Raw genomic sequence first — 144,179 nt, forward strand, 5'->3', positions numbered from 1 at the left:
CTGCCAAGAAAAGCATGTGCATGAGGCAACAATAAAGTAACTCAGCAACTGAGGTAGGAATGGCAGTGGTGAGTGTGGATGTCAGAGGGAAAAAATTATATAATATTGCTGTCTTAGAGTCTTGATGTTTCCTCTTCCACTAAAAAGATTCAGAATAAAGCATTTGCTTTAATCCCTAAGCAAAGAAGATAATTGCTGTAATATGGACACTACTCAAACCCACCTAGACGATCCCTTCCTGAGTGGGTCTCAAAAAGAGCATCTTTGTGACTTTGTGAGATGTCTGCATGTGAGCTTGCATCTCTTAGCCCTTCTCCTAAGTTTAGGATCTGTAACTAAATTTCAGAAGTTTGGGTCTTCACTTTCTCTCTGCCTTTTTGACACACTCTTGTATTATTTTTATTATGGTTACTTAAGACTTCCTAAGCATTGGCAGTAGCAGACTGAGAGCTATGCCAAGCTCCTCTGCTCTTCCCCAGCTGACCTGCTCAGCACATTATGCATTTATTGGATTGGGGTTTGGATATGTTATTTTGCCTTTATGGGACCCATCACTTATAGTGTAAAAGAGATTTTTAGACACTCATCCAACTCTATGATTCCATGACAGTTAGGTGACATTAATTTCTTCATTTGAAAATTAAATAATTCTATAATGAGCTCCATTACAGGAAGATACTATCAAAGACAAACTTGTGAAGTTAAGAGGGACAAAAAGCGGTTGTATAAATGATCTAAAACTCCAAAGACACTAAGTGGTAGAGGCAGGAATTGATGCCAGATCTGTGTTTTGTTATCCAGGTCACGTATTTGCATTTAACTAATATTCTTGGAATCAAAATTCCTTAACATTAAGAAAGTTTATAACAATGGAATGTCAGGTCTGAAGACATGTGTGGCTGGCAGGGGAGTTTTCTGAAATCCCTGAAGAACTATAACAAGCCAGTGGCCCACTCAGTTTCACTAGAGGATTCAACGCTGCCTTGCAGCCCTGCTTTGCAAGAATGTGGTGGAAATTTAGGCCTTTTTGTCTGCAATGTTACCTGATCCATTGAAGAAAATGACTTGGTCAAGAGATGTCTAAGAATTCACCTTGATGACCAGCCCTCCCTATTGTTTTGCAAATCTCATCTTAACTAGAATGTTGGAGAAGAGTTCATTACCATATTTCCTGTGGCGCTTCTCAGTCAGCAAAAATCTTGGAACATTAGGTGCAGCCTACTTTCTCCAAACATTGTTTTAGGTTGATTACTAATGTGATTACAATGGTTACCTTCCTTTTCACAAGTGTACCCTATGTTACACCTATGTAAATGCTTTAAACTGTCATGCTAATAACATTTTTTAACATTTGAGTCATATTTTAAATGCTTTAGATAATTTCACTATTTAAGAGAGTCTCTTCTGGAAAGCTCTTTCCAAGAAAGAAATGGTTTCCTAATTCATCAATTTTGCCAGTTATGTTTTCATATGTTGTATTTTTGTTAAAGAGGATTAAAATTATTTGGAGAAAAGTTCTATGCATACTCTAGATCTTATCATGGTGATGAGAAAGTTTCTATGTATACTCTAGATCTTACTGTGGTGATGACTTCAAGATACACAGTTTCTTTTGTTGAACTGGAAAGGTTTCTTTGGCAAATTATTTATATGAAAGGGTTTTCTGGTCTTGTCTTTAGTTACTCCTAACAAGAAAAAGTTAGCAGATTGGTAGCTACAGACTAGTGAACTATAGACACTTTGCAAGACTAAAAGTGATTAGTCAGTGTGGAATCAGCAAAAGGCAGGGGAAACTAGGAACTGGAATGCAGAGCTGTGGCTAGAAGACAGAGGGATGGTAAATGGAAAGGGGATGGAGGGATTTTCACAGTGCAAAAATCAGGCGAAGCCCACAGGTGCATATGAGTGAAAGCCACAAACAAGGCCGAAAACCCTTTTTTCCATCCCAAAACTAATACACTGTTAGGAAATATCAGTGTATTTCCATCAATCAAACAATGTTCTTCCAACCACCCAAACTTGCAACCTTGAGTCATCTTTGAGTCAGAGATGCCAGGAATTTCAGAGCTGGGTAAAGTCTTAAGGGATACTTAAGCCGATTCTTTACTTTGCAGACAGGCCGTGCAGTTTCAAGAGATCCTGCTTTTGGCAAATTCACATTACAAACAGAACCAGGCCTGACACTCAGTCTCAGAAATTCATATCAAGTCTTCCTTTCACTGCTCAGCCTGGTTCTTCCCTTTTCTTCATCAGTTATTCAGTCGGACACCAATTCTGCAGACTCTTCTTTAGGAAGGTCTCTGATGTCAATCCCTTTCCATTACCACCACCCTGGTCTAGGCTGTGCTCCGAAATGACTTCCTTAAAATGCTCCATACCACTTGGCTTTCTGCTTCAGTTCACCATAGATACTTTAATCTTCCTGGGACACTAATTTCATGATATTTCTGAAGAACCCCCTCGTTAAATTCTACTATCTTGGGACAGCAAAAAGTATTCAGGTTTTGGACTCAGATAAACTTGGGTTCAAATCTCTTATCTACCTCTAAACTTGGATAAGTTACTTAGCTTCTCTGAAGTTCATTTTCCTCATTGGTAAAATGAGAACTATGATAATAAATTTAAAAATAAAACGGGTGACTATAGTGCAGATGGAATGACTTCATGTATGTTAAATTGCTTAGCAGATAAAAGATGTTCAAAACATGTAAATTTTCTTCCTGGAATTCATACTCTTCTGCAGTCTGGCTCCTACCTACCTTCCAATCTTGTCTTTCACTATCTCACCAGACAAGTTTTTTGCCTCAGCCAGATTGGCCTATTCATTGCCTCCTGAACACACTGTTCTCAGTTTTAACTGCTGGAGTTTTTCCCGCTTCCTAAAGATGTCCAACCCTTTTTTATTGATGGTATTATACAAATCTTTCTGATTTATCACAGCCTGTGTTTTTTCAATTCTTACTTTTGCCCTCCAGGAGGAAATACATACATATATATTGTTCAAACTTGACACATGGGAAGGAGTCTAAAGTCTTTAATGCTGAGCTGCTCCCAAACATGCTTCTTAGTTCTGGTAGGAGACTGTGGGGTCATGTGTCTTTCTGATGGGACCATGTCACCCTCTCTCTTCCGGAGATCCCAATGCTTGCTGCCTAACCCCAACAGTCACTTGTCCTCACCCTAGCCACCATTCCTGTGTGGCACTGTGTGGTTTCTGTAGCTGCCCATCTGACATCTTTCATCCGCAGCATGGCCCTTGGCACTCCTTCCTTACTCTCCTTACTCTGTCCCCTTCTCATTGTCATGTCTAATGACACTAAATAATCCTGGGGAAATTTGGAGTCCATGGGTGATGTGTGCATATAACTCCATGCTCCTCACATCTTGATCTTTTCAGTTCTAGACATATCAAACTAGCAAAAGGGAAAGATGGCTACAGTGATACAACCCTCAATATTCTATGAACGTCTCACCATCCTCTTTCTGAGGATAGTAGTGTGAAAGGAAAATAAATCTCAGGACCCCAAAGTCACTAAACCAAGAGAAAAATCAATCTGGGAACTATGTCAAGCAAACCTACCTCCCATTTTATTCCTAAGTAAGATAGCTACAAAGATGAGAAGCTACATAACTCCCTCACAATTTGTCCACTGGAAATTCCTTGTGGACAAAGGACAGACAGAACTCAAAATCATCCCTCTGAGGCTCACCTGAGACAAATCCATGTCTGATTGCTTCCTCTGCCCTATTGTTTATGTAAAAATGCAGATTCACTGAGCCAGACTAAATTGTGTATTCAGTGGAGGGCTGATCAAGGACTCAAAAGAATGAAACCTTTTGTCCCTTATCTGCTTCTAGCCTGGAAGCCCCACTTTCGGTTGTCCCACCTTACCCAACCAAACCAATGTACATCTTACACATATTGATTGATCTCTCGTATCTGCCTAAAACAAATAAAAGCACTGTACTCCCGACCACCTTGGGCAAAAATCGTCAGGACTTCCTGAGGCTGTGTCACAGATGCATACTTAACCGTGGCAAAATAAACTTTCTAAATTGACGGAGAACTGTCTCAGATATTTGGGGTTCATAGTAGGAACTGTTGTTATACCTCTTTCATTAGGCTTGCTTTCTCAGTTTGTCACAAGTCCTGCTCCTTTCCTCCCATGATTGTAAAATCTGGGCCTGAGCTCTGATGCATTTCTAGCTCTGTTAAATTTTCCATACAAATATCAAGATTGCTGACACTTTTCTTCTATTGCAGGGTAAGTTCTCAGGACAACTGGGGCCCTACCCTGGAAACTAGAAAGCCCCTTTTGCCCTTCTTCTTCACCACACTGTCTTAGGCAAATTACTTAAGCTCACTATGTTTCCAATAATAGTTCTCAAGTCATAGAGTTTTCATCCTCCCAATCAAGTGGGTTAATCCACATAAAGCCCTTCACACTGTGTATGAATGTATCCATTGCACTCTGAAGCAGGGTGCTTTGCTGAGGGAGCAAGTGGGGGCTAAAATCCAGCACTCTTCTCCAAGCCTAACATGGGCATGGGGCTGGATCTGCTCAGAGGATGAGGTACCTTTCAAAAATCTGGTACTATTGCTTGTCAAGCCCTACACCCACCACCTAGAGTGCTTTTTTTCCAAGATACATGAAGGCTCCTGTGGGCCAGTAAGGCCATGCTAGGACATGGTCAGTGTTTGATAAATCCTGGCTATTTTAACTGTTATTACTGAGTCCAAATAGTGACTGCCTTGAAGAGTCTGTTTCAGAACAAAATACTGAAATACCAAGTAGTCAGGGGCTTTAAGTTGATGGAAACATCCAGCAGACAACCAAAAAGAAGTACATTGTAATCTAACCAAATACCCTCTCATTGATCCTATTTTTATTGTCCATAAACTAGCTAGAAATAATTCCTTGATATGGTTGCCTTTATTCAAGCTTTTAAAACAAGACTCTTCCTTTAAAGATAATCTATTTCTTCTTTTAATTTTGAAAAATAATCTCTCTGACTTAGTTGTCTGCCAATTTAGATAACTGGCTCTAAGTCATATAGGCATCTCAGAGTAACAATTGGGCATAGAACACATTTATTTTAGGCAAATGAGAAATAGTATGGTGTTTTATACAAAGAGGAACAAGAAAAAAATACTTCCTTTCCCACTGTAAATGCTGTACAATGGAATTCTCAGACATGACATCACCGGTTTCTGGTTTCACAATGCAGAGTCCTTAGTTGATAGAGCTGGTCAGAGGAGAATGAGGAGCAGATGCAACCAGTATCAGAATATGCAACTTCTTTAGCATGTAAAATTGTGAAACTCTGGAGAACTGTTACTTTTAAAAAGTATCCACTTGACATAAGCTCTTCAAAACTTCTAGAATCCTTTTGTGAAAACAAAGAGGTAATTAATGTGGTAGGTTTAAGAAAAGCAAGGTACTTCAGTTATCTAATTTATAATATGTGATTATAATAAAAATGTAGAATATTATGTTCTCATCTAAGACTTTGTTTTAGCTTCAAGGAAATTAAACAGTCATCAAAAAGGTTTAAAGAAACGCCTAATGCCTATCGTTTATGAACATTGCTAAGTAAATTGTACCACTTTCGAAGTCCTGAAGAAAGGTGATAGACTATTTAAGTTCCAAAAAGCAGTTTAAAACATTTAGTTAAACATGCTGCATTGAGACTGGAGGATTTTGAGAGACATCATTAAGGGAGTACAAAGCTGCAATTCAATGACAGACACAGCATACATCAAGCAAGAGAGACTTTATGACCAAGTTTACTGCTCACAGTGCAGATATGACTTACGGAAAAAATGTGGAGAAAATATGAGGCCAACCAGTAAGCCAATTGAAATATGATGAAATATTCCTAATCCTGTAGTAAATTTAGTTGCTTGGCACCTCAAAATACATTCAACACATGACATGAGCTGAGAAAATGCAGTCTCCATAACTTAAATTGCTTGAATGGATTTTCATAAACCTCTGTGACCTAATAAACAAATAAGGTGTGGTGGGAACCAAAGTGGAAAATCAGGATCTCAGCCACCACCTAACAGCATGTTCTCTGCAATGGGATACACTAAGTCAATCTCAACCAAAACACAGCAAAAAGTACAGGAGACTAACCCTGAGTAAGAGTAACTTTAATGTCTCACCAGAGTTAGCAGAAATGAGGAGTCTTGTTTTTCCTGAACTCTAGGTGGGAAGGAGAGCCATTTCTTTTTTTCTGTCGAGTATGACAAGATGTATATCTGTCATGAATGCATCCTGCTTTAAACAACAGAAACTCTAACCAAACAACGGCTTAAACAGTTTAAGGGTTTTCCTTTCTTCGTGTAATAACATGTCCAGCCCAGGGTTGGTACAGCAGCTCCACAATGTCATTCAGATACCTAGGCTTCTTTGACCCCTCTGTTTGGTCATTTTAACAGATAGTTTTTACCCTCACACCTGTTGCACTGTGGTTGCAAGATAACTCTGTCCAAGCAGGAAAGGCAAAAGGAGACAGAAGGTCAAAAGGTTTTGCCAAGTGAGGCTACCACTGTAAAGAACTTTCCCAACCAGAGGCTTCCATGTGTATCTCATTGGCCAGAATGATGCCACATGACCACTTCTTGCTGCATGGGAGGCTGGAAATATACTTCTGTCTCTGAGCATATTACTTCCTTTTGCTAAATAGTGAGCAAGAAAGAGGGGAATGGATAATGGGCAAGCAGCAGTCACTGTCTACCACACCCTGGTACCCAGCACTCAGCCAGTCATTACTAAAAGCAGAGAGTTCAGTTTGTGTGGGCCAACAGCCAGCCTCAAGCCTGTCTAACCAACTCCCGGCAAGTTCTCCTGATGGAATGCTGTGAAGTCTAGCACTTTACAACTGTGTAGTGCAACAGCGTAAACCCTCCCACTGCAACTTGGAAAACTAGGAGGAAAAGAGAAAGTCCAGAGAATGTTTCTATCTGCAATTGCAGATACTGTTATTTTCTACTAAATAACCCCCAACCCTTTTCCTTGCTAATAGTTAAACTCCAATTTGACTTGGCAGCAATGCACCAAGTTCTAGGTTAAAGATTGGTAAATTACAGCTACAGGTAAAATCCACTCCACTGCTCGTTTTTGGTTTTTATGTTTACTTGTTTGTTTGTTTGTTTGTTTGTTTTGAGACAGGGTCTCACTCTGTCGCCCAGGCTGGAGTACAGTGGCACAATCACTGCTCATTGCAGCCTCGACCTCCCAGGCTCAAGCGATTCCCCCACCTCAGCCTACCAAGTATCTGAGACCACAGATGCACACCACTACGCATGGTTAATTTTTGTATTTTTTGTAGAGATAGGGTCTCACCACATTGCCCAGCTGGTCTTGAACTCGTGGGCTCAAGCAATTTGCCCACCTTGGCCTCACAAAGTACTGGGATTACAGACATGAGCCATCATGCTGACCTTCCCCTGCTTGTTTTTGTAAACAAAGTTTCTTTTTTTTCTTTTTTGGACACAGAGGAGCTAACTTATTTACATATTGTTTATGGGCTCCTTTTCCACTGCAACAGTTGAGTAGCTGCTACAGAGACATCTAAACTGCAAAGTCTAAAATATTTACCAAGTGGCCCTCTGCAAGCGGACTGACTCATGCCCTCGATGATGGGCCATTATTGGACTGATCTCATTATCACAACATTGCTTTTCACTTTCTCTCCCCACCTCGCCTAAGGGCAGCCATGAGACCACATAATTAGGCAACTGCTGGGGTTCCCCACTTTAAGAAGACCTTTTTTTTCCTGGTAAAAGATAAATCATAGCTGCTCTATCTCCCACCGACCCTTTCTTCTTACCTTGAGTGGAGGCATAAAAGCTAGAACTGCAGCAGAAAATTTGGACCATGGAGGAAAAGCAAAGAAATCACAAAAATTCAACCTGACATCCTTAATCCACTAAATTAATGCTGAGAACAACCTACCTCCAGAACTTTTGTTTTGTGAGAAACATAAATTCCTATTTGTGTAAGCATTGTTTTAGGACTTTCTGTTCACTGTATGTGTCCTGTTTGAACAATCTTTTTTTTTTTTTCTGATAACTCTTAACTAAGTCCTCATGAGACATGAAACCCAGCACATATTATACAGTATTATATTATTCAAAGGACTGTCCACTTTTTTTAACCATAAATTTCATAGTGTTATAGCATCAAGTGCAATACAGTAAATTAAACACAAAGTATCTGACCTCAGCTTGGGCTGAACGTTCTGTCTCTATTTACTATTTTATTACTTTGAATTAGCTATTTGACTTATCTAGAAACTTCCTCATCTTTAAAATGGGAAAAACAATACTTCCTCATATGATTTTTGTGAAGATTAAAATAAATTATGAATATTGTACTCAACTAGAATGATTTAAATTGTTGCTATCTGATTAATTGATTTTAATTATTTTAGGTAGCTCAATTCTTTTATCCTTAAGAAAACAGTGTATTTAATACATTACAGGTATCCTGGACTAATTTTAAGCGCAGGATAAAAAAATCATTTTTAGTTTTCTCTGAAAGAAAGAGCATCTTTAAAAGACCTTAAATTTGGAAGCCTCACCTCTTAGAATTCTACCTCCTCAAAACCTTACTCTTCTGGAAAATTTATTCTGCTTCTGTCACCTTAGAGATATATCTTTTTCTCTCCACATTTTCGTTTATCCCATTCATGCCTCATCTTTCTTGCTTCCAACTATATTGCCCAATTATCATTAAGTCAACAGTATACATTGAACACCTATTATGTTTAGCACATAAGAAAGAGATCCCTTATAAGAGACATAAGAAAAAAAAAACAGAGGCATTTCAATTCTTCTTTGAGAAAGAAGCTAGACTTCGGTTGATAATTATGTATCCTATCAACACTGGCCTGCAGCCCGACAGCTAACACTAAGCATCTGACAATTTGAGAGCCAGATGTTTTCGTACTATGTGATTTTGTAGAATTTTTGAATCACAATATATTGCATCTACCAAATATTACAAAGAATCCTTAGCAGTGATCCATCAGAGGTCTAGGGCATCATCTTATAATTACCACACTACTACATTAAAATATGCTAATATTCACTCTGAGAGGAATGAAAAAACATTATAAATAGACCTGTGTCAATTCATGTCAACATTTACTGCCAAATGATTCAGGCCAAGTAAGGTTTTGTCACCAAACAAGTTATAAGAATCTTTTCATTTTTTCAGATCTTTTGAATTTCAGAATTGGAGGAATGGAATTGAAGACCTGTACCAGACATTTCCATAAGATGTAATGCCATCTAGACAGATGAGCAAGCCAAAATGACTTTTCTTTCAATAATCTTTTGATTATATAAACTAAGCCAAGGACAGACATACATGTGCTCAAATCCCTTTTTGCAAGCTATATAAAAGAAACTCAACCAGAAAGATCCTTTTTTATGGGTTATTAGATATTCTGCTGCCTGACTGCAAATTTCTACTTTGGAAAATCTCAGCTCCAGCATCTTGGAAGGAAAGCCCGTGTTCTACTGAGAAGAGAATGTATAAACAAATGTGACAAATACCTGCTTTTATAGTTTGGAAGAAGTTAAAGTAATATTTTTTCTTCCTTTTTTGTGGTCTTTAAATTGTGGCCTGAGTGAGTAGAATAATGGCTCGTGTCCATTCATCTCTTTTTCCTCTACTTTTTGGAAATGTAATGGATGTATGTCCAATGCCCAGGAAACCTGGGAAGAACCAATTTCAAACATTCCTTCCCCATAACTAGTGTAATTTTAAATTCATCTGGAGATTTGGAATACTAACCTATCCTTAGAAGGACATGTACCAAGCATAAAGCTTTGAAGATCCCTTAAACCCAGCAGTTATAAAGCTGGGAAATGAACTGTTGTTGTTGATATCAATTATTAATTGAAAATCAAGGCAAGGTAACAGTTGACAAAGTTACTCTAGGCTACGCTAGAGTCAAAGTCAAAATAATAGACTTACTGGAAAACTTTTAAGTCCATATATTGGCCCCAATCTATTTTAAAAAATGCATAAACCTATCATTTGATTAAGAATTCCACTTCTGACAGTCTGTCTATTCTATATAAATACTATTACAAGTGTGAGTAGACTGAAGGGTATACTGATGCCTTTATTCATTTCAGACTTGACCTCGAATCTCTGGGCTTATTTATCAGCTTTAGGATCCAGAGCAAATTGCCAATTTTTTGCAGCTTGTTTTTGTGGTACTTTTGTGCAAATTATGAAGTGCTGCTAACTCTAGGAGGGTGAATTAGAGCAGAAATGAGGGCAGGATATCAACCCTCACCTACCTCCTTAGTGGAGCACCTCTGTGCAGAGCACAAACCCACCACTGTGTATGGGGCCCAGTCATCAAAATGATACATTTACTGAGGGTGATGACTTCACAATTCAATCTGTTTTTACAAATCATTATTTAAAGTCTTAGTGTTCTCTGAATTTCAAGGCCCTGGGACAAAGCATTTGCTTTTCTACCTTAATTACTGGCACTAGCATCACCCTATACTTCAGCTCTGCTTCCCCTACCTAACCCTATCAATTATTGAGATTGTGTCTGCTGTGCTGGTCCTTACCCCTCCAGATCCACCTTCCATCATCCTATGGCCTGCTTCCAGCTCCAAAGGGCTCACCTTTTCTGATTGTGTCATCCAGGTCTCTTTGTCTTTCTTGTTGGGTTTGACCAATGAGAGATGAAAAGGCTGGAAATAAAAGAGAGATAGAGGTATTGATTCCCAAGCCCACCACCTCCCTGCTTGCCTGTTTGCTGGATTTGGTGGTTTTCTAGGATTATACCTTTTGAACTCTCAGGTGGTCTCATGTCTGTGTCTCCAGGTCTCCAGCTCTCTTGGGATCCAATAACACTGCTTCCACTTGCCTCCCACTCCGCATCCCACCCCATGCTAATAGTTTTCCACTGTTGCCATTTCCTGAGAGCTTCACCATCCATTGCTCCTTCCCTTAATTCAGCCACACCTCTGCAAGGAGTAGAGTTTATTCTGAAACTCTCTTCAGCTAAACCCTTTGGGTGTGCCAGCATGCTCCCTGCCTCTTCTCTTCATCACAGGAAGTCTCAAATTTGTCCCAGTCTTTTCTTTTCCAGCGCCCCTCATGGCCTCATGCTCTCTCTCCTAAACATTCCTGAATATCTGAATGTAATTGCTTTTTAGCAGCCTGTTCTCATTAACACTGTATCCAAATGAAATTCAGAGTATATTAGATGGGCAGTGGCATCATTGAGAATGTGCTAGAAAATTTACACAATAAAAAAATACAAGTTTTGATTTAAGGAACACTGTGTGTTTTCTTAAGGCTATTTATTTAACCAATACCTACTGAAGGTCTTTTCTAGGTACTCATAACAAAATTATGAGCACTAGTAGGCACAACTCCAGTTCCTACCACAACAGAACTTATAGTCTAGTAGAGAAACAGATTTCAGCCAAATTTTACTTAATATTTATGTATTTGTTACTTACTATGTGTCAGTCACTATGCTAAAAAGTTTACAATATTTAGTTCATGTAATCCTTTTAACAAATCTAAGGAAAAATTGCTATTATTGCCCTCATTTCACAGATAATACAACTAAGACACAGTGCTTGAAACTACCTTGCTATGCTATGACATCTATACAGGAAATGATAAATTACAAAAGCACCCCCAAATTTATTTTAGTGATCATGAGAAACTTGAGTCAATGGTATAGAATAAATTTACTCTTATTCCAGACTTAAGACCTATCTAAAACACACCATTATCGTATTTATCAGTTGAACCAAAATGTGCTGCCTGCTGGTATATACCAGACACTATCTTAGATGGTGGAAACACAAAGGAAAGAGAGTCCTTGAATTTTTAAAATTCCCTCTTAAAATTTGTGGGGAGGTGAGAAGGATGTTGGGGAAGGCATAAAAATACATGGCAGTTGACTTATATGTCAATACAAATCTGTCTTTTGTGAGGCCCCAAATTTCTTTTTCTCCAAGGCTCTAACCTACCCTCAGTGACTGCCGATAATATGGGGGAATGACATAGTGGGAGAGGACAATTGCAATAAAAAATAATCAATTCTGTCCTAACATATGCACTACCAATGAAAGAAGCAGAGAGAAGGGACACAGACCCAGTGGGGTGGGTCAGGGAGCACGATGAGAGCTGTTGAGGAATGAACCAGACTTGCAGAACAGGCAAAATTACTCAAAAGAAGTTGGGGAACACAGCTGTCCTCAGGTTCTGTCTAAACATACCTCATTTGGTATTTTTAAACTTCCTAGTAGATTTAGATACCATATCAGGTGTAGATACAGCCTCAGTTCTAGGGCTCATATTTGAGATGATGGTTAGAGCAGCCACTTCACTAGAGGCATTATAAATAGTGGTGAAGAGCTTGGATTTTAGATTCGTATAGACTAGGATGTGAGTCTCTGTCATTTTTAGCTGTGTGACTGAGTAAATTAATTTTCCTTTCCTGAGACTTGATTTTCTTATCTGTGAAAATGTAATTCTAACAACAGCATGTGCTTCACATAGCTGTTGTAAAGGCTTCGTGCCATAACACAAGAAATATGCTTAGCACATTTCTTGAACTATACCCATCTAGACACTTACTAAAGACCTTTAGTTACTACACAGATCTTTTCCTTTGACTAAAAGAAATAGGGAAAACCTCACACAGTGCCTCTAAATATGAAAAAGGCTCTTTTCTGCCATTGGGCTTTGCAGATATTTAATATATTCTAATCACAATATTTTTGACCTTTGTGTTTGAACTTGGCTTCCCACTCCTTTAGGCTTCTCCTTTCCTTTCAGTGGCAATGAAGCTTGGGTCCTAACTGTCATAGAATAGTTATCCATACCAGGATGTGATCTCAGCCAATTCCACAACAAACCAGTAGTACTCACTATGTGTTCCTGATGCTTGTGGAACCTGAAGCTTACCTCTTAGGCGAATCAGTATTCATACTGGTAAATATCACTTGACTCCAGACATCTTTCTAAAACCTTGAAAAATTCAAAGCATGACAAAGAAATTGTTATCTTGAATAACTTCAATTTTTGATCATGTTGTCAACACATTTATGGTTGCATTGTCTTTATTAGTATTCTTTCTTTCACTTTTTAAATCATTATTATTAATAATATCATTTTGCTCACTCTATCTCCAGCTATTTTTAAAACTTGGTAAACTTATTCTATAGATACTACCACTGAAGCCTGATAGGAAAATTTAGAATGTGTATAGAACTCTGGCAGTTAAATAGAAGTTGACATATCATCTTTCTATTAATAGGAACTCAATTAATCCAAGTTTCACTTTGCAAGTGGTATGTATTTATTTCAGCAGATTAATCTAGCAAGGGAAGTAAAGACCATATTAAAGGTATTTTTGTCTCCAACTCAAATAAATCATTATTCTACTTTCAGGTTATCAATTCTTATCTAAAGTAACCCAGAAAAGAAGATTTTGCATTGTTTTGGTCTGTATGCTAGTGCTGAGTATGCAATATTTTTAAAGATTGAAACTAAATTGTTTTACCTGTCCTGAAATCTAATGAACTGCATTGTAACAACAGCTTTCATGAGTTTTGCAAATTTGTATTATCATGAACCCTTAAATTGCATCTTTTCAATGTATTAGTACACTTAAATAAATTTATAATTCATTTTTATATATAAAATATTTATATGATTCAGTAATAAATACTTTATTATAATGGTAACTTGTATAATTCACTCTCACAACTTATACCCTTTAAAGTTCTAGATTAGAAGGGAAGATGATGGAAACTGTTGCCAGTTCATCATAAACAATTTCATTTCATTTTTTTCCACTATATATATTGAGATAATATTTCCCAGGTACCTTTTGTAGTTATCTGTGACCTTGTAAACTGATTTCTGGCCCATGACATGTAAGCAGAAATTGTGTGTACCATTTAGAAGTTTAAAAGTTTAAGATGTGGACACACCTTCCACGCTATCTTTCTCATTGTTTGCTGGATCAATGGAAGTCCCCAAGAACCTAGACTAAGGTAAAGACACAAAATGGAAGAAGCTTGGGCCCCTGGATCATTAGCACTGGACTTCTACCCGAGAAAGGGAAATTGGAGATTTTAAGTTAAGTGTGTTGGGAAATCACTGGAAGGTCTTAAGCAGGGAGTGCTGTAATCCCCATGATAGGAAATGGGTTGCAATGAAATGTGGTAGCCATTCTCCAAGGTAGTCCCTAATGACTCCCACTTCCAGGAGTTCATGCCCTGGGGAGTCCCCTCCCACATTGTACCAGGGTTGGTTTGCATGACTGGTAGAATACAGCTGAAATGATGGCATGGCATGTCCAATATTAGGTATTAAAGACACTGTCGTTCCCATCTTTGTCACTCTCACTCTCTAAGAGCACTCATTCTGGAGAACATCAGCTGCCATGCCATGAGCAGTCCTGTAGGGAGGCTCGCATGGTATGGAACAACCACGAGTGACCTCTCTTGGAAATGGATCTAACCATAGCTAAGCTTTCAGGTGACTACAGCACTGACCAGCAGTGTGACTGCAACCTTATGAGTTACCCTCAGCCAAAATCACCCAGCTCAACCTCTCCTGGATTCCTGACCCACCATACACTGAGTGGTATAATCAGTGTTTGCTGTTTTCAGCTGCTTAGTTTTAGAGTAATGTGTTTCATATCAATAAATAACTAATATAAGAGACAAAAGTAGAAACAGGATGATCAGGCATCAAGACTGTTGCAGTGATCCAGGGAAGAGATGGTTGTAAATATTAATTAAGATAAATGAGAAGATTATAGATTTGCTTTAAGAAAAGCCTGGCCTGATATATCAGTATATGTGAAAGGACCTGGAAAACCTCAACTCTCTCCATGCAAGATATTGGTATGATTTGGGGGCAGAAAAAGTCAACTGAAGCTTCACCAAAACATAAGAGTGACAACATTGATCGGAAATTGATTCTTCTGTTCCTTGCACTGAGTAGGCCATTCTTGGAGCAATTAGTCCAATTCTGGGTGATACACCTACAAACAGAGATTAAGAAACGAGACCTCATGCAGAGGATGCTCTAGAATTGTGGAGTGGCAGCTCAAGCTGGGTGATGAGAGGGGTCACATGGAAAGAAGTGGGTGGAGTTTTTGGATCAAGTATTCAATGTATGGGGGGTTGGGTGTCAAGGATGGCTTTGAGCTTTCAGACTAACACAACTGGTTGGAAAGGTTAGTCACTGAGAAATGGAATAATAAAATTGGTCTGGGAATTAGGCAAGAAGATCATAAGTTCAGTTTTGGATATGTTGAATTTAATCTAATTTGGGGGCTCTAAGATGACTTTTCAAATAAACAGTTAAGTAGATGGATACGAAGCTCAGAAAAAATAAAAGGTCAGAGCTGGAGAGCACTGCTGTGAGTTATCTGTGCATGTATGTAATAATTGAAGCAAGGGTGCAGATGTGTGAACCTCAGGTTGCATCTTAAAGAATTCCAATATTTAAAGATGAGACAGAGAGAAAAGTCCTGTAAGGGACACTGGGAAGGAATGGCCAAAGAGATAGGTGGAAAATCAGGACTGAATGTTGGGTTTTGGAAGTCAAGGAGAAAGATTATTCTAAGGATGAAGTTGTCATTGGGTTAACCACTCGCGAAAGATGCACTAAGAAGAAAACATGAAGAATGGATTCTTCTGTGCTAAATAGAAAGAATTCATAAAGCTTCTCTTCCAGAGGACTTTGATTCTACTTTACTAACTTCCTAAATCTCATACTTATGAGAAGGCTACGAAGCTGTTTAACCTTTTAGGAACATCATGGAAGACCATAGGAGGCTTGGTATAATATATTCAGATTCAGAAGGATGCACAGTACTACTTTTCTCAAACATAGAAAGTAGTACTTGTAGGTTACGATTTTATCCGATTATTTACATTAAATTTATAAGGCGCCCATAGTCATCATGCTGATTTCATTTTGAAAATGTAGATAAAGATAAGTCTGATATTTCTGAAAGTCCTAACAATTAGAGAAACAATTTGTATTAGGGTGGGTAGGAAAATGAAAGGGAGGGAGAAAGCTGAAGAATGATACAGGCAAATATATCATTAGAAGACTCTAGATCATCCTCATTTGTTTTATTTGTTGTGAGGTATTGGGATGTATTGTAATAGTTTAACTTATTCCTGGTGCTCAATGCTTATGACACAGTGCTTTTTTAATCATGGAAAATAACATACAAACTTGAATCAGACAAACCAGAATTTATATGGAAAGCAATAAAAAATGCACATTTCATCTTCAAAAGAAATACTGGGTCGCTCTTTCCAACTACATGAAAAATGACATTTGGAAAAGATTTTGATATCTTTCTTATTACATAGTGTATTTCCTGATCCTCTTCCTTCTTTTTCACTTATTTCTATACCAATATATGTAAAAACTTTATCTACCTTTTCAGCCAGGGACAGCCTCTCCTATGGAGTGAGGAGGAACAGGGCCAGGGAGCCACATTATTTGAAAAGCTGCCTGACAGCAAGAATGGAGCTAGACACTCTATGATGGACACCTCATTTAGTCCTCATGGTAAACTCATGAATTTAGTCTTAGTCTACCTCATCTTACAGATACAGAAAGTGAGATTCTGAATGGATTTCCACTCCAGGAGGAACGGTAAGTGTTTTCACACCTCTGAGCTAGAGTTCATATACCTCACTCTGTATCACACTGTCCACACAGAGCTTTAAGGCTGCCTGGAAGAATGTTCTTTCACCTCAAATACCATCTTTACTTGGTTATGGAAGTCTGAGTTCTTCTATATGAGGGATACATGTCCATTCTAAATTAGACTTAAACAGGTAATGCATTTGGGTGAAAAGCCATGACATTGGATTTTTTCCTATAAGTAGGTTAAAATAAGATAGATAAAATTTCACTGGGCATCTGGGAGGGACAGGACATGGAATAAGGAAAGAAAGGATCAAAAAGGACCTTGGAATACCAAAGACAATTTCCTCAAATGTTGCCTTCAGCTGACACTGTTGAGGGCAGAGTCACTGTGTTGCTGATGGAACATTCTTTCCACCTGGAACAATGAGCAAGTTAGTACCAATATTTTCCCCTCACACAGTGTCCAAAATAATTTTTCTCCATTTCTGAAGCTACAAGCTTAATCCAAGGCATAATGATTCCTGGGTAACTTGCCTTTGATAAGAGTGCAAGTTACACAGATGGAACCGTCCACAATCCTTTCATTAACTCTGAACTACATTGATTTTTCCAAAGTTATAATTAAAAAAAAAAAAAAAAAAAGAGCAGAATAAGTTCATGACCAGAGAATGTCAGTTCTAGCTAGTGTTTTTCCTCAGAATTTCCCAAATAGAACCTCCAAAAACAGCCACCCTCTACCCAGCAGAATCTGATTTGGAAATTAACACCTGCCTCAGTGAAGAGTTTTAGTCCCATAGGAAAAAATATTAGAGAAGCAGCTGTAAATTGCACTTGTACAGTTCTCAGATGTGTGACTGCTTCTGAACTACAGTAGACTGCTCTTCCTTGTACATAGCATGGCAATTCCAAAAGTAGAATATGTCATCCTTCAAGTAACTTCACTGTAGTTTTAAAATACAGTCTCATCATGTAAGTCAGTAAAGCTACAAAGCTACATATGTGATTCAGTGACCCATCTGCAATGCTCTCACACAGCCCCAGGCTTGTTCTACTAATTATCCTGAACTCAGCACCTTTCTCTTTTTATGCAGCTTTGCAGCAGTCCCTAGAATGAGAGATAGAGCCTGGAGGGGCCTTGAGAACCTTCTAAACCATTACAGGTGCTTGGGGAAGAGGCTGTCAGATGGCCGTTACCACATGTTGCTTCTCAATCTCTCTAAACGTTTCAACATTTGTTTTAAATACTTTGGTTTCACTGAAAAACATGTAAAGTACTTTTGAAAGGTCATTAAATAGATCACTCAATTTTTTTATTTGAATGATTTTTTTCTTTTTCTCTCCTTCAGAGTTTAAGTTCTGCTTAATTGTAACTTCCCACAAATATCAAACAATAAAGGACTAAAAATAGGAATAGGATATATTAATATACTCATTAATTTAATAAATACATAGAATCTGTCATGTTCTGGGCACTGTTCTAAATTTCTAGAAACTTATGTGGCATGAGAGATAATCCACATTCACAAATGGCTACAATATCAGGTCCTATGTTAAGTTCAAAAAATGGGGTATGAAGGAAATACTTTACTATTTTAGAGAAGTGGCTGGGCTGATGACTAGACTATTCAGGAAAAGCAGAATGTCTATTGTTTATTGGCAGGTTAGATCACTTTCTGTTCTCTTCTGTTGTTCCTCTGCACCTCAGGGCCTAGAAAACTAGGAGCTACATTTCCTGAATCCCTTGCTAGCAAGGTTTTAGGTTAGACTGCCAAAGACAGGAACTTACGTAAAATTCAGAAGCAAAAGAGACGCAAAACCATATTATTGTTCCTTTGACAGTAGCAAGCTGTGGGTGAGCTACGCTATAGTTGAGGTTTTTTAGTGACTTTTGGCATTTTTTTGAGAATTTTTTTGAGAACCTGTTTTCCCACTCCAGGCAGCAGTGAATTTCACTGGCAATTTTCTGTGGGCCTTTGACCTTCCTGATTCTAAGAATGTTAATGGAAAACCTAAAAACTAACAATAGCTATCCTGGACCTTTACTTCCTACAGTCCTTTCAAGCATCCATACCCTTTTCTACCTAAAATGGCATTTTAGCTGAACTGAGAGCAGGAAGGAAAATTTGGGAATGGACGGCAGAGTAGGCAGTGAGCAGAAGCAGAGTTGTCTAAAGATTGGCATGAGCACCAGTGCATCCTCTTATCATCTTTACCATCACTATCTTCATTGCCGGTATTTATAGAGTGCTTACTATGTGTCAGGTACTGTTCTGGGTACATATTAACTCATTTAATCCTTAAAACAATGATTTATAGGTGCTATTACCGTAAAAAATGAGAAAATGGGTGCCAAGAGAGGCTAATTCAACTTGCCTAAGATCACAGAATGACCAAGCGATAAAACCAGAAGTCATCATGTTTAGACAAGAAAGCATACCCCTAAAACTACTGAAGACATGGCCAGAGAAATTGAGCCAAAAGATATTGACTAATTTTCTTAAAGCTTTTCATTTAAAATACCTACACACTTAGAGGAAGTTGCCAAAAAAGAAAAAAACTGCAGAGAAGTGTACCCTTCCCCCAGCTTCCCCCAATGGTAACATCTCACATAATTGTAGCACAATAGCAAAAACAGGACACTGACCTTGGCACATTCCTATGAACTAGGCAACAGATCTTATTCAGATTTCATCAGTTTTTACATTCACTCTTGTGTGGGGGCTAGGGAGAATGTGATCAAATAAATTCCTATTTTTAAACCCAGAAATTTAACTCCATGATGTTAGTATGTCCTAACAGATTTTCAAGCAGAGAGAGGTTTGCTTGATATAAACTCAGTATGAGTTAATAATATAACATAATCATTGAAAATGCTCTTAGGCAGGCTTAATATGAATATGTACTCAGTGCTCAGACCTTCAGGGATAACAGTGTCATTATGGTACGCATTGCTTAGATCCCAGCTTGAGAATTGTGCTCATTTGAACCAAAAGAAACAAGACAAAGACCCCTAGAGAAAGGCAGCTAGATGTCGAAGGGTGATCATCAAGAGTCTGAAGTCCCTGCCGTACCAAGGAAGGCTGAGAGAGCAGGCAATGTTTATCTCTAAGAAATGATGTAGGCAGACATGATGTCAAGCTGCCTGTCCAACCCTATGTCTTGCAGTTACACATCACGGTTAGTTAAGCCAAACACCTACCACATCGTGAACACCTATACCTTCCTTACATACAAAGCTCTATTTTCAGAAATTCTTCCATGATTTTTATTAATCCTTTCTTGAATATACACAGCATTTACCAAATGACCAAATAATTTAGCCTAGTTGTTTTCAAAGAGTGATCTAGGATTAGCAGACGTAGCAACACCTGGACATTTGTTAGAAATTTAAAATCTTGAGCCCCAACTCAGACTGAACCTGAAACTCTAAGGGTGAGGCCCAGAAATCTGTATTGTAACAAGCCATTGGGTTAGCTGATGTATGCTAAGGTTCCAGATCTACTGGTGTAGCTCTAAACCACTTGGGATATTGTTATTTTGTATATGAATATCATCTCCCCACAAGTGCTGTTCTGTGACATCTATACATACTCTCACCTGACCAATTATGATAAGATTATGGCCAAGGAAATCTATCGTTCTCTTACCATGTAGCTCCTTTAGCTGGCTACCCTATCAAAGCTCAGGTCAGAGAGCACTGGACTGTGTCTTTTCATCCTAGTCTATCGTCTGCTTTCTAAGAACACTGTGGCTGAATGCTTCCGTCAGAACTTAACAATCTTGTTTTCATACAATCAAGATGTATTTATTAAGTAACTGTTTCTAAGTGGCAAAAGACAGGGCCCCTGCTCTTAAAGAATTATTTTTAGAGACATCGGGGGCATCTGAGAGTAGTTCAAGGAAAAATTCTCCTGCCTCCCTTCCTCTCTCTACCTCCCTAAATCTACAGGCCATAAGCAGTGAGGGTCAGGCACTCAGGAGTGGGTGATACTTTTGTGTATGATTCCATGTTTCCTGAAGGGGTTTCTAGCCTTCTTCCCTGGCTAATGAGGCAAGAGCGGTGGTTCTTAACCTTTTGTGTGCCTGAGCATCACTTGGGAATTGTTAAATTTATACCTGGGTCACTGTACAGAAATTCTGATTTAGTATGTCTGTGACGAAGCTGGGAAATCTACAATTTCAGCAAGTACCCAGGGTGACTCTGATATAGGTCTGAAAATGAACCTTAAACAAATTGCAAGCAGAACAGCAACACTTAGAATATTTAACACAGCCTGGCTGGGTGCAGTAGCTCACACCTGTAATCCCAGCACTTGGGGAGGCCAAGGCGGGAGGATCACAAAGTCAGGAGATCGAGACCATCCTGGCTAACACAGTGAAACCCCGTCTCTACTAAAAATACAAAAAATTAGCTGGGCATGGTGTCGGGCACCTTTAGTCCCAGCTACTCAGGAGGCTGAGGCAGGAGAATGGCATGAACCCGGGAGGCGGAGGTTGCAGTGAGCAGAGACCGTGCCACTGCACTCCAGCCTGGGCGACAGAGAGAGACTTCATCTCAAAAAACAAACAAACAAACAAAAAAAAAAAAAACAAAGAATATTTCACACAGCCTGATTCCCCAATGAAGAGGCAAAAAGTAGAGATGGCCATAAATCTGTTTTCACCTCTTATACCAGCCAGTCTTCAGCATTAGTGATGTAGTGTCGCTACATTAGTGACAGTGCATGGCCTGCATCATAACATGTATGAACCCATATTCCTTAAATACTATTTATTCAGCAAATCTGATTGCACACATTATGGTCCTGTACCATATGTGTGTTCTCCCAGTAACCCCAGGTCCTGTACCATGTTCTCCCAGTAACCCCAGGTCCTGTACCATGTTCTCCCAGTAACCCCAGGTCCTGTACCAAGTGCCGGGGTTACTGGGAGAACAAAGAGACAACACTTTCTCCATTCAGGGAAACAGAGAGAATTATTGACTTTGCCAATATCAGGGAGGTATTACAAAAGGAATACTGCAATCTGAAGAAACAAAGAATAGAATTAGCATAGTGGCCAGGGTTGAGGGGCAATGGAGTGGAAAGGGCGACAAGGGATCATACTTCATTTACTTAAATGACTATCTCCCTCTAAGTGGGGATAATTTTTGAGATATGCAGAAAATCACATCATTATTGGTCTCTTCTTTTGGAAACAGTCTGAAGCAATGTAAAGTCCTCTCAAATCAATGGCTAAATGAAATGTTTCAAGTTTTTATAAAACATACAGCCATGTAACAGACATACATTTGTTAAAAAATAAAGATTATGTATAGAAATAAAACTGGAGAATTTAGCATAGTTTTGATCTCTGGGATTTACGATTACTGGTGATTTCTAAGTTTTTTGATACTTGTCTGTATTTTTCTTTTTTTTTTTTTTTTTTTATTTGAGACAGAGTCTCGCTGTTGCCCAGGCTGGAGTGCAGTGGCGCGATCTTGGCTCACTGCAGGCTCCACCCCAAGGGGTTCACGCCATTCTCCTGCTTCAGCCTCCCGAGTAGCTGGGACTACAGGCACCCGCCACCTCGCCCAGCTAATTTTTTGTGTTTTTAGTAGAGACGGGGTTTCACTGTGTTAGCCAGGATGGTCTCGATCTCCTGACCTCGTGATCCGCCCGCCTCGGCCTCCCAAAGTGCTGGGATTACAGGCGTGAGCCACCGCGCCCGGCTTGTATTTTTCAAATTATAATAAATAAGCATTTTTGTAATCAGATGAAAAATATTATTAGAAACAAAGCTAAGGCAGATTCTACAAGTCAAAAGCATTCATAAAAGGCAAGTATAGAAAAATGTATTGAGCCGAATGCTTTATTAAGTATCTCCTATGTAGACGCTAAAATTCTTAGAACTGTAAACTGTAGATCTTCTAGTCATTAGTTGTGTAGTGTTGGATAAATTACTATATCTCTGTGCATCCATTTCTTCACCTGCAACGTGGCTCAACTGCATCTATTTGGTTATTGTGACAATTAAATGAAAGAATGCTTGGTAAGTAGTTAGAACAGAACTTTGAATAGAAGCTGATAAGTCTTCAGTAAATGTTAGCTGTAACTATTATTGCTGTTTTATAAATAATTATTGTGTCATCCCATCGGGGAGTCACCAGGCTCTTCTAGAATATGATTTGAGATCAGGAGCTCTTCACTTTCTATGATAGTTTTTTTAGACTATTAAACAAGTCACTTATTGACAAGCTCTGCCCTATGCTGAGATGAAATATGCTTCCTTGGAGTTTGCATTGGACAATCTTCCTTCCATTACAGCACAATATTGCAAACTACTACCACTTCTCTCAGGCTTCTCCTCTGCTTGGTAAATAGCTCCTCAAATGGCAAGACAGCAAGAGCAGTAACGCTTGCCTTACACTTTATAAAGCTCTATCACATATATTATGTCATTTGAGCCTCTCAGTACATAGGATAAATGTTACCACCATCATCATTTTATAGGTCAATAAATTCGGGCTTGAAAAGGTAATTGACTGGTGAAATAGCACCTCTAGAAGGTGGTGGTGCTGAGAATTAAACACAGGATGTCTAGTCCAAGTTTCTTTCTTCTATACCACTTCTATTTAAAGTGCCTGCCTTCAGTGCAATACTGCAGTTGCACACTGAAGGAATCTCCTCTGTCTTCAGTTGCATTATTTTATTGCTGTAACTTAAGTTTATTATTAGTCAGAATTCAGCCACGAAAAATAAAAATCACTCTACAACTTCCAAACCTGGGAACCATAGAAGGAATCTGGTTACATATGTGATGAAAGAGTTAAGAAGCCAAACGGGATGCGGAGACCATCAAGAGATTAGCAAAAGCAGGAACTCATTACCATCCCTAGGAGACAGAAGTTGAGTCCAGGAACCAGGGCTACACAATGGAAGCTGCGAATTGAGACGATCATGGACTTCCTGTGAGAATGATGGCCACAAGAAACAGGTGCGGGTATTAGACATGCTCTTGCTCCTCCTCCCCTCCTGCACTCCAGTCCTCAGTCAGGTCTGGCATTGGCTGAACATAACTGGAAACAAGAGTCCAAAGGAACTTAGGAAATACGGTGCCTGAATTACAGAGCACAGGCACGGGAGACTGACAAGTGGATCTGAGAACAACCTGACTCTATTGCAGGCACAATTTCTTGATGACCGCATCATACTTCTAATTTATATTAAGTTCATTGTTAAATTAGACCCAGGCCATTTTTCATACGAACTCTTAACAAACCGGTTCTTTTATTTTTTTGTATTTGCCGATTGACTTTTTGAATGCAAGTAAGGGCTTTGCTTTATCTTGCTTGATTTCATCATTTGACTTTTGGTCAGCCTTTAAAATGTTATGAGCCTTTCTCTTTCCAGACTTGGCTAACCTAGAGATTAATCAACATAATTCGTACACTTATATTCAAGTTATTATTAAATATTTAGAACAGGAAAAGTCAGTAACTATAGAGAGGCTAGGGTGAGACAGATGAGGTTCTCACCTCAGAAGCAAAATGTGAGGAGGTGCCAAAAACGCCATAATCAAGATGAATATTTCAATGCAATTTTTAAAAAATGAAAATTAATATGAAATTTCATGATGAACAAAATATTAAGATTACAAATAAAGACAGGACCCACAAGTAATGAATATTTATCAATTTTTAAGCCAGCTGCAAATTCTTCACTTTATACCCCTATTTACCCCATAGTTTCCATCGATTACTGAAGAATATCATTTTCAAAACTTTGTCAAATCAAATATCTTTCAAATATTTTGATACATTTTGTTCTAGAATCTAGAACTCCAATTGATTAACAGTGTAGAGACAGAGAACAAACTCAGCATCAGATCTGAAGCTTGTATAAATTGGGGGAATGTGTTTAAGAAAAAAAACTCAAAGTTTCTGTGAACTATATATGTATAACCATTTTATAATAAACATATCCCCAAATCAACATCCTTTGCCAGATCCCCCAAATGTGGCCCCTCCAATCCTGCCTGACAAGATGGAAAATATAACACAGGCAAAGTAGAGGTGGAAAGAGTGTCCTTAAATGATTGTGGTTAAAGTATTTTGCAAACTTTATAAAACGTGCACTCACATGACCACATTATGCTACTGCCAAGGCTGTGGAAAGGGCCCTTAATAGTGAAGTTTAACTAATTTCAACTCTGAACTTAGACTAACCTTCATGTAGAATTTCACTCAGGTAAAATAAATCCCAGCAGCACCTTCCATTGTGCATGATCACACAGATTTGATTTCTTCCTATATCAAATCACACCTTCTGAACCAAATTCCTTGCCTACACATGAATAGATTGGAGCCAATGGTTTTGAAGGTGTTTTAATTTTAACATTCTGCTCCACTTTGTAAAATAAGAGCTGGCTATTTCAGTGATAGTATAGAAGAAAAGTGAGAGTCAATTTTCCCAATATAGGTTTTATAAAAGGAAGTCTGAATATAAAGCATCTTTCTATTGCAAAATGTTTCATTTACAAAAATATTGTCTCAATTAACAAGAAGAGATAAATTCACAGTCAATTTTTACTAAAAGAGAGAAATATCTTGGTGTAGTTTACCATTACAAATGAGAAAAGTAACTGAGCATTAAGTTTCCAAAATGTGGCCTCACCATTAGCATTTACTCAAGGAGAACATGACTAAAAATAAGCTGAAGTCTCTGGATAAGATTGGGGATTTTAAAGAAACGATTAAAAAATGCTAATATGAATGCTGTAAATCAAACCCATAAGTGTCTTAAGTTTAATAGTGTTAAATTAATTGTCTTCTAAAATAAGATCATTACTTTTTAAGTAAGTTGAACACAGAGAATGGCAAAATCCTTCACAATGAACATCGCAGTCAATGTGTTAGGAGGTATGATAAGTGATAAGAAGATCTGAACAAAATGATTTATATGTATGAAAGAGATATTTTTGGCCTTTAATCTTGGAAATGGTAAATACCCATTTTAGAAGAAGAGATACAGTCTGACTCAGAGAATCTGAGTACATTTTCTTATCACTCTGTTAAAACCACCCACAAACGAGAGACAGCTTTTCTTTGCTCAAATCATAATAGCTTCTCTTTAAACTTGTGAAACTGACAGTTGATTCTAATAAAATACAATCAGTATAATTTCCCACTACTTAACATGAAAACACTAAATCTGATTAATTAATTGATGATTTTTGAACCTCAAAATTTAAAAGACAGTTGAACTATTAAGACAATAATTTAGAAGCATGTATTTGGCATCTACAATCCATGTTAAAAAAATGTAAAATGTACATCATTCTATAAAGAGTATGGTGTTATTTTGACAAGGACCAGATTTTTCAGTATCATATGAAGAATATTTTTACTTGTTTTTCTTTCTAATAAATGTTAACTATTATCTTGATAAAATTTATAATTCTGCCTTTGTTCATATTATGTTTATCATTCAATCTTCTTAGTTGTTTTCAGGAACATCTCAAAACCTTATCAGATTGGGTATAAACAATTTGATTTCATTCTTTTGCTATAGAATTATATCTTTCAATGGTAAATATCAGTGGTTTTTACTTAGCTCATGACATCCTATCTTAAATTCCTATAACTGCTATTGTAACAAAAAATGGGAAGAATTTACAATATGAGTTTTGATATTAGCAAATACCATCTAATGGTTTCAGCTGGCCCAAATAGAGGAAAAATAGACATTGTACAAATGTACATGTAGCAATCTGATTCCACATGATCTTGTTTATGCAAAAGAGGTCAAGAAAAATCTGTAACGACCCACTCAGTTCAGCATTCACAATGTAATGATGAACTAGTTTATGTCTGTAAGATATCCAGTTACTTGTGGATAGAAACAAAACTTTATATTAGCATATTCATCATTATACTTTGAAATAAGTTTTGGTACTCATTACTCATGAATAAAAGAATATTGATGCAATAAAATCCTCTGAGGCAATTTTCATAACACAAGGGTTTGTTTGTTCAACCAAAACCTTCCACTAGTAAGGCACATTTTGGAAACTAAACTTAATGCTTCAAAGTACCTATTTGAAAAGAAGATGAAATTTAATTTTGAAGCTTAGTGGTTCTTAAATTTTTATTTCATGAATTTCTCCTTGAGACGATATTGCATATATAATTCAGAAGATAAAAAATAACTCTGGTTTGTAATATACAAATAGAAATGTCTAGATTTTCATTCTGACCACAATTCAAATATCTTCAATACACATGAAAAAGGATCATATTTCAAGCCTGTCATAAGCATAAGGTAATTTTCCATCTTCTATAATATTAACTAGTTTACTGAAACTGCTTATTTGGGGGGATAAGACAGGGTTCTCAATGCTCAGTGTTGTCCCTATCATACAGCATCATTATTTACAGAGCATTTTGGATTTTGAAATACTTTGTTAAATTTTACTAGTCATTTCTTATTGTATTCTTTGCAGTTGTATCATTACACTCATTTGATATATAAAGAAAATTGTAAATAGAAGTATTAAGGCTATAGTTTAATCTGTGCCAAAAGTACTCATTTCATTCTGTCAGTGCAGCTCATCTGGTCATGCAGGAAAAAAAAAAATAGCTGCTTAATCAAGACATTTGGCACTATGTGGACAATAAAGAAAACCAAACAGAAAGTAAATATACCTGTTTATGGAAATCACCTAAATTAACTGACTATGATTACAATATATAAGTTGTTACAACAATATTTCAGACACAGCTCCTGCCCAGCATATGAATTAACTCATGGGGAAAAGTTAGCTTTCTGAAGGCTACTTTTTTCTCCCTAAATACATAAGCAATAATTTTCATTATGTGCATACAAAAAAACTCTACAAAAGGAGTTTTTACTATGTTCATTTGAAGTTTGTTTATCTTAACTTTTTCACATTAAGAGTTATATTTCCCTGGACTGTAAATATTTTGAAGAAAAATGATAGCTAATATTTATGGATCCACTCTCATGGGCTATTATATTTAATCCTCAGAGAGTTCATAGTCTTATGACATGGATTTTTATGCCTTGTTTCTAAGGGTGATGATAAGGGCCAGAGAGAGACTTGCTCAAAGTCAAAATACTAGTTAGGACATATCTACATATCTGGGTCTCAGACTCTGTGGTTTATCTCTAAAAACATCTACATACCTTACTTCTAAAATATTTTATTGTTAAAAATGCCAACAGTCACTTTAGCCTTCAGCAAATCATAATCGATTTGCTGGTACAGGATGTTGTTTTATGTTGATGGCTGCTGACTGATCAGACTGGTGGTTGTTGAAGGCAGGGGTGGTTGTGGTTAAAATAAGGCAACAGTGAAGTTTGCCACATCAATTGACTCTTTCTTTCATGAAATAAAAATCTTTCATGAAAGAGATTTCTCTGTAGCATGCAGTGCTGTTTGGCAGCATTTTACTGACAGTAGAACTTTCTTCAAAATTGAAGTCAATCCTCTCAAATCCCGCTGCTGCTTTATCAACTAAGTTTATGTAATATTCTAAATCCTTTGTTGTAATTTCAACAACATTCACAGCATCTTCACCAGGAAGAGATTCCATCTTAAGAAACTACTTTTTTTGCTCATCTATAAGAAGCAACTCCTCATCTGTTCAAGTTCTATCATGAGATTGCAGCAATTTAATCACATCTTCAGGCTCCACTTCTAATTCTAGTTCTCTTGCTGTTTCCACCACATCTGCAGTAACTTCCTCTATGGAAGTCTTGAACACTTCAAAGTTATTCATGAGGGTTGAAATGAACTTCTTCCAAACTCCTATTAATGTTGATATTTTGACCTCCTCTCATGAATCGTGAATATTCTTAGTGGAATCTAGAATGGTGAATCCTTTTCAGAAGGTTTCAGTTTACATTGCCCAGATATATCAGATGACTCACTATCTATGTCAGCTATAGCCTTATGAAACGTATTTCTTAAATAAGAAGATGTGAAAGTCAAAATTATTCATTGATCCATGGGCTACAGAATGGATGTTGTTTGAGCAGGTATTGATCTCCTTGTACATCTCCATCAGAGCCCGTGGGTCACTAAGTACATTGTCAATGAGTAGTAATATTTTCAAACGTATCTTTTTTTCTGAGCAGTAGGTCTCAGCATGGAGCTTAAAATATTCAGAAAGCCATTTCATAAACAGAAATGCTGTTACATTTACAGAACACAGGCAGAATAGATTTAGCAAAATTCTTAAGGGCTCTAGAATTTTCAAAATGGTCCATGAGTATTGGCTTCAACTTAAAGTCACCATCTCAGGTCGGGCGCGGTGGCTCACGCCTGTAATCCCAGCACTTTGGGAGGCCGAGGCGGGCGGATCACGAGGTCAGGAGATCGAGACCATCCTGGCTAACATGGTGAAACCCCATCTCTACTAAAAATACAAAAAATTAGCAGGGGGCAGTGGTGGGCGCCTGTAGTCCCAGCTACCCGGGGGGCTGAGGCAGGAGAATGGCGTGAACCCAGGAGGCGGAGCTTGCAGTGAGCCGCGATTGCGCCACTGCACTCCTGGCTGGGCGAAAGAGCGAGACCCCATCTCGAAAAAATAAAAATAAAAAATAAATAAATAAAAAAATAAAGTCACCATCTGTATTACCTCCCAACAAGAGAATCAGCCTGTCCTTTGAAGTTTTGAAACCAGGAATTGGCTTTTCCTCCCTAGATATGCAAGTTCTTAATGGTCTTTTCTTCCAAGATAAGGCTGTTTCATCTACACTGAAAAATCTGTTGTTTAATGTATCCACCTGCATCAGTCATCTTAGCTAGATCTTCTGGATAGCTTGCTGCAGCTTCCACAGCAGCAATTGCTGCTTCTGTCTATAGTTTTATGCCATGAGGACAGCTTCTTTCTCTAAACCTCAAGAAGAAAGCTCTGCTAGCTTCAAACTTTATGCAACTTTTTCATCTCTCTCAAACTTTATAGAATTGAAGGGAGTTACAGCCCTGCTATAGATTAGGCTCTGGTTTAGTGAAATCTTGTAACTGGTTTGATCTTCTATCCAGGCCATTAAAACTTTCTCCATATCAATAAGGCTGTTTTGCTCTCTTATCATTTCTGTGTTCACTGAAATAGCACTTTTTTTTTTCAGACTGGAGTGTAGTGGTGTGATCTCAGCTCACTGCAACCTCCACCTCCTGGGCTTCAGCAATCCTCTACCTCAGCCTCCCAAGTAGCTTGGACTACAGCAATGCGCCACTGTGCCTGGCCAATTTTTGCATTTTTTTGTAGAGACAGAGTTTCACCATGTTGCCCAGGCTGGTCTTGAACTCCTGGGCTCAAGTGATCCACCCGCCTGAGCCTCCTAAAGTGCTGGGATTATAGGCATGAGCCACTGTGCCGGGCCTACAATAGTAGTTTTCATTTCCTTCAAGAACTTTTTCTTTGTAGTCACAGCTTGACTAACTGACAAAAGAGGCCTAGCTTTGGATTTGTTTCTGCTTACAACACGCCTCCTCACTGAGCTTAATAATTTCTGGCTTTTGATTTAAAGTGAGAGATATGTGACTCTTCCTTTCACTTCAACACTTAGAGGCCATTGTAGGGTTTGTAATGGCCTAATTTCAATACTGTTGTGTCTCAGGAAATAAAGAGGCCCAAGGAGTGGGAGAGAGATGGGGGAATGGCTTATTGGTGGAGTAGTCAGCACACACATATTAATCAAGTAAGTTGTGCTGTCTTATATGGACATGGTTCATGGCACCCCCCAAAAATTACAATAGTAACATCCAAGATCACTGATCATGGATCACCATAACAGATACAATAATAAGGAAAAAGTTTAAAATATTGCAAGAATTACCAACATGTGACACAGAGACACAAAGCGAGCACATGCTGTTGGAAAAGTGGCACCAATAGATTTGCTGAACTCGAGGTTGCCACAAACCTTCAATTTGTAAAAAGTGCTGAATCTATGAAGTGTGATAAAATGAGGTATGTGTGTGTGTGTGTGTGTGTGTGTGTATATCTTCTCAAAAATGTCTTTTATATACTGTCTGATAGTGTTTTAAATATTTTTCACTCTACTTTTGATGTCTTTGATTTCCAGTTTTTCATTATATGTGGGTTCACTGTGCATTATCAGTGGTATATCATACTATGATTAGCAAGGCCTGAGATTCTCTCCTTAATACAGCATGAAATTGTCTCCAGCCAAAGTAGCCAACTGACATTGAGATCACATTCAAAGTTAATACATAGTTTTAGGAAGTAATCCAAAGAAAACAGGTCAACACAATAGCAGCCACGTAGGTGCCAAGAAGGGGCTAGACAGGAGCTGTTACCCAAACCTTGTCATTGTTTTTTCTCTTGTTTTGTGTTTTGCTTTTTAATTTTATGCTTCTGATATCTTTAGGGGCCTATGGATGAGAACTTTTATTATGGCTGTTCATGACTACGACCATTTCAGGGATTCCTGATAGGAAGAAGAAAGTACAGGCATAGCCTAAAGGATTTTATTTTCAAGGCTGAAATTGTAGTCTGAGTGTGACAAGACACATTGAGGAGAATAATCACAGGATACATGCATGTGCCCACACTCATGCACATGAATGGTTTTATGTGTCTTGGAAGGGGGCAGGCAGCTTTCTTGGCTTGGAGTCAGGAGTACCAGAGTGGCATGCTGGTCCTGATAGGGAATTGAGACAAAGGAACCCACAAGAGAGTTTTCTGACTTCCCAGGAATAATGCCAAGGTTCAGAGTCTCCACAGGTATGGAAGTGAGGGTCTGGGATTTACTTTAGATCCACACTACCTGCCCATGTACTTCCTTTGAATGAGGCCTGGCCAAGGAAGAATGACCCTGCCCCTCTTGGCCCAGCCTTTCTTTGGCCCTAATGGAGGCACAAACTTTGGATTCCTTATAGCTCTATAAAGATATCTTTACATTAGATCCCTGAATAGAAGAATCTTCTGCCTACCTTGGCTTCACTTATGACGGCCATAATAAGCATTGTTGACTGTAACTCATTTTGGATAGAACACTTTGCATTCTGCAAAATATTTCAAACCTGGTATCCAATGCAATCCTCACAATACTCCTAATGTAGAGTTAGGGTGGTATTATCTTGATTTGCAGTTGAGGATACAGACCCAGGGAAGAACTTGGTTTAGGTCAAACAGCTCGTTAGTGGCAAAGCAGCTCTGGAGACTTCCAGAGACTTCCCTTGCCACAGTCCTATGCTTCCCTTCTAACTGTGGGCAAGCTTCTGAAAAAAATTAGTGTCTAAGCTGCTGGGAGGACTCATCTTTATGTTTTTTTTTTTTTTCCAAATGAATTCATGGCAGTATGTCTTCTTCAAAAAATTTTGGATGAAATGAACAAAGAGATAAACTCAGTTTATTCATATTCTTTGTCTCCAGGTTCTATTTACCTCTGACTCTGCAATGATGAATAAATTGTTCACTTATCTGATGATCAATTTCTGCCTTTAAAATGGAGAGGATAATACTTGTCACCCACTACCATCACTAGAATGAAGGAACTAATGCTTCTAAAGTGTTGTGAAAGAGATGCTCTAGAAATAGAAATATGAGGCTTTTATTGAACACATTTAATGTGCTTTTTAACTGAAATTATGGTTTTATCAAAGATTCTTGCCACACGGAACTCATCACAATTTGTATTATTATTATTACTATTTTTCCTGTTTTACTTTGCATGCCAATGCAGCAAATGGACTTTCCAATTTTATAGATTTGCCATTTTACAGACACCTGCTGAGGGCTGCAATCCCCTTATACTGTCCACCCAAGCTTTGTTTTACCTGATTTGTTCTAGCTATAGACATAAACATTGACCATTCTGCTCCGCATAGGTAACAACATATTCTATAGAAGCTGGCCCAGAAAATTGCATAAAATGATGAAACAGGCTTTGCTTGGACACTAAAAGCGCCACTTCGCTAAATAATCCAGCAATGGCACAACAGGCTTGCTGGACCTAGTGACTGCCTTCATTAGTCAGGCTTGCTGGCAGGCTTTCTGCACAGGGGAACTAGAGAGTTTGTAAGCTCTCCAAACAGTTCCTGAGGTACAGCAGCCAGACAGCTGAGGTCTTCCTAATGAATGACTACTTCAACAAGCCAGAGTTCACAGGGATAAAACCATTAAGCCACAGAGACAGCTCTGGCTTTTAAATTTGATGTAGTATGCTAACTCTTGAGAGGACATTTTAAGGTAAGAAATGCAAACTTTCACATTGGGTTGGATTGTCCAAAGCACCTGAACAAACAAAATGTTTTCCATAAAGATGGTATTGGCTATCTAATGTGACTTTGAAATTATACAAAAGCATTTTTCTCAAAGAATCTGAAATTCACAAATAAGAATTTTTATGAATATTATACTTTATCAACTATATTGGGGAAGTAATTTTTTTCTAAATTTAATTAGTATCATTTAGCTTTTCTTTCTCTTGTTTTAAGGAAGACAATAAACTAATACACTGCTAAAAGTCTTCTAAGAAATAATTATATTTACTCTGGAAAGTAATTTTTAACTTTACTCTGCAAAGCACCTGTCAAAGTGCTTCACTTAGTTGTAATAAGCAGTGTCTAACACACACACGCATACACACACACACACACACCCAAAACCAGTTCATTCCTCAAAGGATTTTGTTTGTTAACTTTCTTAAATACAAGAAGTTCTAGCTTAAATGATTGAAAAATGTTCATTCTTCCTCATGGCACCAGTCATATTTGCATGCTTTGGTTAGAGATGTGCTTTTTGTGTTGTTTTGTTTTATTTTATAAAGTGAGCAAGATTATTCCATTAACCTGTCAAGAAACTGTCCTTTTGTTCATCTCATGCCCACGAAAACAAGCACACAATGTTTGGAAAACAATCTACAATAATTTCAATGGGGTCAGTATGTTGGAATATAACCAAATGTTGAGATTCTCTCTAATTTATTGACCTGAAATTCCTTCAGGGTCAAAAGAAACTTGCCCTACAGACATTTGGTGTGTTTTAGTATCTGACTGGTACTACAGCAATAGTGCTAGGTCAAATATCAGTATGTGTAATACTTTTTCAGAAAAGCTCATTGTGCTTCACTGAAAAAGTCACTCAAACACATAGAGAAATTAAGACCATGCCTGTGTAACTGAAATAAATGATTTTTTTAAAAAAATCAGTTACTTTAGCCATTTCAATGCTGAACTCACTAAGGGAGCAGAAGAATGAGAGCTTGAGTCTGCTTTACAGGAATCTGGGGTACTGTGATACAACCTATAGTATCTGCTATTTTTTAAAATAACAAATTTTTTTAATTTTCAATGAACATATTGACATATCCTAAAGACACTTAAGACTATGTTTTTTATTATTAATTCTTGGAAATCTTTAAATACATATAATAAAAGTCTCATTTTAAGTTATTAAAGCTCCCAGTCTTCATTTCTGTTTTTGTTTTTCTCACAAATAAAATTAAAATGTGGCTTCAAGAAATCATAATATGCCATTCTTATTTCATGAGTGCTAAGAGAAAAGCCACTTAGAATCAGGGAAGACCAAATGAATATTTTAAATTGTGATGTAGTACGCTAGTGTATTATTTACATCACTAAAGCAAACCACCTGTTATATGTCTGGCATAAAGCACATTCTTACGTTTACTTCTCAAGGAACCCCATAAAATACATCAATTCAATTGCAATTCTAAATGTGTTAGCAAATTGGCAATGTTACTAAGTTCAAGGAAAAAATTCATTTGAAGTATCTAGGAATCCAGAAGAACATTATTTTACAACTTCCTTTCCTAGATAAATTATTATGACATCTTTGTGTGTTTAGTCAACATTGGCATTTCAGCTAATATTGACCAAAGAAGCTAGTGTAGCTGTATTTAAACTCTGTCAGAGTTTCACCACCACATCACAGCACATTTTAAGTATTTTATAATGAATGAGACCTATTATTGCCAGAGCACACTTCAAATTCATTCATTTTTCCTCTCAAATTGTTTTTCCAGTTATGTCCACCTAAATTGTAGCAAATCACTTTTATTTGAAACAAAGATTTCATATTTCTATTTCAGTCCTTCCTCTCTGAAGCCAGGAGGAAATAATGTTGCTATGTAATACAACAAACCATATACTTACAAGTTGAAATGACAAGTAATTGATTATGAGTCAGAGTCTGCAAAAGATTAGTGATTAGAGAAACCATATCCTGCTTAAATACATTTCTTTCATTCTCATAAACCAGATGGTACCTTGTGTCATTGACTGTCATTAACAATTTTTACCACCACAGTCATAGTGGTCAACAAAGCAGATAAAGTAAAAAATAATATAATGGGTAGTAGGATCTGAATAAATGTACATAGCCCGAATTCGTTTTTCTGCTGTTGTGCTTAATAAAGCCTAAAAATAATGCTTATAGCATGAAAAAAATTTAACCTACCTTTATAGGAAAAGCAATTGAAATCAAAGGTGTGGTAACATAAGTGGGTCATGCTAAATGCATCTTAGCTACATTAAACTCACATAGGATAGCAATGAATATTTCATGGGATAGCCATAAAATTCATCTTAGAAATGCATACTTTTTTTGAGATGGGGTCTCTCTCTGTCCTCCAAGCTGCAATAAAATGGTGTGATCTTGGCTCGCTGCAGCCTTGACCTCCTGGACTCAAGCAATCCTCTCACCTCAGCCTCCTGACACACCAGTTCCACACTCAGATAATTTATTTATTTATTTATTTATTTATTTTTTGGTAGAGACAGCATCTCACTATGTTGCCTAGGCTGGTTTTGAACTTCTAGGCTCAAGCAAACCTTCCACTTCAGCCTCCCAAAGTGCTGAGATTATAGAGTAAACCACCAACCCCAGCCAAATACAAAGATTTTTAACTGAGACGAGGCATGATTAAGAGTTTCCCAGGCAAACTGTGTAGTCACCGTCCATATATACGCACTGTACTTTTGGCAGTACACAGCTGTTCAGTACTGTGAGAAAAAAAAAAAAATGGACTGTTTTATCAATAGCAAGCCTAACATGTTCTAAACCATGTAGTGGAAATTGAAGGATGCATCTCAGTTGAATTGAATAAAGCATAACTGTAAAGTTATGCTTTATAATTTTGTATAATAAACTGTTTAAAAATTATCCAATTAAGATTCCTTGATTTTCCTACCAAATTTTGTTTCTATGTCACTTTTGGACATAGAAGAGGAATAATGCCTTTCTTCATGATGCCATTGAAGTAAATCAATTGAAGTTTACTCTTCTACAACTATATTAAATTTTAACTTAAAAAATCTTGCTTTAATCACTTCTTGGCCTTTTGGCAAAGAGCAAGTGTAAAAGTCTTGCTCTAATGTACTCAATGTGATATAACCTCATACTTTGTTTATTAGGTTCTTCCCCAAAAGTAGTTTATGAAGAAGTCTTTACAGCTTCTACATCTGTCCTGTTCAGTGTAAAGGACTACCAACATGCTCTCTTTTAAACACAAAATGCCTTTTGCAAACCAAAGTGGACATGGACCAAAATTTATTTTAAAACATTTTAATTCTGCCATTTTAAGAAAATAGAAATTTGCAAAAGGCAACTGGAAACCACTCTTTATGATCTGGAGATGGAATATCTACATTGCAAAGTTACCTTAGCTACCTGGCCATCCAGTTGATCTCTGCACCATAAATTTCTCCCTCTAAAAGGGAGATTTTCTTGCTGACTGAGGTTGTGGATAAGACATGTAACAGCTCTGGAACCACAATGCAATGGTTTGAATACATCCCCCAAATTTCATGCGTTGGAAACCTAAAATTCATATGTTAATTAGAGGTGGGGCCTTTGGGGGGTAATTAGGATTAGATAAGGTCATCAGGATGGGACCCCATGATGGAACTGATTGCTTTAAAGAAGAGGAAGAGAGACCTGAGCTTATATATATGTGCTCTTGCTGTCTCACCGTGTGATGCCTTCCACATCTTATGACACAGAATGAAGATTCTCACCAGATGCTAGCACCACGCTCTTGGACTCTCCAGCCTCCAGAACTGTAAGAAATAACTTCCTTTTCTTTACAAATTATCTTTCTGTAATACCCCAATATAGAAATGCAAAACAGACTAAGATACATGATGTCAAAGTTGGTGCTAAATTTCCTGTTTACCTAATTATTGTCCTACTACAAGAAAGATCTGAACTTACATTCCAATCTATCTGACAGGTTCAGGATCTTTTTAAATTAAATGTATCTTATAAAGGAAAATTACTTACATATATTGACAAACTATGTCCCAGGGAATATTCTTTGTGATCTTAAAAGGTACTCTAAAGCAAACTAATGTGTCAGTGTGTGTAAGTTTTGAAAAACTTTTGCACTGTATTTCTGTCTTGGAGATTCATAATGCAGATTTAGGATATGGAAGTTCTAGAAAAATCTTGACTCAAAGAAATCTGTTCATTTTATTTAAGCCACCGATTCCCAAAAGAATTTGCCAGTTAATATGTTTTTCAGGAAACATTTTATAATATCGAAGATACTTGGAATTCCGGAAAATACAGTTGGGGAAATTTTTTAAAGATAGTTGAGAAGGGACAATAATAAGAAAAGGCAACATAAAAGGAGTCAAAATGTAGGAAATGTTTATATGACTTACCTTTGATTTTGTCAGTCATAAGAGAGTAAACAGGCTGGGTGTGGTGGCTCATGCTTGTAATCCCAGCACTTTGGGAGGCTGAGGCAGTTGGATCACCTGAGGTCAGGAGTTCCACGCCAGCCTAGCCAACATGGCGAAACCCTGTCTCTACCAAAAATACAAAATTTAGCAGGGTGTGGTGACATGCATCTGTAATCCCAGATATTCAGGAGGCTGAGGCACAAGAATTGCCTGGACTCAGGAGGCAGAGGCTACAGTGAGCCAAGATCGTGCCACTGCACTCCAGTCTGGGTGACAGAGTGCGACTCCATCTCAAAAAAAAAAAAAGGAAAAAAAGAGTAAATTGCTCTCTCTTTTGGATATTCCTTAATTTGATTCCCCCAGGAGCATGATGAAGGAAACAATTAATAATTGAAAAATTATAATGATAAATGAAGTATAAGATATGCTCTTTATTGAATGACAACAGTATAATATGACATGAATATCAATAACTACTGACATCAATATAAAACAAAGAGGTAATATGAATAGAGAAATATTAATAAATATATAATATTAAAATAATTAGGGGAGGAAGCTTACTTTCTAATTTCTCCTCTTGCTATTTTTTCGAATAAGAAATCGTTTTTGCTGTAGGTCAAAATGGTCAAATACTCCCAATATTATATTGTTCTATCTAATGAATTCTAAGACACTTTTTATTATTATATTCATTTTACCAAAAAGAAAAAATAGGATCAGTGTCATGTTCGTGATTGTTCAGCAAGCAATTGGCCCAGTTGCTTCAATCTTGACATATCTAATTAAAATTCCAAATGTTTTCTGCTATATGGTTTTAACTTAAGCAATTGTAGGATGATTGACTTAAAATAAGCATATGTGTGTGTACCCCTGAAGGAGAAAAAATGTGAGAGAAATATATCAGATTCTACAGAACTCAATTGTTATTCTGTTTCTTTAATATCTAGGTAGAAAGTTGTATTTGGAGGAAGATTTAATTGCTTCAACCCAGAGTATATTATTTATTTAAAATCAAAACGCCTAGTGCTTCTCTTGGGCCTATTGTCAGTCACTGGCCTTTCCCTGTGACTAATCTATATTGAGGATATTTGGAGTTTAATCCTGAGTCACTCTGTAGCAAAACTGCCAGGTATACCTACAGGACAGTGAATAGAAACATGAAAGGTTTGCCTCATTAAAGAATTGATGAGGTTAAATACATATGTAGCAGGTGCAACTTGCTGCTATAGCTGCCCCTTTGCCACCCATATATGTTGCTTTGCCTCAGATGATTATCTTATTCTCTCTCCCCATGTGGTAAAAGGAATGAAGAGATTAGCCACATAAGCTCACACAGTCCAGGTATTTCAGAATCAGTAAAGTGAGTCTATTCACAAGCCTAACAAAGGAAATGAGGATAGATTACGGCAACTGCTAATGAAATTTATATTTCAACCAACAATACAGTTAAGTGAGGGAATATCTCTTGTTCCTAATTGACTAAACTGCAAAATTCACCTTTATCCTAAATTTCATTATGAATTTAAGAGAATGATATGAGTTGAATTTAATAACCTTATGTTGATCAGGTGAAAATCCAGGAAGAAAAGAAACCGTCTACATTGTGGTGGATGCCTTGGCTTATGAAAACTTTGGTAGGTCTTCATTTGTCAGACTTATTCTTCCATTTCTTTTCAGTGCTACCGAAACAGGAAAAGTTCCCTCATCCCCCTTGCAGGGTGTGCGGTGGGGGTGTGGCCTGCTTCTTTGGTCATACCTCTAGGGGGAACATGCAGACAGGCTCTGGGGCTCTGAACTCACGGCAGCATCTAGGGGTGAATGTTTACAGCTCCTGAAGCTCCAGCGAGCATGTGTTACCATGTGCTCCTTTAGTTTTGCCATCTGTAGGCGGCTTGTGTTTAGCAGCTCAATTAGACCCCCTGACTTATCACAATGTGTCTGGAATTTATTCCTTCCAGTGGGTTCTTGGTCTTGCTGACTTCAAGAATGAAGCCGAGGAGTGTTACAGCTCTTAAAGATGGTGTGTCCGGAGTTTGTTCCTTCAGATGTGTCCAGAGTTTCTTCCTCCAGGTGGGTTTGTGGACTTGCTGACCTCAGGAATGAAGACGCAGATCCTCGCGGTGAGTGTTACAGCTCATAAAGGTAGTGCGGACCCAAAGAGTGAGCGGCAGGAAGATTTATTGTGAAGAGCGAAAGAACACAGCTTCCACAGAGTGGAAGGGGACCCGAGCAGGTTGCTGCTGCTGGCTCGGATGGCCAACTTTTATTCCCTTATTTGGCCCCGCCGCGTCCTGCTGATTGGTCCATTTTATAGAGTGCTGATTGGTGCATTTACAATCCTTTAGCTAGACACAGAGTGCTGATTGGTGCGTTTTTACAGAGTGCTGACTGGTGCATTTACAATCCTTTAGCTACACAGAAAAGTTCTCCAAGTCCCCATCCGACCCAGGAAGTCCAGCTGGCTTCACCTCTCAGCAAGGACAGAGGGCTTTCTGTATCCTGGGGTTTCTTGCCTTGGTGTACCAAAAGAATCAAATGACACATGGGCTTGGAGAAAGAGTGCAAGGGTTTATTGAGTGGAAGTAGCTCTCAGCAGATGGGGGAGCCAGAAGGGAGATGGAGTAGGAAGGTGGTTATCCCCTGGAGTCGGGCCATTCAGTGGCCCTCCTCTGACCTCCCAGCCAAACTCCTCATGGTTCCGCAGACGGATGGCCTGCGAGCCTCTGCTGGTGCCTGTCGATGTGATCTTCCAGGTGCGTTCCTCTCAATGTCCAGCTGCTTGTGTCTTCTTCCGCCCGTGTGTTCCTCTCCACATCCAGGTGCTTGTGTGTGTACCCGCTAGGGTCTTGGGGTTTTTATAGGCACAGGATGGGGGTGTGGTGGGCTAGGGTGGTCTTGAGAAATGTGACATTTGGGCAGGAAAACAGAAATGTCTGTCCTCTCCTCGGTCCGTGGGCACAGGCCTAGACATGGAGCCCTAGCCAGGGACCTGCCTTTCTCTATCCAGCACTTCCGTGCCCCAAACCCGAATCACTACCTGACCTTTAACTCCACTTAAACCAATAATGCTTAAAAATGCCAGAAGGTAACTTTGGATGAAGCCCACACTTTCCGTAAAATCATCCAAAATACACTTTTTGGAATTAAAATCAGCATTCGTAAACAGAACTTGGAAATAGGCCCCCTGAAAGTTTCACCTGACTCTGCACTAGGCTCACATTCAAACGTCTGAGGAACCAGCTGAGTGAATCAGTCAAACAAGGTCCATGGAGAGGGCTGTCTCTTCTCTGGGGGCAGGCACTTCTCAGCTCCAGTTGATTGTTCATATGGAGAAATGTCTGATCATGTTGTCTGATCGTGAAGTTTTGCAAAGGAAGTCAGAAGTTTTAATTTTCATCTGAAAGCTCCCAGTGACTAACTGATGACAATTGCTTGAAAATATTTTAAAACCCACTCTAAAACTCGCTGTACTTCAAGCAGATGTCTATTCTCTGGCAATATCCAATCTCGGCTCTAAAGGTTTGCCTTATTCTCTACGTGGATTCCATCTTTGCCTTTCATTTCTACTCGTCATGTTCTCAAAAGAATATTACTGGAATAAAATTACATGCTTGTATCAGAAAATTGTATTGACATTCATCTACAAACACAAATTCCCAGGAAAACAGATTGCAAATGAGGTTTTGTGGTTTTTGTGTTTTTTTTGAGATTGACTTTTATGCTCAGAAGTGGATTTGGTTTTAAAAATCTGACATTCAGTATACTTAAACATCTAGTTCTCCTTTGCATTTTTAAGTTTAATTTTAAAAATTTACATTCTGTTTTTATATCTCAACAAAAGACTTTAAGAGGACTCTATTATAGGATCCCAGTTAAAACTTAATTATGTTCCCTTTACTATTTTATATTGCATTTATAATATACTTGACTTCCTTTTTAAATACTGTTTTGCAATTGTCTGCTATAACAAGTATTCCTAAGTATATAAACATTCTTATAAATTGAATAAATTAAGCTTAAAAGATGATAAATTTATCAAATAATACTAAATTTAGATGTCATAAGCCTTCAGCTTAAATTTCTAAGGCCATATCAGTACTTAAATTTCAGTTTTTAATTGGGATTGTAGTACCAATACGTTACTATATGTGAAGTATTAACACACAGTTTCAATGTTAGGGTTAAATGTAGAGATTCTTTCTGTAGCAACAATTATTAATCCAATCATTCAGATTATCTTAAATACTTAACTAAGTCTTCTTGATATTAAATGGTACTTCACTACTAAAGAAGCTATTATGTTATCTAAATTAAACTTTTTGTTTGTAACCTAGGCTGGCTGAGATTTTATATACACAACCACAGCTGTAGACCGGGATATTTACTGCAGTGCCATCTGAGATGTTAAAAGAATATACCAAGCCCTATTAATTATTCAGAATATAGGAGTGATGTCCTTCTTCTCAGAGCACATACAGTTCACGTCCCCAGGTTTAAATTATTATTATTGCTATGTTTGAGCTGGTTTTAAAAGTTTCGTGAGGAGTGATTGTTAAAATTTCAGGAATTGTGCAAGCCAGTTGTTAACACAACCATTATGTGATTATAGAAACTTACAATTAAATAAATAATGTTAAAAACAAAGGCAATAAATACTCTAAATTCATCACTAATTGTTTCCCTACATTTTATTATTATCTATTTCTTGAGGTTATTTATGTCTGTTACATTCGTATGCTGGAAATACTTTATAATGATATACTGCTGTGCATCTCTTTCCAAGTCTGCATTCAGTGACATCACCCTGGTAGTGAGAAGTCCGTCAGGCTAAAAGAAATTATACCACAGAAATTGGCAAATGCAATAAATCAAGGTTCTGGCCACCTCTGAAAAAGCTGACTGCTAAATATTTATTAGTATATCAGTAGTTATGTTATTATCTAATTCTCTGTCTGCACTCCCCTCCAGAATACCCTATCACATGATTGGATTTTGCATTTCTTTATCTCTTGAAATATTTAAAGATCTTCCATGTAGTTCCAAAGTTCTACAAAATTCATATAGTTCTGTACTTATCATATTTTTTCTATTTAGTAGGATCACATAAATCACATAATAAATTTATATCTCATTGAAACTTTTTTGACATGTCTATATGATCATAAGTTTAAAGGTCATCCTGCTGCCACTGATTTCAAAGGGGTATAAAAGAAAGACAATTTTAGTTATTTCATTGAAGCCTGTTGCCTTATTTATTGTCTGTTTGCTTATAGAAACAGGGTCTTGCTCTATCGCTCAGGTTGTAGTGCAGTGGTGTGATCATGGCTCACTGCAGCCTTAACCTCCTGGGCTCAAACAATCCTCCCGCCTCAGACTCTCAAGTAGCTGGGACTATAGGCATGGATCACCATGTCCAGCTAATGTTTAAATTTTATGTAGAGATGGGATCTCACTGTGTTGCCCAAGCTGGTCTTGAACTCCTGACCTCAAGTGATCCTCCTGCCTCCCAAAGTGCTGAGATTACAAGCATGAGCCACTGCCCCTGGCCTAGGCCTGTTGCCTGATTTCTTACAGTACTAATTCTTTTATAGGCTTGGAACAGAGAATGTGTTCCAACTTGCATGGCTGGGCTAAAATATCTAATCATTTAGTATTTCATAGCAGAGATAGATCAGAAGTTTGTTAATTTAACTCAACTTAGAAGCGAAGTTTTTGTACTACAATCATTAAAATTAATTTTGTTTTACATATAAACATATTATCAGGCTAATCCCAGAGCAAAATCTATTTATTCTATTCAATTGAATTCCAGACATTGATGAACCATGATATTATTTTCTAACACTGCATATGGAAATTTACCTTTTTAATTTGAGCTTACTAATATAATTAAATTGTGGCAATTCAAACAAAGAGATGCCTTCCATTAGTAAAGTTAATAAGACATAACGAAGGGCTAGAACAAAGTATGAATCTAAACATATATAGACCAGAGTCTCTCCCAAGTCAGGAAAAACAAAGTGGAATCTACAGGTTTCTTTTTATAGAACAGTTTGTTACAAGGTTTAGAAATATACTGATTCTCTCATGCATTGAATAGCCATAAAATACCAACATTGGTTTTTCTGTGTACCTTATGAAGATGCAGCTATGCATTTTTAGTCACACCTATTTTCAGTAGATCAAATTCTCTATAAGGTAAAAACGGTCTGAAGATGTTACAAATCACAGAGGCCTAAAGCAGGAATGACTCCATTCTTCATGCCCACCCATGCAATTTTGTTCCTTCTCCAACCTTCTACTGCCTGTTATCCTGCTGCCTAGCTAACTATAGCTCTTAGCAATTATGTCACTTTGGTATTTAAGAGAAGGAGAAGGTAGAAATGGTAACAAAATTCATGGAAGAGAAAAACTAAGAAAGGTAGGCCGTTAATATGCTGGTTAAGGCTCAGATTCATTTTCTGCCCTTCTTCTGCTTTATTTTGCAATATTACAATGACCCTAACAACTATATTTCCAAGGCTATTTTTTTCGACTGCCTTCCAGCTCATTTGGTCAATGGGAGATTGGAGGGCAAGAGGAAGAGAGAATTCAAAATATTTTGTCCCCCTTTTTTCTCACCCAAATAGGCACAGGGGTCATCTCAAGCAGTGATGACATTTGTCCCATGATCTCAAAATCCTGGTAAGCAGTGACCATCATGATTCTCATTTCTGCCAGAAGACTCAGTTCTGGGCTCTGGTAACGTGACTTTTTCTCTGGGTCTCTCTAGCCATTGGGAGAGTAGTGCCTTCCTGCTGCTGTGAATCTCTGGGTTGCCTCACCACTGAGCTCTTCCATCATTTGTATAACCAACAATCTCCATTAGATTCCTTCTCTCTGAAAGTCCCAAAATGATCCCAACTGGATCACGACTTACAGAACTGAAGACTCGATCACAACTTACACAGAACTGAAAGTGGGAGAAACAAGAATGAGTCAGTTATTTTTTTTCTGGATAATTAGGGTTCCTGCCATTACAGATGTGGAAAGAGGCAGAAAAAAACAGAACAAGAACAGGAACAAATACTTATTGAGCACCTTTGTTGTGCAAGTGTTTTGTTATCATTTTATCTTCACAGATGAGAAAACAGAAGCTCAGAGAGATTAGGTATTTACTGACGATCGCATTATTAACATGTGGTTGAACAGAAATTTGGACTCAAGACTTGACTCCAAAGCTTTTCCACTGAAGTATGCTTCCTCCCTAGCTGACATGAGATTACGTTCAGTAATAGTTCTTGAAGGGTTGATGGGACTAAGAGATAAAAGTCGTAAATGTTAAATAACCTAAGATCAAGGTCACTGTCATGGCCACACCAAGTTTAGTTGAGGGTATCTGTTATTTTATTTTTTAAGAAACAGGGTCTCCCTCTGTCACCCAGACTAGAGTGCAGTGGCATGGTCATAGGTTATTGCAATCTCAAACATCTGGGCTCAAGCGACACTCCTGCCTCAGCCTCCCCCATAGCTGAGACATGCAACAAAACTACTAAATCTTTAGAATTTGTGAGGGCTAATGGAGAAATGTTCCTGGGGATCAAAGGTGTTCATTAAAGAAATCTATTATTTTACAGTTGTTTTTTGTGGAATTCAGGGTACCCTTCTTTGGGAGGGTAACTTATTTGGGAATTTTTTATTCTCCTTCTCCCATGGCAAAGATTTATCAACACTGTTATGTTTTGTGGAGATGTCCTCTGTACTCCTCCCCCAGAAATGCAGTTGGGAAGAAGGGGTGACAGAAATCCATCCTTATGTGTTCTCATCCACTCCCATGATGTTTTCCAAAACTTAGTTACTTCCAAATGTTGCTTTCTCTTGAGATGTAGACCTGCATATCCACTGTTTTCTGGACCTATGTGGGCATCCTCATACAAATCTGATTCGATATGTCTAAAACTCGCTATATTTTTCCATCAAGCTCTTCCTTCTACATTCCTAATTTACTACAGTTAATGGCCCAATAATGCAACCCGTCCCCCACTGACTGCCTCAGCCAATCCTTCTGCACCTCATCTATTTTCTTAGGCACCTCATTCGACAAGGCTCCAGATCCTGTTAAAATCAACTTTCTAAGTTCCTCCCAAATCAATCTTCATTTACTCATTCGATAGTTGACTGTCCAGTACCAGATCTGGTGCTCAGTACTGGGAACATTGAAATGAATCAGGTGGGCCAAATGAGGTACTGCCTAACTCTTTCTTTGCTCCTTTTCATTAAGTCTCAGATCCCTTCTCACCTGAGTCACAGCATTAATTTCTTTACTGTTTGGGCCATTTCCATCTTGTTCCCCACCCCTGTCTCCTATGCTCCCAGAATAAATTTTAGGAATCTGAAATACTATGTCACTTTCCTCCTTGAAATTTCTCAGTAGTTTGGCATAGCCTTCAAAATGCAGCCTAAAAGCCATGGGTTGCACCATTCATGTCTTCCAGCCTTTTCCTATAATACTTCAGACTTGCACACCCACTTCTGTGAACTCTTTCATCCCCCGGGCTTCTGTACGTGCTACTCCCACAGCTTATAACACTCTTAACTATCACATATTGCTATTTAACCCCTACTCATCTTTCAAACCCAGTAAAAACAAATTTCTTCTCTGGAATCTATTCATGGAGCCCAGCCAATGCCTGGGGCTTCTTCCTCATGATTCCTGCTGAGTTCCCACAACACCCAGTACATACCTTTATCATAAAATCACACCACTTATCACACTAATAGGTAAATGCACTGTCTCCTCCACTCCATTGTGACTTCCTTGAGGGCAGGGGGGCCTCGGGTTCATTCTGTGTCTCCAATGCCGGGCCCTGGATGTGGCACACAGCAGATGCTCAGTACATATAAGAATGGGTAAGTGTGTATTTTGAAATCATGAGGTAATATACAATCTTCCACCATGAAACTCAAAAGGAAAGAATATTTTCTGTTTGGAAACTATTGTTTCTTCTCTGCTTATAAAAATACAACTGAATTTGTATACATGGCCAGAGAACTCCAGCCAGCAGGAGTTAATCTAGGACTTGTGAAATACTCATAACATATTCCCTGGATTTGGCTTTTATTAATACAATATACCAAGTGGAGTTTTAACAATTTTAGAAAAATGTAAAAGTGCAACTAGCATCTCTATACTATGCTGTACAAGACCACAGTGTAAACACAGCCTTAACAAACCAAAGCACTTCCTTTCATAGGACAGTATTTTCCTTATAGTGGGATTACAATTGAACAAAAAACATTTACATCTTATGCAGATGCCTGTAAGTTCAGAGTAATGGGATGAGCAGCTTTCCTTTACTACACCTGTCAAAGAGTAGATCCCACTGAAAAAGAAAACCTCAGATTTACCTCTTAATTTAATAGACTAAGAGATGGACTCCAAACCATAACTTGGTTCCCATACCACTCCTCAACTACCATGCACCAGAAGGAAAATAAAATGACTTATTCACAAAGTATTTCTCACTACTGGAATGATGTGCTAGTACTGCCAGCGGCACTGGAAGTGTTTAGGCAGGTTTATGCTGAGTAATATGTTTAGGTGGTGCATGCATTCTAATTCAGAGTTTTGCCCATATTAAGATAAACTTCCCGTACCTATTGACACTTAATAAGAGAGATCTGTTTAATCTGGCTTCACCTCCAAGCTAAACAAGTTTTGAAGAAATACTACAGAGAGAAATTGGGTTTGGATTTTGTAGGAGGCTTATATTTTGGTTGTAACAAAAATGGCGTTCTTAAGCTAGATCTACCCTGAAAGTTTATGATTGTACTTCAGGTATTAGACTTCCTAGAAACTGTAGTTAGAAAAAATTAAAGATCTAACTTTCTAGTATGCTTTTATACTCAGTGGCTTCTTGGCACTGCTTGGCATGACCTTCTCAAAAAAATGTCACGATGTGGTGAAGAGTTCTACTAAAGACAGGAGACTATTATTTGTGCTTTTTCATACTCTTTATTGCCAACGGTTTAAAATGGTCAACATAAAAAAAAAGACATTTTGATAATAAATACTGCTCTTTGGGCTGTAATAAATAAAAAGTTTATTAACAAGGAATGCACTTTTCCAGCCACAAGTATCTTCAAAAATTAATGAAAAAAAATTATATATGGCCATAGTTCACAGTTACGCAGCCAAAAGCTGCTCCAATTACAGCCTTTAAACAACATGGGAGCTTCCTCCCTTCTCCCTCCCCTTCAGGAAGTATATTCACAGTTCCAAAGTCCTCTGGCTGAAATGCTCTCAACAGAGAGAATTTAAGAATCAATGCACCTTTCTGCAAAATTGTCTGAAAAACCTTTTAAAACAGGTATCTCAAGGAAAACTGCATTCTGGTTCACTCTTGGATTGTCCGAAGTCAAGAACTGTATGCCTTAGCCTGTTCTGGTTCCACCCAGTCCAGCAGGCCACAGGGGAATTGTTTTCGTACCACCACATGTCCATCTTCTTCAACATGCTCCAGATCATTCTATCGGCTTCCCTGTAGATCTCACAGTGGAAAAGAGGAGTCCCATAGGGTCCATTCGAAAAGTCTTTCAGTTACATCTTTGTAAGAGCATGTTCAGGGCATATTCCATTCGATTTTTTAATTCTAATGAACAGCCAGACATCAGCAGAGTTGTCAGCCTGAAAGTTGTAGATATCCTATCCTCATTGATGTAAGTGAGAAGGTATTCTTCATTTTGGCTACAGATGATTATTTTTGTATGATCATGGTAGAAATTCACCTTAAAAAATAAACATAGACATTAGATCTCTCAAAATATTCGAGAATTAGAAAAGTTCAGTCAATCACTAAACTGGCTAGGTACAAATCTTTCTGTTTAGGACCTAAACATGCACTTTCCTGAAGAGTTCATTTACCTGAAAGGTGCCATCATTAAAGAGCATCATTAGGGCCTTGTCAGATTTTAGCCACTGAAGGAGGTAGAGCCGAGGTCTTCGAACATCAGTAACACTAGGCAGATCTCCACCCTGGAAGAGATTAGGAGAGTGAGTTAGTGCCTACAAAGATTTTGTAGCATGCACTCTATTACTATTCTAAGAAAATCCTCTCAAACTTAAGCAAGCATCAGAATGGCTTTGGAAATCCCTGCCTCTACCTCCCAGAGATTCTGATTCAGTACATCAAGGGTAAGACAGGAGAATCTGTTTCTAACAAGCTTCAAAGTGATGCAGATGCTACTGCTTTGTGGACTACACTTCAAATGTCACCACTCTAAAGCCACAATACTTACATCCATGAGGTTCTCCTCCATGTAATGAGAAAAGTATTTCAGCACCGTCACTTGACTAATAAATTGCTCAGGAGCATCTGTTGTTGGGAAAACTGAGCATTGGCCAAGCTCTGCGTAATAGTGAACTGTTCTATAAAAACAGGAACGAAAGGGAGAGAAGAGGAAAAAAAATTAGAAGCAGTTAATCATTGTTTTTAGATTTCTTTAGTGCAAGACTAGAGAACTGACAGGATTTCATTAATTGATACACTTACTTTTTGTCTGGAAGGAGGCTCATGTGAGCACCATTGTTGAAAAGGACACCGACGGTGTGGTCAGAGAGCTGGTACCCAAAGCCATATTTGTTAGAGTAATCAACCCATTTGGTGACCCACTGAAATGATGTGCTCAGCTGCTCTTTGGGAATGCAATCAGCTTCTGGCATGTTTTCCAGACATCCCCGAAGAACCCTTGCCACTGTGTCTGCAACACTTCCCATAGTACTGTCTTCAAGGCCTGAAATGTCAGAGAGAAATGTTTCAAGTTATACAATATTTTAGCAATAAAACCTCAGGCTTTGGTAGATGCTACGTTTCACTCCATTAATTCGAAAGACATAGAACTCAAGATTATTTTCCAATTCCTATAATCTTACTACTTCTATGTTAAATTAAGCTACAAAGTAAATTGACTTCAATTATTATGTATTTAGCACTGGCATTTCGAGTTTCATTATCTAAAATACGATTGACAACCACTTACATTCACTGCTGCTGCTGCAGCTGCCAAGAGTCCCTCTGACTATCATCCGAATAGCATCCCCAATCTGCTGCTTGTTTTCTGCTGCGGGTGTTCCAGACCTGGCAACTGTGGTGGTAGGTGGCTGGAGCTCCTTAGAAGAGAGAAGATTTATGCAATGAGTCAAGCATCTAAATTCATTTAAGGGTGAGAATTCCAGATTAAGATGAGAGTGAGGCAATTGCTGGGAAAGCTCATCAAAAAGCAACAGACACAAGCCAGATAAAAGATAACGCAGTAACTCACTTGCATGCACTGTAAAACTGAAAGACTTCCTTTTCATTTTAACTTCCCTTTCAAAGGGTTTGAAGAAAAACTTTAAGTAAATATGACATATTTGAACCATGATAATCATAGTCCAAGTGCTAATTAATAAAGAGTGGAAATAACGTAAAGTGCGAGTATCTACTTTACTCTTTCCCAACACACCTCATCTGTCCTGTGTTTGCTGGGTTGCTGAGTTATTGAAGTCTTTTTCAAATCATGCCTAAGCTTGTAGATGTCTTCATCTTCTTTAGATACTCTATCTGTATATCAAGAAACAGAATTACAAACATTAGTCTATCTTAACAAGGTAGGGACAGGGTTAGCCATATTTTCTCCTTCTTGCATTATTGACCAACTTATGAGCATCCCGGGCAAAAATAGAATTTTACCTTTGCCATTAGCTGCAGCTACCCCCAAAAGCCCTCTTTAATGTTTGCAAAATAAAAAGCTATCAATCACAATTCAAGGTATGGCTTTATTATGCTATAAATATCAACATTTAAGAATATGCAAATATGGCCAAGTTATGCTAATATAAAATTCTCCTTTAACCCATTTACCAAATTTAAATATAATATTGGGTACGAAAAAGGAAAAGAAGTCTTGTCAACTTACTATGTGTGTCAATATATCTTGCTTTGTCTTTTTTGCCACCAAAAAGAGCAGCAGCTGCTTTCTTAAAGAAATTCTTAGCTGGGCTTGATAAGTGGAAATCTGGAACTGTATGACAACAGCTAGAAGACAGTCTGTCCGGAGTGAAGCCCTGTGGAATATTAGAAAAGGCCTTCAGTAACCTGTCAGGTAACTGGGATCAATACCAGGTAATTAAAAAAAAAAGATAGTGCACCAACCTGCAAAAAAAAGTCATGTCGAATGATGTCATCCAAACTGGGACGATCCTCTGGGTTTTTGGACAACATACTAGCAATTAAGTGCTTGGCAGGAGCCAGCAATGAGGACGGCATTGTATACCTTGCTTCCCTTATGCACCTATAAGTTTCTTTGAGATTTGTAGTTTCAAATGGGGGCCTCCCTAGTAACATTGTATACCTGTGTGCAAAGAAACACATCTTTAGCAATGGTCATAAAGCAACTCTTTGCAAGTGTTAAAATCTAAATCCGAATTTGCTTTTTAATTATTCTGCTGCATTTACTTACATTACACAGCCCAGGGCCCAAATGTCTGATTCACAGCCATGTCCTTGTTTGTTGAGGACTTCAGGAGAGAGATAATTTGGGGTGCCACATATCGTTCTGGAAAGACAAAATATTGAGATCGTGTTAGGAACTGTTCCACTATTTAAACTTGGTTCTCTTGACGTGACTTGATGGGAGACAAAATCTTAAACAAAATCTTAAAATCTACACTGAATTTCTATTTGGAAACATTTGACTTTTGGCATCTGAACAATTGAGATCTGACCAAGTGAGTTTTGGCAATTTTTAAAAATGCACACACACTGTTTTAGCCCACATGCAAAGTGTTGTTAACCAACTAACGCCAGGGACATCGTGGCATTTTATACATTTCAAGCCAAGAAAAGACTTCATTGACTGCTTTCATAATCAATTTAGAGGCACAGGGTGCTCTGTCTAGTCCATAGTGGGTATTTAGTAAGTATTTCTTTAAATTAACATTGCTATGATTTACAGATTTTATCACCGGACCTCTGAAACATTAAATGCAAAATAATGAAGGCATATTTGGTCTCCACAAAACTCTACTAGGATGCATCTTTCTGACTCTTACCTCCTTCTGTGTTCCAAGGGTTCTAGCCTGGCTGCCAGACCGAAGTCCCCAACTTTTAGTTCCATGGCTTCATTAATAAAAAAGTTCCCTAGATGATAAACAAAACAAAATGTGAATCCCTTTGAAAATGCTTTCTACCCAAGTACACACATATCCACTTTGGAGCCAGGCAGCCAATTGTTATACGAAAGTCGCCCATTCAAAAGCAAGATTGCAGATACTAGATCCCAATTAAGAACATTAATATGTAAAAAAAGAGAGAGAGAAAAGAACTCTCTCTAACACAAAACTCAGCTTTTGGCGTCAAGGACTTACCTAGTTTGAGATCTCTGTGCAAGATTTCTTGTTCATGAAGGTATTTCAGTCCAGACACAATCTGCCTGAGGTAGTATCGAACTTCTGGCTCTGTCAACACCTTTCTTGCTTTCAAAATATGAGCCATTGACTAGGAAGAGGAGAAGGAAAAAAGAGAATCTGTCAACAGTTATCAAAATCACTGGTTTCCCTTTGCAGGATGAGCAATGAAAGTTAACTTTGCAGTGTAAGTACTGCCACAGCTAAAATCCCAGATAAAATACTCTTTGAATACCATGTTAATTCGGGGTAAGTAAATGTTCTCAAATAGGAGTTGACACTTACCCTTCTACTGCAGTATTCCAAGAGAATGTAAATGTTTTCTTTGTCCTCAAAGTAGTGGTAAAACTGCACTACATGCTTATGATGAAGAATTCTGTGAAGCTCTATTTCTTTGTCAATCTAAATGAAAAAGCAAGGTAAGGCTTATTAGCTTCCAGTCACCTCGGAAAAGCCAGTGATTACACATGCAGAAGACATTTTCCTAACAGGGAAGGGCCATCCTTGCACACAAAGAAAATACTTTACTCAAGAGTCATACACACCTTTTCCCTTTGATGAGGTTTAGCTACTCTGCTGTGGGGAATAATTTTTGCGGCGTAGACTTTGTTATTTGTCAAATCTGTCATCTCGTAACATTTTGCAAAGCCACCCTGAAAGGAAACAAAGCCGAGACGGAATTGAGGATGGCACAAAAATGGACGGCAGATATTTTAAATAAATAAATAAATGGGAAGAAAGAAAAGCAAAAAAAAAAAAAAAAATTGAGGAATGGAGGAGGGTGGACTGAGGGAGGCATTCGACTTCGTTAAAGCTCCCTCATGGAAACGCATTGCTGGAAACAGCAAGTTCAAACGGTTTCTCTTCTGCCTTTATAAAGGGAAGCTTTATGGAGGGAGTTGGAACCGGGAGACATGAAAAATAATGTCTGATGAGACTTGTCAGGAAAATTCCCTGAGAACAGATGGAGGGAGTGAGGTCTGATGTAGAAAGCCCTCGCTTCCAGACTCAAGATGCATTTCTCTGGGCTGCGGGAGGCACACAGTTCTGAGGCTAAGAATGCAAAGCCGATCCCCAGCGCTGCCGGCGCACAAAAGCCAGAGGGCAGGTGAGCAGCCCACCTCGCGCTGGGATCGGACCCCCGAAAAACCCGGAAGCGGCGGGTGCGGGACCCCGCGGGCTTCCCCGGCTTGGGGTCGTCCCGACAGACCTCCCGCCCGCCCGGCAGCCCGGCGCCCTCCGCTTGTCACCTTTCCCAGCACTTTGCCCCGGCAGTAGCGCTTCCCCGTCGTGGGGTCGACGATAATCCGCGAGATCTCCGGCCCCGAGTGCGAATGGTGGTGATGGTGGTGCGGGGCCGCCGGGGGCACTTGCGCCTGGGACTGAGGTGGCTGCGATTCCTCGGGGGGCTGCGGCGGCCGCTTCTTCTTCGAGTCCGCTCCGCAACCCTTGCCCAGCGCCTGATCGCACATTTTGGTGCTGGCGGCTGGCTGGTAGGTGATAGTCCGCAAAAGCTCCATGGTCGCCTTGCCGCCCCGCACTGCCCGCTGCCAACCCTAGGCGCGGTCACACGTCCGAGCCGGCCGTGGCCCTCGCACCCTTGCCTCTGGTGCCGACGAGCACCCAACACCCCAGTCCACTTGTGCGAGTAACAACGCTCGGCGAAGTCTTATATATGGGGCGGCGGGAAGGGGGCGGAGACTCGATACGCGACACCACATCACGGCCGATGCCCCGCCCTACGGCCGGCCGAGCGCGCTTGGCCGGGAAGCAGGTCTTGTCCCGCCACCCGGGTCTCGCTTCCGAGCGGAGCCGCGCGCCTCGAACGCCGGCCGCCGAGGGCTCTTGCGGCCACGGGAAGGCCTTCAGGGCCGTCCGTGGGCTCCGCCGTCCGGTTCTTCGAAGGCTCGGAGCCTCAGCGTAGAAAACAGAATCGCGAGGGCCGACGCCTGGCCCCACCCCCTCCCCAGCCGCCTGGTGTCAGGGCAGTGCCGTGACCCGAGCGAGTCGGGCGCGGGTGTAGACTCAGTCCCTCCCCCGCACAGCCCTTCCCGGCCGCCCGGGGCCTCCTGTGTCAAGGTATCAGGGTGCCCGGAGCCCGCCGCACGGGCAGGCGAGGCCTCCTCCGGCCGTATGACAGGGCTAGTCTGCAGCTGCCCCGCAGTGCCTGCCCGCGCTGTGAGGAGCTCGCTGGTGTCTAGCTGGGGCAGTGCCGAGAGGCCGTGCGGGTGAAAGGCCGGGATTCGTGGAGCCGGCCATTCGAGCCCATCGCCGCATCGCGCTAGGGCAGACACAGGCCCGCAGCCGGGATCCCGGGCTGATCGGCCAACCGTGCCAGGATCCCACTCGAGGCCCGTCTGTCCCCCGCCCATCCCCCTAGAGCGAGCCTCTCTCTGAGGTCAGCCCCTGAACCTTGGAGAGCTAGGTCGACGTCCTGGCAAGGCGTCCTCCGCCGGTAGCCCGAAGATTGGAAAGCAAGGGCGCCATCTTGTGGAATGTTCCGGAAGTGCCGTTAGGTGTCGAAGTGGGCAGCGGTTGACAGCTGTAGGCTTTTGACAGTTACTGGTACTAAAAATCGATGCCGATTGTGAGTTTGCAATCAGAGTCATCTATGACTTCTTCCGAATGCATCTGTTGAGATGGCTCATGAGCTGCCCTGGTTCCTGGAGAGTCAGTCTGAGACTTTCTGAGGTAGGGAGATTGGTAGGATGAAACGAGGAGCGTAGGCCAGTGAGTGCAAATGCAGCTTAGTTTCCTATTTCCAGATTTTACTGTGCAGTTTGACTAACCTAGGAACACGGTTTTCTTTGTTTGTTTTTCTTGCTCTAATTACGATAGAGTAACATTTATTGAGGACTGTGCAGTATTTTTAAATGCCTTATTTAATCCTACAACAATTCTGAGAGAAATATTGTAAGGAAGGAAAAATAATTTTCCACCTTTCAAAGTTTTGGCCTGGGTCCCTGTAACCAGACAGATTAACAAGAAAACAAAGAAGCTTATTAACATATACATCTCATATATACATGGGAGATAACCAGGAAAATGAGAGATGGTTTAAAATCGGGCTTAAATACTATCTTTAGCTAAACCAAAAGAAAAGAGTGTGGGGCAGGCAAGTTAAGGAACCATGACAAGGAAATGTACGGTAAACAGGAGTGAGGTTTCTTATTTCTTCATTGATAAGTTTTTCATGATTTGGAGTCGTTCTTCCTGGTACAGAGGAGACACTCTTACAAATGGAGTTTTGTGGGGTTTTTTTGTTTTTTGTTTTTGTTTTTGTTTTTTTTTAGTAAATGTACGTTTCCCTTACAAAAGGGTAATATGCCATCTTTAGAGCATCTCCTGGGTCTGCTGGTTCTCAAAATAATTGTCTCAAAATAATCCTTATCCCAGGGACATATTTGGGGTGGCATATTCTCATCTCCTACATTATTATTCCCATTTTATAGATGAGGCTTGGAGGATTTAGGTAACTATTCTATATTTTTACTAGATCATCGAAGTTAGGTTAATTAGCAGCACACTTGAATCTTTTTACCTACGTTAACAAGATATGGTAAACAGTTTTTTGAAGCTAAATTCCAGAGACATTTGGAATACCAGATTATTGAATCCCTGGAAGGTACACACAAAAAGGGTTGCTGCAGTCCACTGTCAAATTTAGGTATGTGTGGTATCAACATTAATCGAACATTTACAAAAATACTATGTCTCAAATACTTCCAGCATAATGTGGAAAAGAGGCTCATTGCCATTAGAGAGGAGAAAGGGAAAGTCTTTGCTGTCGCTTCCGTTTTTGATTCTTTAAAGAGTGCAGGGCAAGTCCAGGCATGTTTCTCATAAGTGACAATAGACTTTAACCCCAAGATTGTCAGGGATGGAATAAGGGGTGGGGCTTAGGGGTGGAAATTCAGAATTACGTAATTATCCTCTTTATTCATAAGCCCAGGGGTGACCTTTGCTTCCCAGATTTATGCAGACCTACTCTCTAAGATGTAGAAGGCTCGCAGGTTTAGAAAATATTACTAGAATTTATCAAAGCTAGTTTACACACCATGTCTTTATGGTTGATAATAAGCTATATATGTATACATATATGTGTATGTGTATTCATTTGTGGCCTAAGATAAAAAACTGAAGAATAGATTGTGATTTTTTTTTAAAAAAATTTCAATTTCTTCTTTGATTAGCATACACTATGGTATGTATCTTTACCAAATGGACTTCAGTAGTTGATAAACTATTGAACATTCCATGTGAAATTCAGGTCTGTCTGCCACAACATGGAGGCATTTAATAAAATACTAACGCCGTGTAAATCTTACGGTGTCTTCTTTCCAACTGGGAACAGGATTTTTTTTTGGGTTGTGGTGCCATCATGTGGACAGAACCAAAATTGTAGTCTATAGAACAAAAAAGGAAATAAATACGCTTTCTATTAAGTAGAATAATTACTAAAATCATGGAGTCAATTTGGTAAGCAGTAGGAAGGAAAAAATGGATCCATGCTTCATATCTGGCTTAATTTCAAGCAAATGAAAGTTTGAAATACGTGAAATTTTAAGACAATATGAGAGAATTTTTTCATAGCCTTTGAGTGTGGTAGAAGTTTCAACTATTTACAAAATCTAGAATCCCTAAAAAAAAAAAAACAAGATTCGTTAATGTAACTATATAGAAACAAAACCCTTTCATTGATTTAAAATAAAAAAACAGCATAAATAAAGTCAAAGGATAAATAACACTGGAAAAATTATTTTCAACTCATCACACAGAGAGAGCTTATCTTCCTGTTATATAAAAACTCCTACAATTGGATAAAATACCAGTTATCCAATAGAAAACAAATGGTTCTTAGATTTGCTCAATTTCACTCATCAGAAGAGAAATTGAAATGAAAGATATACTGAGGCACCCTTTCCTACAAAATTGGCAAAACCCTCAAAAGTTGCCGTGAACATGCTGAATTGCTGAAGTGTTCAGGAAGCAGCACTCCATATATTGCTGTTGGGAATGGAAATTGATACAATTTCAGTGAAAAGCAATTTGGCCGAATCTATCAAATTTAGAAATGAATGTATTCTCTTACTCACTTAGGAATTTATCCTATGGATATAATCTCGTATATAAAATGATGCATGACACATCAACAAATGATAAAAACCCTGGCCAAATTAAGCCCAATTCTTACATTTGTAAATAAGGTTTTATTTAAAACAACCATGTCCATTTGCTGGGATCTAATTAAACTATAGAGCTTCTGCACAGCAAAAGAAACTATTGTCAGAGTGAACAGGCAGCCTACAGAATGGGAGAAAATTTTTGCAATCTATCCATCTTACAAAGGGCTAATATCCATCATCTACAAAGAACTTAAACAAATTTACAAGAAAAAAAACAACCCCATCAAAAAGTGGGCAAATGATATGAACAGACACTTCTCAAAAGAAAACATTTATGTGGTCAACAAACATGAAAAAAAGCTCATCATCACTGGTCATTAGAGAAACACAAATCAAAACCACAGTGAGATACATCTCACGCTAGTTAAAATGGCGATCACTGAGAAGTCAGGAAACCGGATGCTGGAGAGGATGTGGAGAAATAGGAACGCTTTTACATTGTTACTGGGAGTGTAAATTAGTTCAGTTGTGGAAGACAGTGTGGCCATTCCTCAAGGATCTAGAACCAGAAATACCATTTGACTCAGCAATTCCATTACTGAGTATATACCCAAAGGATTATAAATCATTTTACTATAATGACACATGCACATGTATATTTATTGCAGCACTGTTCACAATAGCAAAGACTTGGAGCCGACCCAAATGCCCATCAATGATAGATTGGATAAAGAAAATGTGGCACATATACATCATGGAATACTATGCAGCCATAAAAAAGGATAAGTTGATGTTCTTTGCAGGAACATGGATGAAGCTGGAAACCATCATTCTCAGCAAACTAACACAGGAACAGAAAACCAAACACTGGATGTTCTTATTCATAAGTGGGCGTTAAACAATGAGAACATACGGACACAAGGAGGGGAACATCACACACTGGGGCTTATCAGGAGGTGGGGGGCTAGGGGAGGGATAGCATTAGGAGAAATACCTAATGTAGATGACGGGTTGATGGATTCAGCAAACCACCATGGCACATGTATACCTATGTAACAAACCTGCACATTCTGCACATGTATCCCAGAACTTAAAGTATAATAAAAAAATTGTTTTTAAAAAGACTACACATTGGGTACAGTGTACACTGCTCGAGTGATGGGTACAGCAAAATCTCAGAAATCGCCACTAAAGGACTTATTAATGTAACCAAATACCACTTGTTCACCAAAAACCTATTAAAAGAAAAAATAATAATTTTCAAAAAAGAACCATGCCCATTTGCTTATGTAGATATATTGTCTATGGCTGCTTTCATGCTACAATGGCAGAGTTCAGCTGTGACAGAGACCATATGGCCTGCAATGCCTAAAATATTTACTATCTAGCCCTTTACAGAAACAGTTTGCTGACCCCTCATGTATAAGGTTATTCATTGCAGTGTTGCTTGTAATAATTAAAGATTAGAAACAACCTAAGTGGCCATCAATAGAAAATTGGTTAAATGATGGTATGTTCATGCCGTGAAAATGTAGGCAGTTGTAAAAACAAAATGAAGCTTTTTAAGTATTGATATGAAAAAAATCTCCAAAATAGGCTGGGCACAGTGGCTCACGCCTGTAATCCCAGCACCTTGGGAGGTGGGCCAATCATCTGAGGTTAGGAGTTTTAGACCAGCCTGGCCAACATGGTGAAACCCCATCTCTACTAAAATTACAAAAATTAGCCAGGTGTGGTGGTAGGCACCTGTAATTCCAGCTATTCAGGAGGCTGAGGCAAGAGAATCACTTGACATTAGGAGATATACTTAATGTAAATGACGAGTTAATGGGTGCAGCATACCAACATGGCACATGTATACATATGTAACAAACCTGTACGTTGTGCACATGTACCCTAGAACTTAAAGTATAATATATATATATATATATATATATATATATATATATATACACACACAAAAAAAAGAGAGGAACGCTTGAACCCTGGAGGTGGAAGTTGCTGTGAGCCTAGATCACACCATTGCACTCCAGCCTGGGGGACAAGAGTGAGACTTCACCTCAAAAACAAAACAAAACAAAAAAATCTCCAAAATAAATACTGTGGAAAGCAAGTATAGGACAGTGTATGGTATAGTAAAATATGTTTCCTTGGAATAAAAAATTAGGGGAAAATAACATTTTTATAGCTTTATGCATAAAGCATAAACTTTTGGGAAGGATTAATAGCAAACTAATAACAATAGGTTTTCTTCTGTTTGTTTACATATTTTTGTGAGAAGATTATTTACTTTTCTGATCATTTTTATGTGTTTTAATGTCTGAACCAGAAGAATACATTACTATTTAAAAATACATATAAAAACATTTTTTAAGGATGCGATTTGGCTCATCAAAGAGAACTTTGTGTTCTACTCTCTGTTACGTTCTATCATCTAATCAAGGTTTGGAATACACACTTTATACTATAAGTAAGTATAGGGTGCAGTGAAAATACTTTATATTGCTTGCTTAATTGATTATTATTTTTCTTCCCCACAGGTATGAAAGCTTCATGAGGACAGGTACATTTCTTAGTTTAATGCTATATTCCCCATGCCTTGAATAGTACATGACAGAGTAAAAACTCAATTATTTGTTAGATAGACACATTTATAAATATAAAACTATTGAGAAAACAAGATACCGCTTAGATTTGATCTTGCACAAATTTCTGAAAATATGTCTCAGTTTCTTCTTCTGTAACAAGAAGATGACAATATTTTATAAGGTTGTTGCTATGGTATGAATGTTTTTGTTCCCACAACATTCATCTGTTGAAATTCTCACCTACATTGTGATGGTATTAAGAGGTGGGTCTTTGGAGGTGATTAGGTCATGGGGTTAGAGCCTTCATAAATGGCATTAATACCTTCATAATAGAGACCCAAGAGATACTCCTTGCCTCTTCTACCATGTGAGACCACAGCAAGAAGGTGCCATCTGTGAGTAAGTTGGCCCTCACCAGATACCAAATCTGCTAGCAACATGATCTTGGATTTCCCAGCTCCTAGAACTGTGAGAAATAAATTTGTTGTTTATAAGCCACCTAGTTTTGTTATTTTTTTTATAGCAGCCTAGAGGGGCTAAGACAATTGTTATAATGATTAAACAAGCCAATGCATAGAATGTGCTTAGAACACTGCCTGTCACATGGTGGGAAATCTATAATGTTAGTTATTATTTAATATTCAGGAGAAAGGAAGGGGCAAGAAGAAAAACTACCAAGGGCAGGAGAGATGGACAAGAAGGAGTTTAATCCAAGGCAGAGTGGAGAGATACTGTCCCCAGCATCTGGTTTACTGAAAGGAATTCAACAAATCTGAATGGAACTGACAGGGAGAAAGAACAACAAATAAGCACTGTTTTTGTTTGCCTTTTTAAAAATTTGCTTTTGACTTGGGGAATTGATAAGAGAGAGACAGTGAGAGGACCAGCACCTAGGAGGCTGTCACCACCAGGCAATGAAGAAGATGGCTCAGCTCTGGACCTCGAAAGTGAAGGAAGCTGCCTCCTAGCTGCTGTGAGGGAAGCGGAGGGGCTGGTGTGCTACTCTCAGTCTCTGCCTGGGAGGCCACCTGGGAGGCCACTCTCTGCCTGGGAGGCTTCTGAGTGAGCCTTAAAGAACATCCGGCCATGAGTATGTGCCTGTGAGTGCTTGTGTGAATATGACGTATGAAAGAAAAATAAATCTTGGGGCCCCAAAATTACTACGCCAAATGGAAATGTCAAGCTGGGAACTGCTTTAGGCAAGCCTGCCTCCCATTTTACTCCTAAACAAGACAGCTACAGAGATTAAAGAAAAAGAAAAAAAAAAAGAAGCTACATAGCTCCCTCACAATTTGCCCACTAGGAAATTCCTTGTGAGCCCCAAGATCTTTACCTTAAAACGGTTTTGTTGAATTTTACCCTGACAGTATAAATTGATAGCTTATCTTGAGAGGTGCAGGACAGAAAGTTACCCCTCTGCTCACCTGAGACAAATGCATATCTGATTGCTGTTGTAAAAAATGCAGATTCACTGAGCTAGACAAGGCATAAGTGACTCTTCCTCTACCTCCCTTTCACATGTAAATTGTATATTCAGTGAAAGGCTCATCAATGACTCAAAAGAATGCAACCGTTTGTCTCTTATCTACCCACAACTCTAATACCTAGTTCATATTCACATTTTCCCACTTGTTCCTAAAGTCCATTTTATAACTGATTTGTTCAAAGAGCCAATCAAGGACCCTAGACTGCATTCTGCTATGACTCCCAACTCAATCTGCAAGAGCCACTACTCCCTGCTTTTGACTTTTCAAAGAGAGCAGGCCAGATACCTTGCAAAATGTTCATTTTCTGGATTTGTTTTATTGCTTTCTGTTGGTTTAATTTAATGTATTGTTTTGTATTCTGTATGTCTTTTAAACTTTTAGTTAGAAATGCAGACTGATTTAGATTTGGGTTAAGCACGTTTTAGTAAGAATATGTCATAGAGAACGCTGCATAATTCCCACAACATCCCATCAGGAAGTATATAGTGTCTTACTATTCCTGAGAGTCAATTCGATTACAGTATTAGGAGGGTGGCAGCCTGATCTCACCACTGTAGATGTGCAGTGCCTCCCTTGTTATTGGCAGATGATATGTGGGCTAATGTGGGAAAATGTTTCCATTGACCATTCATCCAATGACTTGATCCCATGTTGATAATTCTTAATGGAATCAGTTATTTCATTTGTGATTGCAAAATGGTGATTTTCTGATACTGTCCATTTATTACTTAGTATTCTTCCATAAAAGTATTTCCTCAGCAACTGAGGCTGTTTTATTACCCTGCACTACAAACAGAATAAATGTTTAATTCACTCCTTTTAATTACCAATTCTTCAAATAAAGATTGGTATGACAGTAATATCCAATGTGGGCAAAAAAATTTTTGTTTTCACATTTACTGCTTTTTTAATATCATTGTGGCTTCATGGATTTTTATACTTTTCAAGTATTTTAATAAACTATATTCACTATTTTTTAGTCTAGGCCCATTCAGACAACAGAAATAGGAAGTACACTTTTTATTTTTTTATTTTTAATTTTTGTGATACATAGTAGGTACCCATATTCATAGGGTACCTAATATATTTTGGTACAGGGCATGCAATGTGTAATAATTATATCATGGAAAATGGGGTATCTATCCCCTCAAGCATTTATCCTTTGCATTACAAGCAATCCAATTATACTCTTTTAGTTATTTTTAAAAGTTCAATTAAATTATTATTGGCTATAGTCCCTTTTTTTGCTATCAAATACTAAAATACTAGGTCTTATTCATTCTTCCTATTTTTTTTGTTTCCATTAACCATCCCCACCTTCCCCCGACCGCCTGTATCTCCCCACTACCCTTCGTAGCCTCTGGAAACCATCATTCTATTCTTTATCTCCATGAGTTCAATTGATTTGATTTTTAGATCCCACAAATAAGTGAGAACATGTGACGTTTGTCTTTCTGTGCTTGGTTTACTTCACTTAACATAATGACCTCCAGTTCCATCTATGTTGTTGGAAATGACAGAATCTCATTCTTTTTTATGGCGGAATAGTACTCCATTGTTTGTAAGTATCACATTTTCTTTATTCATTCAGCTATTGATGGACACCTAGGTTGCTTCCAAATCTTGGCTGCTGTGAGCAGTGCTGCAACAAGAGAGTGCAGATACCTCTTTGATATATTGATTTCATTTTGGGGGGGTATATACCTAAAGTGGGATTGCCAGATCATATAATAGCTGTATTTTTAGTTTTTTGAGGAAACTCCAAACCATTCTCCATAGTGGTTGTACTAATTGACATTCCCACCCACAGTATCTAAGACTTCCTTTTTCTCCACTTTCTCGGCAGCATTTGTTACTGTCTGTCTTTTAGATATTTGCCATCTAAATGGGTGAGATAGTTTTGATTTGCATTTCTCTTGGTAGTTTTGATTTGCATTTCTCTGTTGACCAATGATGTTAAGTACCTTTTCATATGCCTGTTTGCCATTTGTACATCTTCTGAGAAATGTCTATTCAAATATTTAGCCCATTTTTTAATGGGATTACTAGAGTTTTTCCTGTGGAGTTGTTTGAGCTCCTTCTATATTCTGGTTATTAATCCCTTGTCCGATGGGTAGTTTGCAAACATTTTCTCCCATTCTGTGGGTTGCTCTTCACTTTGTTGATTGTTTCCTTTGCTGTGCAGAGGCTTTTCAACCTGATGTGATCCTGTTTGTCCATTTTTTGTTTGGTTGCCTGTACTTGCAGAGTGTTACTCAAGAAATTTTTGCCCAGACAAATGTCCTGCAGATTTTCTCCAATGTTTTCCTTCTTCTCTTTTTTTTTTGAGACGAAGTCTCACTCTGTCACCCAGGCTGGAGTGCAATGGCCCCGATCTCGGCTCATTGCAACCTCCACCTCCTGGGTTCAATTGATTCTCCTTCCACAGCCTCCTGAGTAGCTAGGATTACAGGTGCCTGCCGCCACGCCCAGCCAATTTTTGTATTTTTAGTAGAGACAGAGTTTCACCATATTGGTCAGACTGGTCTTGAACTCCTGACTTTGTGATCTGTCTGCCTCAGTCTCCCAAAATGCTGAAATTACAGGCATGAGCCACCACTCCTGGCTACAATGTTTTCTTACAGTAGTTTCATAGTTTAAGGTCTTAGATTAAGTCTCTAGTCCTTTTTGATTTGATTTTTGTGTAAGGTGAGAGATAGGGATTGAGTTTCATTCTTCTACATATGGATACCCAGTTTTCCCAGTACCATTTGTTGAAGACAATGTCTTTTTCCTAATATGTTCTTGGCACCTTTGCCTAAAATGAGTTCACTGTAGGTGTGTGGATTTGTTTCTGGGTGTTCTGTTCTGTTCCATTGGTCATTGTGTCTGTTCTTATGCCAGTACCATGCTGTTTTAGTTTCTATAGCTCTGTAGGAGGTACATTTTTTAAAATCAGGTTTTAAATTGGTATTTATCAGTTCAAATTTGGCTTATAGAATTTTATTTAATTCTTTTGATTTTTTTCACTCTTAAAATGCATAATAATAGTGACTATCATTTATTTGCTTTATCTGTATACCATACACAAACCAATTTCAAAATAACAATACCAATATCATTATTAACAATAAAACTATTGAATTTAAAGCCCTTTCTGTCCTTAGACTATATAGCTTTACAAGAGTTTTCAGAAAGAATACTATTTTCTAGATTCATCTAAAGTAATTATTTCCTCTGTATGATTATGTTATATTTTGATATACAGTGTCTTTTAATATTTTCAATTTTATGGATTTTTTGGAACATGTAAAGTATTTACATACTCAAGTCAAAATTGCATAAAAGTATACTCCAATAAGCCTTGCTTTCATTTCTGGTCACTTAATCCTATTTATGTCCCCACCCCCACTCCTAACCAGTGAGTATTTTCGTTAGTTTCTGGTCTACCTTCCAGTGTTTGTTTGTTGTTGTTGTTGTTGTTGTTGTTTTCTGCAAATATAAGCAGATCCACCACTCTACCTCTGCCTATTTACTTACCTGTATGCATGTATATTATACACATATAAATATACTTTTATTTCTCCTTATTTCTCCTCCTTTCTCACACACAAGGTAACATATCTATTAGTCACTCTGCATCTTCCCGAGGCTCATTCTTGAATCACTCAGAGGTTATTCAGAGACAGAAGGGCCTGTTAAAAAACTGGGATTTTACCCCTGTGTTAGTTCACTTGGACTACTGTAATAAGATATACAGATTGGGTAACTTATAAACAATAGAAATTTACTTCTCGGCCAGGCATGGTGGCTCACGCCTATAATCCCAGCACTTTGGGAGGCTGAGACGGGTGGATCATGAGGTCAGGAGCTCGAGACCATCCTGGCTAATGCGGTGAAACCCTGTCTCTACTAAAAATACAAAACATTAACCGGGTATGGTGGCAGGCCCCTGTTGTCCCAGCTACTGGGGAGGCTGAGGCAGGAGAATGGCATGAACCTGGGAGGCGGAGCTTGCAGTGAGCCAAGATTGCGCCACTGGACTCCAGCCTGGGCGATAGAGCGAGACTCCATCTCAAAAAAAAAAAAAAAACAAAAAAAAAAAACCAGAAATTTACTTCTCACAATTCTGGAGGCTGGGAATGCCAATATCAAGGCACTAGCAGGTTCAGTGTCTGGTGAGAATCACTCTATGCTTCCAAGATGGTGCTGTGTTGCTACATCTTCCAGAGGGGGAGGAAAGCTGTGTCCTTGCATGATGGAGAGGCAAAAGAGAACAAACTTGCTCCCTCAAGTGCTTTTATAAGGGCCCTAATCCCTTGAGGGTATTACTCACGTGACATAACCACCTCCTAAAGGCCCCACCTATAAATACTATCACACTCGCAATTAAGTTGTAACAGAGGACTTCTGGGGGACGCAGTCTGACTATGCATTATCCAGTGCAACTTCAAGCAAGAGATAATTAGGTTGTTGGTGCTATAGTTAAATTTTATCTCAGACTAATGGGACTTGAAGAACACCTTTCCACAAAAATTATAGATTTTATTATCATGCTGGCTATGGGGTGAAAGTCTGCAGTTAAGTGTGAGATCTTCAAATAGAGATATCTTGTTGGTACTTTTATTTTTTTGTTTTTTTTTTTTGAGATGGAGTCTCACCTTGTCATCCAGGCTAGAGTTCAGTGGCATGATCTCAGCTCACTGCAATCTCTGCTTCCCAGGTTCAAGCTATTCTCCTGCCTCAGCCTTCTAGGTAGTTGGAATTACAGACACGAGCCACTATGCCCAGCTAATTTTTCTATTTTTAGTATTTTTGGTAGAAACAGGGTTTCCATGTTGGCCAGGCTGATCGTGAACTCCTCACCTCAGGCAATCCACCTGCCTCAGTTTCCCAAAGTACTGGGATTACAGGCATGAACCACTGCAGCCAGGCATTGTTGGTGCTTTTAAATGCAAGAAAGAATCAATGGATTTCTCAGCTTTACCTAGAGGTGATCATTAGATCTCTGAGACTGAGTCAATTCTCCTAGAGAAAATAATACAGAGAAAAAAACAAGAGACCGGGCTCAGTGGCTCACGCCTGTAATCCCAGCACTTTGGGAGGCTGAAGCAGGCAGATCACAAGGTCAGGAGTTCGAGACCAGCCTGACCAACATGGTGAAACCCCGTCTCTACTAAAAATAAGAAAATTAGCCCGGCTGTAATCCCAGCTACTCAGGAGGCTGAGGCAGGAGAATTGCTTGAACCCAGGAGGCAGAGGTTGCAGTGAGCGAAGATCATGCCACTGTACTCTAGCAGCCTGGGTGACAGAGCAAGTCTCCATCTAAAAAAAAGAAAGAAAGAAAAGTCCTTTCAAAGAGGATATGCATACCTCTGAAAACGTTTCAAGGAGTACTGGGCTCCACAGAGACTTCTAAGGGAATTAGTTTACAGATAATCAGCTGTTATGTATTCTTTTCCAAAACTAATCTGATGGTACCACATGTCTGCTTCTTCTCCTTTCCCAATTTATTTTCCACAATTATCCTTCTTTCATTTAAAAAATGGAGGGCACACCTTTCATCCACCCATCCATCTGTTCATCCATCTATCCATTCATCCATCTATTCATTGAAACACACAATGTTTTTCTCTGGTGCATTTTCACTAGCTATAAACACCATTGGAGCCCCAAGAACAAAGGGAGAATTTGAAACTGTAGAGTTTCTTTAAGGAATATTAAAGTGCATGGGTCTTACTTCCTCTGAGTGACAAACCTATAGCAAGACTTCCTGCTTCATTCTTTTTTTTGTTTTTTGTTGTTGTTTTTGTTGTTCCTTTCTTTTTTTTTCCCTCAAGACAGAATTTGGCAACAAGATGGTTGTCACAGATACAGGTATTAGCACATTTGTTTGAGTTGAAACACAAATTCATATTTTCTGATTGATTAGTTTGACAATGAAGGTTATGTTTGTCAATTAAATTATAGTGGAAGTTGTTCATAAATTGAAGGTGCAGCTCCATTGTTTTGGGAAAAACATATTTAAGAGGCACATATAATTTTCCCCATATCAGATATATATTTTATTACTCTTTGTAGTAGTCTTTTCTCAAGCTACTAATAAAGACATTCCCAAGACTGGGTAATTTATAAAGGAAACAGGTTGAATTGACTGACAGTTCCACATGGCTAGGGAGGCCTCACAATCATGGTGGAAGGCAAATGAGGAGCAAAGGTCTTACATGGCAGCAGGCAAGAGAGCATGTGCAAGGGAACTCTCCTTTATAAAACCATCAGATCTTGTGAGACTTATTCACTATCATAAGAACATCACAGGAAAGACCTGCCCCCATGATTCAATTACCTCCCACTAGGTCCCTCTCAGGACATGTGGGAATTATGGGAGCTACAATTCAAGATAAGATTTGGGAGGGGACACAACCAAACCATCTCATTTCACCCCTGGCCCCTCCCAAATCTCATGTCCTCACATTTCAAAACGAATCGTGCCTTCTTAACAGTCCCCCAAAGTCTTAATTCATTTCACCATTAACTCAAAAGTCCACAGTCCAAAGTCTCATCTGAGACAAGGCAAGTCCCTTCTGCCTATGAGCCTATGAGCAAGTTAGTTACTTCCTAGATACAATGTGGGTACAGGCATTGGTTAAACACAGCCATTTCAAAAGGAAGAAATTTTCCAAAACAAAAGGACTACAGACCCCATGCAAGTCCAAAATCCAATACGGCTGTCATTAAACCTTAAAGTTCCAAAATGATCTCCTTTGACTCCATGTCTCACATCCAGGTCACACTGATGCAAAAGGTTTACTCCCACAGCCTTGGGAAGCTCCACCCATGGCTTTGCAGGAAACAGCCCCCCTCCCGGCTGCTTTCACATCTGGCATTGAGTGTCAGTAGCTTTTCCAGGCACATGGTGCAAACTGTCAGTGGATCTACATTCTGGGGTCTGGAGGATGGTGGCCCTCTTCTCACAGCTCCAGTAGGCAGTGCCCCAGTAGGGACTCTGTGTGGGAACTTGCACTCCACATTTCCCTTCCCATTGCCCTAGCAGAGGTTCTTCATGAGGACCCACCGCTACAGCAAACTTCTGCCTGGACATCCAGGAGTTTCTATACATCCTCTGAAATCTAGGCAGAAGTTCTGTGCACCCACAGGCTCGACACCACTTGGAAGCTGCCAAAGCTTAGGGCTTGCACCTTCTGAAGCCATGGCCGAAGCTGTACCTTGGCACCTTTAAGTCATGGCTGGAGCAGTTAGGATGCAGACCATCAACTCCCTAGGTTACACACAGCAAGGAAGTCCTGGGGCCAGCCTAGTAAACCATTTTTTCCTCCTAGGCCTTCAGGCCTCTGATGGGAGGGGCTGCTACAAAGGTCTCTCACATGCCCTGGAGACATTTTCCTCATTGTCTTGGTGATTAACATTCAGCTCCTTGCTACTTATGCAAATTTCTGCAGCCAACTTGAATTTCTCCTCAGAAAATGTTTTTTTCTCCTCTACTGCATCATTAGGCTGCAAATTTTCCAAATTTTTATGCTCTGCTTTCTCTTGAATGCTTCACTGCTTAGAAATTTCTGTCTTTTAGATACACTAAATCATCTCTCTCTGGTTCGAAGTTCAACAGATCTTAGGGCAGGGGCAAAATGCCATCAGTCTCTTTGCATAACAAGAATGACCTTTACTCCAGTTCCCAGAAAGTTCCTCAGTTCCATCTGAGACCACCTCAGCCTGGACCTTGTTGTTCACACTATCAGCATTTTGCTCAAAACCATTCAACAAGTCTCTAGGAAGTTCAAAACTTTCCCACATCTTCCTGTCTTCTGAGCCCTCCAAGTCTCTAGGAAGTTCCAAACATTCCCACGTTTTTCTATCTTCTTCTGAGCCCTCCAATCTGTTCTAACCTCTACCTGTTATCCAGTTCCAAAGTCACTTCCACATTTCAGGCATCTTTATAGCAGCACGCTACTCTACCAGTACCAATTTACTGTATTAGTTTGTTCTCACACTGCTAATAAAGACATGCCTGAGACTGGTAATTTATAAAGGAAAGAGGTTTAATTGACTCACAGTTCCACATGGTTGAGGAGGTCTCAGAATCATGGCAGAAGGCAAATGAGGAACAAAGTCATCTCTTACATGGTGGCAAGCAACAGAGTGTGTGCAGGGGAACTCCCCTTTAGATCAGATCTTGTGACACTTATTTACTATCATAAGAACAACACAGAAAATACCCACCCTCGTGATTCAATTACCTCCCACTGGGTCCCTCCCAGGACACACGGGATGTGTCGAGATGAAATTTAGGTGGGGACACAGTCAAACCATATCACTCTTTAATCTTATGACAAAATCTACATGTCAACTTAAAAGTTTGTGAAGAGGTACATAATTTTCAAAAGTATTTTATTAGAGAGTCCAGTAAACAAAACATGTAAAGTCCTATGAGTTAGAAGATAGGAAGGGACAGAAGATAACCAGAAAACGTCAAAGGCATAAAAGAGAATCAGAAGAGATGGCAAAGAAAGACTCCAGGAAGTAAAGTGTAAAACATTGCAGGAAGGTCAAGTAGAACAATAATTAGAGGGTAATCTAATCTGTGTGAATGCAGTTTCTGTAGGTGGGACAGAGTGAACAGTCTATTTAGGTCATTCAAAAAGTTGGGAAGTGATGGTGATGAAAACTGAGTTCTATCTAGAATATTATCCAGCAAGATCATTGGGGTTATAATTGCTTAAAAAAGAAAAAGCACTTCAATACGTTGAAGAGTGAGGACTATTGAAGGAATATGATCGGGGGGATGGGCAGAAGGAGAAGAATTCACTTTTGGGACAAGGAAGACAGCTGTTCTCTGAAGCTGGCAATGAGAAGAGGAGTTTGGAGACAGCTGAAGAGGAAGGAAGAAGCCAGAACCTCCACCACAAGGTGACCATCTTCTCAGTAGAGCACAAAATGAAGTCATGTGCTGAGAGTAGCTATTTGGGTGGAGAGCAGAGAAGTAGTGAAGGGACTATTTGGAAGAACTTGCGAAGAAATCCATAACAGAGGATTTGGAGAGAGGACCACTTCAGGATCATTGCTCATCCTAGCTTTCTGATGAGTTTTTAAAGTGAAATTTTATCAACACTTCACTTTTAAGGTTTCTATATTTGTCCAGTTTTCTATAGTGAAAAAGGAAGAAAGAATTTTTTTAAAAAATAAAGGCTCCTCACACTCACCAAAGAAAAAGATCAAAGAGGTGCAGACAAACAATGTCACGAGCAAGCGCTCTTGGTACTGTAACGTAAAGAAAGAGTTTATTGCATTTATATGGAGTAACTCAATGTTTTTTAGTTGGTTTGATCAGCCTTAAGTGCTTATAGAGATGTCCTTTTAAATTACAGACTAGTATTTTCAGGCAGTCTATCCATAGCCAAGCAAACCAGCTGAAAGGGTCAGCCATTCAATCTTGCTTAAGTTTTATTGGTCCGGAGTATGATGGTTTCTAAAAATCAGCTTCATAGAAGTCATGATTATAACAAAGACACTAGTAACTGAGCATATATACAAAAATAGGGGGTGAGAAAGTAAAAAACAAACAAAAGAAACAAAAACAAAACTACATACACACATTGCCAAATCAAGATTTTTAAGCAGCAGAGGGCAGCCTTCTCTAAGTTTTGGTTTTAAAACATTTGCTCCCAAAGCAACCTGGCCCTTAACTTCTACAGTAAAATTTTTTTTTTTTTTTCCTGCAGGTGATATAAACAACACTGGGCACTAGTAAAGTGAAAAAGACAGATTTCTAATCAGGAATATACTATAGCAATGAGGAAAATAGCCCAGTGTGAACTGTGGTCAAGTTGGATTTGTACAAAGGTGACTCAGCATCTAAGGGGAGAATGAGGGAATAGGGAGGGGCTAGCAGAGGCTCAGTGGAGCCAGGAAAGGGAAAAAATTACAAAAATCAGGAAAAGGGGAGTTGATCCATGTGAAACCCATCTGAGTTTTCTACCGACATGATCAAAGTTAAGCTCCTACTCTTCCATAGAGACTAGGAGACAAGGGCTCTATCTTCAGTTGAGTTGAAGATAGAGTTGGCTGGAACAAACAGTGGATTCTTTTGGTAGCTTTGAGGTTTTTTCAGGCAACACTTTGAGGGGCAGCTAGGGTCATCCTAGGGATGTGGCCTTGAGCTGTGAGAAACTGCTAGCATTTGTTCCAAGTCTGCATAGGCCAAGGTTGGTACCTAGTAGAGAAAAGGCCCAGCAAAGCCTGGGGAGAGTTTGGTCAAGAAGAGAGTCTTAGTCACAGTGGAGAGTATCAATACTAGTTTTATTGACAAAAGTATAATTCCACCATTTCCTTCTACCAATAGCATAATATTGGTGCTTCTTTATGACTTATTGATAGTAATTCTGCTTAGGGGCTGCCTTAGGTCCTCAACAGAATTTGGGAGACAACTTGAGAAATAGTTATTATCTCTCTCTTAAGGGAACTCTTTGTCTTGCCTTTATCCCTTTAAACAACCCTCAAGAATTGAAGTGGTCACTTGTGTTTCTCCTATGCAGCATCCCTTCACCTTCTTATAGTCAAAATGTCATTGCTAGCCATTGGCAAACCATGCTTTGGAGTAAGGAGGAGTTGTTGGCCTCATTCCTTAGCTTCAGGGTGGGTGTGTGAGCCTGGCTCAACCCATCAGAGCATCACACATCTCTAGCCACAGGATGTTCCAACAGTTGGCTTGGAACCTGACTCAGGCCAGTGACCAACTCTAGGACTTCTGGAAGTGTAGAGAGGACAAGCATTCTTGCTACTATCCTGCCAGTGTATGGAGCCTGGAGCTGTAGGGGCTTCCTAGAGGAAAGGGAATCAACCAAAAAAAGGAGAGACCAAGACCTGATGACATTTCTGAAACCCTGGATCCAATCATTTCATGTTTGTTTTATGTTAGTTTATTATGAAACATTTCAGATATTCAAGAGGATTATTGTAATGAATACCAATGTACTCATCAGGCAGTTTGAGAAATAAAAGATTGCCAATGAAACTAAGTAAGCACATAGACTCTTTAGTTAGATAGGTCAGTAAATCCACTTTGTGTAAGTCAGTTTGAGTTGTGGCTCTGTCCCTTGAAACAAAAGAACTCAAATGGAGTTTATATGTGTGCAATAAAGCCTGTCCAAAAGACAATCTAGAGGCAAAGTGTAAAACTAAATAAATATTAAATGAATCAACCAATCAAAGCAAAGGGTATCAGACACAGTTTTTGTTGGAAATAATGCACCCTATTCAAGCTAACTTTGCACATTTTTTTTTTTTAGATGGAGTTTTGCTTTTGTTGCCCAAGCTGGAGTGCAATGGCACCATCTCCGCTCGCTGCAACTTCCGCTTCCCAGGTTCAAGCTATTCTCTTACCTCAGCCTCCCAAATAGCTGGGATTACAGGTAGGCACCACCACGCCCAGCTAATTTTTTGTATTTTTAGTAGAAACGGGATTTCACCATGTTAGCCAGGCTGGTCTCGAACTTCTGACCTCAAGTGATCCATCTGCCTCAGCCTCTCAAATTGCTAGGATTACAGGTGTGAGCCACCACACCCAGCCAACTTTGCACCCTTTTTAAACCTGAGGACAGAATGTCCCAGTGACCCTGGCCCCTATACTTGCCTACAGTTGTCTTGTCTTGACACTCTGCTGCCTGAATCAGCTGAAAGCCCTTTGTATTACACAGAAATGTTCTTTTTTGACCAACCCTAAAGGCCATACTTAGAAGCAGAAAATATGAAACAACCCCTGGCTCTGACCTTGTCTCCATCAGCCATCCAGTGTCTGGTCCACACTACAGCCCTGCCAGCTTCCTGACAAGCTGTGCATTTCTCATGGCACTTTCCACACCTGTTCTGCTGACCTCGGAGCCCCCCAGAATGGGCTTTGTAATTTCTCAACAAGCTGGAAAAGCTCAGTGTGGATTCACTTCCCCTGAGAGCCTCATCAAAGAGTGGGGATCTTGCCATTTCTACACTAGCTAAGCCTGCACATGCTGTCTAGTTTTCCAAAACAATTTACAGGCACACAGTTAGATGATCAAATTCTTAAAAAGAACAAGAATGATTAACAAAAACAAACCAGGATGATGGTTACTCTCGAAACGAAGGATGAGAACATCATGGGGTGGGGCAAATTTGGGTTTCCAAAGTAGTGGTGATTTTCAATTTCTTTACCTGAGTGTACTTATTTGTTATCCTCTAAACTATATATGTATATTTGTATGTGTGTAAATACTTGTGTATATATATAGATAGATATATAAAATACACATACAAGTGCTGCATATGGTGTGTGATGTGTATTTATGTTTAACACCATAAAGTTTATTATTTCAGCCCAAGATTACTCTCCAAGAATAATCCCTATTTTTTCATTTATTAATAAGCAACATTTATTGATCCCATTTTACATGACGTGACAGACACTGATAAATCAGACAGCAGTGAACAAGAAAGACATATCCCATCTTCTCATGAACTTAGCACTAAGTTTAGGAGGGACAAGAGTAACACAAAATATCGAAGTATTAGATAGTGCTACAAGCTATTATGAAAATGGAACAAGTTGGTATGAAAGTGAGCATCAGTGTGTGTGGGGTAACAGGGAGTGCCAGCATGTGCAGGGTGACAGTGAGAGCATGTGCAGAGATGAGAGCGACGATGTGTGTAGGGGTGACATGTTTGTGTGTAGGGCTAACTATGATAATCGGCATAGGGATGAAGTGAGAGTATGTGTAGGGGTGACAGTGACTGACAGTATGTTTAGAGGTGACAGAGAGTGAGTGTGTGTAGAGGTAACAGTGAGTGACAATGTGTATAGTGGTAACAGTGAGAGCATGTGCAGCTGTGACAGGGAGTGACAGTGTGTGTAACGTGGCCATGTGTGGCAATATATATGGGGTGACAGTGAGTGGCAATTTGTGTAGGGGTGACAGAGTAAGTGTAGGTATGACAGTGAATGACAATATATGTAGGGGTGACAGTGAGGGGCAGCATGTGTAGAGGTGACAGTGAGTGACAGAATGTGTAGGGGTGACAGTGAGGGGCAGCATGTGTAGAGGTGACAGTGAGTGACAGAATGTGTAGGGGTGACAGTGAGTGACAGCATGTGTAGGGGTGACAGTGAGGGGCAGCATGTGTAGGGGTGACAGTGAGTGACAGCATGTGTAGGGGTGACAGTGAGGGGCAGCATGTGTAGGGGTGACAGCAAGTGACAGCATGTGTAGGGGTGACAGTGAATGACAGCATGTTTAGGGGTCACAGGAGCAGCATGTACGGGGTGACACGGAGTGACAGCATGTGTAGAAGTGATAGTGAATGACAGCATGTGTAGGGGTGACAGTGAGGGACTGTATGTTTAGGGGTGACAGGGAGTAATAGCATGTATAGAGGTGACAGTGAGGGGCAGCTTATGTAGGGGTGACAGAGAGGGGCAGCCTGTGTAGGAGTGATGGTGAATGACAGCATGGGTAGGGGTGACAGAGAGGGGCAGCCTGTGTGGGGGTGTCAGTGAGGGCATGTGTGTGAAGGTGAGATGGAGTGACAGCATGTGTAGTGATAACAGTGAGAGCATCTGCAGGAATGATAATGTATGTAGAGTTGACAGTGAGTGACAGTCTGTGTGTGGGTGACCGTGACAGTGTATATGGGTTGATAGTGAGTGAGAGCATCTGTTGGGGTGCACTTCAAACTGGGCAGGTCACGGAAATCCTCGCTGGGGAGGGGATATGGAAGAGGAAGCCTCAGTGAGAAGGATGCAGGCATGGGAGGATTTAGGAGAAGAGCAGCATGGTAATGGGCACAGCTAGTGCAGGGCCTAAGGCAGGAAAGAACTGGGCGCACAGGAGGTGCAGGAAACAAGGGTCACTGGAGGCTAGCAACCTGGGAAGGACGCAGGAGGAAATAATAGCAAGAGGCAGCCGCCAGAGCATGGAGAGCCTTATAGCCTGTATTAGGGGTTGGGGTTTAATTCTAAGACCATAGGTAGCCAGTAAAGGGTCTTATTGCAGGGGGGCTGATGTGATTTGATTTATAATTTGGGAAATACCTCTCTGTCAGCCGAAGGATGACGTGTTGTAGCATCGCCAGCGTAGGAAGAGCAGGAAAAGGCTATTGCAGTTGTGCAGGCAAGAGATGGTGTGATCTGGAGTACAGACATGTCCTTGCGTATGCAGAGACGTGGGCCGCCTCTATTTGGAGCAGCCCGCTAAGTCCAGTCAGAGGTAAACATGAGGTCGTTTCCGTGAATCTGCATAATAGTAGCAAGGGTCCCCATACTTAAGCCCTGTTTTGAGCATGTCACTCCCCAACTGAGAACTGTAAAGAACAAAAATTCTAATCACGAGCTTCATGATCTTACAGCTCAGCATCTCATTTTTACATCTCCTCAATTACTTATTAAAACCTCTCGTACTTTCTTAAAACCTGGGCAAGAGCTCTGCTCTAGTCCGTCAATATTCCACAGTCAGAACACTGTCTTTAGCTCAGATCGGATGGTGTGAAATAAATAGGAATTTGACTTTATCCCCTTTGGAATAAAGCACATTTTAATCTAGGACTTCGTTATAGGAATTTAGATAAGCAAAGTAAAAATAAGAGGGTAGTTCATAGTACTGCAGAGGTACTATGCACAGGCTCTAGACTTAAAAGCACAGGCTCTAGACTCAAATTGTGTGATCCAAGTTGGAATTTAAACTCTGGCATAAGCTGTATGAACTTGGCTTGGTAATTCAATTGATCTGTGTGTCAGTTTCCTCATCTCCAAACTAGTGAATAATACTCATCCACGTGCTTGTTGTGGGGATTAAAAAAGGAAACCCATGTAAAGGGATTAGAGAAATGTTTGACTTATGTTCAGTGCCCAATAAATGTGAAGTATTAGTGCCATTTTAGCCAGTATGCAAATTCCTGGGTTCTTTTTTTTTTTTTTTTTTTTTTTTTTCCACACGGAGTTCCGCTTTGTTGCCCAGGCTGGAGTGCAATGGTGTGATCTCAGCTCACTGCAACCTCCACCTCCCCGGTTCAAGCGATTCTCCTGCCTCAGCCTCCCGAGTAGCTGGGATTACAGGAGGCTGCCACCATGCCTGGCTGATATTTTTGTATTTTTAGTGGAGACAGGGTATCACCATGTTGGCCAGGCTGGTCTCAAACTCCTGACCTCAGGTGATCCGCCTGCCTCGGCCTCCCAAACTCTTGGGATTACAGGCGTGAGCTATTGCGCCCGGCCCTGGGTTCTTTCTTTTTAGTGATGTATATTCCTCTGATGAACTTTAAGCACTTTGCAGTTGTTTTTCTTGCAACACTGTCTCTTAAGTTCCCTTTTCATATGAAGAAACCCAAAGTAAAGAGTTAAGTGGTTTACTGAAGAGGGTACTGCAGAGAGTCACACAATATTAGCAGGGGACATCTACATACCCAAGGGACTTTAAAAAATACTAATGCTTGAGTTACACCCTCAGAGATTTTGCTTTCATTTTTATGGTCTGGAACCTAAGCACTCATATTTTTACAAATTCCTCAGGAGATTCCAGTGAGCAACTGGACCTAAGAATCTTTGACTTCTTAAAATCCATTTTACAGATGAGGAAATTGAGATACTCTGTGATTGAATGACTGGCCCAAATTAATCAATGTCAGGGATAGAAATAGACTCTGAGGACAACACAGAGGTAGACTTAAAATTCTAATACATTAATAAAAGGAGCATATCCTGGTAAGTGATACGTCTCTTAAGAAAGACCATTGTGACTTTAGCCTAATCTATAGTTAATATATCCAAGAAGAAGGTGATGTCTACGTGGAAGCACAAAGCAGGTATAGCAGGAGCATCACACTGGCTTACCTGAGACCATGAAACATTTGTGCTGTACCCCAGTGGTCTCAGTTCTGGGTGAATGTTTACCAGTGTCCATCTAAAGATGAATTGGCTTTCAAAGTATGTTTCCTATGGGAGAATAAAAGGCGGGGGCCTGATTATCAGGTCCCATTTAGACAGATCCCCTGCCCTACCCACTCTTTTAGTGTTTGTTTTCTTATTTTCTTCACCCTCTGCTTCTCCTTACCAAAATAGAATTACGCAGGGCACCATCTCATTTTGTAAAAAGAGCAGATCTAAAGCTGTTACTTTTCTCTGCCTCCCTTTCACTGATTCTCGGAATCAGTGTACACCTGAGATCATGCAGGGTCTTAAAGCAAAGGGTTTAGGGTGATATTTTCCTTTAATGAGCTAGCCTCCAAACGCAGCCAGTTTTGAAATGGTAATAGTGATTGACGCTGTCTGTGGGAGAAAAGTTCCTGGGAATCCAGTAGTTTTCTCATCTAGCCCGGCTACATGTGCAGTTTCAAAACATCCCTAGTCATGTAAAAATTATAATATGTGGCTGGGTGCGGTGGCTAAAGCCTGTAATTTCAGCACTTTGGGAGAGCAAAGTGGGCAGATCGCTTGAGTCCAGGAGTTCTAGACCAGCCTGGGCAACAGGGTGAAACCCCATCTCTACAAAAAATACAAAAATTAGACAGGCGTGGCTCATGCCTGTAGTCCCAGCTACTTGGGAAGCTGAGGCAGGAGGATCATTTGAGTCTGGGATGCAGAGGTTGCAGTGAGCCAAGATCACGCCATTGCACTCCAGTCCAGGTGACAGAGGGAGATCCTGTCTCAAAAAAAAAAAAAAAAATTATAATATGTTGTACCATGCCTTTCAACATTTACTGAAGAAGTTGGCAGAATTAAACAATGACTTATTTGGTGTCTTATGTACTAGTTCACAGAACTCTTCTAAAATGAACAAAAAAACTTGTCATTGTAATAGTTTATGGGTTATATGACCTGTGAAATTATATGCACAGCCTGAGATGAATGATGTATCTGCTATAGGAATACTGAATGATGCAGTTTTCAGTTTTATTCATGAAGAAGTAAAATGTTTCAAAAATTTTTGCATATTAAATGGTTATTCGATTTCTTCAATGTGCATTTAGTTTTATCTGAAGGAATAAAAGGGGAAATACTGAAGGAAGAAGAGACAGCGTTGTTCAACTAAAGTTGAAGCAAGCCTCACTCCATGTTATCTGATTTGCATAGCAATTAGGAAAGACTTATGACCAAAAAAAAGGGGAATTGGACTAAAGGGAAGTATATACTAAACACGAAAATCAATTTCAAACATTCTCTTCTGACTGTGTTGATGACCAATTTCTGTTATTTGTACTTAGTAGATTTGAAGGAAGCTCACGCATACCCCATCCATTGCTATCTCATGGACAAAGAAAGCAAGATTCACATTTGTGTTACTTAATCAAGATTAAAAAGAAATAGGTATAAATTGCTTTACACCTATATGTTTTTGGGTTGTATGTAATCTTGGGGGAACGTATCCTTTGAGTAAGTCAAAATATTTATGATCATATTTTTGATCTCAGAAAATAGGACCCCTTGCTTTGACTGGGTTGAAGCTCAATATTCATTAGTAACTCATTAGTAATTCATCTTCATACCAGCCTCACCAAGCCTGAGGCTCAGGAAGGTCCAAATTAAGTTAGAATTCAAATAGTTTAAAGTCTACCTCAAATTTAGCACAGAATTCCTTCGCTCAAACTAGTAGACCAGCTTGCCAAAGAAGATGGTAATCTGGATGAATAAAAATATATATCTAATTACCTCCATTTTTATAACATATAAGAATTCTCTTATTCATTCCCAATTTCTTTTTGGATTAAAATACAACTTACATACCATTCACAAATTTTAAATATACAGCTTAATGAATGGTTACATAAAATACATCTCATAACCACCACAAAGATCAAGATACAGAACTTTTCCAGCATCCAAGAAGGCTCTCTGATGCATCACCAGGTCTATAGTAACCACAGCTCTGCTGACCTCTATCATATATCCATAGATAAGTTTTATGTAATTTTGATATCATATGAATGGAATCATACAGTGTATAGTATTGTGTACGTGGCTTCTTTAATTCTGCATTGTTTGTGAGCTTCATCCTGATGTTGTGTATATTAGTATTATAGTTTGTTCTTTTTCATTTCTGTGTAGTATTCCATCACATGAACTTACTATGCTTTACTCACTCATTTTACTATTGATAGACCTTTGGGTTATTTCTAGAGTTTTGAGTTATTATGCTTAAAGCTGTTATAAAGAGTAGTGATACTTATTTCTATAGAGTGTGTACACTCAATGAATGAAATTCCTGGGTCTTTTTACTTTTTCTTTCGGCATATTCTCTTTTAGTCCCAGACCATAATTTAATCTTTCTAAGTTGTCAAATGAACCATAATAATGTTCAACATTTTAGGCCAGAGAAGTGTTCCAGCTGGCAAATTTCATGTCTTAAAAGGGTCCGCCAATAGGGTTATGCTTTTCATAGCTCATTCCTATGGGAACCCTAATGGATTTTGCTCTCCTTTTTCCTTCTCCCCAACTTCTTGTTATTTGTGTATGTATATCTCCCCAATTCCTCATGATATAAGAAGAAGAAAAAAAAGATAGACTATTGAAGGAGACATCTAAGTACGTTTTTCTCATCTATTCCGCACTGAGATAGTGTTGTAGTACAACAGAGAAGTGCTGGGTCAGAATGAAGGGACTGGATTTTTATATCCAGACCAGGCTTCTGCTTTCTAGGCTGGAGGCTATGGATTAAATCACATCACTTATCTGCACTTCAGTCAGGGGGTTCATTTGTATCAGTGGTTCCCAAACATGGCTGCAAATCAGAATCACTTGGGGAGGCTTTAAAGTTTGTTTTGTTACAAAAGTGGCACATGTTAGTGGAAAATATCAAATAACACAAAAGACTGTAAAATAAGATATAAACATCTTTCCCCTCACAATCTGTATAATATCTCGTTTTCCTACCCATAAATTCCTAGATGTTGTTCTAGGGTTTTAAAATAAAGATCTCTGGGCCCCACTCCAGATGTAATGAAGGAGAATCTTCAAGGTCCTAGAAATTTACATATTTGTTTAAAACTTCATAAATGATTTTGATAAACATTCAAGTTTGGGAATGAATCTTTTGACTAACATCTGAGATCCATTTCAGTAAAATCCATCCCCTACACTCTACAAATTATGTGATTTAAGTTTGCCAGCTGCTACCAGGATTGGCCCTAAGCATAACTAAAGCAACAATGGTTTTATTTTTACCTCTTCCTATTCATGCTTTCTCTCGTCATCTTTAGCTGCTCAATTTTTTTGCTTTAAAAAAAATTTTTTTTTTTTTTAAATGGAGCTTTGCTCTTGTTGCCCAGGCTGGAGTGCAATGGCGCTATCTCAGCTCACCACAACCTCCGCCTCCCAGGTTCAAGCAATTCTCCTGCCTCAGCCTCCCGAGTAGCTGGGATTACAGGAATGACTCCTCATTCCTGGCTAATTTTGTATTTTTAGTAGAGATAAGTTTCTCCATGTTGGTCAGGCTGGTCAGCTGGTCAGGCCGACCTCAGGTGATCTGCCCACCTTGGCCTCCCAAAGTGCTGGGATTACAGGTGTGAGCCACTGTGCCCAGCTGCTTTAAAATTTTTATAAATCTTTGGGCCACAGAGTGAAAAACTTTTAGTTGGAAGGTAGTGACACGTTCTATTAAAATTCTAGTTACTTTTTGGTTAATCTCATAAACCGATTAGTGTTAATAAATTTGTTAGCTACTAAATGTATTACCTTTCCGAGGTAACGTAATGCTTTATGCTAAAATATAAATTCCCGTAATACCCTTAACAAGTAGCATGGGGTTTGGTGGCTCCTTCCAAAATAGCCAGAAAGATGCTTTTAGTCTGGCAAGCTTTCAAATAAAATTCACATACACAAACATTTGTTCATTTTTACCATCACTAATGTTACTCAGTTCAAGTATCTGAGAAAGGGCATGGGTTAAAAGAAATAGATACTAACTGACACACAAGAAATTGCTAGGAACTTAAATCACAATTAAGTAAAGCGGTTGCTATCATCAATTAATAGGGGAGGAAGATTTACTTAGATGAAAGATCCAGTCCAAATTACACTACAGAACAATAAACTACCTCTTAAGCCCTTTACTACCCAAACCATATAACTGTAGAAGAAAAAGCAGGAAAAGGAAATCTAGACATAACTGCTGTGATTAAAAAGAAACTGAAAGGAGACAATAAATATGTACTTTGCGAGGCCAAAGATTGGGAAGTAGGAAAATATAGAATTGAAGATATAAAAGATAATTGCTACAAATAAAAATGATGCAATAATTCTATTTTGAATATATACAGCATTTCTTTTATAAACTTGAAGAATAATTATATCCATTACATCAAAAAAATTCCATTTGAGGAAAGTGCCAGTCATTTTCCCTCCATTTTATTTACCCTCAGAAAAACTAAGGTAATAAGGGGTTAAGCAACTTTTTTAAGTTCAAAGGGCAAAACCTGAATGAGCACCAGTTGTCCTGCCTTCTAGAGAAAATCATAATTTTATACAAACATTGTATAAATTGCCTTGCTTACAGATGTGTGCCTAGACAGGTGAGTGTGTATATTATTTGGAGGGGTGGCTAATACTGCAGTTAAATATAGTGGTGAGAATGTGGAGCACATCAAATTCATAGCTTCACAACTTCATAACCTCCTTCACTGTAAGATTTTTGTCCAGGACACCACTGTTCTACCTTAACACCTTATTCTATGAGGCTTAGCTCAGGTCTTACCTTCCCTGACCACCCTCTGAGCTGGATGCCTCTTTCCTTTACCTCCATAATCATGTCTTTCTTAGGCCTTATCACTTTGATCTGAAATGTTCTATGGGTGCAGCAGCCTCCTTACTTGGCTTTAAGTGCTGCAGGGAGCTTATTCACTCTTGCATCCTCATCACTTAGCACAATGCTTGGCATAATGTCAGTGCTCAGCAGGTGTTAATCATACGTCCTGTCCTTCCAATGTCCAGTAGTTATTTCAGTAACTAAATCCTCTTTTTTAAAACCACCTTATGCAAAGTTAATCCTCTGTGGTTCAAAAACTTCCAATACAACTTAAAAGACAAATTTTCCATTACTTTGTCATCTCATCTGTCGAATTCATCTGTAATTTGTCTAATTCAGCATCTCCCACTGTGTGAGTTCCCATGAGTTGGACTCCAAGAGATGCTTTTGGTAAGGGTATCTATGTGGGAAGCATGTTACTCAATCTAGCAAGGCAGCCTGTGCAGTGGTTTAGCACACAGGTGCTGGGGGCAGACTGCACGCTCTGTCGGGCAAGTGATTATTCTATGTGCTTCTGTTTCCTCTTCTGTAAAATAGGACTAATAACAGTTTTTCTCCCTCATAGGGTTGTTGCCAAGAGTTGCTGAGTATTACACAAAAGGTTTGGGGTATTTAGTCCTAGGAACATACTGACTACTATTATTAAGCAAAGTTAAACAATTTCTTTTTCTTATTTGGTTTTATTTTGTTTGCTGGCTGTAGGACTGCTGAGAGCCTTTAGCATGCTGATATGCCCATGAATCTCCAGGGAAGCAGTATTCCCCACATTTACTTGATGGAAGAGCTACTAGCATATACCAGAGGTAGTGGGCCTCAAAACATAACTTAGGAAATTCCTATTTATAAATTTAAAAGAACATTAACATTTTCCAAACCCAAATTGGGACACTGATTTGACCTGTATGGCTATAACTTGGGAGCATTGGTACATAATATTAATATTTGAAGAGAGGACTGGTCTGGCAACACAAGTAAATAATAATAATAATAATAAAAGCCCAAGACCTGTGTGTCACTACAATTAAAATATTTCTTTTTCTAAAAAATCAAAGTACAAGTGAGGTGACTTTTATTGATATTAAAGTGGGAGCTGCAAATATGGCCCAAATAAAAAACCATGTAGGCTTTACGTATTATTTTCTGACACAGTTAAAAAATTATTACTTGACAAAGATGAAGGGCCAGACTTCCTTATTCAAAACCTCATGCCATTTATCTTAATTCTGCTGCATCTGATACTAACTTCCTCTAGAGCCAGGAAACTTTGCAAGTATTAAATAACCTGAAAGAAGGAGGGAAAGAAGGAAGTAACCTACCAAAGTGAAAAAAGAGGAACAAGTTCTAACCCAATGCAGGTTTCAAACATAACCAAAAGAACAAAAGAGAGAGCTTGACACGCCAATCTTGAGGTAAGTAAGAACCTGATTTAAGGTATTTGGGTGATTAAACTCTATAAGAAACAAGTTTGTCTTTAATTAATCAATGATTTTTTCTTATTACAGTTTTTAGAAAAAATGCCTTACGTAGCTATAAGGGGGAACCCAATTCACAAACCGAGAGTGATGTTAATGTTCCTTTACAATATGATTATGCTTTGTTGTTACCTGGTTTCCAAACAGAAGGGCATTATCTTACTTGAAAATTCCTGAAGTTTCTCAACAATTTGCTATGTTAAGAAAAATGTCAAATTATGAGGTAACCTGTTGGAACTGCTTTCCAAAATGAAAACAGAGTCTTCTTTCAAACTGGGTAAAGTGAACATTATTTAAGTGTTAAACTATATTTGAACGGCTATTGTTTAAAATATGTTTTTCATTATAGTAAGTCTTTGTTCATGTCTCACAGGTTTTTTCCTCTGACGTTATTTCAAAGAAAATCATGCATTTCTTTTTCTGTAAAAAGTCTTCTTGTCTTTGTCTTGGTAAATATCTCTTAGACAAACAATTTTAATATTTTGGATGTACCAGAATACCTACTCTACATAGAATAACACAGATGGTAAAAATGCCTTTTCTTCTTAAAAATTAAGAGAGTAATTTATTGCCTTATCCTTAGCTGCAGAAGTGACAATAGTTAGCCTTCCTCAGCCCTCACCGTGACTTCTGTTGCAGGCCTAGTATCTTTCAAAAAGTTGATTAATTTCAATCAATATTTAGAGTGTATTTTGTAAATTTATTTCAAATATTCTGGCAAATAATTTCTTAAATCATTAACCATGTATACCATAAAATATCTTGCAGATAATTGGTGCTCATCTGTTTCAGGCAGGAAATGAGGTCCTAATGATTAGAGTCATTTGGCTAAACTTTTGTCCTTGAACACAAGCACGGCTGGCCTTATAAAGGAGTGACCCTGCAGATTGTAATCTTATGTGGCTAACCACACACTTCTCAACCTCAATATTACTCCCAAAAATTCCATGGAGATTAAAATGTTTCTGCATCTGGGGTGCTTGTCCCTGTATTTTTATCAAAATATTGTATAAATTAGCTGCACATCTTATTTAATTTTGTTATATGAAATGTCAAATTAAATATTTGCGTATTAATATATTCTAACCTTGGACAAATTTATGAACGTTCATTACCATTAAACTTTTCATGAACACTCACTGAAAACAGAGCACCACTTTGTGAATTTCTATTTTTCTTCTCATTGTTACTATTATCATCCCATAAGGAGATTACTTCACTCATTAACAAATGTTTAATAGATTAGTCATTCTGTGTCTAATGCCGGCGTTGGTAATACAAAGGTAAATAATACATGATTTCCAACCTTCGAGAACCTCAGAGCTAATCAAGCTATACAAATTTACTGACTGATGCACTCAGTAGCACGTTACAGACATTTGGATAAATAATATTTTGGGGAAATTTTTACCTGAATTCTTATTCAGTCACATTTTGGTTGTAAGGAAGTTACTTAACTTCTTTAACCCTCTCTTCTTATCTATAAAATGGTGATATGAATAGTACCCACTACATATAGCAGCTATAGGATTAAATGAGATAATCCCTGTAACAGTTTTTAAAAGCTGAAGTTCTTAACCAAACATTATTGATGATAACATTCCATAGATGATAATAATCATTTCACAGGCACTGTTGGATCTATGTCTATGTCTAGACTGAAAATATGCAGTAATAATGTTTTGTTGATAAAATCACAATGGAACATGCAGCCCAGTTGAACACTTCCCTTTCTTGCCTCCTTGCTATTTTAAAGCATCAACAGAAAACAATGTAAAATCATCTTGGATGGAAGTTATTTTCTGAAAGCTATGAGAAAACCTGTGATACCAAGGATTTTGAAAATACATTGGTTTACTTTAAAGATCTTATTTCATGTTTTAATTATAAACTACACCCTTGAGTTTTAAACTATCATCTTAAGCAATTAGATGCTGGCATTTGCAGTCATTTTTAAATGCATTATTTCATTCAATAAATATTGATTGGATGCATTTTCTGTGCTAGGTGTTCTGCCGTTCTCTGGGAACATACAGATGAAATGACCTGAACCCTGCCCACCATTACCAAGTAAGAATACAATTCTCTCTCATATAGGTTATCACGCTATAATAGAGAATGGACTCATTAATATGAGATTACAGAGGAAGGAAGGGTTAAGAAAAAGACATGGCCTCTGCCTGCTCCAAAAAAGGATAAGCATGGCTTCACAGAGGAGGTGACAGGTAATGATGATTGCACATGTCTGTACATGTCCCATTTCTTCTATTGTGCTCAGAACATTATCTTTCACTTAAAAATTGTTATCCTAATTGTCAAAAACTATGTGGAGATCTAAGTGATAAAACCACTCAGGCTTGGGCAGGGACAGGATCTTTCTAACGCTTTTTCCTTTCATCACAACAGGTAGTATATTTTGTATTAAAAGCAGAAGCTCGCTATATGCTGGTGTTTAATGCATTGGTGAAAATCAATAATTTTTCTATGTTAGATAATAAGTATGCAATTAACATATTTTTAATTTATAGCAGGTTTCTGGATGGCAGATCATTCAACCTTCTTTTTCTTGAGTTTTCTACTCTGCTGTCATCTTCCACTCATTTCTGCTTCATTTTGTGATTCATTAACAGAAAAGGAAGTGGAATGGAATAAAATCCCCCCAGTACAGTACAATTATACATTAATGGCTGTAATGTGAAGAGCATCACATACGAAGAGAGCCATCTTCCAAAAATAAGTTTATACACTCTCTCCTCTAATTGCATCAGGACTTTACCAGATAATGTTCTTCCAGATCTGAAAAGGAAAATGCCTAAAAGAGCTTCCAAACTCATTTTTGAATAATACTAGGCTACAAAGAATTACATTGTGAATTCATTAAGGGTAACGCCAAACCACTAAACAGCACTGTTTGTACAGAAATGTTGAAAATCTGTGGAAATAATTTAGTGGCCATTTCTGTAGGAATTTCGCTTCTTTTACTCTTAGTGGTTTGTGGGATTGGGTGTGTTTGGCGCTGGAAACACCATGTTGCCACACGATTTACCTTACCAAGGTTTTTGCAAAGGAGAAGCAGCAGGAGAAAAGCCTGTACTAAAACATTCTTGAGCCCCCGCATCATTGGCTTAAGGCATAAAATCTCAGTTGAAACCCAAGACCACAAATCTGCTGTCAAGGGAAATAACATAGACGACAACTATGAAAATGTGGAAGCAGGTCCTCCCAAAGCTAAAGGAAAAACCGATAAGGAACTATATGAAAACACAGGGCAGTCTAATTTCGAGGAGCATATCTATGGAAATGAGACATCTTCTGACTATTATAACTTCCAGAAGCCTCGTCCTTCTGAAGTTCCTCAAGAAGAAGATATATACATTCTTCCAGATTCATATTAGCTTTTCAAAATATTGATTTTTGTTATTGGATGATAAATATTCACTGTAATTTTTCAACAGCAAAGACATGGAATCAAACTAAATGTTCATCAACAGTAGACTGGATAAAGAAAATGTGGTACGCATACACCATAGAATACTATGCGGCCATAAAAAAAGAACAAAACTAACACGGGAACAGAAAATCAAATACCACGTATTCTCACTTAGAAGTGGGAGTTAAATAATAAGAACACATGGACAGAAAGTGAGGAACAACAGACACTGGGGTCTACTTGAGGGAGGACAGTGGAAGGAGGGAGAGGTTCAGGGAAAAAAAAAAACTATCAGGTACTATGCTTAGTACACATGTGATGAAATAATCTGTACACCAAACCCCCAAGTCACAAGTGTTCCTACATAACAAACCTGCACATGTACCCCTGAACATAAAATAAAAATTGAAATATTAAAAATAATTCACTGTGATTTTTATTGTACTGATGCCATTCTTAATCAAGTTCTGATAAGTGGATGGTCTCTGCTCTATCTCCACCTTTCTGAATCCTATGTGTATCGCTGTGGATTAATTCATTTTAATGTTTTGTTGATAAAATCACAATGGAACATGCAGCCCAGTTCCATTGCCCCATCCTCCTTGCCCCAGACTAAATCTGTATTATGTTATATTGATTCTTCCTTCTAAATGTAACCTGTTATCTCTTTCCTTTATTTCTACCATTATCTTTATCTGGCTCAGAATTATTGTCATCGACTCCTAACTGGTCCTCCTGCTTCTAATTTCTACCCACTCAATCAATTACCGATGGTGTTGCCAGATTTATCTTCAGAAAATATTCCTAACAGCCACATCATTTCTCTTGCTTAAAATGTTTTAATGCCCCCTCTTTGCAAAAGACATAATACCCATAATTTGAACTCCAAAATTTATGGTTTTCTACAGTTGGTTCCAATTCACTTTTCCAGTGACTTCTCTTACTATCTCTCCTTTCTTTGCTTTCAGCAGAATCATCTCAAAACCTGCCAAACTTATCCTTCCTTCACAGCTTTGCTTTTCTGCCTCCTCTCTCAAGCCTGCTTCAGATCATAAGTTCTTCCACATGTCTCCTGAATCACTCCAAACTCGCATTTACCTTTTTAGTTTCTGATATAAGTTTTGATGCCTCTTCAATTCTTAGGACATTTAAACATATGAATGTTGCCACAGCATTTTATTACCTAGCTTCATATGAAAATGTCTTAAATTTCCACCTAAATGAAAAGAAACTGCCTCATGTTTTACTGATGAGAATAGAATTGTACATTTTGCTAAGTAGTTTTGAGAAAAAATCTAATAAATTCATCTATTATTCATCCATATGAGGAATATTTGTTGAGTGTCTTCTATCTACTTGCTATTGTGCTGTGCACGAGGGACATGGGTTGGTGGAGGGGTTACAATATTAAAAAGAGAGACATGGATCCTGAACACATACAGTCTAGTAGGAAAGAAAAGATAGTAAACAAATGAATACGATGCTGGTCGTGAAGCTGTGATAGCTCATCTCTGAATTCACTCTTTTGTTTGCTCCTCTGAATTGCTTGACCTGGGCCTCTGCAAACATTTATTTTGCCAGGTGGATCCATTCTATTCTCTACCAATAGGGGGCACTAAGGAAGACCGAAAGGCAATAGGAAGCAACAGGGAATTGCTCCTGCCTATTCTCTCTGTTGCTCCTGCAGGAATTATTGCCATGTGGTTTACTCCAGCGTCACTGGTTGTTTGCAGCTTTCTAGTTTCTTCCATCACTCCCAGGACCAGCTTCTCTGCAACCTGTCAGAAGCACCAGCACCAGCCAGGTGGCACCCTCCCTTAGACTCTGACAGCCAGACTCTCCTCCAACCTCCTGAAGTGGTGCAGGAGACAAGTGGCATCCTCAGATTTCTGCGTCCCAGCCTGGCAGGGCTCCTCCTCTGAGGTCTGGTAACTCTCAGCCAAGATTGTTACAGTTACTATCTCTGTGGTACCTGTGTCCCCTTTTTGTTTTTTCATCCTGCCAATGCCTGTTTAGCGAATTATCTATATTAAATTCTCTCTGTTAAAACAAATTGATATGGCTTCTATTTCCCTAAGTGGACCCCGAATGATACATATCAAAATGGTGGTAGGTGTTTTGTAAAAAATTCTTTCTGTTTTTGAAAGCAACGGGGTTGGGTAGGAAAGACTGTTTTAATTTTAATAGGGTGGTCAAAGGAGGCCTCACTGGAGACCATTTAAGCTGAGACTTGAAGGCAGAAGGAAGCTATAATAAATGTGATGGGCAGAGGGTAAGAATGGGACCCATCCATGAAAGGAATCTGGGGCCTAAGAGAATTTATGGTGCTCTAGGAAGCCATTGTGGCTGGAGTTTCCTGAGGAAGGGTTGGAGTGACACCTGCTGGGTTGGTGAAGGAGGGAATAGGAGACCATGAGCTTCTCATAAGTCTTACTATGTGGCTTTGACTCTATTATAGGTGCAACAGGAATCAGTAAAGGGTTTTAAGCAGAGACGTGATGATGACACTAGCATTTTTTAAAAGATTTACTGGGTTGAGAAGTGACCGGAAAGAGGTCAAAATGGAAGTGGGTAGGACAGCTAAGAAGCTTCTACATTTAAGTTAGACTAGAGTGGCTGCAGTGCAGTAAAGACATTGACAGTGCTGCCTGTCCTTCAAGGAAATGGCACAGGACTTACTGATGGACTCAGTGTGTGTGCTTGATAGGGGAGGGGTAAGACTGGGAGTGTGGGAAAGAGAAGAGTCCGCAGGGATAATTGCAAAGTACTTTACGGAGATGAGGAAGACTTAAAGAAACAGGCTTGGAGGCCACATCAGTTAGGAATGAGTTGGGCTGCTAATGACAGAAAACCACACTCTAGGGGCTTGGACGCTGATAGTTCCATTTATTTCACCTAACAAGGAGGCTACAGTTAGGCATTTGATGGCTAACATCAGCTGAATTATATCATATAGAAAGACCCAGGCTCTTTCTCTATTTCCTCTCTGCCACCCTTAGTGTTTCAACTTTTATCTTCATCTCTATTGCCTCATGGCCACCATATAGCTGCTGAATCTTTAAGCCTTCTATTCATTCTTCAGCCATGAAGAAGAAATGAGGGGAAAGAGCAGCACCAGGAGGTATCTACTTATCTCATTGCTCACAATTGTGTCACACAGACACCATCTGGTGTAGGAGTGCATGGACAATTGAATTTTTACCTTCGGTAACCTCATAGAGTGGGCAGAAAAAGAAAAGTGGAGCTGAAAATAGAATGTGACTCAGTCAACCTCTAATTCTTGTGACCAGGGCAAAACTCAGTTTTGAACATATTTATTTTGACATTTCCTGAAATATGTCCTGAGACCCAAGTAGAAATATCCAGTTTGCCGTTGTATGTGCACATTTGGATTTTGGAGGAGAGGTCCTGGCTGGAGATGTAAATTTGATAGTCATGAGCATTTAGCTGGTATTTACAGGAATAAGGATGGATGCCATTTCCTGGGAAGACACCAGGGGGAGCACAGAGTCGGGAATCAAGAAAGGAGGAAAGGGAGGAATCTAGAAATTTTTCAGAAATTGTAATATTTTGAGGATAAATTAATGAGGAGACTCTGGTAAAGGTGGTCGAGAAAGAGTGGCCAATGAGGAGATCTCTATATGGCATCATTGAGCTGATATTAGCCATTAAAAGCCTAACTGCAGGTTCCTTGTTAGGTGAAATGAATGGACTATCAGTGTCCAAGCCCACTCAGTGTAGTTTTCTATCATTGACAGCTCAACTCTTTCTTAACACGGCCTCCAAAACTGTTCCTTCTGTAAGTCTTCCTCATCTCTGTAAAGCACTTTGCAATTATCCCTGTATACTCTTCTCTTTCCCACACTCCCAGTCTTACCCCTTCCCTACCAAACACACACACTGAGTTCATCAGTAAGTCCTGCGCTATTTCCTTGAAGAATGGGCAGCATTGTCAATGTGTTTATCTGCACTACAGCCACTCCAGTCTAATGTAAATGTAAAAGCTTAAATGTAAAAGAAGTAAACTCCTATGATCTCTAAGAATAGTGGTTTATGTTGTAAAATATGTGATATATTGACATTTGTCCATTATAATTGATTATCCAAAGTGCCAAAAGATGAAATTTCAATAGATTAAGTTTAAAGATTGAGCTAGTTTTGTTAGAAATTCATAAATCTGGCAGCATCCCATTTAAAGGTTTAAACAGGTACTCCACTGGGCTTGGCAGAAGAGTCCGTTTTTATAAGGCAACTTAAGCAAGGATGATAAAACAGTATAATACAAAAAGAGGATTGGTTAACATCAGGTTGCTTTAGGTTGCTTTTCTTGCAATTACTGAAGCACAGGGGACTTCCTTATCATGCAGGCTAAAAATGGTCTGTTTGGAGATTTGGCTATTATCTCTCTCCTGATGTCTCAGAAAGTCAGATAAACAAGTTTCAGTTCGGTGGGATGGAGCTTTGGCCTGAGTGACTCCATTTAGATTTGGTCTGTTGGAATCTAGTGCAGAAGCTCGCTAATCTAATCAATGGACTCGCATAAATTTTATTTAACAAGAGGTGTAGTGAATATTTGACCTTTGTTTACTCTCTTTGACCAGAAAAGATAGTAAAAGAAGTATTTAGTCAATGGTTCTTTACCTAATTCTTACCTTGACTTCCTATTTAAATTAATTGTAAGTTCTTTATCAGTTGCTGAGGGGAATAAAGAAATACATCATTCAAGTTTCTGTTTTTACTATACATACCCTCCATCTTCACCCCCTCTTCTATCCTGTCTTCTCATCTTCTCTCCCTCCCTCTCTCATTTCTCCTCCTTCATCAATATGCTTCCTCCTCCTCTTTCTTCCCATTCTTTCTAACTCTATCTTTCTCTCGCCTTCAAATTCCTATCTCTTAACTGCATTCTTTATTACAGCATTTCTTTGCCTTCTCAAAATCTCAAAAGTAAAGTTTGTTCACAAGAAATAAAGATGATAAAGTCTGTCTGCATCAGTTGAAAGCAGCAGTTCTTGTGTGGGTTATACCATTTAAAAGAGGAACCAATGCAAACAATGTAAAAGGAAGGATGTTGGGGGTGGGGGAAAAGAGACAGTAGCATCGAATATACTGAGTATGACTTTGTTACAGACACACTTAGGTGTGTTCACATTCCATGACTTACATCCAGTCCAAGACTGGCCAGCATCCAGCAACAATGAGCACCTGATGTCTTGACCTTGCTTTCAGCCTCCAACATGAAACATTTTACTGCAATTTGCCTTATACTTCACTTCTCACCCTATTATTGATCTCCACAACAATTGGACCCCTGATAAGCCCATTGAAAGCCTTGCTTTACAACCTCTCAGTTACTGCTTTGACCAGGGCCTGTGGGGAGATTAAGATATTGGGCTCCAAGGAGGAGAGCTCAAAGAAGGAAATCAAAAAGGGGAGGTGATGCCTGTATCCACACTGTTACGGGCTGGACGTTTGTGTTCTCTGAAATTCATACGTTGAAGCCTTACTTCCCAACGTGATGGTATTTGGAGGTGGGGCTTTGAGAGGAATTAATAATTAGGTTTAGATGAGGTCATCAGGGTGCAGCCCTCATGATGGAATTAGTACTCTTATAAGAGAACAGAGTTCTCTCTCTTTCTCTCTCTCTCTCTCTCTCTTCCTCCCTTTGTTCCACCACCCCCTGCCCCCACCTCCCTGCACCATGTGAGGACACAACAAGAAAGCAGTCATCTGCAAGCCAGGAAGTGGGTTCTTACCAAGAAACAAATCAGCCAGCACCTTGACCTTGAACTTCTCAGACCCCAGAACTGTAATAAATAAATGTCTATGGTTTTAGGCACCCAATCCATGGTCTTTTGTTATAGCAGCCCAAGCAGACACATGTTAAACTGCTATTCTAAGCCATAATAACTTTTTCTTTAAATTCAGAGAGTGACAAGTCTAATATTTACTTTTTAGTGCTTACCTTACATGATCACTTTCTGGCATTGTACTCTTGCTCCCTCTTTTTCCCCACTTAGCATCCTTTGAAGCTTCCTTTTCTCTTGTACAACCTTCAGTGGAGTGGTTCTTCATGATCTTTCCTTGGTTCCCAGCTCCTTTTCCTATTCCTCTTTCTCTCAGTGATCAAGACATTTGTACTTGAACTCTTCTGCTCCAATATTTTTTTGAAGCATTTAACCATATAGCTCAGCATCTACTACTTGTTTTTACCTGATATCCTGCAGACATCTGAAAACCAACATGGGCCAAACAAATGGATTCGGGTCAAGATTGGGGTGTCACTCAGAAATAGAGATGGAACTGTGATGGAATAGACTCAGAGATAAAGGGAGGATATCCATTGCATAGCTTACTTAATAACAATTTAAAAAATTTAACCATTCAAAATGTTCAAGTGTCATAAACATCAACCTCAAAATATCGTGGTATCAGTATACCAAGTATGGTAGTCTCCCTTATTAATGGGGAAAATGTTACTGCACCTCCAGTGGATGTGTATATACACTATATTTTTTTTATATGTTTGTATCTATGATAAAGTTTAATTTATAAACTAGGCATAGTAATAAATTAACAACAATAATAAAATGGAACAATTATGACAATACTCTGTTCAAAACTTCACAGATAGAAATTCATTTTTACCATCGACTTTAGCTAACTCAGGATACAAGTTTTTTCTTCCTTAAGTCAAGAACTTTTACCTTTCACTGAAGAAAAGCACTTTACAGCTTCTCTTTGCCATATCTGAATTGCCAGCATCACTCTTCTTGCGCATTAGGTGATTTTAAAGTAAAATAAGGGTGAATTGAACACCAACACTGTGAAACTGTGACAGTCGATCTGGTAACCAAGCCTGTCACTCACTGACAAAGAGACAGGGAGCATCTATGGCATGGAGATGCTGGACGCAGGAATGATTCACATCCCAGGCAGGACAAAGTGAGATGAGGCAAGATTTCGTCACATAACTTAGCACAGCACACAATTGAGAACTTATTAAATTGTTTATTTGAAAATTTCCACTTAATACATATGGATCATTGTTGATCACTGAAAACTGAAACTTAGGAACGTGAAACCACGAGAGGGGACTGCTGTCCTGAGTAGTGGCATCTTCAACATCAATACCTGACTCAAACAAACAGTGTGTGACTGCGATTCCTAGTCCCTGAAGCCAGGTAGTGTCACATTTGGAAAACAGTGTGTCTTTCCTGTTCCCTGGCTTCTGAGTGAGGGGCTCTAAAATGCACCACTGTGTATGTAGTAGCAAGAAGGGGTCCAGGGCCTGCTAGGCAGCAGGCTAGAGGACTTGTTTGACAACTGCAGGTGCATGGCTTAGTAATGCCATTTATTTTATTGAACTCAACACTTTCATTTACTGCTTGTTTTTAAATCTTCTTAGGATTTTTGTATTAAACAGAACCTAAAAATTGATGTTCAGTGGAATATGTCATGAAAAAGAAAACAATCAAGAATTTTGGAATTTTTTCACTTTGAGTATCAGTGAATATCTAAGACATCAGTAAAAAATAGGAAGACTGCAAATACATCTTGAATCAAAAGCACATTCTAGTGGACACCCATAGTGGGATGGAAAGGAGGTTGCAGAATATCAAGATTAGGAGACTTCCAGCAAATGGCTTAGATGATCTAGCATGGAAAAGTGCTTTCAGTCATGTAAAAAATATTTATCAAATGCCTATGACGTAGCAAGGCCTAGGAGGGCACTGGGGATTCAGGAGTGGGGTTGTTGGGTGAAGGGTGGAGAAATGGACGCTGCCCCAATACTCAGAATGCTCACAAACTACAAAAGAGGTATGCTACTTACAGGGGTTACTGAAGTACAATAATGGTACAATAAGGAAGCACATGGTGTAACGAAAGACCAAAGCCAGGGTGTAGGAAAGCTTTCCCATGGAAAGTGACACCTAAACTGATATCTGAAGGACAAACAGGAGATAGCCAGGTAGAGGCTGAGAGAATGGTCCTCCAATAAGGGAGGAAAACGTGCGAGGGTCCAGAGCATAGGGCGTGTTCAAGAATCTGAAAGAAAGTAAACACTTGAGCATCATGTGTAAAAGAAGGGTAAGAGGAAGGCAGTAAGCTGTGAGAAAAGCTCAGATGATTCAGGGCTTTAAATAAGAGGTTAAGGAATTTGGACTTTATCCTAGTAATTGTGACATTCATGATATCAGAATATGGTCTGAGAAGGCAGAAATGCTGCTGATTTTTCCAAAAAAACCCACCAGGCATTGCAAGCAAAGAATTTCCGAGCTGCAATAGAATATGGGAAGCAAGATTTTGAAGTTGAGGACGTAAGACTTGATATCAAGAAGCACACGTCAATGAGTTATAAGATAAATAGTGCTCTCCAGAGGTGTGTTTCTTTAAGCCTCTGCAGCTTTTAGTTTAAATTCAGCTCCTGTAGTTTTGCATTTTAAGATTCTCCCAATAGAGAAGGGAATTAAGCAAATGAGAGAGGCTCAAACAAAAGGAAGCACAGAAGATGGTAAATTGCCAAATGCAATCAAGGCTGGTGAAGGTGTAACTGCAGCTATTGACCCACATTGTTGCCATGGAAACCAAAGCTCGGTGGTCCTGGAGTGCTTTCCCTTTGAAAGGACAGATTGGCTTTAGAGAATAGTTAAGACTCTGCAAATTATGGATGTTGGATCATCCATTGTCACATGTATTCTAAATTCTTGTTAGTGACGGAGACAGTGGCTACCTGGGTCTGAGGTGAACTCCCCAGCAGCCAAGAGGCTGTCAAAAGCGTAAGACTGAGACTCAGTAAAGGGCAGAGTTTAGCTATTGCCTCAGGCTCACGTCCCCAGCTCCACCCTAGACTAAACTGGACTGACACAGAAGAGGGATAAGATGAGGTGGGTTTGATCTGTCAACAAATGAGTTTTAAAATGTCATATTAGGAGATGTGAAACTCATTTAAAAAAATACAAATTTATGTTTGGTGTTTTTCTTCCTAGGTATTTCCAGGAAGACCACAGTTCACATTAAATGCCTCGCATTGGAGTGCCCTCTGTGCACCAGCACCGTATTTAGGCTTTTGTGAAGTATCTGTCTTAATTCACCAACAATTCCATCTCGCAGATACTGTTAATACTCCCATTTTACAGGCGAGATGATTTGAACTGAAAGAAGTTAAAATTGGACCAAAGATCTTGGAGTGAATAAGAAATAGAGGCAATATTTCAACCCAGGCATTCTGATGGGATTGACTTACTCGAGTTTTTTTTTATAGTATTATTAGTAGATGATAGTATCTTTTGTCTTCGCATCATGGAATTCTGAATCTAGAAAATAACTTGGAAATCATCTAGACTGACTTTCTTATTTTGAAAATGGTAACACTGAGTGCCAGAAAGTTTATGTGACTTTCCTAAGTTCACACACTGAATCAATGACTAACCCAGATCAGAATTCAGGGCTCCTGGAAAAAGGAATGCCGATACACTATTGGTGGGAATGTAAATTAATTCAATCTCTATGGGAAACAGTATGGAACTAAATATAGAACTACCATTTGACCCAGCAATCCCGCTACTGAGTAATTACTTAAAAAGAAGAAGAATTCAGGGCTCCTGGCTCCAAGGTAATTTTCAGTACATCTTGCTGCTATTCTATTGACTGTAAAAATACAAAATGTATTTGTTTTGTTTTGTTTGTTGTTTTTAAACTCAAGTCTTCCTCATAACACCCTTTTGAATCCCATTTCTTAGGACCTTTGTTTTTTATCTACTCTATTTTACCTGGACGTTTTCTTCCCTGCACCTAGAAATGATGCTGATTTTTCCAAATGTTAAGTAAAGATAGTCGTAAGAGAGCAGAGTATACAGATTTCTTAGTGCATGTGGCTTTCGTGTTGCTGGAGCTGTGTAATGAAGGCAATCAATCAGGAGTGGAGTGGTGTACAATATGTCCTCTTCTGGTCATTATTTCTTAAAATGTACTCCTTTGTCATCTTGTCTCATCTGGCAGTATTTGTCTAGACTATATACACTTTAAACTCAATTATCTGATAAGAGAAAAACATAACCAACAGAAGAGGAACATTCCTGGTGAGAGGAAGAGAGAGGGATGCAAATATGCTTATAACAACTGCATTGCAATAAGAACACTGAAGAGCATATTCGAATGAACAATTAGTGACAAAGTAAATATCTTCTCCAAGCTGGCATGAAGAGGGTCTGAAAGCTACCTTCAGTCTCTTTGTTCCAGACAAAAATCAAGGCGAATATTGTGATATGCCCAGGTGAGTGTCCTTTTAAAATGAAATGATGAAAATGCTATAGCAAAGCAATAATTTCTGTTTAATTTACTAGAACAGCCAATTAAAGCTTAGAGCAAAAGTTTGAAGGATGATAAGAAAAGTGAATGGGAGGGTGAAAATTTAGAAAAGGACAAATGAAGAGATGTACAAATAAAGAAGGCTTTGATGGAGTCATATAATCTCTTTGATTGTAATCAAAAGAGAACATTCTGTCAAAAATTAAAAACTCAGACATCTACAAGGGCTAGGCAGGGGACATATAGTCATGAAAGAGGCCTGCTGAAAGGCAGTGTTGCAAAGAGTCTTGCATGTTGAGCAAGTGAAACAGCTGCCCTAGTTGTATTATCTTTTCAGACGTTATGCAAGCCAAACAATAATCAAGCAAATATGTACCTCAGCTCTAACCAAGATGTAGTTAATTGTTTCCTCCATTCCTAATGCACCATGCACGTCTGTAGAGAGAGTAAATATGGGTTGGGCAAGGTGCCTCACACCTGTAATCTCAGTGCTTTGGGAGGCAGACGAGGGAGGATTGTTTGAGGCCAGGAGTCTGAGACCAGACTGGGCAACAGAGAGAGACCCTCTCTCTACAAAAACAAACAAATTAGCGGGGCACCATGGCTCATGCCTGTAATCCCAGTACTTTGAGAGGCCAAGGCAGGAGGGTCACTTGAGGCCAGGAGTTCTAGACCAATTTGGGCAACATAGAGAGAGCATATCTCTACAAAAAATAAAAAACTTAGCCAAGCATGATGAAGCATGCCAGTAGTCCTAGCTACTTGGGAGGCTGAGATGGGGGGAGTGCTTGAGCCCAGGAGTTTAAGGCTGCTGTGAGCAGTGATCATGCCACTGCACTCCAGCTTGGATGATAGAATGAGGCTCCGTGTCTCTCTCTAAAAAAAGAAAAAAAAAAAAGAACAAAGAAAAGAAAGAAAGCAAACACAGAAAGGGTAAATACAGTCTTAATTTAACTTTCTAGTAAAAGTCATTTGTAATAGAACATTTTATAGTTCAAAGATACACAGTGTTAAAGGAAACCAGAGGGGAAGTGAGAGGTTCATTTAAGAATGATTTTCATTTCCTCTTTTAATTAGCTGCATTGCTTAATATAGCAATACCTTCTTCCACATATGTTTAAAAAGAAAGCTTTGAGGCTTAATTTAGAATGCATCTTCTTGGTTGCACTTAGTGGAAAAAAATGAAAACCACAATAAAGATTGTATATTTTCAACATGTGTATTGAGGTCTTACTCTTGCTTCCTCTTCAAGGTCCAGATTAAATCCCAGCTCATTTATGATGGGTTCTGCAAAACAGCGGTACAAATAACCTATTCATTTTCTGATTTCTTTTTTTAATCGAAATATCCATTTTTTTCCATGTATCTAGCCATACACTCACCAAACAAATATTCATTGAGGACCTATTTGCTGTCAGACATTGTGACAGGGACTGAGGGCTCAAAGGTAAATAAGAACACCTCATGCCAACAGCCTAGATAAAATATATATTTAAAAAATCACACAAATAAATGCATAATTAGAAGCAGAAGTTAATGCTGTGAAGAAAATAAACCTGGTGGTTTGAAAGCTTTTAATTGAAGAATTTAAACTTGACTTATTCAAGCAGTCAGGGCAGGCTATTTAAACTGGATTATTAATGTATTAGTTATATAAACAGAATTTACCTAGAAAGAAAACAAAAATTAGTGACTGCTTGCTATGGGAGAAGCCCATTGTTATAGAAGTTTATCACCTGTGTTGGTTTGTTTATTTAAAAGACAGGGCAAAATCTCAAATTGCTTTGAAGGGTTTATAAACTGCTACTAATAATAATTTGAAAGAATCAAAAATATTGGTTGAGAAAATTTCATAGAGACTAGTTTTCTTTAAAGGTCTGATCTGGTGTGAACTTAGATATGCTGAGGCAGTGTTAACAGAGTGCAAAAAATAAATAAATAACATATAGCAGACCTATATTTGAATCACACTCCTGACAGATATTAGCTATGTGGCCTTGCAAAAGTTATTTATCCTCTCTGAACCTGGAAATCCACATCTAAGAAATGGTAATAATAAGAACCTTGCCAGGTTACTGTAAAAATTGAATGAGATAACATATGAAAATGCCTTAAACATTAACGTTATTCATAACTGAGATGCATGTGAAACATTAATTTCCTGTATTACTTGACGCAGTTACATTATCTACCTACTGTTGGACTTTTCACCACTAACGACTACCTTTTAAGATTTTATTCTTCAAAGATTTTTTGCTTTCAAACATTTTGCTTAATAAAATTGTGAGAAATATGCCCACCTGTCCAAACCCAAAGAATGGACTTAGAGGCATGAAGAACAGTGAAGGTAAGACTTTTAATAACGTCCTTGCAAGATCAGGTGTCTGGAAGACATGCACACCTTGGCAATTACAACAGGTAATTTATCTCCTAGCACGCAAGTCCCTCCCACAGTTCCTCACTGGTCGAGTACTATGGGGTTACAGTCTTCCCAGCTGTCACCTAAGTTTCATTATCCCCCTTCCCTGCTTCAATTTCGACTTCCCAATAATGAAACTTTCTTCCCTTTTGTGGGCTGACCCCTCCTCTACATTCTGTTCATTTATTGTGACCTTCTAAGGGCAGGAGCCATGTGGTTTGTTGCATTTGCAGGCTGGCTGCCAGTGCTTAGATTTATCATGCCTTGAAAATGGATCATTTAAAATGTTTTCTTACAAATTGAACTTTAATATGTAATATATTTCAAACATTTTTTATAATTATGTAATTTTTTTTTTTTTTTTTTTTTGAGACAGGGTCTCGCTCTGTCGCCCAGGCTGGAGTGCAGTGGCTCAATCTCGGCTCACTGCAAGCTCCACCTCCTGGGTTCACACCATTCTCCTGCCTCCGCCTCTCCAAGTAGCTGGGACTACAGGCGCCCGCCACCACGCCCGGCTAATTTTTTGTATTTTTAGTAGAGACGGGGTTTCACTGTGGTCTCGATCTCCTGACCTCGTGATCCGCCCACCTCGGCCTCCCAAAGTGCTGGGATTACAAGCGTGAGCCACCGCGCCCAGCCAATTATGTAATTTTAACCGACAATCAGAGCTTCTCATCAACATGATTACATTGACTTTATACATTTTCACATTAAAAACAGAAAGAACTACTTTTACTATTTTCGTTTTTAAAAAATTCATAAAAACTACTCATGTTAACAGTCCCTTCAAAGCAGGTCTTGTCCACATTCCTTTCCAGGAAAAACATCAAGGGTGCTGATGCCAGGGCAAAGTTAAGGGGTGCTGGGTTGGAGATTGATGAGACAGGTGCTATTCCAATAGCACTGAGGGCCTCAGTTGAGTTCCAATGCACAGTAGAGATCAGCTAAATCCCTAGTTTCAATATGTGTCAAAGGAAAATCATATGCATTTGAACTCAAAACCGTATTCTTTGTTGTTTCTGAGGTTTCTGTTGATTCTACTGTTAGGTCATTCACTCAAATGTTTGGCCTGATTCTGTTACAACAATGAACCCTCATTTTCTGAAAATTGTCACATATTATTTTATGAGTTCCAACACAAACTATATCAAAAATATTCACAGTTAGGTCTCTATTTCTACTCAAAAATCATCAGCTTTTTGTGTGCCTTGCTGCCTCTCCTTGGCTGTTACATTATGTGAGCTTCTCTTCTTGGAGCATTACTGAGTGCCTTGAGAATTTCTTTTGATGGATGTAGAAATAATAAGTAAAGAGAAAATAACCTTAAAAATTGTATCTGCCAACCCACAGAATGGGATAAAATATTTGCAAACTATGCATCTGATACAGGACTACTATACAGAATCTACAAGGAATTCAAACAAATCAGTAAGAAAGAAAACAAATAATCGCCTCAAAAAGTGGACAAAGGACATGAAGAGACACTTCTCAAAAGAAGACATACAAATTGCCAACAAACATTTAAAAATGTTCAACATCACTAATCATCAGGGAAGTGCAAATTAAAACCACAATGAGATACCATCATACTTCTGCAAGAATGGCTATTATGAAAAAGTCAAAAAACAAGAGATGTTGGCATGGATGTGAAAAAAGGGGAACACTTATACACTGCTGGTGGGAATGTAAATTAGTATAAACTCTATGGAAAACAGTATGGAGATTCCTTAAAAAACTAAAAGTAGATCTACCATTTGATCCAGCAATCCCACTACTAAGTACCTACCCAGAGGAAAATAAGTCATTTTATGAAAAAGACACTTGCACATGTATGTTTATAGTAGCATAATTCACAATTGCAAAGATGTGGAACCAACCTAAGTGCCCATAGACTACTGAGTGGATAAAGAAAATGTGGTACCTATACATCATGGAATGCTACTCAGCCACAATAATGAATAAAATGATGTCTTTTGCAGCAACTTGAATGGAGCTGGAGGCCATTATTCTAAGTGAAGTAACACAGGAGTAAAAAAACAAAAACTATATGTTCTCACTTATAAGTGGGAGCTAAGCTATGAGTACACAGAGGCATACAGAGCGGTATAGTGGATTTTAGAGACTTAGAAGCAGGAGGGTGGGGGGAGGATAGGGATTAAAAAAACTATACATTAAGTACTAAGTACACTACTCTTGTGACAAGTCCACTAAAATCTCAGAATTCGCCACTATGTAATTCATCTATATAACATAAAACACTTGTATCCCAAAAGCTATTGAAATAGCAATTTGAAAAAATGTATCTGCCTTTATTTGGGTAACAACATGATGGCATGAGACTTTTTTCAATTATCAAAACTGGTAATAATCTATTTTCCCCCTTGCTGACTTGCTTCTGTGAGTGTGTGTGCTTGCCTATGAATAAGATGGCAGAAGAAGTTGTTGGCTGAGTCTAGGTAATTTAGGGTGTCAAAAGTCCCACTTACTCATCCCTACTGCCTATCACAGAGTCTGACACCCATGCCATTACAGAGTTTTTCTCCACTGCCAGGAGTCTCCAGTATTTCCTTATTTAAATATACATATCCTCATATGATGTGCTTTTTGAGTATTATTCACAACCTATTACTTTGAAGAGTTAATGTTTCAGGTAAGTTACAAGGATTTGGACAAGCAGTATCAACCATTTGAGAAATAATTAACTGCTTTTTTTTTAAGGTAACAATTATTTTATTTCCTTGGCCTGATGGCATTGACTTCATTATACAAGAACTTGCAGCTGACAGAACTGATGCACAGATTTCTCCCAAGAGGAAGGACCCTTTTCATTAGCAGAGATGAATTGAAATGTCACGTCTGAGTGCAATTCCTGCTCCCCACTCCCACCCCACAAAACCCCAAAAGTGAAAATAAATCAATAAAATCCCCGTGATTTACTACGTCATCCTTCCAAACCTTTCTAACTAGCAGCTGCAGTGGATGATAACCAAGGAGGGAAGCAGCTGGCCATCATATAGCATTCCTGTGCATATAAACCTGAAGGGACAGCAGCATGGGAGCAAGAATCCTGAATGCGAGTAGTATATAATTACCTTACTTCATACTTGCCCCCTCCCTACATAAGACATCTCTATCCTGATACATGGAAAATACTAGAGGAGATGCCAAGAGTGGTTTTAGTCTACAATTGGAAATGCCTGAGACTTACTAAATTCCAAGGAAGGAGTGAGATAAGGGGCACCAAAGAGAAAGAGCAGGTTAGACAGAGATGCTCAACACTCTTGTCAATTCCAGTTTAATGCTATTTAATAACAAAACAATCTTCTTAATCATAACCACCTTCATGCCTAACCCCTACTTTCCAAAGGTAAGAGATCCCTGTCTAAATTTCTGGGTTGTTGTCTACTGCCACCCCTGGGGTGGTACTGTGATGTTTGAGTGAGATTGCAACCGGGATGGGAGAAAAGAAGTGTGAGACAGGGAAGATCAGGGGCCACAATGCATCAATTACAGTGGGTCTCTTTTGGTCCCCAGGTATGGTCCACTACCACAGGTCCCCTTTCCCTACCTGTCTTGTGCAAATGTCAAAAATAGAATCTCTGCCCAAAGAGAAGGGAGCACAGGGAGTCGCTGCTGGACTGCCATCATCTCTGGCCCCAACTTGTCCACCTCCTGACCCTTCTATGAAACTGCACAAAAGTTAAATCTCAGGAATGCTGTAAAATTACATCATCCCCATTCCTCTATCAAAGCCAATCCAACAGCTCTGTCCTGACATGCTTTCTCCCTGGGCTGAGGAAGCAGCAAAAAGTATCAATTGAGCATGTGAAAATGTGATGACAGTGTGTGCAGTGTAATGTTTCTAGATGTCTTCACCTTCTGTCTCCTTGCAATGGGAGCCACCCTCTTTCCCCAAGTCGCACACACACCCCTCCCCTACCCCCAAGTCCAGGTGCTCCCATCTGCTGGGCTTCCAACCACTCATTTCCCATAGACACTCTCATCACTGTAGGCCACATACAGAAAATAGTCTTCCTCATGATTGTCCTCATACAGTTGGCCCATGGTAGCACTGGTGGGAGGGATGGTGTTGTTGACAAAGAAGAATAAGGCGTCTTCAGGTCTCAGGTGGATTCTCTTCCGGATTAAGAAGTAGAACTGGCCAATGGAAAGGTCAGAGGGCACTAGGTACTTCCTCTTGTCCAGATCAGGCACCCTGGCTTTTGGAGCCTTCTCTACAATCACCTGAAGATAAAGAGCACAATTTTAAAATCTCTGCTCCTCCATTTCCAAAACCCAACAGCTGCTGGTCCCCCTACAACTTAAGTCATATTCTGCCCTAACTTCTTTTTTTTCTAAGACAAATGGTAGCTTAGTGCAGGGTTTCTGGGAGTCTGGTCTTAGTTCAAGGGGAGAATCCTATACAAGATTAGATAATTTGGAGTAAAAATATACTATTAAGGGATTTAGCCAAATGTCCTCATACTGCTTTGAAATTCTTGCCAGGGATTTTTTTTTATATCCCTGACTTTAGTCATTATGTCTTCCTAATTCACAGCATTCACCCTTTCAATTCCTCAGCCTGGTATTAAGCTAAGAACACAGACAGGTGAAGGGCAAATCTCTGTTCTTGAGGGTTTACAGTCTACCCAACCTTATATGATATACTAATACTGCCACCCATCATCTGATTTGCACTGTTAAGCCTGTAAACTCTTGGAGCCCAATAGCATTCTAGTAGAACATCCATAGAAATGTGCATATGCCAAGAACCATTCTAGGCTATAGTCACACAAAGATAATCTCAAATAACTCATAGATGACTGCAAATATCATATAAATAAACCAACAATTTTAGTACAATGTAATAAATAATGTTGTTAGTAGGAGTGCAAACTCACAGCTTCATGAGCAAAGATGAGGAAATCTAATGCTGTCTGAAGAGTAAAACATGTCTACAGAAAGAAATTCATGTGGATCTGAGTTTGGGGCACAACACAAAACTTATTACCTTGGAACTTTCTGAAAAAATTAAGTAAAAGATACACATCTTTTTTTTTTTTTTTTTTTTTGATGCAATCTCGCTCTGTTGCCCAGACTGGAGTGCAGTGGCGCCATCTCTGCTCATTGCAGCCTCCGCCTCCTGGGTTCAAGAGATCGTCCTGCCTCAGCCTAAGATACACATCTTTTGATATGAAAGATAATATGAGCATGGGAACTATGGACTCCCATCAAGGCATCATGAGCAAATAAGGAGTATGATAATAAATTCTGGGCAGCTGGAGATCAGAGGGCGTTTTGAGGTTTGGAGAACACTGAAAGTGGGAAAGAGATTCAAGAAGAAGATGTGGGAAGCTGGCAAAATAAACGTTAATGCACCTTTTTTCTTAGTCTTTTTGTAGAAGATGTACATGAAAGTGAATATAGGCATTTTAAATGGAGGGAATTTGATAAAGGAATTGGTTACTAAGGTGTTGGAGAATTGATGGAACTAAAAGGAGAAGGTGAGTTTATTCAAAAGATCAGGGACTGAAAAAATCTATTCTCTTCTATACAGCAGCAAGGAGAGCTCAAGCAAAGTGGACATGATCAGAGTCTACAGTTACCATGATCCTGAGACAAGCTCATAAAAGCAAGCCTTATGAGCAGGAACCCAAGAAGTGACAGGCACCAGCCACCACTATTGCTGCCATCACCACAGGGAATTCCAACAGAAAGCAAAGGTAATGGTTTCTTGCTTCATCCCACCTTCTAATCTAACAAAAAGCCAACTGTCAAAGGAGTTTGAGAAACATAGTTTGTAGGCTCCCATCTCCAGTGGTAGAGAAGAAGACATAGAAAAATGATTGTAGAGCCAAGAGATAATAGGCACAATGTAGCAGCCACATGTCCTGCCTTAAGAATCCACTTCCCTTGCCTCCCTTCTCACCTCCCTCCAGGTATCCATCAACAAAGAGTAAGACGGAGGACACACACACACTGGTTTTTATTTTCATCATTATCTACCTGCATAGTCATGTCCACTTGTGAGAAATAGAAATCGTTCTAAGTATGTACTGGAAACAAGTAAGGAAAAGTTTAAATAAATAGGAGAGATGCCGTTAAAAAGTAAACCTTTAAAAACAAGTAAAGAAGGCTAGTAAAAATTATCTTAGAAAGATAATTGTCTCCTCCATTCCCAATCTGTTTACCAAAACAAATAAAACACCAGTTTGCTTATTTTATAAATTTATGTTCTCTTTTCCATTTTTCTAGGTCATTATATCTGCTTAGCTTCCACCATTAAAAATTTGCATAGAAAATAAGTTGTATTTTTCCAACCCAACTATCTCTGATAATAAAATGTGACAAAGTTAAACCTAATAAGCAGCTATACAGGTTGTTCAAGTATGCTTGATTGTACATATTGAGATAGAAAAATAAGATGCATTTGTTTCAAAAGAAGATTAAATGGCTAATGATTAGAGCATAATAACAACTGAAAAACTCAGTTGGAGAACAATATAGATTATGTAGCCAAAAAAAGAAGTTTGGATTTTCAATTTAATTTATGAAAGAGTTCTGCTTTTAAAACAAATAATTACATTTGTTGCTATTTAAAAGATTAATTTTAAAAATTAAGCTGAAAACAGTAAAAAAAATTGTGCTTTTGTATTATGTTTCTATGTCCTTGGTGTGACATAATTTTTTTAAAAGTGACAGCACACTAATGGTACACACTATACAATATTCTTTTGGGCATTTTAAAAATGACAATTGGTGCCACTTAACTGGAAGTTGAGTTTGAGAAATCAAGTGATGAAAGGACTTAGAGAATAAAGCAAAAGTACTTACTTTACATTACTTTGCAATGTTATAAAATCTTCCTATTGGATACTTGAGTAGCAATCTGCATGACACTGACTTTTAATGGACATTTGTTATGGTTTGGCTGTGTCCCTGCCCAAATCTCAACTTGAATTGTATCTCCCAGAATTCCCACATGTTGTAGGAGGGACCCAGGGGTAGGTAATTGAATCATGGGGGCTGGTCTTTCTCATGCTACTCTCATGATTGTGAATAAGTCTCACAAGATCTGATGGGTTTATCAGGGGTTTCTGCTTTTGTTTCTTCCACATTTTTGTCTTGCTACCACCACGTAAGAAGCGCCTTTCACCTCTTGCCATGATTCTGAGGCTTCCCCAGCCATGTGGAACTATTTAAGTCCAATTAAACCTCTTTTTATTCCCAGTTTGGGGTATGTCTTTATCAACAGTGTGTAAACAAACTGATACAACATTTTTAATGAACTCACCATAATCTCATTTCTAAAAGTGACTTCACACATTGAAGAATAGTGTCTTTCAGACCTTTTAACTAATTATTTCCTCTTCCTGGAATGTTCTGCCCCAGATATCTGTTTAGACTATTCTGTCACTTTCTTCAGGCCAGTGCCCCATTGGCCAGACTACTTCATTCACTTCATAATAATAACTAACACTTATGTAACATGACAAGAATCATTATACTTGTCTAAATGTGCTTTTGTATTAGGTTTCTATTTCCTTGGTGTGACATAATTTTTTTAAAAGTGACAGCACACTAATGGTACACGCTATACAATATTCTTTCGGGCATTTTAAAATTGACTAATTTCAATTGACTAAAAAGTGACATTTTAAGAGATTAAATTTTAAATTTTAATTGTTATATACTGTTGCAGGAAGCCAGGGACCCTGAACAGAGGGACCGGCTGGAGCTGCAGCAGAGGAACATAAATTGTGAAGATTTCATGGACATTTATCACTTCCCAAATAATACTCTTATAATTTCTTACACCTGTCTTACTTTAATCTCTTAATCCTGTTACCTTCGTAAGCTGAGAATGTATGTCACCTCAGGACCCTGTGATAATTGTGTTAACTGCACAAATAGACTGTAAAATATGTGTGTTTGAACAATATGAAATCAGTGCACCTTAAAAAAGAACAGAATAACAGCGATTTTAGGGAACAAGGGAAAACAACTGTAAGGTCTGACTGCCTGTGGGGTCAGGGAAAAAGAGCCATATTTTTCTTCTTGCAGAGAGCCTATAAACGGACGTGCAAGTAGGGAAGATATTGCTAAATTCATTTCCTAGCAAGGAATATTGATATTAATACTCTGGGAAAAGAATTGTATTCCTGGAGGGAGGTCTATAAACGGCCACTCTGGGAATGTCTGTCCTTTGCAGTTGACATAAGGACTGAGATACACCCTGGTCTCCTGCAGTACCCTCAGACTTAGTAGGATTGGGAAACTCCAGCCTGGTAAATTTTTGGTCAGACTGGTTCTCTGCTCTCAAACCCTGTTTTCTGTTGAGATGTTTATCAAGACAATACGTGCACCGCTGAACATAGACCCCTAGGAGTTTCTGATTTTGCCCTTTGAAGCATGTGATCTTTGTGACCTACTCCCTGTTCTTACACCCCTTCCCCTTTTGAAATCCTTAAAAAAAACCTGCTGGTTTTGCGGGTCAGGTGGGCATCACAGTCCTACCAATATGTGATGTCACCCCCGGTGGCCCAGCTGTAAAATTCCTCTCTTTGTGCTCTTTTTCTTTATTTCTCAGACCGGCCGACACTTATGGAAAATAGAAAGAACCTACATTGAAATATTGGGGGCGTCTTCCCCCAGTAATATACTTATATGGCTCAAAATTCAAAAGGTACAATAGAATTTATACTGAAGTTTTTCTTTTAGCCCCATTCCATATTCCCACTTTCAGCTCTTAACACCAGAAAGAACATAACTCACACATTAGTGGCAAATCACATTAGTAGAAGATGAAGCTCACAGATTGTTACTCTTTTAATAAAAATACAAAGAGTTTACATTATTATATGCACTTGTGAACTGTCACACAATTTAATGGACTACGATATTTCATTTTCTGTCTCATGTGGATAATCAGTGAAAAAAAATCTCTAGAGCATGAAGATGGTACATTGTGATGTAACCTTTTAATTATTTAAAATTTATTTAGGAGATTTATTTACAAGATGGCCAATCAGAAGCAGCTGTGGTCTGCAGCAATCATGGAGAGGAATGAAAGTGGTGAGTAAATTTATCACCTTCAACTGAAATATCCAGGTTCTTGCATTGGGACTTACTAGGCAATCAACTGAATCCAAGGAGAATAAAGAAAAGCAGGGTAGGGCAATGGTTTACCTGGAAGCAGCACAGAGCCCTCCAGCCAAGGGTAGTGGTAAATGATTGTGTGACCTTGCCTGGGAAACCACGCTTCTCCCATGGATCTTTGCAATCAATGGATGAGGAGATCTCCTCCTGAGCCCACACCACCAGGGCCTTGGGTCTGATACACAGAGCTGTGTGGAGTTTTGGCAGAGCATCTGCTCAGGCACACACAGAGACCCAGGAGTTTTACATACTCTGACCTCGGATTCCCAGCAAGGTGGCAGATTCATCTGTACATTCCCCTAGGAAGGTGGCTGAATCCAGGGAGCCAAGCAGCATTGTTCTGTGGGCCCACTTCCACAGCACCTCAAGTTAAGACCCACCAGCTTGGACTTCCAGTCAGCTAATGGCAAAAGGCTGAGTCTGCCTGATATGGGAGGGAGTTCCCGGGGGGAGGGGTGGCCACCATTTCTGTGGTTCAGTGGACTCAGCATTAAGTCCAGGTAGTCCAGATGAGGAGGAGTCCCCCACAATGCAGTACACCTGCTTTGCCAGATTATCCTCCGCCTGCTTCTTTAAGCAGGACCCCAATCCATTCCTCCTCATTGGGAGGGGCCTCCCTGTGGTGGGGCCTTTAGTTACTAGTCAGGCTTATACGGACAGAACTCTGATCTCTCCTGAAACTGAGCTCCCAGTGAGAGAGGCAGCCACTATCTCTGCAGTTCAGTCAACTCAACTGTTCCAACTTGCTGGCTCTGGAGAGTCCAGGTGGTCTGGATGAGGAAGGGTCCCCCCAGTGCAGCACAGCTGCTCTACTGAAAGCAGCCAGACTGCTTCTGTAAGAGGGTCCCTCTTCCATTCCTCCCGATTGGGTGAGACCTCCCAAACAGGAGTTTCCAGACATCTACAGCCAACAACATGTCAGTTACACCCCTGGGATGGAGCTTCCAGAGGAAACAGGTGGCTACCATCTTTACTGTTTCTCAGGCTTCACTGGTGATACCTCCAGGTATCAGAAAAACCAAGGCAACTAGGGTCTGAAGTGGAACCTCCAGCAAACCACAGCAGCCCTGTGGTTGCTAACAGTCAGTGATCTTACTGTTAAAAGAAAAAAAAAAAAAAAAAAAAACAGAAAACAACAACAACAACAAAGACCCCACAAAAACCCCATTCAAAAGTCAGCAACATCAAAGACTGAAAGTGGATAAGCCCACGAAGATGAGAAGATATCAAAACAAAAACACTGAAAACTCAAACAACCAGAGTGCCTTTTCTCCACAAATGACCACAACACCTCTCCAGCAAGGGCAAAGAACTGGGCTGAGGCAGAGATGGCTGAACTGACAAAAGTAGGCTTCAGAGGGTGGTAATAATGAATTTTGCTGAGCTAAAGAAGCACGTTGTAACCCAAGGGAAAGAAGCTAAGAATCATGATAAAACAATACAGGAGCTGATAACCATAATAGCTAGTTTAGAGAGGAACATAACTGACCTGCTGGAGCTCAAAGCATAACACAAGAACTTTACAATGCAATCACAAGTATCAATAGCAGAATAGAGCTAGCAGAGGAAAGAATCTCAGAGCTTAAAGACTGTCTTTCTGAAATAAGACAGGCAGACAAGAATAGAGAAAAAAGAATAAAAATCAATGAACAAAACCTCTGAGAAATGTGGGATTATGAAAAAAGACCAAATCTGTATATTGGTCTGATTGGGGTACCTGAAAGAGATGGGGAGAACAGAACCAAGGTGGAAAACGTACTTTAGGATACCATCCAGGAAAACTTCCCCAAACTAGCAAGAAAGACCAACATTCAAATTTAGGAAATCCAGAGAACCCTAGTAAGATACTCCATGAGATGACCAACCCCAAGACACATAATCATCAGATTCTCAAGGTCAAAATGAAAGAAAAAATGTTAAGGGAAGCCACAGAAAAAGGCCAGGTCACCCACAAAGGGAAACCCATCAGACTAACAGTGGACCTCTCAGCAGAAACCATACAAGCCAGAAGAGATTGGGGACCAATATTCAACATTCTTAAAGAAAAGGATTTCCAACCAATAATTTCATGCCCAGCCAAACTAAGCTTCAAAACAAAGAAGAAATAAGATCCTTTTCACACAACAAGTGCTGAGGGAATTCATCACCAAGCCTGACTTGCAAGAGCTCCTGAAGGAAGCACCAAATATAGGAAGGAGAAATCAAATCATTATCAGCCACTACAAAAACACACTTAAGTATACAGATCAGTGACACTATAAAGCAACCACATAAACAAGTCTGCAAAATAACCAGACAGCATCATGATGACAGGATCAAATTCACACATAACAATACTAATCTTCAATGTCAATGGTCTAAATGCCCCGATAAAAAGACACAGAATGGCAGGCTGGATAAGGAGCCAAGACCCACTGGTATGCTGTGTTCAAGAGACACGTCTCACATGCAAAGGCACACATAGGTTCCAAATAAATAGGTGGAGAAAAATTTACCAAGCAAATGGCAAACAAGAAAAAGCAGTGGTTGCAAAACTAGTTTCTGACAAAACAGACTTTAAACTAATGAATATCAAAAAAGAAAAAGAAGGGCATTACATAATTGAAAAAGTTTCAATTCAACAACCAGCACTAACTATCATAAATATATGTGCACCCAGATTCATAAAACAAGTTCTTAGAGACCTGCACAGAGACTTAGACTGCAACACAATAATAGTGAGAGACTTTAACACTCCACTGACAATATTAGACAGAACATAGGGACAGAAAATTAACAAAGATATTCAGGACCTAAACTCAGCTCTAGATCAAGCAGAACTGATAGATATCTACAGAACTCTTCACCCCAAAGCAACAGAATATACATTCTTCTTGGCATCACATGGCACTTACTCAAAAATCGATCACATAATTAAAAGTAAAACACTCCTCAGCTAATGCAAAGCAACTGAAATTATAACAGTCTCTCAGATCATAGTGCAATCAAATTGGAACTCAAGATTAAGAAATTCACCCAAGACCATACAACTACATGGAAATTAAACAACCAATAAAATTAATTAAGAAATCAAAAGATTCTTTGAAACTAATGAAAACAAAGAGACAATTCACCAGAATCTCTGAGATGCAGGGAAACTGGTGTTAAGAGGGAAATTTATAGCACTAAATGCCCATGTCAAAAACTTAGAAAGATCTCAAGATAACAACCTAACACCATGTCTAAGAGAACTACAGAACCAAGAGCAAACAAACCCCAAAGCTATCAGAAGACAAGAAATAACCAGGATCAGAGTTGAACTGAAGGAGATAGAGACACAAAAATCCCTTCAAAAAATCAATGAATCCAGGAGCTGGTTTTTTGAAAAAATTAATAAAATAGACGGCTAGCTAGACTAATAAAGAAGAAAAGAAAGAAGAATCAAATAGACATGATCAGAAAAGATAAGAGGGATATCACCACTGTCCCAACAGAAATACAAACAACCATCAGAGAATACTATAAATACCTCTATGCACATAAACTAAAAAATCTAGAAGAAATGGGTAATTCCTGGACATGTTCACTCACCCAAGACTGAACTAGAAAGAAATTGAGTCCTTAAATAAACCAATAATGAGTTCTGAAATTGAGGTGGTAATAAATAGCCTACTGACCAAAAAAAAAAAAAAAAAAACCTAGGACCAGATGGATTTACAGCTGAATTCTACCAGATGTACAAAGAAGAGCTGGCACCATTACTACTGAAACTATTTCAAAAAGGTGAAAAGGAGGGACTCTTCCCTAACTCATTTAATGAGGCCAGCATCATCCTGATACCAAAACTTGGCAGAGATACAACAACAACAAAAAACTTCAGGCCAATATCCATGATGAACATCAATGCAAAAATCCTCAATAAAATACTAGTAAACTGAATCCAGCAGCACATCGAAAACCTTATCCTCCATGACGAAGCTGGCTTTATCCCTGGGATGCAAGGTTGGTTCAACATACACAAATCAATAAATGTGATTCATCACATAAACAGAACTAAAGACAAAAACCACATGATTATCTTAATAGATGCAAAAAAGGCCTTCAATAAAATTGAACATCCCTTCATGTTAAAAACTCTCAGTAAACTAAATATTGAAGGAACATACTTCAAAATAATAAGAGCCATATATGACAAACCCACGGTCAATATCCTACTGAATGGGCAAAAGTTGGAAGCATTCCCCTTGAAAACCAGCACAAGAAAAGGATGCCCTCTTTCACCACTCCTATTCAACACAGTATTGGAAGTTCTGGCCAGGGCAATCAAGCAAGAGAAAGAAATAAAAGGTATTCCCATAGAAAGATAGGAAGTCAAATTATCTTTGCAGATGACATAATCCTGTATCTAGAAAATCCCATTGTCTCAATCCAAAAACTTCTTAAGCTGATGAGCAATTTCAGCAAAGTCTCAGGATGCAAAATCAATGTGCAAAAGTTTCTAGCATTCCTATACACCAACAACAGGCAAACAGAGAGCCAAATCATGAATGAAATCCCATTCACAATCGCTGCAAAAAAGAATAAATTACTTAGGAGTACAGCTAACAAGACAAGTGAAGGACTTCTTCAAGGAGAACTATAAACCACTGCTCAAAGAAATCAGAGAGGACACAAACAAATGGAAAAGTATTTTATGCTTATGAATAGAAAAATTAATATTGTGAAAATGACCACTCTGCCCAAAGTAATTTATAGATTCAAAGATATTTCCATTAAACTACCACTGACATTCTTCACAGAATTAGAAGAAACAATTTTAAAATTCATATGAAACCAAAAAAGTGCCCGAATGGCCAAGACAAGCCTAAGCAAAAAGAACAAAGCTGGAGGCATCAGGTTACCCGACTTCAAACTATACTACAAGGCTATGGTAACCAAAACAGCATCGTACTGGTACCAAAACAGATATAAAGACCCATGAAAAAGAATAGAAAACTCAGAAACCAGACTGCACACCTACAACCATCTGTTCTTTGACAAACTAGACAGAAACAAGGGATGAGGAAAGGATTCCCTATTTAATAAGTGGTGCTGGGAGAACTGGCTAGCCATATGCAGAAAATTGAAACCAAAACCCTTCCTTACACTTTACACAAAAATTAGCTCAAGATGAATTAAAGACTGAAATGTAAAACCCCAAACTATATAAACCCTAGAAGAAAATCTAGACGATACCATTCAGGACACAGGCATGGGCAAAGATTTCTTGACAAAAACGCCAAAATCAATTGCAGCAGAAGCAAAAGTTGATGAATGGCATCTACATAAACTAAAGAGCTTCTGCACAGCAAAAGAAACTATCATCAGAGTGAACAGACAACCTATAGAATGGGAGAAAATTTTTGCAATCTATCAATCTGACAAAGGTCTAATATCCAGAGTCTACAAGGAACTTAAACAAGTTTGCAAGAAAAAAAAAACATTAAAAAGTAGGCAAAGGACATGAACAGATGCTTCGCAAAAGAACACCAACAAACATGAAAACAAAGCTCAACATCACTGATGATTAGATAAATGCAAATCAAAAGCACAATGAGATACCATTTCATGACAGTCAGAATGGCGATTATTAAAACGTCAAAAAACAACATATGCTGGTGAGGTTGCAGAGAAAAAGGACCACTTTTACATTCTTGGTGGGAGTGTAAATTAGTTCAACTATTGTGGAAGACAGTGTGGTGATTACTCAAAGATCTAGAGGCAGAAATACCAGTTGAGCCAGCAATCCCATTACTGGGTATATACCCAAAGGAATATAAATCATTCTTGTATAAAGACGCATGCATGCATATGTTCATTTCAGCACTATTCACAATAGCAGACATGGAATCAACCCAAAAGCCCATAAATGACAGACTGGATAAAGAAAATATGGTACATATACACCATGAGATACTGTGCACCCATAAAAAGGAATGAGATCATGTTTTTTGCAGGGACATGGGTGGAACTGGAAGCTGTTATCTTCAGCAAATTAACACAGGAACAGAAAACCCCACACTGCATGTTCTCACCTATAAGTGGGAACTGAATGATGAGAACACATGGACACATCATGGGGATCAGCACACACTGGATCTGTCTGGGGTGGCATGGGAGAAGAGAGAGTATCAGGAAAAATAGCTAATGAATGCTGGGCTTGATACTTAGGTGATGAGATGATGTATGCAGCAGACCACCATTGCACATGTTTACCTACGTAACAAACCTGCACACCCTGCACATGTATCCCTGAACTTAAAAGAAAAGTTGAAGATAAAAATAAATAAATCAATAAAATAAAATAAAATTTATTTTAGGAAACTTGCCATACCAGCCAGCACACACAGATCTGTCTCATTCTTAAAACAAACAAACAAACAAACAAACAAACAAACAAAAACTTGTATTTAAGTTAAAGGGTACATGTGTAGCTCTATTATATAGGTAAATTACACGTCGTGGGTGTTTGGTCTACAGATTATTTTGTCACCCAAATAATATGCATAGTACCTGATAGGTAGTTTTTCAATCCTCACACTCCTCCAACCTTCCACCCTCAATTAGGCCCCAGTGAATGACTGAAGGGAACACCTTATGGAGAAGGACACCCATGACTACTTATAGTTGGTTTAACTGTCAATTTATAAAACATATATTTAATAAACAAAAATTTTAAAAATTTCATAAATATGAGAATATAAATAACACAAATAATTACATTTCTTTTCAATTTAAACTAGAAATTCAAATTTACTGTGACTGATTCTTTTCGATACTTCAAACTAAAAAGACAAAATTTACACACACACACAGACTCTCAGCACATTTATTATTTGACTAACTCATAAACCTATTCTCCAGCTTCAATACTATGGGCGTAATTCATTCCTTTATCATTTTGCCCTTGATGTTAATATATTCCTAGGGGTATAGCTATACCAATTTCGTTAGACACCTAGAGCTGTGGTCATATTATTTTGATAACTTCTTGGGGTAGAGTAATTTTACCAGAGCCAAAAGAAAAATAATACCTTTTCGGACCAGCCAAAGATTTTCATTATCATGAAATGGGACAAAGAAGTTGGCTAACTTTTCCCAAAGTGAGGTTCCTCTGTGGGCATATTTTGTTTGTAATTTCAATACCTCTTTTTAAGTCATCATTTCTGGTATAGATATTATTATGACCATTATTTTGTCTCCTGATGTCTTCCCCAGACATAATACACTTTAAAACACTCACTTAGCTAGCATTATACAACCCACTATCTTGTCACTGTGATACATAGACCTGTCTGTTCTGATGTATTCCTTGCTAGAATTTTATTATTTTCAATGGTGCTATTTGGGGGCTTCACTTCTAGGAGATAAGGGATTAACTCTAGGTAATCAGCTCCCCTTATTAAGAACATTGATTAATTTATTGTCCTGAAACAATGTTAATATCGCTCTTTACCTGGGGTTTTTTGTGACCACTGATTTTGACTACCTGTTTCATTCCCTTTCCACCTAATTTTTGAGTTGGTTCACATGTACTGCTCATTCCTTCCTAGTTGCAGTACAGATTCAAATTTTTTTCCAGAGCTTCTTGGCTTTACCCAGGCTTTTCTCCTTATTCTTTTCATTATGCACTGATGGAAGAAAAATCCAGTCTATTCCTTAGAAACAGACATAAAGAATTGTTAAGTAAGAAAACACAGGAAGCTGAGTACCTTTACACATAGTAGTAACTTTTCTGTACTTGTTAAAATAAATGTGAAACTTATACTCTACTATATTCACTGTCTTTATACTCTGAGCACCTTTTTATAAAGGTTATACAGATTATTCTTTTTGGAATGGCATTAAGAACTCATTGAATTTCACAGCAAACCTTGTTCAAATTAACACAGTAGCGACTATTATTATTATTTAAAGTTCAAATGATCACAACTTGACCAGAGAAACCCCTTTATGCAGGCACTTTGCCCTTTAGCACTGTCCTGCTTTTCGATAATAATTGGACATATGCAGATAGCTCTCTTCTCTAAGACAGGAAATCCATTACCTTCCAATAATATCCCTTGACTCTTAGCTGAGAATGGTAACAGAATGAAAAAACTGGGCAGTAGGATTGTACAAGAGTGTTGGTGGTTGGCAAAACTGTTTCTTCTTCATATGATTCATTTTCATTAGTGAAACAGATAAAATATGTGTGTATGGGTCTATATGTGTGTATACATATATGTACACACATGTATATTTCTTTTTAATGCATGATTTCACACTGATTTTTCTAATTAAACATACAAAGTTTTATCAACAGCTAAAACATTCTTCTACATTAACACAAAGGACATTTTGATGTTCAAAAACCCTGATAGGTATTATATATTAGAGAAAAAAATGCTTAGGCTAATGATAATGTTCAGCATTTTACACTGTCCCCACTAAATGATTAAGTCTAACCTTAATCCTAAGCAATTCAATTGTTGATGCTGATGACTGTATTTACAGAATGCATTTTTTCCCAGCATCTTGATCTCACCACTGGGGCACTCATGGGTGACCTCTGTGCACTTGTTCCAGGCCTTATAATCAGAAGAGCCTCACACTAGGTTTAAGGCTCTGTTGTTGTTATCCTGGAAGTTTCAATCATTTTATTTTTTAGTTTTTTAGAGATGAGGGTCTCACTCTTTCACCAGGCTGGCTGGAGTGAGGTGACACGATCATAGCCCATTGCAGTTTCGAACTCCTAGGCTCAAGTGATCCTCCTGTCTCAGCCTCTCTGAGTAGCTGGGACTATAGGCATATGCCACCATGCCCAGCTAATAATCATTTTTAAACAAGAGGTTTCACATTTTCATTTTGCACTGCACTCTGCACATTATATAGCTAGTCCTGCCTATAATGCATAAGCTGTTAGATTAGAGTTTAAGGTCATGATTCCTTTACCCTTTTATTCTTAGCATGTGCCCTGCCAAATAATAACACATTATATTAAATTCCAGAGGCTCACGATTTCCCAGTGTGATTCAGATCCTGTACAAAATGTCTCATCACACACAGATAAACCAGCCTATCATGAATTCTTTAAATATTTGCCTGCTCACTAAAAGTCCCTGGGAAACTTAAAACTACAAATTTCTGAGCTACTCCTCAGACTGAATCCAAATCTTCTGGGCTGAAACAGAAATCTGTATTTAAAAAAAATCTCTTTTCCCTTTGTCTGTTTGTTTGTTTTTAAATGGTTGGGAGCGTGAAGCAAGAGGCTTCATTAGGCTGTTGAAATGTATGATGTGAGAGGCTCGTGATACCAAATTTAGCTCCCATTAGGTATTAACCGGATGTAGTTTCTGCCTGTTTCCAATCCACCAGCAGTGTACTTACGAAGAAGGTTAATAGCTACTATTCCCATTTACTGTGGATGTGAGACCTCTTAGCTCTTATAATCATGCTTAGCTAAAACTTCTAGGAAAATATTGGCAGAATAAATCATTTCTAATTTCTAATTTTATCACCCCTCCCATTTATTTCTCCATTTCCTGTGGTAATTATATGGGCTTAATTTGTTATAATTTATTTCCCTTTCTCTTTCCTGAATCTGGTCTTAATTACAGCTGTTACTTTCTTTTGTTCTGCCTTGTCATTTTTGTGGGGGAAAAAGAACAGAAGACCCTAGCCAAGAAGAAACAGAAGTAGCATTTCATATGGACACCTGTGAAGTTCTTGATTCCCTGCTGACATTTATTCTGCATGCTTACCACACAAGGGGTGGATTATTTCCTCCTGTGAACTTTCATTTAGGTAGAGAGCTTAGGGTCTATGAGCTTTGCAAGGAACCAGGACCTTAGACAAACAACAAAGGAAAGAAATATTGACTCTAAAATGCACCAAATAAAACTGCAAAACACAAATTAATAAGAACTAACTAAATATATATTAAATTTACTTGTTATTACTAATAATCACAAATCGCATTACATTTGAATGTGATTTGTAATTTGTAGCTTAGCTTTTCCTCATTTTGCAAAAATTTTAGAGTATACATGATGATTACTGAGAAATTATAGCCGAATGTTAATTAAATGCATTACCTATAGCCAAATCATTTCAAAAACAAAGTCATAAAATTCACTTCATTTTTTTAATGCAAAAAAATATATTTAGGGCATAGCAACTAACCTGAAAGAACTCCCAGTGGCAAAAACAAACAAGTTGAACAGCAAAATAAAATAGTGTTAGATTATAATCTAAAGTATAAAATAAATATCCATGAGTCCATACTGACATAAATAAGTCATTTATAAAAAATTAAAATATATTTAACATGGCAAATGGATAATTTTAATATGTGTCATATAATATGTGGACACTATCAAACTTAAGAATGCCCAAGTCTACTAATGTCCTCAAACATCCCCATTAGGGTAAGCTTCCATTAGGTTCACATCAGGGCTTTAAAATGAGTTTGGAAAGTCAGATTACTGTTACATAGTAAACAATTACCACAACCTGCTAAGTGGTCATGGTAATTTCAAATATTTTGCTCAAACAAAATCTTATGCAGTACCCCAATATTAAAAATATGTAAGCCCTGGTAACACAGTAAGACCTTGTCTCTACAAAAAATAAGAAAAAAAATAGCCAGGTGTCTGGGTGCACACTTGTAGTCCCAGCTATTCAGGAAGATGAGGTGGGAGGATTGCATGAGCCCAAGAGTTAGAGGCTGCAGTAAGCCGTGGTTGCACCACGGAACTCCAGCCAGGGTCACAGAATGAGACCTTACCTCAAAAATAAATAAAATAAAACTAAATACGTAAATGGATAGATAGATCAACATACAGAGAAAGAGAGAGAGAGAGAGAGACAGAGACAGAGAGATAGGAAAGATGGAAGGTAGCAGAAATGCTCTGCCTCTTACCCACCTCAGCACCTCAGAGCAGTGCTGCAGAACTTGGATGCTCTGTGGAACTCAACTTGTAATTTTTTGACACAGTGAGAAAAGCTGAATCTTTGAAGGCAAGCTACTGAGTTGGAGAAAATAAATAAAATATACTCATCTGATAAAGGGCAGTACCCAGAACATAAAATAAACTCTTACAACTCAATAAGAAGACAAAAATTACAATTAAAACAATGTCAAAAGATGTGAAGAAACACTTCACCAGAGAAGATATGTGGATGACAAATAAGCACATGAAAAATTTCACAACATTATTAGATTCTAGGGAAATACAAATTAAAACAAGTTACCCTACATGCTCACTAGAATGGATACAACTAAAAGGACTCCATACCAAGTGTTGGTGATACTGCTTCTCCCAACGAACTTTATTCTGATTAAAATTTCTGATTTCCTGCCTAAATAATTACCCTTGGTGGCTTTGAGGGTCTCAAAAAGATTGAAAGTGTATTATTTTACAGACATATCCAAATATCTTATGCAAAATTATGAAAAGAAGCAAGCAGTTTTATATTTTCTATTTCTTATCTTCCCTTTCAGCATCAATATCTTTTTCCTTCCTCTCTAACTTTATGTTCCCATCTCTTTTCCATCTCTAACTCCTGGGCCTAAATGCTAACTACCTCTGTATCAAATGTGTTTGTTTGCCACCAGGAAAGACAGTCTGCATTTGAAAAGGATTTAAACAACCAGTTGTGGAATTTGGACATCTTTGACAACTTGGTAGCTGCTGCTTCAGGTGGACTCAACCCATATGGGCATGGATGACAGGTTTTTGATCTTTGGTACAAAGAAAACATGTCTGATATGGTTTGGATATTTGTCCCTGCTGAAATCTCATGTTGAAATGTACTCCTCAAAGTTGGAGGTCAGGCCTTGAATTAGTCCATTCTCACATTGCTATAAGGAAATGCCAGAGACTGGGTGATTTATAAAGAAAAGAGTTTTAATTGACTCACAGTTCCACATGGCTGGAGAGGCCTCAGAAAACTTACAATCATGGTAGAAGGCACCTCTTCTCAGGGCAGCAGGAGAGAGAATGAGTGCCAGCAGGGGAAATGCCAGCTACTTATAAAACCATCAGATCTTGTGAGAACTTACTCATCATGAGAATAGCATGAGGAAACCCCCTCTGTGATTCAATTATCTCCCACCAGGTCCCTCCCATGACATGTGGGGATTATGGGGATTACAATTCAAGATGATATTTGGTTGTGGACAAAGCCAAACCATATTAGGCCTGGTAGGAGGTGTTTTGGTCATAGAGGCAGACCCCTCATGGCTTGGTGCTCTCCTCATTATAGTGAGTGAGTTCTCATGAAACCTGGTTGTTTTAAGTGTATGGCACCTGTACCCCCTCTCTCTCTTGCTCTCAGTTTTGCCATTTGAGATTCCTGCTCCCCCTTCACCTTCCACCATGATTGTAAACTTTCTGAGATCTCCCTCGAAGCAGATGTCAGTGCTATGTTTCCTCTACAGGTTGCAGAACAGTGAGCCAATTAAACCTCTTTTCTTATAAATTACCCAGCCTCAGGTATTTCTATATAGAAATAAAAGAATGACCTAATGCACAAAGTTGCTATCAAGGAGTGAGATATTGCTATAAAAATGCCTAAAAATATGGACATCACTTTGGAACTGGGTAATGGATAGAAGTTGGAAGAGTTTGGATGTCTTAGGAGAAGACAGGAGGGTGAGGCAAAGTTTGAAACGTCTTAGAAACTGGTTAAATTGTTGTGACCAAAATGCTGATGGTGATATGAACAATGAAGTCCAGGCTGATGAAGTCTCAGATGGAAATTAGGAACTTATTGGGAACTGGAGCAAAAGTCATGCATGTCATGCCTTAGCAAAAATTTTGTTGCATTGTCTTCATGCCCTGGGGGTCTGTGAAAATTTGAGCTTTAGAGTGATGATTTATGGTACCTGGTGGAAGAAATTTCTAAGCTGAAAAGTGTTAAAGATGTAACCTGACTGCTTCTAACAGTCTATGCTCAGATGCAGGAGCAAATAAATGATTTAAATTTGGAATTTATATTTAAACATGAAGCAGAGCATAAAAGTTTGGAAAATTTGCAGCCTAGTCATGTGGCAAAGAAAGAAAAAGCTTTTTCAGGACATAAATTCAAGGAGGCTGTGATGCAACCCCTTACTTGTGGTATTGGCATAACTAAAAGGGAGCCAAGTACGAATATCCAAGACAATGAGAAAAAGACCTCAAGGGCATTTCAGAGACCTTTATAGCACCCCCTTATATTACAGGCCCAGAGGTCTAGGAAGGAAGAATTGTTTTATGGGCCAGGCCCAGGGCCCCACTGCCCTACACAGCCTTGGGACACTGCTTTCCACATTCTGACTAGCAGCTCCTGTTCCCACCAAGGTCAAAGGGACCTACGTGCAGCTCAAGCTGCCATTTTGGAGAACACAGGCTGTAAGCTTTGGTGGTTTCCATGTGGTATTAAGCCTGCAGCCATGCAGACTGGCAGAGTGAAGGCTTGGCTTGGCTTCACACTTTATCAAATGTACTTCATTTTTTAACTTCTACATTCTCCTTTGTAAACATCATCATTTGTGTTTTGTATAGGGGTTAAATGTTAATGCAAAACATTTACATTACTACACCAATGCATCATTCACCACAGGAAAACAAATTATGACTATATATCCTTTCTTTTGTATAGCTTTTTGTTTCCTCAAAATTGCCATTTTTAATTTTTATTCTCTCCCTCTCTTCCTTTCTTCTTCTCATTTGGAGCTCTCTAGCCCTTGCTTCAAGCTAGACTAATTGATCTTGGCACCTGCTGCATGTGGGTTTTTTTTTTTTCTAATTGTTTTCTTAGGTTGAAGCCTTATTTCCTGGATCCAAAGTCTTTTTCTTTATAATTTACTGTCGGTTTTGCCAGGTTGGAACAGAGCCTCACGTAGCTACTCACCAGAAGAGATGAAGTTTCTCATTTCTTACACATTTAAACTGTGTCCTCTTTACCTTCAAATTTCACTTTTATAATTTGGCTGAGAACAGAATTCCAGACTGAACACCACTCCTCTCAGAATCTTAAGTCTGGCTTCACTGTCTTATAGCATCCACTACAGTAGATGTGATGTTTATTCTGTCAAGTCTCATTTTATCTGTTTTTTTCCTACCTTGTTCCATCATCATTCCTCTACCATCAACAGAAATTTTAATAATTCTCTTTCTTTTTTTGCTTTAAAATTTCACAATGGTAAGTTGAGATGTCTTTTTAAAAATCAGCTTTGGATATGGTTTGACTCTGTGTCTGCATCCGAATTTCATCTCAAATTGTAATCCCTATGTGTTGAGTGAGGGACCTGTAACTCCCGGCTATTGAGAGACAAAAGTGACTGGATCATGGGAGTGGTTTCCCTCATGCTCTTCTTGTGATAGTGAGTGAGTTCTCACGAGATCTGATGGTTCTATAAGTATTTGAAAATTCTTCCTTTGCTCTTCTCTCCCTTGTTTCCCTGTGAGGAAGATGCCTGCTTCCCCTTCTGCCATGATCAGTTTCCTGAGGCCTCCCCAGATGTGCAGAACTGTGAGCAAATTAAACCTTTTTTGTTTATAAATTATCCAGTCTCAGGTAGTATCTTTATAGCAGTGTGGAAATGGACTATTACAGCTTCCATGGTATTCTAGCAAGCTTTCTCAATATGAAATTTTTGTCGTCCTTTAACTTGGGACCTTTTCTTATAAAATTTATTTGATGATTTCTTCACCTCTATTTTATCTGCTCTTTCTGAAACTACTCTAAGACAGATATTAAATGGCATGATTACATACCATATCTTATCTTTCCTTTCATATTTTTACCCCCTTGCATTTTAGGTAACATAATAGATTCTGAAACAGACTTCATGGGCCAAATCCTGTCTCCCCACTTATCATATATAGACCCATGGTGGCTTCTTACCCTTTCTTGCTTACATTTCCTCATCTGTAGAATGGACTAATGGTGATGTCTACTCATTGTATTGTTCAGAGGACTAAATGAGTTACTTTATTTATAACAGTACCTATCACAGAGTAATCACTTAATACAAGTTAGCTATTGTAATATTACTAGAAATAGTATTGCAAAGCAGTTAAGCTCATGGACTCTAGAGCCAGACTGGCATTTAATTTTGGCTACTTAGCTAAGTGTTCTTGGGAAAGTTGCTTAATTTCTCTGTACCTCAGCTATAAAGGAAGAACCTCATACCATTTATACAATAGGCTTGCTGTGTCACTAAAGTACTTAGAACTGTTCCTGACTATTTGGAAAATTTAAGCTATTTGGAAAAGTTTTTGACCTTGTCCTAAAAAGCTGCTAATGACTTGGAATTTTTGAATCATATTTTAATTTTTATGATCTCTTCATGTTCTCTTATGGTTTCTTCTTCATTGCATACTGTTCATGCTTTGTGAATACATATCTTCTCAAATTTCTCTGAAGATACCAAGTTGACATTCTATTCCCTGAATAATCTTAATTTCTTTCTGAGCGATTCTTAAAATGTGCTTATTGTCTACTTTTGCCTTCATTTAGAAATCTTTCCTAAAAGTCCTGGTAAGCTTTAATTGGTCATTCTGTATTTCAGAACCAGGTCATATAATGTCTAACCTGGGATTCAGTGAACTGGAGTGCTATATGTTAATAATTATTATTGCTTTAGGGGTAATGGGCAAGAAGCTGGTCATTATGTTTTATAGCCCCCAAATTCCAGGTGACTGTGTACTTTCCTTTAGTATGACAATAGTCACATGGGCTACTGTGGTTCTCCCAGACAATTTTTGTTCAGTGTCTTAAGGGAAGAGCCCTCGTGTCTCCCCTCTGAGATAAATGCCTATTTTCTGGCTGTCAGGATGAATAGGGTGGGGAAGCCAGCTACTCTGTTCTCAGACCTTCCACTAGTCCCACATGTTTTACTCCTTCCATGGGGCCTTGAGTCTGAAGCCTTGCCAATGTCCCCTGGGAAAAGTCATGGGCTTCTTTGGTGGCTGCACATATAGCCTGGATTCTAGGCTGCAGCTTCCTCCCACACAGTCTCCGCAGTCAACATCACCCCTATCTTTCTGCCTTCCAGAAACATTGAAATTGCTCTTCCATTAATAGTCTCTCTTCTTCTATCTGTTGTTATGGACAAATACATTTTTTTATTCCTGTCCTACTGATTGAATGGAGACTTGGGAGGAAGAAAGGATAAATATAGAAGTCCAGTCTGCCATCTTTAATGGGCACTGTTGGAGATGTATTTTAAAAGGATCCCTTGGTTTGCCTCAGCCTCATGTTGACATATTTTGGTTTTAATGAGCTAGTCTCACAACATTCCCAGTAATAAAGTATGATATGTAAAAAGGAATATTAAACTGTAAAGGCATTTGTTCTGAGTTTGCGACTACTAAGGAATATAGTGACCCCTTGTTGTTTTTTGGTAGCTTGAAGTTCATGCCTCCTAGGTATCAGGAAGCTCTTCCTTGTTGGCCTCAGGCTTTATTCAGTATCCTTTTGATTATTATAGCATCCCCCCAAAATTATAATTCTTGTGCAATTGGTAATGTGTGTATGTCTATTGCTAACTATCATAAGCCCTAAAGGCTTATCTAGTCTCTTACCCTGGTGATATGGGCCATATAACAAAGAAATTTCTAGAAATACCATTCCATATAGCCTAGAACTGAGCTAGTTCTAAGAAACTCACTTAGTAGTTTTTCATTCTCTTACTGGAAAAAAATGTTTTGGATATTTTTTATATGTGAGTTATAGGAGATACAGTGAACAGGACAAACATGGACCTTCTCATTGTAGAGCTTTGTTCTACAGGATTCTTTTTAGTCCAGGCTCACCTAGTTCTTGTCAGCTTTTCTCACTTGAGCACCTCTCAGCAGAATGCACCTCCAGTCCCACCTTCTATTCTGAAAGAGAAAAGGAGATAGTAAGAGTCAAATAGGAGAAAGCTTGGATTCACTTTGCTGCTCCCACCAAAAGCTGTGTTATTTGCTCTTTAAGTTCTTAGGGCTCTCTGGGTGTGCAATGGATGAGAAGTAGGCAGATAATGTAATTAACTAAATTAAATGTACTTAAAAGATTTTTAAACACTTACCCAGCATATTATGTTGTGAATGAGAGAATGATAGAATTATATTTTCTGGAGCAGTGTATGCTGATCATCTTTTATTTTCAGCAAAAAACCTCTTGTGTTACTAACACAATAACATATACAAATAAAGTCAAGAAGTACCAGTGTTGTCATTTCTCTGTTATAGAATCCACTCATATTTTAGTTATTCCAAAACTCTTTAACTGCCACAAAAGAGGGCAATCTTAGAGATGTCACATTTTAAATTCCAGGCACAAAACCCTTCAGATGACATAGCAGTTGTTCCTTCTTTTCCTAATGAGGCTGGCAGCCACCAGAGGCCCTCCAACTCCAGAACTCAACAATAGAACTGGAATGCTAACCAGCTCTCAACAGTGCCTCAGCCCAGAGGTAAATCTGGAGGTGATCAATCATTCAGAAAGCACATATTTGCCAGTCATGTCCACAACTGGTATGTTAAGCACCTGCAATCTGTTCCATGTCTATATAGGTTTCTTTTCTATGGAGTATTGTCTAACGTCAACAACCATTTCTAGGTTAATCTGTTCACTTGTTATTCCTTCCCTGAAATTATTTTCTCAATATTCTTCTGCCTCAAAACAAATTCTCAATGTTCACTGTCTCTTGTGAGGGAAATCTCTTACTGGCAAAGATGACTCTGCTTTTTTGGTGCTGATAATACTCATTATTATTCAACAAAAGATTTTACTTTATCCCATGAATAATAATGCTGAGCCTTTGATTTACTGAGTCGGTTGAGTGGTTGAGGTTGAGAGGCCTGGGTTATACCTCCACAGTCTACTTTTGTGAGTATCTGGGTACTCAGAGATCTAGTTATGGAAGAGTCCAGGAAAGAACTTAATGGTCTGCCTTGTTCTCCACAGAGGCACCAACAGCAGAAGACCATTTTGTATGGCTTGATCCTTCCAAGGTTGGGAGCCAAACAACCTGCTGAACATGCCAATGTGGCACAACTTTGAACTAAAGAAACATCCTCCACCCAAATCTCCCAGGCCAGGAATAAGGAGGGCTAAAGACCTATCTACAGTCTGCCACCTCAGTGTTTCATGTTTATATTGTCAAGTTGCTCCTCAATAAAATTCATCCCATTTCCAGAATGTCTCAGAGCAGAGAGATCACTCAGCTGGGAGTCAACTCCCCTTCAACTCATCTTCATCATGACACCATGTTATCCTCCTTAAAAGGGTATTATCGGCCAGGTGTGGTGGCACAGGCCTATAGTTCCAGCTACTGGGGAGGCTGAGGTGGGAGGATCACTCAAGACCAGGAGGTCAAGGCTGCAGTGATCTGTGGTTGTGCCACTGCATTCCAGCCTGGGTGACACAGCAAAACCCTGTCTCAGAAAAAAAAAAAAAAAAAGCATGATCTCATCATTCCTCTGCCATAGGCACTTTGATGATTCTCTATTATCATTTGGATAAGGCCGGACTTCCTCAGTATCATATTCAAGGTTCTCCATTGTTTTTCCCCAGTCAATACTTTTCTAGTATACTTTCCACTTCTCTTCTTTTCATTGGCATTTCTATCCAAAGCTTATCTTTGTTGATGCAGTTCACCCACTTGAAATTCTCTCACAGTTTTCAACAACAAGGACTCTACTCAGCTACAGAATGAGTGTCTCTTGGAGTGGGAACACAAGAGGAGAAATTTTTGGTCATTGAGAGTGATTTTATTCTTAACCTATTTTCCCAGTGAGACTCTAAAAACCCAAGAGGGTAGATACACTTGCCTTCCAGGGACCTGAGCTGCCACATTTAGTTAAGGTTATTTGTCTTTTGCAAGATACTCTACAGCACTGAGACATTTCACAATGTTTCATTACAGAGGAAGTGAGGATTATGGCATGTAAATTTTAATGTTGAGAAATTCCATTTTTCACAGTTATTTTAACTTCCCTAAAAGCATATATAACTGTAATCATCTCAAAAAAGGAGAGTTCTGATAGATATCTACTTCTTTGCCATTAATTCAACCTATTCATTCTATGATTAAACACATCCTTTACATTGTGTTTTGGATTTGCCAACTCTCTAAGTTGTTTGAGAGAATATGTTCAGAGGTCTTCAAGAAAAGAAGTGTTTTTAGATTTTTGATCATACTAGTCTGGTTCATGACAAGATATCAAAATATTGAGATCCTTATCTTAATCAAATGAACTTACTTCATCCTAGGAAAAACTTTGGAAGCACCCGGTTCAGATTTTTTAAAACCTTCTTTCTATTTCTCGTAAGACATTTTACAAGTTCAGAGAAGCAGTTGTTTTCAGGATTTTGACCTTGATTTGTATAGAATCGACCCAGCCATTGTAACTTCCTAAATCTTAAATAACATGTCTTGCACATTAACTTTGATGAACTGCTCCCTGAAATTGATTCCTTGGACCTTAATTTAGTGGGCCATTGGCCACTTGCTTTATAAGAATGTTTATTTTTATTCTAGAAGTCAAAGATCAAAATGAGCTATTCCTTACCACATTCAGACATGGTAATTTTAACAGGGCATAGAAGTTTTTTCTATTGTACAACCTCTGATGCTGCACAATTAATGACCACTGAAAGAACCTGAGGGAAAAAAAAATTATCATTAATACTGGCTGCTGTCTTTGTGAGGTGGTAGTTGCTACTGCTGGGAAATTAAGTGGAAGAAAAAGGAAAAAATAAAAAATTTTACATTTGCAGATTTAACATATGTGGAGGGATGACTTGTTTCAAGGCACTTACATACTAACTTTTAACAGTAGGAGCAACATTAAGTGATATTTTAGTTCAAGATTTATATTTGGTGCTAATAATCTGAGGAATCATTTAGAGAACTACACACACAGAGATACACACACACACACACACACAGACACACAGTGTGAGATCTAAAACATGTAGCATTTGCCAGAAAGTAGGGCTATAACTCAGTAAAATGATGTTGGCTACCAAGCACGAAAAGGCCTGCTTACATATGCTGGGATGCACTTATAAATCAAAAGAAGCCCTGAGGTGAACAAATCATTTAAGCAAAAATTTTGCTTTTGCCTACATACGTGATTTGCTTTAATTCAGTACTTTTTTAAGCCTGATAGCTCATTTTTTTATTTAGTAAGAGTCCTCACAATTTTATCAGATGATTTGCTAAAAACCACTGATGCCGTAGATTAATTTACATTTAAGGATAAGTAGCATTGTTTCAAAAGCTTTCTGCCTCCCTAGTACACATACCTTTTGCCGTCTCGTTAATTAGAGCTCATTTGGAGCCCAAAATAGAATCTCTTAGTAATGTAATTGTGCTTGAAAATGGTTAAAAGGGTAAATTTTATGTTATATATATTTTACCACAATAAATAAATAATTTTAAAAATCACCATTAAAACAAATAAAACTTAACTACCCTAGCTTTACCTCCAGATGATATTGTTTAATTGCTCCTGCCTGGGAGGCATAGGTATTTATTAAACATTCTACAGATGACTCAGATGTCCCCAGGGTTACTAACCTCTGACCCAGCTGACTCCTGTCTCTGTTAGCCACTTTCTCTTGCAAGATCTCCTGCACATTGACATCCTGTTAAAGTCCCAAAAACATTTATCACATCACTCCCCTGTTCAGTTCCTTCACTTGCTCCCCATGACTGGACCATTATCAACTGTTTAGGCAGTAACTTCTATAAGTGAGGAAGGTGTCATTGAGTATAATAGACAGCATTTAATATTAATTTTAATACTAAGGGAATATTTTAAATCTTAAAAACTGATACATAGCAAAATATATATGAGCCTAGATTTCCAGAGTCAGAGCCAGGTCCATAGTTTGTAAACTATGTGGCTACCCAAGTGGGATGAAAAACTTCTCACTTGGTGGTTCATGTCTAGAAAACTGAAATTCCAAAATCAAGGCTTCATTTCGTTGGGTTAAAGAAGCAAAGAGTATTAAAATGCAAATGTCCCCAAGAGGGAAGTCTGACATGGGATTGCCTTTCCTTTCTAGCTGGACTATTAACTGAAGGGAAGATCTGATGGGGAATTGGTAGAGAGATCAAGAACACTGGTAATCTCCAGAGACTCTCAGCATTAGGAGAAGCCCACATGAAAAAAAGGAGTAAAAATGCTGAAAAGCAGCTCTCTTTACTTCACTATTTTCCTATAATAGCTCTGCCTTAAGGTGTGTGCATGTGTGTGCACTTGCACAGTCTGTATAAGACAGTGAGGGAAATATTTAAAATTACAGCTATCTTCTAAGATTAGATGGTTGTGATTTAAATAATAACAATTCTTTAGCAGGAAATTTTAAAAATGAGCAATGAGAAGGTACTTGCTCAATCAAACATTAAAAAGTAGAACAAAGTTACAAAAACTAAAGTATCATGGGAGTAGCATTGGAATACACAGAGAGCTAAAGGAATAGAAAAAAATCAATAGACATATTCAAGTATACACACATTTATGTATGGATTATATATTATTTAGTAGATGATAAAGATGACATAAAATCATGAGGCCATTAAAATGTAGAAACAGGCCAGGTGTGGTGGCTCACACCTGTAATCCCAGCACTTTGGGAGGCCGAGGAGGGCAGATAACTTGAGGTTGGGAGTTCAGTTCGAGACCAGCCTGGCCAACATGGAGAAACACCATCTTTACTGAAAATACAAAATTAGCTGGGCCGGGTGGCACATGCCTGTAATCCCAGCTACTCGGGAGGCTGAGGCAGAAGAATCGCTTGAACGCAGGAGGCAGAGGTTGCGGTCAGCCGAGATTGAGCCATTGCACTCCAGCCTAGGCAACAAGAGCGAAACTCCATCTCAAAATAATAATAATAATAATAATAATAAAATAAAATAAAATGTAGAAACATATTCATTGGCATAAGAAGTTAAGGTAAGACACTCTTGTTTTACACATAGATAGACATACAGGTAATTACGGAAAAAAAAATGATAAAAGGGGTTATCATCAGGTGGTGGCACTTCGGGTCACTTTAATTTTTTCCTGTTGTTTATCTGAATGTTTAAAATATAAGTTATACTCATGTAACTTGTATAAAAATGCTTTATCATTTACAAAAGGCTGAAACTGAAGAGGTTTTTTATATCAGAAGCTTATAACACAGTGATAATTTATTCTGATACTATTTTATAATTACCGCAGGGTTTGCAGAAGCTTAGACTGCTTATAAAAATAGAAGCCCAAGAAATACAGATCCACATCTAAAAAAATGGGTCTCTAAAATCTCAAAGGAAGATTCTATAAATGAAGTAAGTACTAGGTTTATAGAATAGTATGAAATAAAGAATTATTTTCCAGTAGAGTGGGCACAGTAGGTGAAACGTATAAAACTTACTGAGGCATGGGAACTATGAGTTAGGCTGGAAGAACTTATTTTATATTTCAGCCTGAAAGAGATCAGAAAAAAAGAAAAATAAGATCTTTTTTTTTTTTTTGCCTGTAATTCTTTTTGTCCTTTTCCAGGAGCAATCTAGCAAAGATTAAAGATGTGCACAGAATAATGTTGTTGAGGGTAGTGGCAAGGTGTCCACAGGAGTGACATGACCTGAGAGCCCACACAAGGATTGAGGCAGCAATATTTTCCAGCAAGCCTGTGGTTCTATTGCTAAAAGGGCTGTGTAAGTCAGATAAATGCCAAACTCGTAATTCACCCAGACACAGCTTTTATACCGGCTAGGTCAATCCAATTATCTCAGAGCAGGGACAATGGGGAAAGTGCATGAAGATGTATTAGGCAGCTTTCCACTAGCAAAATGAGGTTAAAAAATATGGAAACTTCCCACTACCACCTATAGGGTGACCACATAGCTTATTGATGTACAGAGCTTCTAGCTCCTGTCCCCTCAGCCCAAACCCACCTTCCAAAGACTATAGGACCACTCTCCTACAGTGAGACCAAACTCCAGTTAAGTTTTATATATACTATATTTTTACTCAAAATAAAAGCCTTCCCATGTGTCAAAATGGCTCTAAGTAATCAACACTTATTAAGAGTTTGCAATATACCAGGCACTGCTCTAAGCCATTTACAATTATGAATGAACTTATTTAATGCTCATAGCCCAAGGCTGTAGGTACTGTTTTCTTCCCCATTTCACCTATAAGGACTTACAGACACAGAGATATTAGGTAACTTGATCAAGATCACACAGCTAGTAAGTGCAGAGCTGGGATACTAACAGACAAAGCCTTCTCTTTTAACTTTCGCATTGTATTTTGAGAGAAATAAACGGCTTAGTATAAGTTTATATCTATCCACAAGTCTCCAACCACAAAAGAGGGTCAAATAAGAATCCCCAAATCTAACCAAAGAGAAGAGTACTTCATCTCTTTGAGGGTAGAGATGGAGATGAGTAGGAAGAAAAAAGAAGAAAGGATTGAGGAAGAGTGAAGGAAAGAATGAAGGATCGAGTAATCAGAAGCAGGGCCCACAATGAGGATAAAGAAACTGTGATGCATCCACACAGTAGAATACTACTCAGCAAACACGGATGAAATCTCAAGTGCATTCTGCCAAGTGTTAGAAGCGAGACACAAAAGACTACCTTCTTTATGACTCAATTTACATGAAATTCTGGAAGAAGCAAAACCTTAAGGATGGAAAACGCCTGTTGCCAGGGTTTGAGTTGGCAGGGATAGGAGGTGTGACTATAAAGGTGGATTAGGTAATTTTTTAGGTAATTAACCACTCGATACATTTGTCAGAAGTCTCAGAAGCGTACATTAAAAAGAGTGAATTTTACTGTATCTAAATTATACCTTAATTTTTAAAAAACCCATCACTCGCAACACCCAGAACAGCTTCGAAAATAACTGTTTCTCGGCCGGGCGCGGTGGCTCACGCCTGTAATCCCAGCACTTCGCGAGGCCAAGGCGGGCAGTTCACGAGGTAGGAGATCCAGACTATCCTGGCTAACACGGTGAAACCCTGTCTCTACTAAAAATACAAAACACTAGCCGTGCGTGGTGTCGGGCGCTTGTAGTCCCAGCTACTGGGGATGCTGAGTCAGGAGAATGGCTGAACCCGGGAGGCGGAGCTTGCAGTAAGCCAAGATCGCGCCACTGCACTCCAGCCTAGGTGACAGAGCGAGAGTCTGTGTTAAAAAACAAACAAAAAAATCTGTTTCTCTCACTTGGCATTCAGTAACCATTTAGCTTAGATAGGGCACTTGTTCTATGAGCACAGTCCTGTTTGTGGGATGATATTTCTTCTGTCTTAAACTGGGTTAGTTAAGAAATTTCCTTTCGGCAGGTACAGTGGCTCCTGCCTGTAATCCCAGCACTTGGGAGGCCAAGGTGGAAGGATCACTTGAGCCCAGGAATTTGAGGTGGAAGTGAGCCATGATCACACCACTGTACTGCAGCATAGATGACAGAGTGAGACCCTGTCTCAAAAAGATAAAGAAGTTTCCTTTGGAAATTACGATCCTGAAAATTGATTCCAGGTTAAGGGATATTAAAGTTAATAATAATAATAATATAACTAATTGAATAAAATAAGAATACTAAGTTCATACTAATATTAAATATCTAAATGGGGACAAGAGAAAGCTTTCTTACAATAGAATACAACAAATAAATGTAGGTGTAATAATAGAGTTTTTTAAAGAAAAATCATCATTTTGAAAAAAACTACCATTTTGCTTCTACCATAGTTATAATTGATCCAGCAAGAATTATCAATGGATTCTAAACCTGGTTGGTGAATATTTGATGAGAATCAGGATAGCTGCACATATTCAAAAAAGTATATTGGCTAGTATTACTTATTAATTACAAAGGGGAGAATAGTAACTGTAAGATGTAAAAAGCTTATTCAATGATCAAAGTTAACATCAACAATTCTGAAATAAATTAAATTCTCATGCCTCCTGATGTGATGTCCTGAGTACATATCACTAGGTACCATTCCTGCCCAAAATGCCTAACCTGAGTATAATTTTAAGGAAACCTCAGACAAACTCAAACTGAGGAACATTTTACAAAATAATTGGCCGGTACTCTTCAAAAATGTCAAGTTCAAAAAAGTTAATGAAAATCAAATTCAAGAAGATGAAAGAGTCTTGACAACTAAATAAAATGTGTGAACCTTGTGATTAGATTTAGGACTGGGAAAAAGGCAATAAAGGGCATTATTAAGACAACTGGTGAATTTCGAATATGGCCTTGGTAATAGAATTATATCGATGCTAAATTTCCTAAATTTGATAAATGTACTCTGGTTATATAAGAGAATATTCTTATCTACTCTCAAATGATTCAGAAAAAAATCTATAAGTATACACACACACACACACACATATATATACACACACACAGAATTATAAAGCAAATGTGAAAGTGTTAACAATAAATGAATTGAGGTGAAGAACACGAGATTTCTTTGTATCCTTCTTGCAACTTTCCTGTGAGTTCAAAATTATACCAATCAAAAAAATTACCCCCCAAATTAGGATTCAGAGAACTGGAATACTTTCCCCAGGGTCAGAAAGCTAGTGCATGCATAGAATAAGGATTCCAGTGGGTGGTCTGATTACAAAGATCACACTCTTTTCACTGACTTGGGCTGCACCACTAGCCTGTCTCTTGCCTCAAGTGTCACTCTTAAGGGTAAGCAGCAAAAATAATGCTGTAGATAGTTAATATAACTGTTCTTCTAATGAAAGCAGCTCAGCCAACACTGGAAAAATGCTACAAAAATAATGAGAATTCAGAGGCTAAGAGGGAGGCAATAATAATAATATGCTATTATCATAGTAATGGCTTCAAATGAATTCATCTTCTGAGTTCCTAGCAGGGAATAGCACAATAGCAGATACCTGCAACAGGAGTTGTTCTGTTGGAGGAAGCCAGTGTTTCTTCATTAGTCTGTATACTTGGAGGTTACAGTGGCAACATCAGAAAAGAAAAAAAGAATTTCCTTGAAGTTCTTCAACCTCTCTGAGAATCAATAGTAACACTAAAAAAAAGCTGGCATTTATTGGCACATACTATATGTATCAGACACTTTCTAAGCACATTACCCATGTAGACTCATTGCCTCATCATGTACCATGAGTAGCACTATTGTAATCTCCATTTTCCAGCTGCAGAAACCAAGGCACAGAGAGATTAGTTAACTTGCAGCTAGAAAGGAAGAACCAAGATTTGTCGGTCAGGCTATAAGGTCTACACTCTAGACCACCGCTCTTTATAGCCTCCCAGGAAAGAAAAATTCATGTGAATCATCCTGAAACAAAATGCCCCTTCAGTGTTATGGATAAGTTTATGGTCTAGAAACATTTTTATTTTACTTCAAAGGTAAAATGATAGATCACTTGGAAATTAATTAAAACACATGGGAGCTCACCCATCAATATAGAAAAATATAATGACCAGATGATGAACATAATTTGATGATGACTGAGTTTGCTTTTTTGTTCTACTTTGGAAAAAATGAAACAGATACCTGATCACCACCCTGATGGGGCATGGTTACTACTAATCAGGATAACACATCACATTTAATCAATTCTGAGATGCGGTTTTTAAATTTTTTTTTCACATTGTAACTTATCTGAACTTGGGATGCAATTTATAACTGATAGTGAGGAGTCATGGTTGATTGACACAGATTTTTCTTTTGTTCTTAATGGTAAATAAAATAATGATGTATCTCATAATCAATTGATGACATCTTAGAATTGATAAAATATGCTAAACTTCCTTCCTCCTTCCTTTGATCAAGTCACATAATATGTAATCTTAAAAACATTTTTTGTTTTAGCTGATTTTGATAAACATCACATGTGTTCATACTATTGTTCACATATATATAATGTTTACATTAAACATTATTTCACATTTATTAATTATAACATGTAATCTTATATTGCATTGATGCTGGAGAAAAAAATCTTTCATTTACTCCCAAATGTATATTCTCACTTCTTTTAAAGCGTTTCTTATAATACTCCAAGATCAATTGCAAGTATTTATAAATGCAATATGAAATGCTATAAATTGATTGTTTAAAGAAATCTTAGTAGGTTTAGTTTTTTACAACAGAGCTGCATTGAACAGTTACTGCACACATACACTGTGGTAAGGCTGAGAGAGCACACAAATGTTAACACACAGCCCCGACCTCAAGAAGCTCAACATTTGTCACATTTAATGACATGAATTGATACGGATTCTTTTTTGGTTTTGTAAGAGAAAAGGTCTTCTTCTGTCATCCAGGCTGGAGTACAGTGGCACAATCATAGCTTACTGTAACCTCAAACTCCTGGGCTCAAGTGATCCTCCCATCTCAGCCTCCCAAAATGTTGGGATTACAGGTGTGAGTCACTGCACCTGGCCTGAATGTATTCTTTCTAAGGAAATCTGAGGGGTCATAAATAGCATGGGGCAAGTAATTTTCTTTCTTTCAGATGTACCAAGAGGAAAAAAAAATCACAAACTTTGATAAGTAAAAGACATAAATAATATGATAGTGCTGCATTAAGTAGTACAAAGTGGAACACTTCAGACATACCCAGGATATGCCCTTGTTGAACAAAATATTCTGGGTGTCTGTTCATTTCACACATAATTACTGAGTTCCCCCTCTATACTAAATATGAAGATGTGATGATTAGTTTTATTTGTCAACTTGGCTAGACCACAGTCCCAATTATTCAATCAAATGTTAATCCAAGTGTTGCCATGAAGGCATTTTGTGTGTTATTAAAGTCCACAATCAATTGATTTTAAGTAAGGGAGATTATACTACATAATCTGAGTGGGCTTGACTTACTCAGTCCATTGAAAGGCCCTGAGAGCAAAGCTAAGGCTTCCCTGACGAAGAAAAGCAAGCCCTATGAGGTAGCTATTAGCATTATTCCTATTTTACAGACTAGGACACTGAGGCTTAGAGTACAATATCTTCAGACTTCAGTTCAACTCATGGCCGAGTTCCAACCTGTCCTTCCTGATATCCAGCCCTACAGATTTCAGACTTGTCCAGCCAGTCCCCAAAATCACTTAGGTCTATTTCTTGCAATAAATCACTTAACATCTATTTCTTACTGGTTCCGTTACTCTAGTTGAACCCTGACTTAATATATGAGAAGCAAGGAATACATAAGACAGACTCAGGCCTTGTTCCTACCAATTGTATGGTTTAGTGGAAATGTTACAGGAGAAGCTAAGTGATTACAAGACAGCCTTATGAAGGTAAAAGTACAGATACCTAGCTTAGACTTCAGAGTGCTACGAGTAAGAAAAGTTTCCTGGAAGACTGAAGTTTAACTTGAGAGTTGAAAAACCCAAGTATGAATTAAGAAAGTAAAGCGTGTGTGTGTGCACATGCGTACTGGGGGCAGAACAGTGATAAAGCATTTCTAGCAGAATACCTACCCTGTGCTAAAGGTTAGAGGTAAGAGGGAGCACGGTACAATGGAAGACTGGTAGAAACTTCTGCAAAACTGGTGCACAGAGAATGAAGGTGGAGTGCTGAGAGATAGAATCTATGGGAATGAGCAGAAGCTAGATCATGAAGGCCCGTAAGTCATGTTAAGTTGCTGGACACACAGAAGCCACTTAAGGGTTTTTAGTATAGATAACACTTGATCACTTTTAGAACGCAATGTGGAGAATTGATTGGGAGAAAATAAAGATTGGGAACTAGAAGAAATAATTCAAATGACTAATCATGGTGACCTAGTTTGGGTGAAAGCAGTGGGAATGGAGAGAATTGCATTGGAGAGATATTTAGACAGTGGAGTGAACAATACTTGGTGATTGATTGAATTTGAGGAATGATGGAAATTGAAAGTCATTGTCAAAACATGATTTCTCACCTAAATAAGTAGGTGGATGATGGGACCATTCACAAAGATGAGAAATAGAGAAGAAGGATTAGGTGTGGAGCAGAGGAAGACTATGTTTGAGGTACTTACGGGCATACTGTTGGAGATCACCAGTCAGCAGTTAGCTATGACAGTTTAAAGGAGAGGAGATGATCTAGGTTCAAAATATGGATCTAAGAGGCATCACTGTGTCAGTGGAAATTGAAGCTAGGATGCAGATGAGATTGCCTAGGGAGGTAGCAGAGAGAGGGCAGGAAAAAGACCGGCGTATACCCTGGAACAACCCCAACATGTCCAATGTGAAAAGAAGATCCCTCACAATAGGAGGCAGTAGTTTTAAAATCAGGTTAAAAGCATGACTTAGAAGATGGCCTTCCTTAGGATTGTTTTTCTCCACAATTCACTGGTGAATATGAAAATTTATTAAGATCCAAAGACAGCACAATGTTTTCAGTTGTAGATTCACTCGCTTTCTATACTAACATGATCTGGCTAGCATGTGTTTTACAGGTTGAAAAGCATTTCCACATACATTCATTTCTTCATTCAATTCTGCAAAAATAATGGTAATACCTATGAAGTAGTTATTAGCATTACTCATATTTTACAGACAAGGACACTGAGGCTTACAGAAGTTCAATATTTTCAACTTGTCCAAGCTCACCCAGCTCCATCCTAGTGCCTCTGACCATCAATCCCTTTAGTATGGCCCTTTATAGTGAGCATACATTCAAAAATAGCCCTGAAGCTATGGCTGACCCTCTATTACAGGTAGGAACATAAAGGTTTACAGGAGCCAAGAGGTGAATCAAAATTTCTGCTCTAAAAATGGAGTAGCTGAAATTGCATGTAGGTCTTTTGTTGCCATAGAATCAGCTCTCAGTACCTGCTGACTCGTAGTAACTATGTAGTAAATTTTTATGGTCTATGACTTTAATAACATTTTGTTTTTTTATATTGCTTCATCTTAATATGAAATTGGTCCTCTGTCTATCCACAGCAAGCATCATAATTGTTCTAGGAACTCACTAACATTTTGCCAGAAGGTGTATAGTTCCTTCTGAAAACAAAGCAATAAATAAGTATTAACCCTAATAATTATTTTTCTTCTTCAGTTCCAGACTCTCTGGTACCATAAAATTAAAATATGGGGATATTATTTTGGAACCTGCAAGCTACTAAAATTTGCCACCAGCATTCTAATAATCAGTTTCAAGGGAATTGATAAGGAACAACAGTATAATTCAAAATTTAATGCAATAATACTGAAAGACCTTTGTAATTTTTTATATATAAATTTATGAATCATTGCAGGACAGATCCACCTTCAAATGTCTTACTAGCCCACCCTCGACCAAAGAAGTACAGAATAAGATTGAAAACAGCATATCCTCCACTTGAAAGATTGTCTGGAGATCAATGACCTAATCAATATGAAAGTGATTAGTAAATAGCAAATACCCACATGATAAGTTATTCTTATTATTTTATTAATGATAATAATCTAGGTTCTACTTCAGTCTGGCAGGACCACCTTGTCACAAAATGTATCACTGCTTGAAAATTCTACATGAGCAATGTTTTTTTACCCAGATGAATTTAATCAACCCAGAGTAATTCCAGCATCAATGAAAACAATATCCAGATTTAGGATTTGTATAGAAGGCTGATGTAACTGGAGAAAGAAACTCAGGGCCTTGCTGAATGCTTAGGGTTACGTGATTGACTTCCTTTTAGTGGTGATATTTATTTCTCCAAGTCTAACTGCTCAATTTTCCTAGCAGTGTAAGTGCTGGAGTGATGACCCAGGGAATCACCTTGTATTTCCTTGGATGGCTATTATGTCCCATGTAAGCCATTGCTTCTTTTGAAAAATTGGGTTCCAGTTTTTGGTCTCCAATTTGGTTGACATGTGACCCTTGGCAATTCACTTTACCTTTAGCTTTGTTTCCTCACCTATAAAATAGGATTATAATAATAATTCTTACATCACAGTTATCATCAAGATATAAAACATTATTACTCTATTACTTTTTCTGCTGAGGTTTTATGATACATCTTTCAAAGTTGTTTTAATGTAATGTTACAGGATTATTAAAAGGAAAGTATTTTATTGGGTATAAAGAACATAATGAGAAAAAGAAACAGGGGATTTGTGTATAAGACCACGAGCCTAATGAATCTCAGAAAATAGTAACTTTTTAAATTAATTAATGTTTTCCTCCCTCAAAGTGTTTATCTCATATTACATTTCTATTTTCATTATCTTTTCATTGATTATTTCCTAAACTCAAAATTTAGATTGTTGAAGCTAGGACTGAGATTCTTGGCAGAAAAACTGCCAGATTTGATTTCTGAGTATGCATCTAATCAGGACAATTGACAATTTGTGTACTAGCTTGGGAATAATTTTTTTTAATTCATAAACTGAGAAATTCTAAAGTTACAAACAAAGGGTAAAAACCTACCCCTTTGATACTATGAGGAATTATCTAAGAACTGGAGACCATTTCTCTTTATAAAAGGGTAAGGAGGCCAGGTGTGGTGGCTTGTGCCTGTAATCCCAACACTTTGGGAGGCAAAGGCAAGTGGATGGCTAGAGCCCAAGAGTTTGAGACCAGCCTGGACAACATGGCAAAACCCTGTCTCTACCAAAAATAAAAATAAAAAAAAAGGGATGTGTATGTGTATGTGTGTGTGTGTGTGTGTGTGTGTGTGTGTATATATACTTACCCTTTTTTAAAAATCTTTTTTGAGACAGAATCTCGCTCTGTCTCTCAGGCTTGAGTGCAGTAGTGCAATCATAGCTCTCTGTAACCTTTGCCTCCCAGGCTCAATCAGTCCTTCCACTTCAGCCTCCAGAGTAGCTGGAACTACAGGAGCATGCCACCATATCCAGCTAATTTTGTGCGTGTGTGTATATATATATACATATATATACACATATAGAATATACATACATATATATATATGCTACTGCACTCCAACCTGAGAGACAGAGCGAGATTCTGTCTCAAAAAGAGAAAAAAAAAAGGGTAAGGATACATGTTCACACCTATGCAAGTCCTGGCATGGTAAATAAGCATGTAGCTCTGGGGTCAGATCACCTGGATTGGGACACCTATCTATGTCTTTGCTTACAAAAAAGCAAGCTTCTTAAACTTTCCACTCCCCAGTTGATTTTCTCTTGTAAACAAGAACCATCATAATATCTACCTTGTAGATTTTATGTGAGAAGAAAATGATAAACAGCACATGTAAAAAGCTTCATGCATGCTCCTGAGAAGCCAGCTATTAAATGCACTGGCTGACTTCTGCCTAAAAGGATTGACCTAGATTTGCCTTCGTCTGATACGTACCTGTGATCTGTGAGAATGAGACAACAAATAAATGAGCAATCTAAGCCCCAATCATTCATGAGGCTATAAAACATAAAGTACACAGAGAGCAAAATTTTTTCTTGTGTGTCCTTATCTTATCCCTGATGTTCCAGAAAATCATTTGAGCTATGTAAGTTAAATTGATAACCATTCTATGGCTTCCAAGCTAATGAAAGTGCCAAGCAGCTGCCCCCTCCTGGCTTTGAGTGTTAGACTGCAAAGTACTTCCAATACTATATATATGTTCATCCACCTTATTTCCTGAATAAGAAAATCAATTCCTTAAAATCTTGTATTACTTTTTATCTTTGTTCTATCACCCACCAACTCCTTTTACTATAGCCAAAAACAAGAAACACAATAAGGAAATAATGGAAAGAGTTGAACAAGAATTACATTCATTGTGGTTCAATCCAAATAGTGCTGAAGTCTCCAGTATGAATGCTGTGTTCCAACCCAGTATCTCCTCTTGAGGGATGAGAGTAATTCTCTCTCAAGGAGCTTCTGAGAGTTAAGAACAACCAACAACCACAAAAATGATTTCCTGTGAATTCATCTGTAATAAAACATCTAAAGGGAAAGCTCTCTACTTGAGAGTTCTTCCAGTCAGTTATAGCACAAGGCATAAAGGGTGACTTTGAGAGAACCAATTATTGTGGTATGCTAAAAGCAACATAAATTGACAAAGTCTATGAATTCTCTGTCTCAACTCACTATGCACAGGGTGAGTGCTTTCCTACCAAGACATAATGTTCCATTACTCAAGGGATGAAAAATTGAAATCAGAAATTAGATTTTGCAGCACTAAACATAACCTTGGCTAGTATTTATAGACAGCATAGTGCACAGAGGAAGCTTATTATTATTATTTTTTTATTTTCCAATATGGTGGAACCAATTTGCCCTGGTTTGCCTGGGACTTTCTAGGATTTAGCACTGAAAATCCCCAAGTCCCAAAAACCCTTGAGTCCTGGTTAAACCAAGATAATTGGCAATCTTATTTCTCAAATCAAGTTAGTCCTATTTCTTGGTATAACTACAAAGTAATTTTCAGGGTTCCAAAAACTCCTTCACCAAGAAAAGCACCTTTATCAGCATGAAATACAGCATTTGAGAAGAGATAAGTAAAATTATATTCATAAAATGATTGAAAATCCTCCCTGTGGTTTATTGGGTAGACATAGTTGTTCATACATCACATGACAACAGCAAGACAGTCCCAGACCTCTTCCACCTTCCTTCAGAGAAAGGGGTTACGATACAAACCGCTTCAATACATCCCAATAATTGCTGTCATGGCAGAAGCTATGAGCATTATAGGAGGACATAGTGGAATATACCTGGAAGGGTTGGGAAAAACTTCCCATAGGAGTGATAGCGAAACTGAAATCTTAAAACAAAAAATATATTCTTAGTGTAGTGGTAGAAGTCACTAAACAAAGCCATATGCTGAGAGGGACAGCTGGGCAACCTGGGCAGGTGTTTTTTTGTTTTTGTTTTTGTTTTTTTGTATCGTGTAACTTAAAACAGCAGACATTGCTGAGGAAAGGAGGTGCTGCAGAGTGGCAGGAGCAGAGACAACGAGAAAGAGACCAATGAACGCACCAGAAGGGGTATAGTTGGTTCCTCCAGGACAAACTTTACCCTTTTATCACGTTTGTCTTGATTTCCTCTGGGAAAAATCTAGTTGCCTGAGCCATTTCCCCTTAAGCTTATTACAAGGGATCTTCAAAAAGTTTATGGAAAATAAGTGTTATGAAAAAACTATGAATAGACTTCAACATTTTTTTGCACCAAGCCAAACTCATACTAACTTGTTTAACATGTTTGAACAAGGTCTAGTTTGAGGCACTAAGAAGGATAAGACATTAATTTTTTTAAAGCCCCTATAGAAGCAACATGAATTCTGCTAAAATTGAAGCAAGAACAAACATTAAATTTTTGGTAAAGCTTGAGTGGAAGAATGGTGAAATCACTGTGGCTTTATGAAAACTTTATGGGGACAATGTCCCAAAGAAACCAGCAGTTTACAAATGGATAACTCTTTTTAAGAAGGAAAAAGACAATGTTGAAGATAAGGCACAAGACAGTGTTGGAGATGAACAGCAGACCATTCACATCAGTTGTCAAAAAAAAAATTAATCTTGTTTGTGCCCTAATTGAAGGAGATCAATGATTAACAACAGAAACAATAGCGAACACCATAGACATCTCACTTGGCTAAAATTGACATCTCAATGGCTACCTCTTGGTAACCATTGGACCAGTCAAGAGCAAAGATCATGGCAAAAGTGAACCAAGAGCAGAGGTCATGGCAACAGGTTTTGGGGATGCTCAAGGCATTTTGTTTGTTGACTTTCTGGAGGGCCAAAGAACAATAACAACCGCTTATTATGAGAGTGTTTTGAGAAAGATAGCCAAAACTTTAGCAGAACACCTGGAAACGCTTCACCAAATAGTCCTTCTCCATTACAACAATGCTCCTACTCATTCTGTCATCAAACAAGGGCAATTTTATAAGAGTCTGAATGTGAAATCATTAGGCATTCATATTGCAGTCCTAATATGATCTCCTGACTACTTCATATCTCGTAATCTTAAAAAAAGCTTTAAAAGGCACCCATTTTAGTTAATAATGTAAAAATGATTGCATTAACATGGTTAGATTTCCAGGAACGTTAGTTCTTAAGGGATGAACTAAATGGCTGGTATCATAGCTTACAAAAGTTTATTGAATTTGATGAAGTTGATGTTGATAAAAGAATTTTATATTTTTTATTTTTATCTCTTAATCCCATATTTCCATGAACGTTTTGAAGTCTTCTCTCATACATCGATTATACTCAATTCACCCTTCAATGCTCCTCTGGGTATCTCCATTTTCAACAAACCTTCCTCTGTCTTTGTAATTATTCCTGGCCTTCATGTTCCTGTGCCTCCAAACTCCTCACTATGTGTGTCACATATTTATGAGTTTCATCACATTTGATTTCCAGTATTTTAAAACTATTATTCATTAGGCCAACAATATTTTTTGAGCATTTACTGTGTGCTAGGCACTCTTCCAGGTACTGCTAAAGAGTAGCGAACAAGTCGGAAATGATCCCTGGTCTCCTGGAGCATATAGTGCTTTAAAAAGAAAGAAAAAAGAAACAAAAAAACAGAAACAAGAGTATAACCAATTAAAGGTGGAGACCATGTCTATATAGACATCAGTTGTATCTTTTACAGTGTCAAAAAAAAAATAGCTGTGGTACATATTAGGCAGTTAATATTTGTTGACAATTAATTAAAACACTTAGTAGTGGAATTGTTCGTATTAAGAAATAAAAGCAGTA

General features: G+C 38.5%; 2 protein-coding genes across 10 annotated transcripts; one reads left to right on the forward strand and one right to left on the reverse strand.

Moving 5' to 3' along the window:
* Positions 1-47,362: 47,362 nt before the first annotated feature.
* On the reverse strand, positions 47,363-53,470 carry PLK2 (polo like kinase 2). The gene is made up of 14 exons (XM_032144655.2): positions 53,064-53,470; positions 52,359-52,466; positions 52,099-52,215; positions 51,775-51,904; positions 51,460-51,547; positions 50,868-50,963; positions 50,561-50,759; positions 50,325-50,472; positions 49,872-49,969; positions 49,407-49,536; positions 48,920-49,160; positions 48,666-48,795; positions 48,292-48,402; positions 47,363-48,155 (listed from the first exon to the last, which is right to left on the reverse strand). The coding sequence occupies exons 1-14, from the start codon at positions 53,331-53,333 to the stop codon at positions 47,964-47,966; spliced, it is 2,058 nt and encodes a 685-aa protein (XP_032000546.1). The 5' UTR covers positions 53,334-53,470; the 3' UTR covers positions 47,363-47,963.
* A 768-nt stretch (positions 53,471-54,238) lies between these two features.
* On the forward strand, positions 54,239-95,961 carry GAPT (GRB2 binding adaptor protein, transmembrane). Of its 9 annotated transcripts, none has more exons than XR_009211807.1 (7): positions 54,239-54,504; positions 59,480-59,502; positions 72,297-72,419; positions 82,470-82,570; positions 83,020-83,176; positions 85,247-85,309; positions 95,660-95,961. XR_009211807.1 is itself a non-coding variant. In XM_058434083.1 (7 exons), the coding sequence occupies exon 7, from the start codon at positions 86,161-86,163 to the stop codon at positions 86,632-86,634; it is 474 nt and encodes a 157-aa protein (XP_058290066.1). In that variant the 5' UTR covers positions 54,239-54,504; positions 59,480-59,502; positions 72,297-72,419; positions 82,470-82,570; positions 83,020-83,176; positions 85,247-85,309; positions 85,870-86,160; the 3' UTR covers positions 86,635-87,056. The 9 variants fall into 9 exon arrangements, 6 of the variants coding, with proteins under 6 accessions (XP_058290066.1, XP_058290067.1, XP_058290065.1 ...); XR_009211808.1 differs by lacking the exon at positions 95,660-95,961 and adding an exon at positions 88,357-88,666; XR_009211809.1 differs by lacking the exon at positions 95,660-95,961 and adding an exon at positions 88,403-88,666.
* The last annotated feature ends 48,218 nt before the right edge of the window (positions 95,962-144,179 follow it).

The sequence above is a fragment of the Hylobates moloch genome, unplaced genomic scaffold (assembly GCF_009828535.3).
Source record: "Hylobates moloch isolate HMO894 unplaced genomic scaffold, HMol_V3 SCAFFOLD_23, whole genome shotgun sequence".
Taxonomy (NCBI): Eukaryota; Metazoa; Chordata; class Mammalia; order Primates; family Hylobatidae; genus Hylobates; species Hylobates moloch.

Coding starts and splice junctions, on each gene's coding strand:
- PLK2 (XM_032144655.2), bottom strand. CDS start 53,333: ATGGAGCTTTTGCGGACTATCACCTACCAGCCAGCCGCCAGCACCAAA. Junction 52,216..52,358: donor AACCTCATCAAAGGGAAAAG/GTGTGTATGACT, acceptor TTTTTCATTTAG/ATTGACAAAGAAATAGAGCT. Junction 50,964..51,459: donor CCCTTGGAACACAGAAGGAG/GTAAGAGTCAGA, acceptor TTGTCTTTCCAG/AACGATATGTGGCACCCCAA.
- GAPT (XM_058434083.1), top strand. CDS start 86,161: ATGTTGAAAATCTGTGGAAATAATTTAGTGGCCATTTCTGTAGGAATT.